Raw genomic sequence first — 144,179 nt, forward strand, 5'->3', positions numbered from 1 at the left:
TAAGTGGGATTTCTTGCCTTATAAATGGGGTTGGGACTATCAGTTGTGTTGTGCAAAAGTCTGGTGGATACACAGCTGATAGTCCTACTGAATAGACTGTTAGAATTTGTATTATGGCAAGAAAAAAGCAGCTAAGTAAAGAAAAATGAGTGGCCATCATTACTTTAAGAAATGAAGGTCAGTCAGTACTAAAAAATTGGGAAAACTTTGAAAGTGTCCCCAAGTGCAGTCGCAAAAACCATCAAATGCTACAAAGAAACTGGCTCACATGAGGACTGCCCCAGGAAAGAAAGACCAAGAGTCACCTCTGCTGTAGAGGATAAGTTTATCCGAGTCACCAGCCTCAGAAATCGCAGGTTAACAGCAGCTCAGATTATAGACCAGGTCAATGCCACACAGAACAACTGTTAAGAGGAGACTTTGTGCAGCAGGCCTTCATGGTAAAATAGCTGCTAGGAAACCACTGATAAAGACAGGTAACAAGCAGAAGAGACATATTTGGGCTAAAGAACACAAGGAATGAACAGTAGACCAGTGGAAATCTGTGCTTTGGTCTGATGAGTCCAAATTTGAGATCTTTTGACCCAACCACCGTGTCTTTGTGCGACGCAGAAAAGGTGAACGGATAGACTCTACATGCCTGGTTTCCACCGTGAAGCATGGAAGAGGAGGTATGATGGTGTGGGGTGCTTTGCTGGTGACACTGTTGGTGATTTATTCAAAATTGAAGGCATACTGAACAAGCATGGCTACCACAGCATCTTGCAGTGGCATGCTATTCCATCCGGTTTGCGTTTAGTTGGACCATCATTTATTTTTCAACAGGACAATGACCCTAAACACACCTCCAGGCTGTGAAAGGGCCATTTGACTAAGAAGGAGAGTGATGGGGTGCTACGCCAGATGACCTGGCCTCCACAGTAACCAGACCTGAACTCAATTGAGATGGTTTGGGGTGAGCTGGACCGCGGAATGAAAGCAAAAGGGCCAACAAGTGCTAAGCATCTCTGGGAACTCCTTCAAGACTGTCGGAAGACCATTTCTGGTGACTACCTCTTGAAGTTCATCAAGAGAATGCCGAGAGTGTGCAAAGCATTAATCAAAGCAAAAGGTGGCTACTTTGAAGAACCTAGAATATAAGACATATTTTCAATTGTTTCACACTTTTTTGTTAAGTATTTCATTCCACATGTGTTAATTCCTAGTTTTGATGCCTTCAATGTGAATCTACATACAATTTTCAGAGTCATGAAAATAAAGAAAACTGTTTGAATGAGAAGGTGTGTCCAAACTTTTGGTCTATACTGTAGATGAAGATATAATTTTGTTAGGAACCCCCAAGACTTGTAAATCCAAAAACATTATTGCATTTGGATGATGGAACAATGTAAATCTTAGATTAAATTGATTTTCATTCAAATAACAAGCAAAATAAGAGATTATGGAGACTGGACCACACCGGATGAATAGCTGGTCATCTATAAATCTGCCATACCAATGTATGAATTTGGCAAATGGATTTTCACTACAGTAAAGAAAATTCTCCTCCCAAAGGCAATAATCAAATTTTCTACAGACAATGAAAATTTGACACGTTTAGACACTCCGTTATGTTGGAGATTATACTGTTGATGAAAACCCCCAAAAATTATGTACGAACAAAAACAGTGTTACCTGAATGATGAAACCCTGTAACTCAGTAGTGTATTGACTATGTTTTTTAGATGTATTGTAAAGCCTGAATAACAACAGTTTGACACATAGATATGTATAGCGACATTACATGTAGCTAAACCAAACATAGGCACTGTGCCATATTTTATTGGCAAATTGATCCAATATATCTATGGAGTCTTTAATTTAGTCAGGAGTGTGCTGAGTGAGGGGTTGGAGCAAGAAGCCCAAAAGGGCATTAGTGATTAAAGCAATCTATTTCTAATCATCACACCACAGAGGAATATGACATTGCTATGGATCGCATAGAAAACTCCATCTCCAAATTGGAGGATGACATCATGAGTGTCACAAAAAAGAAATATCAGTGGAATCTTCATGATTATTCCTCAAATTAGATATACAACTGGCATGAGGATACAAATTATCCACACACTCCCAAGTCTATTCTGAAGCATTATCATAGAATGATAAAGCCAAATCTTATCCCATTCAGGAATACATTAATTACAACTCCAAAAATATAGTCTACTGTATGAAATGTACATAGGTTGCACTACATGTAAATTGAAAATACATATAAGAGCTTCAAAAAAGAAGGAATGGCGACAACTCACTGGTAGATATGAAATGGCAAATTTATTGCACAAACTGCGGCATAGTTACATCAAACACGGGGAGGGGGGGAGTGCAGGAGCGCCGGACGACGGCGGTTTCGCACCACACGGGTGCTTCCACAGGTCCACCCATGTGGTGTGAAACGGCCGTCGTCCGATAAGAAGGGGGGGAGGGCACCACCTGACGGATCTTAATGATCCATTAATAGAAACAAACAGGGATCACCTTAACACACCCAAATTAGACATGGAGCTAAGAGAAAAGACGGTGTGCAAAAATCCAGGGATACACCTGTATAATTGTGCAAAAGGTCTTTATTTATAAAGCAAACATTATGTGGACACAAACATGTTAAAACCACTTAAAAAGGCATATGGAGCCTATATAAACCGTGTTTATCCCCTGTAAGGGATAAAACATCCCCCTGGCACAATAAAAGGTCACAAGGTTAACCTAGTAGGGCTGCATGCAATACATAAGAGATCCTAGTGGTAAAGCATTATAGTTGATATAAGCATATTGGATTAAATAACAAATACATTTGCACAAGGTAGAACAGCCGCCAGATCAACATGGACCATAGTATCAGTACAAAGTATCAGCATAGGTAGCAGCCAAAGTAATACAAAGGACCCTAGGGTCACCAATTTACCAGCCCATACTGGAGACACCAAGAATCAGAGTCCAAATAATAGCCAGGGTGGGGTAGGAAAGTCCCCACGCGTATCGCTGTCACCTGGGACAGCTTCGTCAGGGGTAGGATGTGCCCACATAGAGGGCTGGGGTTTAAATAACCCAACAAATTATCGTGACAGCTGTTTGAAAACCCACCTGATAGTTGAAAACGCCGCGTTCAGCATGTCCCCGGCGTCCCGGAAGTCACATGCACGCTAGCGTCCAATCAGGAAGAGGGAAGGGATTATTGGGTGTTTTCGGGTTTTCGGGGGTTTTTCTGTTGAAGGTTCCTATCCATGCGGAAATTGCAGTATTTGCCCCCTCATGCTAGCTAGAGATCTAATTTTTTGTACCATGTTTCCATCCTTACAGAGACCTCGGGGCTTTTTCAATTGTAGGACAAGGAATTTGGTCTATGGACTGATTTGCGGATGTCCCAAAATATAATTCGGACAAACGGGACAAGAGCTCCGAAAACGGACACAGCAGCATCTATCTACTATTGGAACAGCGAAAACGGATCTGGAAAAAGGAAAAACGATATCATCAGTGGCTATGCATTTTCTAAAGGAACATGGCGGGCGGACTTCTAATATAAGGATCCTTGGACTGGAAAAAATTAAAATCAACATCAGAGGTGGTAATACCACCTTGGATCTTCTTAGACGCGAATCGGCCTGGATTTTTCAACTGAATTGTCTTGCCCCACATGGTATTAATGAGGACCTTCTTTTTACGGGGTTCTATAAACAGAGGTGATTTTGTTCCCTCTCCTCAGAACTCTGGGTGACCTCAGATGGTGTTGGGAGTATTGATAAATTCCACAAATGTAACTTCCTTTGGTCTGGGCCTTGAAAAGAAAAGAAAAAGAAAAAGAATGTATTTTTGCATGTAAACTATATGTGGGGCGGGGTCCCTATCCCACCAACTAGGGGTGTTCACCTTTCCCTGGTGATCCCACTATATATATATATAGATAGATCTTTCTGGCAATTTCTTATACATTCTGGATTACATGGGCCCAGATTAGAGAGAATTGTAAATGGCAAAGATATAGACACCATTCAAAATTATCTGTATTTCTTGTTTTATGTATTTTGTGGTGACTCTACTCTACACATATCTGATATTTTGAAAGGGGACCTACTCACTATGTATTTCTGATACAAAACATCCTCTTCTCCAAAAAACGGAACCTATAAGCTCTTCTGTCTCCTTACATGGCGGCCGCCATGTTTTCGGAGTCCCGCGCATGCGCGGTACCCGAAAACACCCAATAATCCCTTCCCTCTTCCTGATTGGACGCTGGCGTGCATGTGACTTCCGGGACGCCGGGGACATGCTGAACGCGGTGTTTTCAACTATCAGGTGGGTTTTCAAACAGCTGTCACGATAATTTGTTGGGTTATTTAAACCCCAGCCCTCTATGTGGGCACATCCTACCCCTGACGAAGCTGTCCCAGGTGACAGCGATACGCGTGGGGACTTTCCTACCCCACCCTGGCTATTATTTGGACTCTGATTCTTGGTGTCTCCAGTATGGGCTGGTAAATTGGTGATCCTAGGGTCCTTTGTATTACTTTGGCTGCTACCTATGCTGATACTTTGTACTGATACTATGGTCCATGTTGATCTGGCGGCTGTTCTACCTTGTGCAAATGTATTTGTTATTTAATCCAATATGCTTATATCAACTATAATGCTTTACCACTAGGATCTCTTATGTATTGCATGCAGCCCTACTAGGTTAACCTTGTGACCTTTTATTGTGCCAGGGGGATGTTTTATCCCTTACAGGGGATAAACACGGTTTATATAGGCTCCATATGCCTTTTTAAGTGGTTTTAACATGTTTGTGTCCACATAATGTTTGCTTTATAAATAAAGACCTTTTGCACAATTATACAGGTGTATCCCTGGCTTTTTGCACACCGTCTTTTCTCTTAGCTCAAACGGCCGTCGTCCGGCGCTCCTGCACTCCCCCCCCCCCCCCGTGTTTGCTGTAACTATGCCGCAGTTTGTGCAATAAATTTGCCACTTCATATCTACCAGTGAGTTGCCGCCATTCCTTCTTTTTTGAAGCTCTTTTTGGATTCTCACCTGTTGGCAGAGCACCACAGAGATCGGCTGGAGGTCCGTGTTCCACGTGAAAACCACAGATCAGTGAGTACACACCTGGGCTTGCAGTGCCTAGCTTTCTTTTCTTTTGAAAATACATATAAACGAACATATAAACAATATCAATACAAATAAAATCAGCAAAAATAATAGACTTTTGTCATCTATCACCTAAAAGAATAAATTGGGGGCCACAATGGTTTTAAAAGTTACAACACTTTTATTTAAATATATCAAATAAGATTAAAACACTTAATGCATAAATGTCCAGTTAGAAGGATAAGGGGAAGTAATTGCACTGCTCAGAGGTAAATTGTTATATACCAAGGTTACACATGACAATCACATGGTAGAATATAATTCAGTAATGATGATAATCGGGACATGTAGACTAGAGCAAATTTTAGGCTTTCATGAATATACACCATCAGTGTTCCTTGTAAGTCGAATACTCGGCTTTCATAGACCATCGCCGCCCTCGAAAGTGACGTTAGCTGTGGTGGCCGGCAGTGATCACTGCACTCTGGGTAATCGCTTCATGTCTATTATGAAGTACACCTCGACGTTCTTGGATGGCTTTTACACTTTTTGATCAAAAATCGATAAAGTATTTCACATTTTTTACATGTCTAGCAAAAGGGAATCCATGTATTCACTATTTGCTGATACATTGTGTATTAATATGTTTGCACTTTGGCCAAAGAATAAGTGCATCTCCATATTAATGTAATACTAAAGGTGTGTAGACCCTTTTTTGGTGGTTCCTTTTTACCAGTCACTGTGTAATTTTCACACAATTAACAGAAATTGTGGTATAACATAGAATTCATTGTGTCATTTCATGTAAAAAAAAATACTAAATTTCAATATTATAGGTTTTGGACCTGATGGATAGGTTCAGGGAGTGTGGTTACAGCAGGAGAATGATCAAAAGAGCCTATCACCGGGCCAAACATTGCCAGAGGGATAAACTGCTGTACACTAACATGATCCCGGGACCATCCGATCAGGTCCATTTTATTACCAACTATAATTCACAGTTCATATGGTGAGGTCCAGTTTGGAGCGAGCTTGGCCTATCCCAATGGCTGACCCCATACTAAAGAAGGTTCTACCCAGTAGACCAAAGATCACTATCAGGAGGGGTAGAAATTTCCGAGATATGTGGGTACATATCCATCATGCTGCATCCAATAAGGATAAAACTTTTTTAGGCACTGCTGGACCCAGCAATCAGAGTGGCTGCTCTCCATGCGGCGGGTGAGTCCCCTGCCCCAACATATGTCGCAGAAATACCTTTACTGACTCTATTGGCAGTTAAAGCTATCAAATTAAGAGATTTATTACATGTTCATCAAAAGCTGTAATTTATTACGCGACATGTCCGTGCCCAAAAATTTACGTAGGATTAACTACTCGTCAGTTAAAGGTTAGAGTGCGCAAACATGTGTTGGGGATTGAGGCTGCACCCAGCCAGCTGTATGTGGCCACTTTGAAAACCATTCCGAAGCATTTTTTTGTAGATCATGGTTCCAACAATGCCTTATTTAGAGTCCTAGGGATTGATCAGATCGATCTTGGGATAAGGGGTGGTGAGGTGAGTAGGAGATTGGCCCAATTAGAGGCCAGATAAATATACACATTGAATACCGTGTGTCCATCTGGCCTCAATGAGAATGTTAGTTTTGTGCCTTTCATATGAGGCAAGTCTGCTTGTTAATCACGGTATATATATTGGGTATATGTTTATATTTCGTATATATGTATTCTTGTATAGTTTTTTCTGATGAGGGTATGATAAGGTGAGGTATAAAATATATACTGTATATATCATGTGGTATGCGATATAGTCTACTTGACCCTGTGCGGTGGTTATTTTATCCATTTTAATTATTTTGTGTGTGGTTTTGTGTGTTTTTAATTTTGTTCTTTCATTTTTCATTAGAATCGGACTGTGTTAGATGCTTGGACTTAAATCTTTGCATCATTTGGACAGGGCACCTTGCGATGTGGTTACCATTCTATCTATTGTCTACCCTTATGAGATAGCAAGATTCGGACATTTTGGAGCTTGACATTCATAATTCTCAGGGTTATGAACATATATATTATATATATTTTGAGATCGTGTGTGTGAATGAGTATGGGAAATATATTGGTATTTAATATTGGGGACTGTTTGGTATATACAGTGCCTACAAGTAGTATTCAACCCCCTGCAGATTTAGCAGGTTTGATAAGATGCAAATAAGTTAGAGCCTGCAAACTTCAAACAAGAGCAGGATTTATTAACAGATGCATAAATCTTACAAACCAACAAGTTATGTTGCTCAGTTAAATTTTAATAAATTTTCAACATAAAAGTGTGGGTCAATTATTATTCAACCCCTAGGTTTAATATTTTGTGGAATAACCCTTGTTTGCAATTACAGCTAATAATCGTCTTTTATAAGACCTGATCAGGCCGGCACAGGTCTCTGGAGTTATCTTGGCCCACTCCTCCATGCAGATCTTCTCCAAGTTATCTAGGTTCTTTGGGTGTCTCATGTGGACTTTAATCTTGAGCTCCTTCCACAAGTTTTAAATTGGGTTAAGGTCAGGAGACTGACTAGGCCACTGCAACACCTTGATTTTTTCCCTCTTGAACCAGGCCTTGGTTTTCTTGGCTGTGTGCTTTGGGTCGTTGTCTTGTTGGAACATGAAATGACGACCCATCTTAAGATCCTTGATGGAGGAGCGGAGGTTCTTGGCCAAAATCTCCAGGTAGGCCGTGCTATCCATCTTCCCATGGATGCGGACCAGATGGCAAGGCCCCTTGGCTGAGAAACAGCCCCACAGCATGATGCTGCCACCACCATGCTTGACTGTAGGGATGGTATTCTTGGGGTCGTATGCAGTGCCATCCAGTCTCCAAACGTCACGTGTGTGGTTGGCACCAAAGATCTCGATTTTGGTCTCATCAGACCAGAGAACCTTGAACCAGTCTGTCTCAGAGTCCTCCAAGTGATCATGAGCAAACTGTAGGCGAGCCTTGACATGACGCTTTGAAAGTAAAGGTACCTTACGGGCTCGTCTGGAACGGAGACCATTGCGGTGGAGTACGTTACTTAGGGTATTGACTGAAACCAATGTCCCCACTGCCATGAGATCTTCCCGGAGCTCCTTCCTTGTTGTCCTTGGGTTAGCCTTGACTCTTCGGACAAGCATGGCCTCGGCACGGGTGGAAACTTTCAAAGGCTGTCCAGGCCGTGGAAGGCTAACAGTAGTTCCATAAGCCTTCCACTTACGGATGATGCTCCCAACAGTGGAGACAGATAGGCCCAACTCCTTGGAAAGGGTTTTGTACCCCTTGCCAGCCTTGTGACCCTCCACGATCTTGTCTCTGATGGCCTTGGAATGCTCCTTTGTCTTTCCCATGTTGACCAAGTAGGAGTGCTGTTCACAAGTTTGGGGAGGGTCTTAATTAGTCAGAAAAGGCTGGAAAAAGAGATAATTAATCCAAACATGTGAAGCTCATTGTTCTTTGTGCCTGAAATACTTCTTAATACTTTAGGGGAACCAAACAGAATTCTTGTGGTTTGACGGGTTGAATAATAAATGACCTTCTGAATAAACTTTTCACAATTTAAAAAAATAAAAAAAGAAATAACATTCTTTTTTGCTGCAGTGCATTTCACACTTCCAGGCTGATCTACAGTCCAAATGTCACAATGCCAAGTTAATTCCGAATGTGTAAACCTGCTAAATCTGCAGGGGGTTGAATACTACTTGTAGGCACTGTATATATATATATATATATATATATATATATATATATAATATATATATATATATATATATATATATATATAATATATATATATATATATAATATATATATATATTTTCCCCCTGTGGTTATAGGCATATCCATGAGACTATTTATGAGAAAAAAAAATTGTACTCATGTTCACATAGCAAGGATATGCAATGATTATTATGTCAATTGTTTTATATGAAAGGCTAGGTTATATGTTTATGTGTGTTATATGCAATCCATTTATATGTTATCTGGACTGTTATGTGAATCATATCTATATAAGCCTAATTTGTATCAATTTTTCCTCATTCTCTTACACGTAACTTTTTTTGCAGGGTGTTTAGCTATGATAAATGAGATCAAAGGATATGGATTAAATGGTATAGATGGGCATGTAAAGATGGCTAATTTATCCATTGATACGGGACCATATGGTCTGCATGTGTGCCTGCATATAATGTGACATTCTAATAAATATAATATGGTTGTAATTTCCCTTTTAGATGTGGTATGGTTGGTGCACACATGCAGTATATGGTCTTTTGATCATATTGCATGATTTAGGGATTAAGTTCTCATTCAGGCATGGGACCATGATGTGTGTTGGGTATGATTTCTATCCTCATCTAAATTTTTTTCAAATAAATATGTCCTAGCTAATAAATAACTGTTCATATGGGGGATTAGATCCTGTGGGTGCCGCTCCAGTGTGAGCATCTGGATGTGACATAGCTGTTACGCTATTTGAGCTCTACAGTGGATTAGGTAATCAGGTACTGGCATCTTTGTTATCCAATGGCAGCGCACACTAGTACGCATGCGCTACGTGGGTTGTCCGTCGTCCGGCTGTCACGCTGTGTCAATTCCAGTCGGGTGGTCTGGGGTCATAGGTACCTGGGATCACCTGACTGGTTACACGGCGACCGACCTGGCGGCGGAGTCATCACCATGTAGAAATATGCGTTAATGAGGTGATATTCTGCGATTGGCTATTTGATATATAAAAGCCTCCCACCTTCGGCCTTTTAACCACGCCCCCCGATGAAGGTAACTTTGTGTTACCAAAACGGTCGTCGGGTGGCCTGTGGGACCCTCCTTTACACCCTTGACTTCCAGCATCTGAACTTCTTATATGTAAGTGTATTTTTTACAACAGGCTTTTTATATATTAGGTCATTCACCTTGCCGATACTATTTTCAATGGTTATGTGTTCAGGGATTGATGTATGGGTGTATGTTGACATCTAGTGGGCATAATGATTAATGCACTGTGCTACATTGCATTTTTTAACTGTTGCAATTAAATCCTGTATACAGATGGGTCCGAAACTTTTCTTGGGGTGAAAGATTTTTTTTGTACCTTGTTTCCACCACCCAATTGATGTTGTCTGTTCTAGCGTTCACAATAACATTTGCATTTTCAATACAATGGGCCTTTGATCTTTTTTTCTTTTGTTTGGTTCATGTCCATTATGAAGTACACCTCAACGTTCTTGGATGGCTTTCACGCTTTTTGATCAAAAATTGATGACAAAGTATTTCACATTTTTTACATGTCTAGCAAAAGTGAATCCATGTATTCACTAATTGCTGACACATTGTGTATGAAAATATTTGCATATTGGCCAAAGTATAAGTGCACCTCCATAGTAATGTAATACTAAAGGTGTGTAGACCTTTTTTTAGAGGTTCCTTTTTACCAGTCACTGTGTAATATGCACACAATTAACAGAATAAAGAAATTGCAGTATAACATAGAATTCATTGTGTCATTTCATGTAAAAAAAAATACAAAATTTCAATATTACATACATTTTACTAAATACACAAAACATAAAAAATCAGTATTATTGGTAAACCACCCAAAACCATTTTTTTTATTTTAATTGTATTTATTATCATTTTAATTATTCATATTTTTGACTAAATACACAATATTTTGTATATTCAGCACTATGCCACTAATAAAATCAGTATGATTGGTAAACCATCACAAATCAATTTTTTTTATTTTTATTTTATTTGTTAGCATTTTTTTATTTTTAATTCTACTAATAGCTATAATGTCTTTTCCTTACTTTAGCGTTAGTGCCCAAAGTCAGTTGAGGTGACTGGATAGGTACAATATCTGGCTTTATACTAGCTACATGGACCACTACATTTATCTTGTCCTTACAAAATGACTGCACCTTTCTTTTACCTCTATAAAATGAAAAGATACTCTGCAGGTATTTTTCTCGAGTGCAATTCTCTATTTTAAAAACTAAGATGTAACAACCTGGCAAAAGGTGACAAGATATGACTCCAAATATTGAGGTTAGGATGGCCACAGCTTGCACTGCTGAAAGATACATGCCGCTTGTAGTATTTATATAGATTGGGATAAAGAGAATCCACACAAACATATAGACCAGCATGCTAAATGTGATACATCGAGCCTCGTTGTATTTCTCAGGCAGTTTTCTTCCCCTGTAAGCTAGAAGGAAACAAATCAATGCAAGAAGGCCAATGTAGCCAAGCATGATGCCAAAGGCGGCGTACGAGCCTTCATCACACTTCAGTACTATCGCGTCATTCACTGAGTAGTCGTGACGGTAAGGTCCATTCATCACCAGCCATATTGTACAAATAAGTACCTGAATAACACTTAATGCAATAATAATAACTGCTGGCAGGTACTTTAATTTAACTAATACTTTGCCTTTTTCAGCAGACTCAAAAGCTAGCAGGATCTGAATAGATTTTATCAGGATGCAAGATACAGAGATGGTGAAGCTGATGCCAAAGAGAGGTTGTCTGACTTTACAGAAGGTATCATTTGGTTCTCCAACAAAAAATCCAATGCTCACAAAACTAATAAGCAGTGAAATCATTAATAAAAAGGAATAGTAGCCCCCCGCTGCTTTTACTGCTGGGGTATCAAAATGTTTAGCAAATAAAATTCCAGACATTAACAAAAGCAGAAATCCAATGGCCCAGAAAACCTCCAGTGTAATGGCATATGGGTCTTTCCATTCAAAATATTCAATTGTCCTGTTTGTACATTGCACACTTCCATTGTTTGACCATTGCCAAGAAGGACACTTCAGACATTCAGTCATATCTAGGAGAGAGATATTAATGAGATGTGTTATTTTGGAGCACATAGGTGCAAGGCAACAGAACTGATCACTGAACCACATTGCAACTCCGATCCACTCTGCGATTTGTGGCATAGATTATTAGTAGATGTCATCTTCCTGATGACTGCGTCTTATAATATTCATAATTTATGTGGACCAATATTTAGGATCTGCTCATTGTACCATTCTTTTCTATCATTCAGAGCTGATGGTATTTTTTAACAGCAAGAATCATATTGTCTCAAAATCTATTATTGCCACCAAAAATAGCAGCACCATATGCATATCATACCTCAATATCAGTTAGTGGGGTCTGTCAGAATCTGTGAGAAAACTGATCTGTCATAATTGCACGGTTCTTTATTTATTTACAGAACCCATGATAGTAGTGTGCCTCTCTGGCAAAACCAGGGTGTCACAGAGGTCTGCATACATCTTTATGGTGCAGAGCTCACTCTCCCTTGGGAAGTTTCCCTCGCAAATACATACCAGCCTATCAGGCCCCATTCGCCCCCTCCTCAGGAAAACGGGAGGGGGAGAGAGGAGCTTGGAGAGAGCAGAGTTGGAGCTGTAGTCAGTCTGCTGGAGGGGAGAAATCTGGAAGCAGCTCCCGTGGGGAGATAGGAGAAGTGGTAGTGATGGCCTCAGGAATAGGCCAGCCGCTTGTGGGGCCCAAAGTGGACCAGGGAGAGGGTAGTGGCCCGCCCCCCGGTGCCGACTGTCGGCAGACACAGACATTCGGCAGGAGAAAAACAACCGAATTACACTCATGGGTGTGGGACCCGTCCTCACAGCATCCGTGGGCACCAGTTACCAGCAACCTGGTTAATTCTTGGACTCGTGTCAGTTATTGCCTTATACTGTGAATACTCCTGCACGACCCGGTCCAAGCTGTGGATTGCACCTGTTACTCCCCAATCCATCACACCGGGGTCCCGAGACATCAACACCCTACCCGTGGAGGGAAAATCACCACCTTGCTGCCCATTAACATCTTCGGGATCCTGTGACCGGCAGCGGCGGTGCTCCATTACCTCACCGCACACCACGGGTGGCATCACGGAACATAGACTACCAAATATCCCCTGTATTTAATCCCCCTTTTATTGTGGACCCTGGAATCACAGATCAGGTCACGCCACCGGGATACCTGCAGAAGCGACCCCTTGGCCCGGATCTGAGTAACCCCTATCCCTGGGCGACACAAATTGGCATCACGAACAGGATTGAACCTATCCACTTTCCTGTGGAAGTGCGCCTTGAATTTACTGTCAGCGGCGTCCCACTGAGGAAAAGTCCTGAAGTCCACCATTTTATCCGCCATTTTAGGCGCCAAAAACAACAGCTTGGCGCCTTCTTCCCCGAGCAGTGGGCGCAAAAAAGAGGCTCCTCCCCCTGAGAACGCAGGCGGAAGTGAAGCTCCGCAGGACCGGAAGCTAAAGAGAGATTTTAATAGTTGCTAGAAGGACTGCTCCCGAGTACCAAGGGGGAGCAGCAGGAAGGGACTGCAGTTCATGTAACCAGGGTTGTAAAGGCAGGGACACCAGGACTTTGCCAAATTCCATTCCTGGACAAGCGAGCCACAACCCCGATGACAGCTCAACTGGCTCCGGCAGTCTGCCCGGCCGCAACAGTGATGACGTCGGCTCCGGCAGTCCGCCCGGCCGCAACAGAGGCGACACCCAACCGGAAGTCTGCGCCAGATGCAGCACCAGCCGCTCTCAGGTACCCCGTCCCGGCTGTGGAGCAGCCAGAGTGCACCTGCAGAAAGGAGGAGCAGGCCACTGAGCGATGAGGCCCTCGGCAGTTAGTGAGGCCGGTTGTAGCCGGCGCAGAGGGCATCTGAGTGGGCCTGGCTCCTGAGCAGGAGGGGGAGCATGGAACCCGTGCCCCGTACTCGGAGCGGCGGCAACAGCAGCGGTAGCGGAACATGGACGGCTACCCGCAAGTTGACAGTTAAAAGTTGAACATTTTAAAAGTTTTAAAGGACCCGCGTCTGCAAAAAAACCTCCTGCCTTTGTTGAACGTCCCCATGTTCCCGGGAGACGCCAACCAGCACATGGGTGGAAGGAGGAGGACCCTGCTCTACTTGTTGAACGCCGCCGCGGTCGGTGCCGCGGAGGGCGCCATCAGGGGTCGGAGCCCCTGGTGGAGGATGGCAGGGAGTTAAAGGAGTGAGGACAGTTCCCGTTATAGAGCCCTGTTTACCATACCCGCACTTCAGGCAGTGGAAGACGGGGTCTTTATGGACAGTGCCACCGTGAGTGAATGTGGCATTGGGGACCTGTGCTGCCCTGTTGTGGACTGTGGGAAAGTTACCGAGGAAGCTGCGTCGGCAGCAGAGTTAACACTTTTCAGTTTGAGCAAACGTACCTCCCGATGTGGGAAGATGCATGTTTGTAATGTTTAACTTTTCCTTTTTCCCGTTTAATAAATGCAGGTAGCTGGACAGCCCGCGGATGGTCTGTATTTTACCAAGGGGGAGTGTGCCTCCCTGGCAAAACCAGGGTGTCACAGAGGTCTGCATACATCTTTATGGTGCAGAGCTCACTCTCACTTGGGGAGTTTCCCACACAAATACACACCAGCCAATCAGGCCCCATTCGCCCCCTCCTCAGGAAAATGGGAGGGGGAGAGAGGAGCTTGGAGAGAGTAAAGTTTGAGTTGTAGTCAGTCTGCTGGAGGGGAGAAGTCTGGAAGCAGCTCCCGTAGGGAGCTAGGAGAAGTGGTAGTGAGGGCCTCAGGAGTAAGCCAGCCGCTTGTGGGGCCTGAAGTGAACTGGGGAGAGGGTAGTGCCCCCCCCGGTGCCGAGTGTCGGCAGACACAGACATCAGGCAGGAAAAAAACACCCGAATTACACACACGGGTGTGGGACCCGTCCTCACAGCATCCGTGGGCACCATTTACCAGCAACTTGGTTAATTCTTGGACTCGTGTCAGTTATTGCCTTATACTGTGAGTACTCCTGCACGACCCGGTCCAAGCCATGGACTGCACCCGTTACTCCCCAATCCATCACATCGGGGTCCCGGGACATCAATACCCTACCCGTGGAGGGAAAATCACCACCTTGCTGCCCATTACCATCCCCGGGATCCTGTGACCGGCAGCGGCGGTGCTCCATTACCTCACCGCACACCATGGGTGGCGTCACGGAACATAGACTACCAAATGTCCCCTGTATATAATCCCCCTTTTTATTGTGGAGCCTGGGATCACAGACCGGGTCACGCCACCGGGATACCTGCAGAAGCGACCCCTTGGCCCGGATCTGAGTACCCCCTATCCTTGGGCGACACAGTAGTACAAGGAGAGTCTTACATAGGTTGTCCACTAATTGGACAACCCCATCTCAATCACTGTACTTCCCTCATGTAAAATAATAAATGCTACACTCACTTCTGGTGCAGGCACTGTTCCAGTGATATTGGATCCTTCTCTTCTGGGGTTCTTGTAACATTGATGTCACGCAAGCCCCACAGACAATCAGTGGCTGTGGTTTGTCCAGATATCAGTTACATCTATTGCAGGGAAAAGTGAAGTAGCCACTGATTGGCTGTAGGGCTCTAGTGACACAACAATGTCACAAGAGCACCAGGTGCAGACATCACTGGAACAGCACCAGCATCAGAGGTGAGTACGGGATGTTGTTATTTTACATAGGGAAAATAAATTAATTGAAAAGGGGTTGTCCCAATACTGGCCAATTTAAGGCCTCATTCATACATCTGTGCATCACGTACGTGTTCTATTTGTGTTAGGCCATGTGCCCATGGGAGCTTTTTGCTGCGGAGTTTGCCGCGGAAAACCTGCGGATTTTTCTGGATTTTCCAGATAAATCCGCAGGTTCTAGCATGTACAGGCACTCCCCATGTTACCCTATGGGACATGGGGAGTGTCTGTGTCCACGCTGCAGAAAGTGCAGCTGCGGAATCTCCTGCGGAGATCCCTCAGCCGCACCTAACTGCATGTCAATTATTCATGCGGATTTACTTGCGGAGATCCCGGCCCTCCGCTATGGAGATAGAGGCCGGGACGTCCGCAGGTAAATCGCGTGAAAGTTCGCATGTTTCCCGCAGCTATTCCACTGGAAACTCGCAGCTAAAAATAGCTGCGGATGCCGGCGGGCAGCTGCGGGAAACATGCGGCCGTACCTGCGAATATATCCACAGGTACGAGCGCCCGTGGGCACATGGCCTTATTCTATGTAGTAGTCTATAGGGCTGTTCACATGTCAGTGGTTGTTGGTTCTTGTCACGTTCTGGATCTCAAATGGCATAAGTGGTTTCATGATTAACATTGAAAAGGCTCTTTCAAACGTCTGTGATCATCGACTAACAACATGTCTCCTGAGCTGAACGTGACAGCCTCATAGAAATGTATAAATCTGTCATGCTCAGATTGTGAAATGCGCGGCCAATCCATGTAATGAGATCCACAATCTAACCGATGGTTACAGACATCTGCAAACGCCCTAATGAGTAGGAGAAGCTTTGTCATTTTTTTGGTTTTCAATAAAATGCATTGATGGTGAATACTGAAACACTGACCAACACTGATGAAAACCTGATCCAAAACACTGAAGATAGATTTTATTTTACATAGTACACAAACTTAGAAATCATGCTAGAAGCTAAGGCAGTGCAGCTCCAGGCTACTAACATATTACTTACCAGCCATAGGTGAATAATAATCCTTAGCACAAAGAACACAGTCATAGCAGCAGCTTATGTAAGAGTACTTTCTGAAATACCCGGGAATACAAGACTTGGAACAATTAGAAAAAGGAACCTGCAAAGTAATTAATACATTATTTGTAAAAAATGAACTCTCATATACAAACATCATATTGTTCTCCATACTAGCATTACACAATGTTGACAAACTAGTCTTTTTTACAATGTTTCAGAGTGCTTGAAAAGTGACAGCATGAAATGTGTTTTCCATTGCCTATACATTTGTAAGATCAGAGATAGACGGACATACTGTATAATAGTAGCAGAATGATAAAAATAAAAGCGTTGCTGTAATAGCAGGGAATTATCAGGTAATGTTTCTTTATGATATTTTATAGAATTCCCCTCATTATGTATTTTGTTTGTAACCTGGAAAAAGCCTTTGTCTTCTTTCACACACTAGTGCCTTAGCTAGTCAAAACCAGTGGTTGTTCCTGTATAACGGGTGGGGAACCTTTTTACTGATGGGGGCCATTTGGAAATTTCTACCAACCTTCGGACCGCACAAAATTATCAATGTGAAATTTTTACTGCTATATTTGGTCAAACAATTAACTAACTCACCCCTACTGTGGTGGCCGGAGCTGCTTCTCTTTGGTGCAGCTGTGATGTTTGATGATACTAAACATGTTGCTTCTCACAGCTGCTTATTCAAGATTGTCTTGGTTTGGAGCACAGTCAACTTTTTGTGATAAGATTGGTAAATCATATACATCACATAACAGACATTGGGACTGTTGTATATACATCACAGGAGAGCCTGGGGGCATATACTTCCCATGGGAGTCACTGGCACTGCTGTATATACATCACAGGAGGGCCTGGGGGCATATACATCACATAGGAGACTTTGGGACTGCTGTATATACATCACATAGGAGACGCTGGGACTGCTGTATATACATTACAGGAGATGTATATGCCCCAGGTCCTCCTGTGATGTGTAAGACCCATCCCCTCTTGTTGTATATATGCCCCAGCCCCTCTTGTTGTATATATGCCCCAGCCCCTCTTGTTGTATATATGCCCCAGCCCCTCTTGTTGTATATATGCTCCAGCCACTCTTGTTGTATATATGCCCCAGCCACTCTTGTTGCAAATATGCCCCAACCTCTCATGTAATGTATATGATCCCTGCATCTCCTGTGATGTATATATCACAGGAGGGGTTGGAACATACACAACAGGAGACGTTGGGGCATATACATCACAAGACAAGGCTGAGGGCATATACATCAAAAGAGAGGCTGAGGTCACATAAATCACAAGAGGGTCTGAGGGCATATACATCACTGAAGCGGCTGGAGCATATATGTCACAGGAGTGGCTGGGGCATATACATCACAGGAGATGCTGGGGTACAGATATCACTGGGAGGCATAGATATGGTTTTGGGGCACAGACAGGATTTGGGGGGCATATACTCCACTGGGGGGGCACAGACATCACTGGAGGAGCACAGACATTACTAGGGGGCACAGACAACTCCTGGGGGGAGCACAGACATCACTATGGGGAGCACAGACCTCACTATGGGGAGCACAGACATCACTAGGGGGGCATGGACATTACTAGGGGGCACAGACATCCCTAGGGGGAGCACGGAACAGTAGGGGGGCACAGACATCACTAAGGGGAGCACGAACATCACTGGGAGGCACAGACATCAGTAGGGTGGCACGGATCTTTAGGGGGGGCACGGACAGCACTAGGGGGACATGAATGGCACTTGGGGGGTACTCTGAGAAACAAACAACACTTGTGGAGCACAGACATCGCTAGGGGTGCACGGACTTGGGAGCACAGCACTGTGGGTGGTACACAGAATTGTGGGATGTCACACAGCCCTGTGGGAGTGGGGGGCACACAGCCATGGGGGACGGATGGGGGGCACACAGCCACGGGGTACGGAGGGGGGGCACACAGCCAAAGGAGATGGGCACACAGCCCTGGGGGACAGGGGACGGGCACACAGCCCTAGTAGAGGGGAGGCTCAAAGCCCTGGAGGAGGAAGTGCACAACACAGCGGGAGCCAGCGCTCAGCACAGCAGGAGCCAGTGCTCAGCACAGCGGGAGCCGGCACACAGCGCTGGAAGCCAGCTCTCTGCACAGCGGGATCTGTCGCTCAGCACAGCGGGAGCCGGCACACAGCGCTGGAAGCCGGCACACAGAGCTGGGAGCCGGCGCTCAGCACTGCGGGAGCCGGCACACAGCACTGGAAGCCATGAAGTTGCTGGTGCTGCTCTTCTTCTGTGGGATGGGAGCACTAACCCTACCCACAAAATAAGTCCTGAGCAAGCGAGCACTGATCAGCGTTCGGTAGTGAGTGCTGAATAAGCGTCCTCGCAGTGCACATGGGGATTTAAAGGCCGGCAGCTGGCATGATGCGACCAGCAGATTCCCAGGGGCCGCATAAAAAGTCAGAGGTTCCCCACCCCTGCTGTATAAGAAATTTTTACATATCTTTCCATTATACTTTTTCTTTATGTCCCACTTCTGGTACTGGCCTAGGTCTTTTTCAGACATCAGTCATTTTCTAGTATGCAAAAATGATCCAAGAGTTTTTCTCATATGAGTTTATCCTTGTGTTTCCCAGATAAAATTTATACTTATATTAGTGATTGGAGCTGTTCACATGTCCATTTATTTTTGCAGACAGGCACTGTCCTATGCTATAACATTTGTCCAAGGCCTTTTCGATAAAACATCGGATAGCACTTTTCCAATTTATACACTTATGTGAGCGAGCCCTCAGAACTCTTATTTAAAACTAGAAGGTGTCCAGATTCTAACGCATCGGGTATTCTAGAATTTACGTATTGTGTAGTTAATGTATGATTTTTGTTATATATATATATATATATGTGTATACATATATATATATATATATATATATATATATATATATATATATATATAGATGTTGTTGTGTGTAGCTGACAGTGTTTGTGTAGGGCGCTGTAAATGTTCTGGGTGTTGTCTGGATGTGGGGGTGTGTGAGAGCGGTGTTGTATGTGTGTTGCGTTGTTTGTCGAGCGCTGTGTGTCTGCAGCATTGTGTGTGTGTGGTGCTGTGTGTGTTGCGCGGTTTGTGTGGGTGTGGAGTGCATGTGTGTGTGTTTTGGGGGGAGGTATGTTTTGTGCAGTGTGTGTGTTGCGCGGTATGTGCGTATATTTATGTATGCCGCGGTGTTTGTGTGTTGGGTGTTGTGTGTGTGTGGGTGTCTGTGTAGGGCGGTGTTTGTGGTTCCCAGTGTGTGTGTGTGGTGTGTTGTGCGGTGCGCGTGTGGCGGTGTGTGTGTGGGTTTTGGGGGACGTGTGCACCCCTCATCGTGCTCCATCCCCCATGCTGTGCACCCCTCATCGTGCTCCATCCCCCATGCTGCGCACCTCCCATCGTGTTCCATCCCCCATGCTGCGCACTCCCCATCATGCTCCATCCCCCATGCTGCGCACCCCCATCATGCTCCATCCCCCATGCTGCGCACTCTCCATCGTGCTCCATCCCCCATGCTCCACACCCCCTATTGTACTCCATCCCCCATGCTGCGCACCCCCCATCGTGCTCCATCCCCCTTGCTGCGCACCCCCCATCGTGCTCCATCCGACATGCTGTGCACCCCCCATCGTGCTACATCCCCCATGGTGCACACACCCCCATCGTGCTCCATCTGCCATGCTGCACACCCCCCATTGTGCTTCATCCTCCATGCTGCGCACCCCCCATCGTGCTCCATCCCCCATGATGCGCACTCCTCATTGTGCTCCATCCCCCATGCTGCGCACCCCTCATCGTGCTCCATCCCCCATGTTGTGCACCCCCCATCGTGCTCCATCTCCCATGCTGCACACCCCCCATCGTGCTCCATCCCCCATGCTGCGCACCCCCCATCGTGCTACATCTCCGATGCTGCGCACCCCCCATCGTGCTCCATCCTCCATGCTGCACACCCCCCATTGTGCTCCATCCTCCATGCTGCACACCCCCATCATGCTCCATCCTCCATGCTGCACACCCCCCATCGTGCTCCATCCTCCATGCTGCACACCCCCCATCGTGCTCCATCCCCAATGCTGGGGCCGCCGGGGGCGGGTCCGAGCGTGGCAACGTGTGCCGGAGGCGGGGCTGAGCGGGCGAGGCGTCAGCGTATGCCGGCTCCCTGCACATGTGTACCGGGAGCCGGTGTACGCTGGTAACCATAATACACATCGGGTAACTAAAGGAAGCGCTTCCTATAGTTACGCGATGTGTATCATGGTTGCCAGCGTACACCGCCTCCGTCACAATCCCAGCATCACAAGGTTATGTCCGCCGGGGCCGAGTGTGCCAGCGTGTGGCGGGGCGAACGGGCGAGGCGTCAGCGTATGCCGGCTCCCTGCACATGTGCACCGGGAGCCGGTGTACGCTGGAGCGGGCGATGCGTGCGGAGGGCCAGGGTGAGCGGCTAATCCATGTGGGGGGCGGGGCCAGGCTGACGCGAGTGGCCAATCCGTGGGGGGGCAGGGCCAGGCCGAGCCCAGCGGCCAATCCGACAGTTGTCACTGTAACGACATTGTCACGGTGACACAATTTTGGAGCAAGACAGACAGACAGACAGAATAAGGCAATTATATATATATAGATACTGACGTCGGAATGAGTACTGATGTGAAAAAGGGTTAACTTGTATAAGAAATATGTCCACCCACATTCAAGAAAGTCTTATATTGAACTTGCTCATGTGTACAGGACATCTCTTCTAGTTTCCAAAATGTGGGGCCCCAATGATGATTAATGATTAATGGCATTGGATAACCATACAAAAATAAAGATAAAGCTAACTTTTTGTGTTTGAACATATTGAGTTGTTTTCAGGCAAGTTTTTTAGTGGAAACCGCTTCAGGAAACTTTCCTGCTTTGCAAAGTGTTTTGAGGAGTTTTTTTATTCCTCTGAAGCAACTTTGGAGAGCGTTTCAAGTGTTTTTACAGCTTTTTCCTAAAATATTTTTGTAGCCTTTGAACACTGTTTGGTTTGGAGCATTTTACATCAGGAGACGCTTAAAAAGTCTGATATTCACTTTCTATTTTCCACCAAATGTTTTCTAAAACCTTCAGTGGTTATACACTCTTTGTTTTTTCTTAAATGGAAGCAGTCAGTAGGATGAACCCTCCTAAGCCTTTTATAAGGGCAAGTAGGCCATAAGAGAGATGAAAAAAAAATATCTGATATCTGCGGTCCAATGTCTTATGCCGGCGTCACACGGTATGATATATTGGGCGATATGTCGTCGGGGTCACGTCGTTAGTGACGCATATCCAACATCGTTTGACATATCGTACCATGTGACACCTCCGAACGACTGTGAACAAGCAAAAATACTTACCTTATCGTTGCTCGTTGACACTAGAGATGAGCGAACCGGTCGCGGTTCGGCTCGAGGTCGGTTCGCCGAACGGGGGTCCCGTTCGAGTTCGGTTCGTCGAACGTTCGACGAACCGAACTAGAACCAATAGGCTATAATGGGAGGCAATCACAAACACATAAAAATGCATGATAAATGTCATGATGGGCTGGTGCACCTCATCCTCACTACAATCGTCACTACTACTACACTAGTGAGGATTGTAGTGAGGATGAGGTGCCCCAGCCCATGATGGGCTGGTGCACCTCATCCTCACTACAATCGTCACTACTACTACACTAGTGAGGATTGTAGTGAGGATGAGGTGCCCCAGCCCATGATGGGCTGGGGCACCTCATCCTCACTACAATCGTCACTACTACTACACTAGTGAGGATTGTAGTGAGGATGAGGTGCCCCAGCCCATCAAGTAATGGGCTGGGGCACCTCATCCTCACTACAATCCTCACTACAATCCTGAAGTGCAGTTTCTTCAAATTCATTTAAAGGCACTTGGAATGCTGAAATTGCTGCTTATAATTTAAGCCTCTATTAAAAACCTTTTATCAGCGCTGGTTTATTGGGGATTTATTGGGCTGACAGGGGGTAATAAAGATGGAGTCTCTAATGTGTCTGTGTATTTATTTCTATTAAAGTATTTTTTCTCTGTGTGGTTACTTTTTTTTAACCCTTTATTGGAGATTCTTAATGGCCGGGTCAAACGTGCCTGACATTAAGAATCTCTGGCTTAATACTGGCTAGTAAAACAAAGCCAGTATTAACTCATGATTACCCAACAAGCCACCCGGCTCCAGGGCTGTTGGAAGAGTTGGATACAGCGCCAGATGATGGTGCTTCTATGAGAGCGCCATTTTCTGGGACGTCTGCGGACTGAAATTCGCAGCAGAGGCACCCAGAAACCTCGGGCTAACCTGTGCTGCAGATTCCAATCCCCAGCTGCCTAGTTGTACCCGGCTGGACACAAAAATGGGGCGAAGCCCACGTCATTTGTTTTTTAATTATTTCATGAAATAAGTGAAATAATTAAAAAAAAAAGGGCTTCCCTATATTTTTGGTTCCCAGCCGGGTACAAATAGGCAACTGGGGGTTGGAGGCAGCCCGTAGCTGCATGCTGTACCTGGCTAGCATACAAAAATATGGCGAAGCCCACGTAATTTTTTTGGTGGGCAAAAAACTTCTGCATACAGTCCTGGATGGAGTATGCTGAGCCTTGTAGTTCTGCAGCTGCTGTCTGCTCTTCTCCATACAGACACACAGCAGCTGCAGAACTACAAGGCTCAGCATACTCAGCATACTCCATCCAGGACTGTATGCAGAAGTTTTTTGCTGAAAAAATTATGTGGACTTCGCCATATTTTTGTATGCTAGCCAGGTACAGCAGGCAGGTACGGCTGCCCCCAACCCCCAGTTGCCTATTTGTACCCGGCTGGGAACCAAAAATAAAGGCAAGCCCTTTTTTTATTATTTCATGAATTTCATGAAATAATTAGAAAACAAATGACGTAGGCTTCGCTCCATTTTTGTGTCCAGCCAGGTACATCTAGGCAGCTAGGGATTGGAATATGCAGCACAGGTTGGCCTGAGCTTTCTGGGCCCCACTGCTGCGAATTGCAGTCTGCAGCCGCCTCAGAAAATGGCACTTTCATAGAAGCACCATCTTCTGGCGCTGTATCCAACTCTTCCAGCACCTGCCTGCTATACCTGGCTAGCATACAAAAATATGGCGAAGCTCACGTCCTTTTTTTGTAGTTTTTTGGCCAAAAAATTAAAAAATGCTTCCCTGGATTTTCCATTGCCAGTGAAGGTAACACCAAGCAGTGGGGGTTAGCAGCCAGTAGCTGCTTGGATTACCCTTAGCTAGCAATACAAAAAATGCAGCGGGAGCCCATATATATTTTTTTTAATTATTTATTTAAATAACTAAAAACAAAATGGGCTTACCTGTATTTTGATTGCTGGACATCACAGTGCTGTAAAAATAAATCTTTAAAAAAAATGACATAGCGCTCCGTGGTATTTTTGATTCTCAGCGCAGATAAAGCAGACAGCTATGGGTTGCCACCCCCATCTGCCTGTCGTTACCTTGGTTGGCAATCAAAATACAGGGAAGCCCAATAATTTTTTCTATTTAAAAATAGTTAAAAAAAAATGACGTTGGTTCCCCCCAATTTTGATAGCCAGCTAGGGTAAAGCAGACGTCTGTAGCCTGAAAACCACAGCTGGCAGCTTTACCGTGGTTGGGGATCCAATGTGGAGGTCCCCTCAGGCTCTTTTTTTTATAATTATTTTATAAATATTAATAATTACACAAAAAAAGAAGGGTCCCCTCCAAATTGGATCACCAGCCAAGGTAAAGCGGACAGCTGTGGTCTGGTATTCTCAGGGTGGGAAGGTCCATAGTTATTGGGCCTTCACAGCCTAAAAATAGCAGGCCGCAGGCACCCCAGACGTGGCGCATCCACTAGATGCGTCAATCCTGGCGCTTCACCCCAGCTCATCCCGTGCCCTGGTGCAGTGGCAAACGGGGTAATAAATCGGGTTGATACTAGCTGTAAAGTCACCTGAGATCAAGCCCAGCAGTTTGTGATGTCATGGCGTCTATTAGATACCCAACATCATAAACTGTCAGTACTAACAAAAACAAAAAATCGACAAAAGAAATTTATTTGAAAAAACATTCCCCAAAACATTTCCTCTTTCACCAATTTATTGTAAGAAAAAAAATAAAGGGGTCCCACGATGACTCTGGACCGTCTAGAATATGGGGGGGAGACACTCAGGGAACGTATCCCCCATTTTCTAGGAGTGCGGACCCTTCATGTGAGGAGTGTGGGTGCAATGAATCTGCACTCACTCTCCCCGGGTCCACAGCAGCAAAGTCCATGTCGTAATGGTTGCTACCAAAGCTGCAATGCCCTGCTCATGAGGTAAAGGCATGCCTAATCAGGAGAACTACTGTAGAGGAAGCTCTGCCCACTGGTATATAGGTGCTCAGAGGTAATAATAGATAAAATTAGTGAGTAACCTCGGCACTCTAAATCTCCCAGACTAAGTCAGTAAGTCACAACGGATAGTAATGCAAAATCACTTTTTATTGGTCCGTATTAAGAAAAAAAATGTTTTCATAAGCATATATGTTTTTCTCCAAAACAAGTTACAAATGACGTTTCGGCCTGAGCCTTCGTCAGATTGGACTTATCTGCATGTAATCATGAAAAATGACAATAATCAGTATCACATAAGAGTGAGAGAACAATAACATAAACTCGAACAATGTAGAGGTACAATTGGGATGCAGCAAAAAAATCGCAACACAGCAAGAAATGAAACACATGATACAAATGTCATAATACAGTACAAGGACAATATAGTAATGACAAATAAGGGGTCAGAGTAGGCTTAGACAGCTAGAAAGAGTGGAGAAAAAATGTAGAAAAAGTGGAGAAAAAATTGAGAAAAAGTGGAGAAAAAGTGGAGAAAAAATGGAGAAAAAGTGGAGAAAAAGTGGAGAAAAAGTGGAGAAAAATGGAGAAAAAGTGGAGAAAAAATGTAGAAAAAGTGAAGAAAAAATGTAGAAAAAGTGGAGAAAAAATGGAGAAAAAGTGGAGAAAAAGTGGAGAAAAAGTGGAGAAAAAGTGGAGAAAAAATGTAGAAAAAGTGGAGAAAAAATGTAGAAAAAGTGGAGAAAAAGTGGAGAAAAAGTGGAGAAAAAATGGAGAAAAAGTGGAGAATAAAATGGAGAAAAAGTGAAGAAAAAGTGGAGAAAAAGTGGAGAAAAAATGGAGAAAAAGTGGAGAAAAAGTGGAGAAAAAGTGGAGAAAAAATGGAGAAAAAGTGGAGAAAAAGTGGAGAAAAAATGTAGAAAAAGTGGAGAAAAAGTGGAGAAAAAATGGAGAAAAAGTGGAGAAAAAATGTAGAAAAAGTGGAGAAAAAGTGGAGAAAAAGTGGAGAAAAACTGGAGGAAAAAATGGAGAAAAAATGGAGAAAAAATGGAGAAAAAGTGGAGAAAAAGTGGAGAAAAAGTGGAGAAAAAGTGGAGAAAAAGTGGAGAAAAAGTGGAAAAAAAACGGAGAAAAAGTGGAGAAAAAATGGAGAAAAAGTGGAGAAAAAATGGAGAAAAAGTGGAGAAAAAGTGGAGAAAAAATAGTGAAAAAGTGGAGAAAAAGTGGAGAAAAAATGGAGAAAAAGTGAAGAAAAAATGGAGAAAAAGTGTAGAAAAAGTGGAGAAAAAGTGGAGAAAAAGTGTAGAAAAAGTGGAGAAAAAATGGAGAAAAAGTGGAGAAAAAGTGGAGAAAAAGTGGAGAAAAAGTGGAGAAAAAATAGAGAAAAAGTGGAGAAAAAGTGGAGAAAAAATGTAGAAAAAGTGGAGAAAAAATGTAGAAAAAGTGGAGAAAAAGTGGAGAAAAAGTGGAGAAAAAATGTAGAAAAAGTGGAGAAAAAGTGGAGCAAAAGTGGAGAAAAAGTGGAGAAAAAATGTAGAAAAAGTGGAGAAAAAGTGGAGAAAAAATGTAGAAAAAGTGGAGAAAAAGTGGAGAAAAAGTGGAGAAAAAATGGATAAAAAGTGGAGAAAAAGTGGAGAAAAAGTGGAGAAAAAATGGAGAAAAAGTGGAGAAAAAGTGGAGAAAAATGTAGAAAAAGTGGAGAAAAAGTGGAGAAAAAGTGGAGAAAAAGTGGAGAAAAAGTGGAGAAAAAAGTGGAGAAAAAGTGGAGAAAAAGTGGAGAAGTGGAGAAGAAGTGGAGAAGTGTTTGTTCATGCCAGATGGGAGATAAATAATTTTTTACCGGCGCTGTCATTTACTGTAACGTGATAATCGGTATACGCTGTATACCTGTGATCACGTGAGCGGGGACCGGAAAAACCGTCCTGAATCATGATCTCCAGGGTCTCAGCTAGCCCTGAAACCCCGGAGATTTTCTGACGCTGAGGGGCGTTATTCACTTATTTCTGCCTGCTGTTTATAAACGGCAGATCAGAATAAGGCTACATTAACACGACCGATCCATTTTTGTGGTCTGCAAAAAACAGTCCGTTTTTTTTCACGGGTGCATCCGTGTGGCATCCGTTTCCGTTCCGTAGACGGTCCGTATGTCATCTGTTTGTCATCCGTGTGCCTTCCGTTTTTTTTGTGTATTGCAAAAAAACTGAATGAGGGTAAATGCATAAATTTACCCAGGATCCATAGCTTCATCCTACATGAGGCGGTCACACGTTCACTCCAGTGCCATTTTCTACTGCTTTTCACAGCGTAGAGCGCTCTGGTGATTTTCTTGTGCTTGTGCACTTCATATCAGTCTTTTCTGTCATTATAATGGCAGAAAGACACATAATGTCCCACTCTCCTGCATTTTGTAATTTTGCACCCTTTGGTGCCTTTCATGTGGCACTAAGGGGTGCTTAGCTTTGTATTTAGCCAAAAAAATTAAAAAAAAAAAATGACGTAGGGTTCCCCCTATTTTTGTAGCCAGCTAGGGTAAAGCAGACGGCTGCAGCCTGCAGACCACAGCTGGCAACCTCACCTTGGCTGGTAATGCAAAACTGAGGCCACCCCACGCTGTTATTTTAAATTAAATAATTTAAAAAAAAAACACGTAGGGGTCCCCCAAAATTGGATCACCAGCCAAGGTAAAGCAGACAGCTGGGGTCTGATATTCCCAGACTAAGGAGGTCCATGGTTATTGGACTCTCCCCAGCCTAAAAATAGCAGGCCGCAGCTGCCCCAGAAGTGGCGCATCCATTAGATGCACCAATCCTGGTGCTTCGCCCCAGCTCATCCCGCGCCCTGGTGCGGTGGCAAACGGGGTAATATATGGGGTTAATACCAGATGTCTAATGTCACCTGGCATCAAGCCCTGGGGTTGGTGAGGTCAGGCGTCTATCAGATACCCGACATCGCCAACCCAGTCAGTAATAAAAAAAAATAGACGACAAACACATTTTTATTTGAAAAAACACTCCCCAAAACATTCCCCCTTTAACCAATTTATTAGAAAGAAAAACAAATCCAGGTCTGGTGTAATCCAAGGGGTTGCCATGACGACCCACACTGTCCCAGTCAATGAAGAGCAGGATGTTCCCCATTGGCTGGGAGAGCAGTGCAGTGACCTGAGCTAACATCAATGGGTCAGCCCAGGTCACTGCAGGGGATGACAAGTGCTGCTGTCAGCGAGGTACATTACCTGCGCTGATCTCCAGCACTCTGACAGCCCCTGTCACTGAGTTCAATGACCGCCGCCTTCACAGCCAAGCATCGCGAGAGGCCTGTGACGTCACCGCTAGTCAGTCTCGGGTCGGAATCGAGAGGTGATGTGACAAGCGGCGGCCATGGAGGACAGTGACAGCGCTGAGGTCGGGATGGCGGGACTTCATCACCGCAGGTAAGCCGAGCGGGACCATGTGTGTGTGTGTGTGTGTGTGTATGTGTACATGTTGCGGGCAGGAGGGGGCGGAGCGAGCTGAGCGGGGAAGTGTGGGCTTCCTGCACGTAACTAGGATAAACATCGGGTTACTAACCAAAGCGCTTTGGTTGGATACCCGATGTTTATCTTGGTTACCAGCTTGTGGCAGGCTGCCAGCGATGGCTCCTGCACACTGTAGCTGTAAAAAGCCCTGCTTTTTGCTGCTAGAACCGTTCTCGAACGTATCTAGAACTATCGAGCTTTTGCAAAAAGCTCGAGTTCTAGTTCGATCTCGAACAGCCCCCAAAATCACTCGAGCCTAGAACTGGAGAACCTCGAACCTAGAACCGCGCTGAACTCTAGTTGACACATCGTTCATTTTCAAAATGACGGTCCTCCTTCTGCACGCCGGTTGTTCATCGTTCCCATCGCTCCGTGTGACACCCTGGGAATGACGAACACAGCTTACCTGTCTCCCACCGGCAATGAGGAAGGAAGGAGGTGGGCGGGATGTTACGTCCCACTCATCTCCGCCCCTCCGCTTCTATTGGCCGGCCGCTGTGTGACGTCACTGTGACACCGAATATCCCTCCCCCTTCAGGAAGTGGATGTTTGCCACCCACAGCGATGTCGTCTGGGAGGTAAGTGCATGTGACAGGGATTACCAACTTTGTGCGCCACGGGCAACTAATTGCCCGTGACGCAGAAACGATGGGGGCGGGTATGATCGCTTGTGCGATCGCACGATAGATCGTACCATGTGACCTTTAAAGCTATGTGACAAAACTGAAGGGACAAAAGAACTGAACATAACTTGCCCACATAGCATTTTTTACAGTATTGGTGGCTTTAAACCATTGATTTTAATTGGAAAAAGTTTACCACAGCATTATGCAATGAGATTCACCAGCAGAAAGTCCAAAAACGTTTGTCTGCCTTATTTCCTGTAGCAGTGCTCTGAAATAAAAAACTTAGGCTCCTTATGCTTTACAATGGTTTACATACATTTTTAAAATCAATTTATTACCTCATTATTTTTTGTATTCCAGTGAATTTCGCTTCTGTTCATGTGGATCTTGCTTTCTGATATTTCATATTTGCCAATAATCTTAATCATAGGAGTTGAATTCGTTATATGCCAAGTAAGCACATCATATCCAATCAAGGCATCTCCAGATGAGTCAAAGTTAAATGTTTCATCGTTAAAGGAAAAATTCCCATTCTTTAGATTTTCAAGCACCTGCATAAAATAATGTAATACTTTAGTACTGTTACAGAAAACATAAATTAAGCTGACAAATCTCAACTGAGAGTAAAGAAATAAAATCAATTATAAGACATAAGCAGCTAGATTTTATATAGGGTCCTAGAAACATGTTTGGCTAAAATCACACCAAGTCTGCAGTAAATTTTTCAGTCTTTGCTATGCAGTGCTATACCCTTGATTCAACTGTAGTAAAAAGCACAGATGACTCCTGAAAAAAAAAATCCTGAAAAAGAATAAGCCATTCCTGAAGCACGCAGCATTAAAATAAAAGTCAAAGAAAGCAAAACACTTTATTCAGGACCACAGCTCCCCGAAATGAATCGCTTTGTTTATAGAGAAAAGTAACTTTTTAATTGTTTTTCAATAGCTTTTATTTTCTACAATAAAATTGATTTATTTTTTAATTCTACTTAATTCCAAGGGAATGTGTTTTTCAAAGTTGTGACATTGGGAGTGTTCGAGCTGGATCTTGTTCATCTAGATCTTGTTTATTTTCCTTCCTAATCGAAAATAATTATTATGATTGGTTGTTCCCATTGCATTTATGAGAGCTGTCTGTGGAAAGGTTTATTACAAGAGTTTGGAGTGTGTCTGTGGGATCTTTTGCCCGATCAAAATCACAAATGGGTGGGCACTGACACTGTTGTTGGAAGAATCTGGCAATCTTTGTTCAAGTTCATTCCAAAGGTGTTCAATGGAGCTCAGGTTGAAACTGTGTGCAGACCGTCATGTTTGTCCACATCAAACATGCATTTATGGACCTTGTAAAACTTCGGTAGTGTATCTGATGCACCCTTGGGCTTTGGGGTAGTCGGTCCTGGGCAGTATATTTACTGGGACAGTTCACTGGGTGGCCGTTGCCCGGTTCCGTGACCCTGGGAGTCGCTTGAGAGGGGTTATGTACAGGGGAGTAATAATAACTTTCCCATGAACTGAACTGATCTCCCCTTTCCTGTGCTGTGTGTGCTAATACCTGGTATGTTAAATCATCCACCCTACTTTACCGATATATCTGACCTGTTCTCTCTTTGCTTCAATATCTCCTCAGCATGCTCTAGCATCTCACTGTGACCTCTCCCCCCTGTTCCCCACCTTCCTTTTATGACCTTTGTTTACTCTGCCTATGTGATGCTGCATCTGGCTTTGTTGATTGAGTGATAAAGAGGTTCTTGTTGCACCCCACCCCTTCACAGCTGATTCCACTTGTATATGTATATATTGGGGCACCTAAAAGTCTGCGCAAAGACTTTTCGTCTGCACCATGGCAAGTATGCACCATATAAGTATGATGGATTGAATTAGGCCAGAATTGGGCCGGAATTGACCGAAAGGTAACTGGATACATAGTCACTGTAAACAATGTTTGTGTTTCTCTTCACTTTCTCCCCTATAATACTTCACTTTCTACTGCTCCCTCTGCTCCCTAAACCCAGTAATTAACTATTCATCTCTCCCACCATCTTCCCCACCCATCTCACCTTCCCCTCAGATATGTTCCTCCACATTTCACCCAGTGTCTCCAGACACACACGAACCATCTCATGGCCTCTCCTGCTCCCACCTACTAACACTCTCATTGCTTCTCATCGCTGCTGGAGATATCTCTCCTAATCCTGGTCCTCCTCACCACATCCCTATTGTCACTTCAAACCCTCATCCACAGCCTATCACAAATTTCCGCAACATCTCAAACCTCATACCCATCCACCCAGCCCCCGCTCCCCCAGTCCCACTAACAGGAGCTCTATGGAACGCTCGCTCTGTCTGCAACAAACTATTCTACATTCATGATCTTTTCATCACTAATAAACTTTTCTTCCTCGCCGTCACTGAAACCTGACTCACCCCGTCTGACACAGACTCTCCTGCTGCACTTTCTTATGGTGGTTTCCAACTCTCTCACCCCCTTCCCCCCACCCCAGTAACAAGCATGGTGGAGGAGTTGGTTTGCTCCTGTCCGACCAATGCTCCTTTACACCGAATTCCACTACCACCCTCTGTTACTCTTCCATCTTTTGAGGTGCACTCCGTACGCATCTACCCCTCCAACCTTCAACTGGCTGTCATTTACTGCCCTCCAGGGCCAGCCACTGCCTTTTTTGACCATTTCACCACTGGGCTACTACACTTCCTTTCCACTAACATCCCCACCATCGTCATGGGTGATTTCAACATCCCCATTGCCACTTCCCACTCATCTGTCTTCAAACTTCTAACACTCACTTCCTCCTTCGGCCTCACCCAATGGTCTTCTGCAGCTACTCACAAAGATGGCCTCATGCTGGACCTCATCTTCTTTCGCCTCTGTTCCCTATCTAACCTCTCTAACTCACCTCTCCCCCTGTCTGACCACAACCTACTCACATTTTCTTCCCTCTCGTCTCCAAGTACGCAACCTCCCCTCCACAAACTTTCACACCCTCGCAGAAATATCAAACATCTTGATTTACACACACTTTCTCAGTCCCTTCTCCCTCTCACAGATATTGCATTTTTACATGATGCAGATGCTGCTACAACTTTATACAGCACTACAATCTTTGCAGCTCTCGAATCAGCTGCCCCCTCACACACACCAAAACCCGCACAATCAACAGGCAACCCTGGCACACAAGTCAGGCTAAACAACTGAGACGGGCTTTCAGAATTGCTGAGCGCAGATGGAAGAAGTCTCATTCCACTGAGCACTTCATTGCATATAAAGAGTCCCTCACCACCTTCAAGTCCACACTCACTGCTGCAAAACAAACCTACTTCTCATACCTCATATCCTCTCTATCTCACAACCCTAAAAAGCTATTCAACACTTTCAATTCTCTCCTCCATCCTCCAGCACCACCTCCCTCTCCTCTCATCTCAGCTGAAGACTTTGCCTCTTTCTTTAAGCCGAAGATTGACAACATCACAGCAAGCTTTGGCCCACAATTACCACGGCCCCTCATCATAGCTACTCAGCCCTCTTCCTCCAAATCCAGCTTCTCCACCATGACAGAAAACAATCTTTCCACTCTACTCTCAAGATCACATCTAACCACCTGTGCACTGGACCCACTCCTATCGCACCTCATCCCCAACATCACCGCAGTCCTCATCCCAGCCCTAACTCATCTCTTCATACTATCACTAACAAGTGGTGTATTCCCCTCATGCTTTAAACATGCCTCCATTACACCCATCCTCAAAAAGCCCTCCCTTGACCCATCCTCTGTGTCAAACTTCGCCCCATTTCCCTTCTCCCCTATGCTTCAAAACTACTGGAACAGCATGTCCATCTTGAATTGTCCTCATACCTCTCCTCCTGCTCCCTCTTTGACCAGCTACAATCTGGCTTCCGACCACATCACTCTACTGAAACTGCCCTAACCAAAGTCACCAATAATCTACTAACCACCAAAGCCAAGCGACACTACTCTATCCTTCTCCTGGACCTGTCCTCTGCCTTCGACACAGTAGACCATTCCCTCCTACTACAGATTCTTTCATCTCTGGGCATCACAGACTTGGCCCTATCTTGAATCTCCTCATACCTAACCGACCGAACTTTCAGCGTCTCCCATTCTCACACCACTTCCTCATGTTGCCCCCCTATCTGTCGGTGTCCCCCAAGGCTCAGTTCTTGGACCCCTGCTGTTCTCCATCTACACCTTCGTCCTGGGACAGCTCATAGAGTCCCACAGCTTTCAGTATCATCTCTATGCCGATGACACACAGATCTACCTCTCTGGACCTGACATTACCTCTCTACTAACCAAAAATCCACAATGTCTGTCTTCTATTTCATCCGTCTTCTCTGCGTGATTCCTAAAGCTTAACATGGACAAAACAGAGTTCATTGTCTTTCCTCCTCCTCACTCATCTCCTCCAACAAGCCTTTCCATCAAACTTGATGGTTGCTCACTCTCCCCAGTCTCACAAGCTCGTTGCCTTGGAGTAACCCTCGACTCTGCTCTTTCCTTCAAGCCACACATCCAAGCCCTCTTCACCTCATGCAGACTACAACTCAAAAATATCTCCCGGATCTGTGCTTTCCTTAACCAAGAATCAACAAAAACATTAGTGCATGCCCTCATCATCTCCCGCCTCGACTACTGCAACCTCCTGCTCTCTGGCCTCCCTTCCAACACTCTTGCACCCCTCCAATCTATCCTAAACTCTGCGGCCCGCTTAATTGACCTCTCCCCTTGCTATTCCCCAGCACCACTCTGCCAATCCCTTCACTGGCTTCCCATCACCTAACGACTCCAGTTCAAAACATTAACCATGACATACAAAGCCATCCACAACCTGTCTCCTCCTTACATCTGTGACCTAGTCTCACGGTACCTACCTGCACGCAACCTCAGATCCTCACAAGATCTCCTTCTCTTCTCCTCTCTTATCTCCTCTTCCAACAATCGCGTACAAGATTTATCCCGTGCCTCCCCCATACTCTGGAACGCTCTACCCCAGCATATCAGACTCTCCCCTACCGTGGAAAGCTTCAAGAAGAACCTCAAGACCCATCTTTTCCAACAAGCCTACAACCTACAATAACCCTCAGTCCAGTACACCACTGCGCAACCAGCTCTGTCCTCACCTATTGTACTATCACCCATTCCCTGTAGACTGTGAGCCCTCGCGGGGAGGGTCCTCTCTCCTCCTATAACAGTCTGTTTTGTACTGTTAATGATTGTTGTACGTATACCCTCTTTTACTTGTAAAGTGCCATGGAATAAATGGCGCTATAATAATAAATAATAATAATAATAATAATAATAAAGGTTTTGTTGTGATGCCACTTGCGGGTTGCGGCTTGGTAGATGGAGCCGCCGCTGCACAGTCTCTCACCGCTGGTGCTGATGTTAATGACAGCCTGGATGTTGGGCCCTCAACAAGTAGGGCCAGGCCCCAGGGGATAGGTGATGGAGTTAGGCGCGGAAAAAAGAAAGGCCACACAAGGGATTGCAGTGTAACTGGTTTCTTTACAACCCGAAGAAGGCTGGTCCTCACCACTGGTCCCCTTAGTCCCAGTGCCGGTGTGGTAACCTGGAGGCTTCTTTCCCCTGCACCTGTTTCTGGTTGGTGGGTCCCCGTGGTTTGGAGCATCTGGCGGTCCCCTCCTGGTAGTCTTTCAGTCTCAGTCCGTAAGGCAGGCAGTTTGAACCCTGTAGGGTCAGTGCTCTGTTCCGGTCCCTGGTTCTCCCATCACTGCTGGTGCCCCGGACTTTACGGTCAGTGAGGTCCTGGATTGTCCCCTCACCGTGCAGATTTTATCAGGTCTGGAGCATTTGCTTTACCTAGGACTTTGTGCTATGGTTCTGAGAGTATTCTACCGTACTCCTTCGGCAACCACACCTGTGCCTGACAGGTCACTGTACACACTCCCGTAAGTGCGGTTACATCTGTTTCCTTTCACTTCCACTTACTGACTGTTTGACCCCTCCTCCTTGGTTGTTGTCCAGTGGACTGAATCGGCTCCACCCCTAGGTGGCCATCCATTGTGTCCAACCCTAGCCTGTTACGAGTCCTTTGGGAAGGGAAAAACAGGGATTATGTGTGTGTTTTGGTGTTACCGGCACTGGTCTTCTGGGTCCCTGCATCTTTGACAGGATGTCGTTCCCTGTAGCTTCTGATAGCTTCAGGGGCGCTACATATCAAATACTTATTTTCCCCACAGTAGCTCCTTCCTTATTGTATAACAAACTGCAGTCAGTGTAGAAATTGAATGGAAAGGGAACAATCTCTTTAAATTCAATGAGATCATTAAAATGATCCATCTTTCAGACTACATGGCTAGAGGCTTGATTTTATTACTCAGTGGCAATAGGCTTGAATAATCTGAATTCAATCTCCCATTGAACTTGAATGTAGTGGCAGCATGCTGACATACACTTAGAATGAAAGGGAACATAGATCCCCGTTCTTATGTTTCGTAGGGGTCCCACCAGTTGTGACATTAGTACATAGAAACATAGTATCTATCTAAAGGGAGTTGATCAATGTCAATTATCATTAAACTGCTATTCTTTTAAACCTTGGAAATATTGAGCCCATTGCAGATACTAAGTTGTATTTCATCCTAAAAATATATTTCAACACCTTAGGTTAAATATAGAGATGAGCGGATCAGGCAAGATCCAAATTTGCAGGATAGTGCAGGTTTTCCTAGGGAACTCGATTTGCGGAGAAATTATTCTCTGTAATATTAATTTTACTTGTTATGCTCGAAATAAACATACCGTATTTTTCGCTTTATAAGACGCACTTTTGTTCCCCCAAATTTTGGGGGAAAGTAGGGGGTGCGTCTTATAATTCGAATATACGGATCATATACTGCAGGGTCCAGGGGAGGTGGGGGCCACTCTAGAGCGGTGCTGGAGGATGAGGGAGGCTGGTAGAGGCTGAGGAGCTGGTGAAGGCTGCAGCGGGAGATCTCCTGCTCCCGCTCATATAATATGCACTGCCGCTGTCCATCAACGTGGTGCTGAAACCACACCATGGTGACGGGCTGGGTGAGAGGCGCATATTATATGTGCCTGTGCTCCCCTTTTTTGGCACATGCCCCCCGTGTTAGATATGGCCCCCCTGCTGCTGCCCATAGTAAAATAAAAAACTCTTTACTTACCTTCTCCAGCGTGTCTCCCTGGGTCTCCCTCCTGCCGCTGTGATCATGCACGCAGAGATGTCACTCTGCTGTGCCTATCACATGACCGGCACCAAGAACCAGGAAGTGCAGGAGGCCAGAGCTCAACCGCACGGAGGGCGTCACGAGGGAGGACAGTGCTGGAGAATGTAAGGAAAGAGTTTGTTTTACTAAAAGCAGCAGCATGGGGGCGATATCTAACACAGGGTGATGTGTGCCAGCCATAGGGGGCCATGGGTAGCAATAGGGGCCGTGTGCCAGCCACAGGAGGCCGTGTGCCAGCCACAGGGGGCCATGTGCAAGCCATAGGGGCTGTGTGCCATCCATAGAGGATGTGTGCCAGCTATAGGGGACATGTGCCAGCCATAGGGGACATGTGGCATCACTGGGGGCCGTGTGCCAGCCATAGGTGCCGTGTGCCAGCCATAGGGGCCGTGTGCCAGCCATAGGGGCCGTGTGCCAGCCATAGAGGATGTGTGCCAGTCATAGGGGACATGTGCCAGCCATAGGGGACGTGTGCCAGCCATAGGGGACATGTAGCATCACTGGGGGCCGTGTGCCCACCACAGGGGGCCGTGTGCCAGCCATAGGGGCCATGTGCCAGGCATAGGGGCGATGTGCCAGCCATAGAGGACATGTGCCATCCATAGGGGATGTGAGCCAGCAATAGGGGCCGTGTGTCAGCCACAGGGGGCCGTGTGCCAGCCACAAGGGCTGGGTGCCAGCCATAGGGGCTGTGTGCCAGCCATAGAGGACGTGTGCCAGGAATAGGGGACATGTGGCATCCCTGGGGGACGTGTGCCAGCAAAAGGGGGCTATATTCAATATAAGGTGGCCATATCCAGATTAAGGAGGCTAATTTTAGGATTGAGGGCTATGAGGGACATATACCCTATATGATTTGTTAGACGGACACTGGCATTATAAGACAGACCCCATTTATTAAAAAAAAAATCTCTATTCCTTCACCAAATTTAGGGGTGCGTCTTATAATCAAATGCGTTTTATAAAGCGAAAAATAGGGTAATATGTAAAAAAAAATAAAATCCCTCTACGCACACTTCTCTCCGACCCCTCTGCTCCTCACCGGCACCCATCCGGTCATTGTTGCATCTTCAAATTGCTGCTGTTTTTGATGAATTCCCTGCACACCAAAAGTCATAGCACACACTATGACATAATGACTTGCATGGTTCCTATGTCATCCACACAGTGCTCTAATTCTTGCTCCTGCACAGTTGAATCAGCAATCTGCACAGGAGCGCCTCACTCACTCTGCCCTAGTAACCCCTTCACCTACTGGACCTACTCAGAACCGGATATTCTTGTCTAGTGTGAGAAGCCTGGGGAATTTAATGCGAGTGGTGGCGATCTGAAGATATGATGAAAGCTGAACAAGTGAGGGTTAGAAGCAGAAGGCCCAGAGAAGTAAGCAGTAAGGTGAGTATAAGGATTGTTTTCCTTTTTTCTTTTTTACATTTTGATGACCTTTTACAATTTAGATAAGTGGAGGCCAACAGTCACCACTTTGCTGTATCACATGTAAACAAACTACAAAAAATTAGTATTTTTGCTATGACGTATTTTGTAAAATTCGAGTAGATTTCAATTGTACTCTAATGTATTTGCTCATCCCAAGTTAAAATATGAAAGTTACTCAGTTGATATATTTAATCATTGCAACATCACTGGCTTTCCATTGTACCAATTATAAGTATTTAACTTACCTGACTTGGTGAGAAGTCAAACTTTTTTTCACATACGCCATTTGTGCACAAAACCTTATTAAGAGCATTAGCTATTGCTATAACAGCAAGATGTGTACTGTATGTTTTGCTCCATTCAATATTTTTCACCAAGTAGTCATCCTTCACTAAAGTCAGATTATCCGTTTGGCATGCAAGTGGGGACTTGAATTCTAGAGAACCATTAAAAACACAGTTTTCAGATGATGAATTAATACATTGCAGATATTTCTTGTATTCCTCCGTGCAATCAAATCTTAATTCTTTATATTCTTCAAGAAAATTATTAATGGTGCCAGGGACTGAATATTGCAAGTGGCTTAGATAGTCTTTAAATCCTGGAATATAGCCCATTTTAAAATTTAGTCCAAGAAAGGTACCAGCCATTTCAATGTTTTCAAGACTCATAACTTCTATTGAATTTGACCAGCTGTCGCTCGCAATCCAAATTCTGGAAATGTTCAGTCTGATACAGGCTTTAATAAGTTTGGCAACAATGGGATCTTTTGCAATGACAACTAGAACATTTGTTGAACTGCTCTTTATGTAATTTACTGCACTTTCTAATGTGTTTTGGAGACGTGGATCATCTACATAGGATGACACTGTTATGGAAAAAGCTGTGCATATTCCTTCTAGTTTAAAAAGACTATTTAAAAGATCTTGAGCTGATCGTCCATAATCATCATCACTTGCAATGATCCCAACCCAGTTCCATTGAAAGGTCTTTATGAGTTCCACAATTGCTCTTGTTTGATGTGTATCACTTGGAACAGTTCGCAAAAAAGAAGGAAACCTTATTTTGTCACTTAAGGTTGCAGCAGATGATGCTGGGCTTATCTGCATGAAATAAAAATACAAATATGTTTATAACATGAAGATTGCAAATAAAATAGGCAACACAAGAATATTCATTTTTTTTTTAAATTTGTTTTACGTATAATTAGAACAAAATAAACAAAGGAGAAGAAAATAGATGTTTGGATAATTTCAGTATTAGGCTATGTGCTCGCGGATTTTGCCCCTGAAAACCTGCAGATTTATCTGGATTTTCCAGATAAATCCGCAGGTTTAGCAAGTACAGACATTCCCTATGTTATCCTATGGGACATAGGGAGTGCTGTGTCCATGCTGCGGTATGTGCGGCTGCGGAACATGCTGCGGATGTCCCGCAGCTACGCATAACTGCATGTGAATTATTCCTGCGGAATGGAGATAGCGGCGGGGACTTCCACAGGTAAGTCTCATGAATGTCCGCAAGGTTTCCGCAGCGGACAGCTGGGGAGCTACTGGGGAGCTACTATGGGAAACCTGCGGACGTATCTGCGAATATATCCGCAGGTACAGAGTCCCGTGGACACATAGCCATAGGTAAGTTTTTTTGAGGTGGAAAAGAATAAGTTTTTTAGTGCAAACCATTTCCAGAAACTCCTTCTTTGTGGAGTTTTTGATTTCTGAAGCATTTCCTGAATTGGTTTTGAAGTGTCTTTTAGCATTTTTGCAAAGTGTTTTTTGCAGCCTTTGCATTGGAAAGTGCCTAGTTTAGAACATTTCCATCAGATTTTTCCATCATTTAATTTTTTTCTCTGACTAGGTGGTTATCAAAACCTGAAGTAGTAAAATACTGCTCGAAAGACAATACATATGACCAGTAAAGGTGTGTGCACAAAATGTCCTATAGCTGCCAGGATACCTGCAGAAAGGTGCTTCAGGAAAATGCAGGCAATATTTATCCTCAGCGTATTCTTTTGCATCTTTCCTGACCTTTTGATTTGGCTTTCAACTAGTTATGATGGTTCCTATGTCATCTACACAGTGCTGGAACTCTTGGTCTTGCGCAGTAAAAGTAGAAAACTGTACAGGAGCGCCTAACTCACTCTGCCCTATTAAACAGCCAGGGAGCTGGTGACGTATAAATGAAGCCAGTGCCTGTGTAGTACATGACTTTACTCTGTCTTAGGCCCATTTTACACGTCAGTGAAAAACACAGACGTTTTTCACTGACGTTTAAAACACGCACATGTCCCTCCGTATTCTGTGATTCACGACACACGTGGGTTGTCCATGTGCAATCCGTAATCCATGATTGCACACTTGCCAAATTCCTCCTCTGCATGGTGCTGAACTCCTCCGCTCTGCAGCATCCACCCACAGCTCTCTGCAGCTACTTCTGGTTCGGCTCTGGCTGCATTCATGAATATTCATAAGCTGGCCATAAGGCTGCAGACAGCACAGGTTACACAGAGCTTTGCTGGAAAAGTGAGTTGAAAATGCTTATTATTTTAAATGTCCGTATTTTTCTGGTATGTGTTTCACGGGTCACACCACTGCATGGTCCATGGGACATCAGTGATGCAAAAAAAAAACACGCGTGTTTGCCGCACGGAGACATGGTTAGTGAAAAATCACTGATGTGTGCGCAGACCCATTCATTATAATGAAACAGGCCTTAAGGCCCCGTCACACAGAGAGATAAATCTTTGGCAGATCTGTGGTTACAGTAAAATCATGGACATATTGTTCCATTTGTACACAGCCACAAACCTGGCACTGATTGTCCACAATTTCACTGCAACCACAGATCTGCCGCAGATTTATCTCTGTGTGTAACAGGGCCTTTAGAGTAAAGTACAGTGAACTTGTTCAGATCTCTGATTCAACTGCACAGGCATGAGATTTCGAGCACTGTGCGGATGACGTAGGAGATGTCATCCACTTTTATCAAGATAAAAGAAGCGGCGTATGAAGAACCAATCTTATGAAACCCATTGGACCAGACCTAATAATAAGCATGCCATTTAAGACATGAATAAAATACTTTTTCAGGGGTATGCAGGGGCACCATAGATAATATAAAAGGGTTATAGAAACCCCAATTCTATGCTTTCAAAGGTGATAGGCATGGTTTGTAAAGTATAACACTTTTAACAAGTTCCCTTTAAACCTGAGGTATCATCTGATAAAATATCTTCTTGCAATAAAATACAGTGACAAGCAAAAGAGTAACAATGTTTGAACTTTTTACCTTCAGGCTCCATACTTCACCATCCACAACATCTTTGAGCATCAAACTACCTTCATTATATAGACAATCATCTTGGCTATCTCATACGTACAAAGAGAAAATACTAATAAAATAATAAAAAAGTAAATTTAGATTTTTAGGAGCAAATCAGTAACAATGCAGTGACATGACATTTATCTACATAACTAATCATATGCTAAATAGTTCTAAGTCAAATTTAGCTATGAGATATCTAATTTGACTGTCTATAAAATAAAGGTAGTCTCAGGCTCAAAGCTGTAGTGGATGGTGAGATATAGAGGCTGAAAGTCAAAAGTTTAAAACATTGTAAGGCTATGTGCCCACGTTGCTTTTTATGTGCTTATTTTCTGCACATTAAAAAACATGTTTTAGCAAGGAAAACACAACAGAAAAATGGCGTATTTATAATTGCATTTGCATGTTTTTTCATATGCGTTTCTTCTTGCTTCTTTTTGTGCTTTTGTCAGTCAAGGCGATCACGGCAGTTCATGCGCTGTACCCCCACGATAGTCACCAGGTCTCCACCTGATGTTACAGCCAGGATGTGGCTGTCACTGCACGGAGCAGTGTCCGTGCCGCTCCTAGCAGTTTAACCCCCTAAATGCTGCACAGTATTCAGGAGGCAGGGAGAGAAATTGCTTACCTCTCCCTGGCAATCGGGTCCCTGTAATTCGATCACATGGATCCAATCGATGCCATAGTAACCCTGGGTAATCACCATGATGACCCTGGGTTACTGAGCTATGGAAAGTGTCACACACCATGCTGTATGCATAGTGTGTGAGGCAAAGTGCTGCAATATAATCCACTGTGGAAAAAGAAAAAACACCAAGAGTTTATTTGAGGTTAAAACAATTATTATATTTATATTACAATAAAATACCAAACCATGTGAGTATAGAGTCTTAAAAGACACACTAAATACATGCTAACAGATGGTATGTAAAAAGATAGACACCCACAACATGTGAAAGACTGACCAAGGAAATATACTGTATGTGGAGACACCCAGGGTAGCCTGCAGTAATGAATCTACATAAATCCACCACACCACATACTTTAATATAGAATCCCAATCTACCTCATAATAGAGAGACTAAAGTAGTCCATAAAAATTAGTGTCAATGGAGGTTAGAAAGATATAGCACCATCTAACTGCTTACCCATGCATCAAAGGCCTCACACGGCACTTCACGTGTTAAAAAGAACCACTCCGACACGCGTTTTGTGTAGAAAATCACTTGCTTCTTCACCATTGAAACTAATTTTTATGGACTACTTTAGTCGTTCCATAATGAGGTAGATTATGATTCTGTATTAATGTATGTGGTGTGGTGGATTTATATTGATTCATTACTGCAGGCTACCCTGGGTGTCTATATTTCCTTAGCCTTTTACATGTTGTGGGTGTCTATCCTTTTATATACCATCTGCAAGCAAGTATTTATTGTGTTTTTTATGACTCTGTATATACAGTATATATAGGTAGTATATTCTTTGGTATTTTATTGTAATAGAAATAAAATAATATGATTTAGCCTCAAAAATGCTCCTGGTGTTTTTCCTTTTTTTCTATACTTGATTATGGAGTAGCCTTTTCTGAAACCTTATTTATTACTATAAGTGATTTAAAATGAGATAATGTGTGGTAAGAAAATATTTATGTATCTCATGATATAATCCTCTGTAGTGATAAAGCATTGCAGTGGATTATAAACATGCAGGAAAAAAACGCAGAAACAATTGACATGTTGCTACTTTTTTTCTGAAACAAAATCTGTAAGGAAAAAAGAAGCAGCACGATTCTTATTTACTTTGCTGGAATACGTTTTCCATGCTTTTATTGATTAAAATAAGCAAGGAAAAAACATAGAAAAAACGCAAAAAAAATTGCCACAAGTGCACATTACCTTACCCTTTTGCTTGTCACTGTATGTATACTGCATATGCATTTCATATCCCATAAAGCACAAGCTTTAGGCTAAATAAGACTAAATTAATTCATACCTGTGGTATAAGATAAAGGCCAAGTGTCCGGGAAACAGCAATAGAAATTTCTGAATACGTTTCTCCCACAACTGCTTTGATGGGCCCTATTTCTTTTCTAGAGCTGCAGTTTGCACAATTTTGAAATATTTCAGAATCTGGAATAAACTTAAATGTAGATTCAATGGCTTTCAAAGTATGAGAACATGTATCATGAATTTCATAGCCCAATTTAATCCCTTGCAATAAGGTAGAATTGTTAATCTTTTCAATGGCATATATCATGGAAAGAGCTTCAATCATGCTTCTCAAATATAAACTGCAACAAAAAATAGAAAAAAAAAGATGGAAATTAAAAAAGTTGAATAAAAACATTTCATTTTTAAACTTTTACTTATAAATTGTAAAGCTAAGTTTAGTGTAGGAATTATAACAACACCATAAAATACAAATTTACATCTTCTGCTGTTGCTCAATTATTAGAAATAAAATGGCTTTTATTTTCTCAGTGTCCACCCGTGAACATCATATAACAAAGTAAAAAAAAATCTAAACTGATTATTTTCTTTTTGCATTAATAGATTAAATTTGTTAAATTTACTAACGTGATGGACCTAGGTCTTTTTTCACCCTTGTAACCATGTAACTACCGTGTTTTTCCAAAAAGACCTGGCTAGTTTTCTTGCTAGCGTTGAGAAACATGTGACGGTGTCTCCGCGGCATTCTTCCTTTGCATATTTTCCCAGGGGGCCTTGTTCTAGTGTCACTGCGTTGAGAAACACGTGATGGTGTCTCCGCGGTGTTGGATGTTGATCTCCCCGAGGTCAACCATCCTTACCTATGTAGTCTTCTACTAGGCATTTCTCCCAGTAGCCAGTTTCCTACTCCACACTGATGAGGGGCAAATACCCCGAAACAGCTGTCTGTGGATGGATACCATGTTTTGGTATAGGCGGTTTCCTTGACTGGAGACTGCCCTCCCCATGTTTGTTCCTTCCCGGTGAAAGACCTGGCTAGTTTCCTGCTAGCGTTGAGAAACATGTGATGGTGTCTCCGCGGTGTTGGATGTTGATCTCCCCGAGGTCAACTATCCTTACCTATGTAGTCTTCTACTAGGCATTGCTCCCACTAGCCAGTTTCCTACTCCACACTGATGAGGGGCAAAAACCACGAAACAGCTATCTGTAGCATTGAGAAACATGTGATTGTGTCTCCGCGGCATTCTTGCTTTGCATATTTTCCAAAAAGTAAGACACTGTCTTATACTTTTTTTGCCCCCCAAAAAAGCACTAGGGCTTATTTTTGGAGGAGGTCTTATTTTTGGAGAAGTACGGTTGGGGGGTAAGTTTACCCCCCAAAAAAGCAGACCCCCCACTTACCAGGAGACTCATACTTACCAGACCCGGACATCTGCCAGACTCCCAGGTCCTCCCTGTGATCTCCGACGGGTGCTGCACGCCGTCCTCCCCTGCTTCTGGCTGATACTCACACACAGCAGATCGCAATTTGTACACACACATGCGCGCGTGCACACACACATCACATCCAGCGCTTCCGGACGCAGGGAATGATGGGAGGAAGTCACATGTGTCAGCAGGTCCTGTTGCGGCAGGTCCTTGCGCTCCATCGCACCGCCTCTCAGGATTCTGCTGGCAAGAAAAAATCGGTGTCCCTGGATGTGGTAAGTGTGTGTGTGCGATCCGATATGTGTGTGATCCGATGTTTGTGTGTGTGTGATCTGATTGTGTGTGATCTGATTGTGTGTGTGTGATCCGATGTTTGTGTGCTTGTGTGTGTGATCCGATGTTTGTGTGTGTGATCCGATGTTTGTGTGTGAGATCAGATTGTGTGTGTGTGATTTTGGATGTGTGCGGGCGGTGCGATCACTGCAGGTCCTCTGCTCGGCATCTGGGGAGTGTGATTACGGGGTGTCCCGCTGTCTATAATAAAGTATCCTGCAGTATATGTAACTGTTTTAGCTGCAGGGACACTTCATTATTGATCTGTGACTAGGGCTTATTTTCGGGGGAGGGCTTATATTTAAGCCTTGCTCCGAAAATGCTGAAAATCCCTGCGAGGGCTTACTTTTGGGGGAGGTCTAATTTTTGGAAAAACATGGTAGCTTCCAGTAAGCCGTCTCTACTCGTGCTATGAAGATTACCGGGTCTATATTGTACAATGGAATGTAAACCATTCTGCTGATGCTTATTATTCAGTATTCTCTACTTTACAATTAAAGATACATTTTGAAAACAATGCAAAGTTTACATGTACTGAGGAGTAGTACTAAATGGTAATTGCCTATTTACACAGGCATACCCTCAGAAAAGCACTGAACAATCAGTATATAGCCTTCAGTCCACATAGCATGCTATTCTTCTCGGCAGCGTCTTACACGTGCTGTTGAAAACAATGCGCTTTTGTGAAAACCAAAAGATTACCATTTTGCTCATTCATTGTTTGATTGGCAGTAGAGATGAGTGAGCCTCTGAAGGCTCGAGTTCGGTTCGTCGAACGTAAGCCGCTTTCGTGTACGGCTCAACAAACCGTTCGATGAACCTCTCGAACCCCATTGAAAACAATGGGAGGCAAATACAAACACATAAAAATTCATTATACATGTACACATACAGTTAATAAACATTGCCATAACACTTACCGGTCCCCGCGACGCGTCCTGCACTCTGTCTCCTGCCGCTTTTCCTTCCGATAATCGCTGCATCCTCCCGGTAATCAGCACTGATGATAGGACCTTCCGTGACGTCAAAATAGCCATGTGACCAGTCACGTGTCTATTATCTCATTGGCTACAGACTGGTCACATGACTATGACGTCATGCTAGGTCCTGTCAGTGCATCTCTCCAGTAAGTGGTGCTTGTTTGAGCATGTCCTTTTACCGGCGAGATGCTCTGGCACATGATTGGCTTCCCCGTCCATGCATATCGGCGCTCTTTACAGAGTCAGCCCACATGCAGGGACTAGCTGTCACAGCCGGTAAATAGTGGCATCGGGAAACACGTGATCGGATCACCGTTGCTATGGTAACCCGCCTGTCAGCGGTGACATCACCGCTTACAGCCAGCAGCCTGTGGTCACTCTCACTGAGTGATTTCTGCACGAAGCAGCAGCGTCTAATTACCATGCAGTGCTGTCTGATGTAGCAGAGCTGCATGGGTTGAAGGAGAAAGAAGACAGAAGAGCAGGATCGTGAAGGGCTGACAGGGAGTAATAAACATGGAGTCTCTAATGTGTCTGTGTATTTATTTCTATTAAAGTATTTTTTCTCTGTGTGGTGTGTTTTTTTTAACCCTTTATTGGAGATTCTTAATGGCCGGGTCAAACTTGCCTGACATTAAGAATATCTGAATTAATACTAGCTAGTAAAACAAAGCTAGTTTTAACTCGTAATTACCCAGCAAGCCACCCGGCTTCAGGGCTGCTGGAAGAGTTGATACAGCGCCAGATGATGGTGCTTCTATGAAAGCGTCATTTTCTGTGGCGGCTGCGGACTGCAATTCGCAGCAGAGGCACACAGAAAGCTCGGGATAACCTGTGCTGCGGATTCCAATCCCCAGCTGCCTAGTTGTACCTGGCAGGACACAAAAATGGTGCGAAGCGCACGTCGTTTTTTTTGTTTTTTAATTATTTCATGAAATTCATGAAATAATTAAAAAAGGGCTTCCCTATATTTTTAGTTCCCAGCCGGGTACAAATAGGCAGCTGGGGGTTGGGGGCAAGCCCGTACCTGCCTGCTGTACCTGGCTAGCATACAAAAATATGGCAAAGCTCACGTCATTTTTTTATTTTTTTAGTTTTTTGGCAAAAAAAAATAAAAAATGCTTCCCTGGATTTTCCATTGCCAGTGAAGGTAACACCAAGCAGTGGGGGTTAGCAGCCAGTAGCTGCTTGGATTACCCTTAGCTAGCAATACAAAAAATGCAGCAGGAGTCCATATTTTTTTATTTTTTTATTATTTATTTAAATAACTAAAAAAAAATGGCTTCCCTATATTTTGATTGCCTGACATCACAGTACTGTAAAAATAAATCATTAAAAAAAATGACGTAGCGCTCCGTGGTATTTTTGATTCTCAGCGCAGATAAAGCAAACAGCTACGAGTTGCCACCCCCATCTGCCTGGCGTTACATTGGCTGGCAATCAAAATACATGAAAGCCCATTAATTTTTTTTATTTAAAAAAATAGTTTACAAAAAAAAAAAATGACGTGGGGTCCCTTTATTTTTGATTGCCAGCTAGGGTAAAGCAGACGGCTGTAGTCTGAAAACCACAGCTGACAGCTTTACCGTGGTTGGTGATCCAATGTGGAGGTCACCCCAGGCTCTTTTTTATAATCATTTTATAAATAATAATAATTACAAAAAAAAGTAGAGTCACCCCCAAACTGGATCACCAGCCAAGGTAAAGCGGACAGCTGTGGTCTGGTATTCTCAGGTATTCTCTGGTATTCGCAGGCGCCCCAGAAGTGGCGCATCCACTAGATGCGCCAATCCTGGCGCTTCTCCCCAGCTTATCCCGTGGGGTAATAAATGGGGTTGATACTAGCTGTAAGGTCACTTGACATCAAGCCCAGCAGTTTGTGATGTCATGGCGTCTATCACATACCCGACATCACAAACTGTCAGTACTAACAAAAAAAATAGGCAAAAAAAAATTTATTTGAAAAAACACTCCCCAAAACATTCCCTCTTTCACCAATTTATTGTAAGGAAAAGAAATAAGGGGGTCCCACGACGACTCTGGACCATCTAGAATATGGGGTGACACGCTCAGGGAATGTATCCCCCATTTTCTAGGAGTGCAGACCCTCCATGTGAGGAGTGTGGGTGCAATGAATCTGCACCCACTCTCCCCGGGTACACAGCAGCAGAGTCCATGTCGTAACTATTGCTATCAAAGCTGCAATGCCCTGCTCATGAGGTAAGGACATGCCTAATCAGGAGAACTATTCTACATTTCCAAATATTGGTATTTACTGATATTATTACTATTCCACCTACTATATATTGGGGATAGGATCTTGGAGATGGAATACCCCTTTAAGTCCAGTTATCCAGCTGAATGAATACTAAACAACAGAGCTCAATATTTAGACATGTTTTCTTGTGGCGTTTAACCGACTCTCATGTTTGGTAGTCGTTCAGCAGGGCAACTATAAAATCAAATACCTCCATTTGAAAATGTAGTATAGCTCTCCTGATCAACTATGTTCCTTACTTCAGGGGCAGGGCATTTCAGTAGCTTACAGATGCATGGTTACCGCCACTCACTGTGTCTGAACACAGGAAGCTGAGCTGACAGCCGCTCTGTGCATGCGGCAGCGTCTATTGCGAAGGAGGGGGCCGCTGGGGATCAACGATGCACAGGTACCGTGGGACACCAGGGAACATCGGTGGGGTTATAGGGGTGACCAGGCAGGCCCTGGGGAGGAGTTTTCTGTCGCATGTGTCATGGCACATGCGACAGAAATCAGAGGAGGAGGGTGAATGCGGCCGGCGCGCTGCTGTGTGCGCGGCCATCTTGGATTTCCGGGAAGGGGTCGGTGGAGGGCACTTTGGCGACACCGGGGAACCGGAGGAGACCGGGGAGGAGATTTATCTCCCATCTGACATGTTTGTTTATGCCAGATGGGAGATAAATAATATTTTACCGGCGCTGTCATTTACTTTAACGTGATCATCGGTATGCGGTGTATACCGGTGATCACATGAGCGGGAACCGGTAAAAACGGCCTGAATCATGATCTCCAGGGTCTCAGCTACCCCCCGAAACCCCGGAGATTTTCTGACGCTTGGGGGCGCTATTTACTTATTTCTGCCTGCTGTTTATAAACGGCAGATCAGAATAAGGCTACATTCACACGACCGATCCGTTTTTGCGGTCTGCAAAAAACGGTCAATTTTTTCCACGGATGCATCCGTGTGACATCCGTTTCTGTTCCGTATACAGTCCGTATGTCATCCGTTTGTCATCCGTGTGCCATCCGTTTTGTTGCGTACTGCAAAAAAACTGAAGGAGGGAAAATACATAAATTTACCCAGGATCCATAGCTTCAACCTTCATGAGGCGGTCACATGTTCACTCTAGTGCCATTTTCTACTGCTTTTCACAGCGTAGAGCGCTCTGGTGATTTTCCTGTGCTTGTACACTTCATATCAGTCTTTTCTGTCATTATAATGGCAGAAAGACACATAATGTCCCACTCTCCTGCATTTTGTAATTTTGCACCCTTTGGTGCCTTTCATGTGGCACTAAGGGGTGCTTAACCTTGTATTTAGCCAAAAAAATAAATATTTTTTTTAAAAAAATGACGTGAGGTTCCCCCTATTTTTGATAGCCAGCTAGGGTAAAGCAGACGGCTGCAGCCAGCAGACCACAGCTGGCAGCTTCACCTTGGCTGGTAATCCAAAACTGAGGGCACCCCACGCTGTTATTTTAAATTAAATAAATAATTAAAAAAAAAACACGTGGGATTCCCCCCAAAATTGGATCACCAGCCAAGGTAAAGCGGAGAGCTGGGGTCTGATATTCTCAGACTAGGGAAGTCCATGATTATTAGAATCTCCCCAGCCTAAAAATAGCAGGCCACAGCCACCCCAGAAGTGGCACATCCATTAGATGCGTCAATCCTGGTGCTTCTCCCCAGCTCATCCCGTTGCCCTGGTGCGATGGAAAACGGGGTAATATATGGGGTTAATACCAGATGTGTAATGTCACCTGACATCAAGCCCTGGGGTTCATGATATCAGGCGTAAACAATAGACAACAAACACATTTTGATTTGAAAGAACACTCCCCAAAACATTCCCTTTTTCACCAATTTATTAGAAAGAAAAACAAATCCAGGTCTGGTGTAATCCAAGGGGGTCCCATGATGATCCATACCATAGTCAATATGCCAGTCAATGAAGAACAGAATGTTCCATATTGGCTGGGAGAGCAATGCAGTGACCTGATCTAACATCAATAGGTCAGCCCAGGTCACTGCAGAGCATGACAAGTGCTGCTTTCAGGAGGATAGCGAGGTGCATTACCTGCGGTGATCGCTGCACTCCTGATAGCAGTGCTGTCACTGAGTTCAATGACCACCGCCCTCACAACCAAGTATCTTGGGTGCCTGTGACCTCACCACTAGTCACAGTCTCGGGTCGGCAGCGAGAGGAGATGTGACAAGCCGCAGCCATGGAGGACAGTGACAGCGCTGACGTTGGGAGGGCAGGACTTCATCACCGCAGGTAAGGAACTTCACTAACTTCCAGTGCTTGTCATCCCCGCGGCTGCTGTCACTGCAGTGTGGGCAGCTGCGGACACTGCAGTCAGGCAGCTGCGGACACATTACAGTGCAGGCAGCTGCTGACACTGCAGTGTGGGCAGCTGCGGACACTGTACAGTGCGGGCAGCTGTGGAAACTGCTGAGCGGGCAGCCGTGGGGCTGGGGCTGGATCGGGACACAGACTGCAGCAGCATCCGACGGAAGTCACATGGAAGTGCTTGTGTGTGGCTTTCGGGGATTTTTGCACGCGTAGCCAGGGTTAACATCGGGTTACTAAACAAAACACTTTACTTGGATACCCGATGTCGCTGTGACGCCGAACGTCCCTCCCACTCCAGGAAGTGGATGTTCGCCGCCCAAATGCAGGTTGTATGGAAGGGTAAGTACATGTGATGGCAAATAATCGTTTGTGCGAAAAGGTCAACGAATTGAACTTGCCGCACATACGATGGGGGCGGGTACGATCGCATACGATATCGTATGTGATATCGTAAGGTGTAAAGCAGGCTTTAAAGATTCCTACTGCACCTTGACATCCAAACCAATGGTATGTTTGAATTAGATTGAAAAAAAAAAACCCTCATGTCTCTTTAATTGTGACAATATAGAGTGATTGCTTCAATTAGCAACTATCAATCTTTTAAGCGGGTTGTCCAATAAAAGTCTCTTGGAAGGTTCACAAATGAAAACAGTTTAAACCTGATTGTATGGTCCTGGAAATGTAACTTCTCATCACATCCTTCCACAGGCAGGGAGCTTTGTCATCATCCTGTATATAGTAGCTTTTTGTTAAGTTTAGTTCATTGCTAACCCAACACCCTTCTGTGTCTCAGCACTAGCCAACCAAAAAAAAGAACTGGCTTAGCTTAGGGTATATTTACATTTATCAATTGCGCCACAGTTCTTTCCATGGTTATCCTATAATGTGCTGTTGTTTGAGCAAAGCCCCTTTCACACATCAGTTTTTTGCTGTCAGTCACAATCCGTCGAATTTTGAAAAAAACGATTGATGCCGCTGGATCCATTTTTTTCTTATTGACTTGTATTAGCGACGGATTGCGATGGATGGCCTCACTTTTCATCCGACGTTGACGAATCCGTCGAAAATTGTTTGTCCGTTGGACAGAGAGAATGGACAAAGTAAAGTTTTTTGTCTACGTCTAAAAATCGGACAGATCCATCGCCGTTGTCACTTGGTAGCATAGAAACCTATGGGCGCAGGATCCATCATAATCCGTCAAATGACTGAATCCGGCAACGGATTCCGTGTTTTTTAACTGAGCATGCTCCAATTATTACTTATCCCCCAGCTAGTTGGATCTGTCGAGAAACGGATCTGTCGCATCAGCTTTTCCACAATCTGCAATGGATCCGTCAATCCATAGATAAAATGGATTGTGACTGACGGCAAAAAACTGATGTGTGAAAGGAGCCTAAGCTGAGCAACAATACTCAATGTCAAGCAGCAGCTGCAAAAGCAAACAAGATTTTAGGGTGTATAAAGAGAGATTAGATCACGTGCTATCAAGATGTTGTTACTGCTATATACAGTGCCTACAAGTAGTATTCAACCCCCTGCAGATTTAGCAGGTTTGATAAGATGCAAATAAGTTAGAGCCTGCAAACTTCAAACAAGAGCAGGATTTATTAACAGATGCATAAATCTTACAAACCAACAAGTTATGTTGCTCAGTTAAATTTTAATAAATTTTCAACATAAAAGTGTGGGTCAATTATTATTCAACCCCTAGGTTTAATATTTTGTGGAATAACCCTTGTTTGCAATTACAGCTAATAATCGTCTTTTATAAGACCTGATCAGGCCGGCACAGGGCTCTGGAGTTATCTTGGCCCACTCCTCCATGCAGATCTTCTCCAAGTTATCTAGGTTCTTTGGGTGCCTCATGTGGATTTTAATCTTGAGCTCCTTCCACAAGTTTTCAATTGGGTTAAGGTTAAGAGACTGACTAGGCCACTGCAACACCTTGATTTTTTCCCTCTTGAACCAGGCCTTAGTTTTCTTGGCTGTGTGCTTTGGGTCGTTGTCTTGTTGGAAGATGAAATGACGACCCATCTTAAGATCATTGATGGAGGAGCGGAGGGTCTTGGCCAAAATCTCCAGGTAGGCCGTGCTATCCATCTTCCCATGGATGCGGACCAGATGGCCAGGCCCCTTGGCTGAGAAACAGCCCCACAGCATGATGCTGCCACCACCATGCTTGACTGTAGGGATGGTATTCTTGGGGTCGTATGCAGTGCCATCCAGTCTCCAAATGTCACGTGTGTGGTTGGCACCAAAGATCTCAATCTTGGTCTCATCAGACCAGAGAACCTTGAACCAGTCTGTCTCAGAGTCCTCCAAGTGATCATGAGCAAACTGTAGACGAGCCTTGACATGACGCTTTGAAAGTAAAGGTACCTTACGGGCTCGTCTGGAACGGAGACCATTGCGGTGGAGTACGTTACTTATGGTATTGACTGAAACCAATGTCCCCACTGCCATAAGATCTTCCCGGAGCTCCTTCCTTGTTGTCCTTGGGTTAGCCTTGACTTTCGGACAAGCCTGGCCTCGGCACGGGAGGAAACTTTCAAAGGCTGTCCAGGCCGTAGAAGGCTAGTAGTTCCATAAGCCTTCCACTTCCGGATGATGCTCCCAACAGTGGAGACAGGTAGGCCCAACTCCTTGGAAAGGGTTTTGTACCCCTTGCCAGCTTTGTGACCCTCCACGATCTTTTTGTGATCCTTTGTCTTTCCCATGTTGACCAAGTATGAGTGCTGTTCACAAGTTTGGGGAGGGTCTTAATTAGTCAGAAAAGGCTGGAAAAAGAGATAATTAATCCAAACATGTGAAGCTCATTGTTCTTTGTGCCTAAAATACTTCTTAATACTTTAGGGGAACCAAACAGAATTCTGGTGGTTTGAGGGGTTGAATAATAAATGACCCTCTGAATAAACTTTTCTCAATTTAAAAAAAAAAAGAAATAACATTCTTTTTTGCTGCAGTGCATTTCACACTTCCAGGCTGATCTACAGTCCAAATGTCACAATGCCAAGTTATTTCCGAATGTGTAAACCTGCTAAATCTGCAGGGGGTTGAATACTACTTGTAGGCACTGTAAATCACTTGTAAGGCCACATCTGGAATATGGGATCCAGTTTTGGGCTCCACATTACAAAAAGGACATTCAGAAGTTAGAGTCAGTTCAAAGGCGAGAAACTAGCCTACTACAAGGAATGGAAGGACTCCAATATGATGAGAGGTTGAAAAAGTTAAATATGTTTAGCCTCGAAAAAATACGTCTCAGAGGAGACCTTATTTATAAGTTTATTTATAAGTACATGTGTGGTCAATATAAAGGACTGGCACATGAATTATTCTTTAAAAAGACAATACTAAGGACCAGGGAGCACTCACTGCGAATGGAAGAAAAGCAATTCCGGCAGCTAAATAGGAAAGGGTTCTTTACAGTTAGAGCAGTCAGACGGTGGAATGCTCTATCACAAGAGGTAGTAATGGCAGATACTATAACAGCTTTTTTAAAAAAGAGCTGGATAATTTCCTCAGTACACAAAACATTGTTGGTTATAAATGACTTGGTGACAAAATGTAGTATTGGTGGAGAAAGGTTAAACTGAATTGACCTAGGTCTTTTTTCAATCTATGTAACTATGTAAGTAACTATGTAACTATGTAACTATGTGGCAAGCACAAGTAACTTGCAAGCCCCAGCAATTTCCTGTTATACTATATGCATTTTTGCCACAAGGTTTTTAGCAATGCAGCTGAAAATGTCACAATATAACAATGTCAACAGAAAATGACTGTTCAAACCATGCACCCTTAAGTGTAGCCAAATATTTAAAAGGACTCTGTCAGCACAAAATGGCTGTTCAAACCAAGTACAGGTACTAGTGCATAATGACGCAGCCAAACATTTAAATACAGCTTCCCACCTGATTTTTTTCCTATATTTCCACCCCACTCTTCTTTGATTGACATCTCTGGCTTCATCAAGTCACAGAAGGGAGGAGATAGATGGAAAACAATCATTAGGTCAATTAGGATTACCAAAATTATTTATATCTGCCAAATGCCAGAATAAGGAGAGAGACAAAATGTTTTAAGGCACGTTTATTACTTTCTGCAAAATCAGAAGTTTACATACACGAAAGGCCGCTTTACACACTGCGATATCGGTACCGATATCGCCAGCATGCCTACCCACCCCCATCGGTTGTGCGACACGGGCAAATCTCTACCCGTGCCGCACAACATCGCCCGGACCCGTCACACTACTTACTTTCCCAGCGACATCGCTGTGACCGGCGATGCGCCTCCTTTCTAAGGGGGCGGTTCGTTCATCGTCACAGCGACGTCACAGCAGCGTCACTGAACCGCCGCCCAATAGAAGCGGAGGGGCGGAGATGAGCAGGATGTAACATCCCGCCCACCTCCTTCTTTCCGCATTGTGGCCGGGAGGCAGGTAAGGAGAGGTTCCTCGTTCCTGCGGTGTCACACGGAGCGATGTGTGCTGCCGCAGGAACGAGGAACAACTTCGTTACTGCTGCAGTAACGATATTTGAGAATGGACCCCCATGTCACCGATGAGCGATTTTGCACGTTTTTGCGACGATGCAAATTCGCTCATAGTTGTCACACGCAACGGCATCGCTAAAGCGACCGGATGTGCGTCACAAATTTCGTGACCCCAACGAGATCACTTGAGCGATGTTGTAGTGTGTAAAGCCCACTTTAGAGTACTATGCCTTTTAACAATATCAGACAGCCCAAATGATGATGTCATGTCTTTGGAAGCTTCTGATTGGTTTATTGGCAACATCTGAGTTAATTAGAGACACACTTGTGGATGTATATTAAAGCACACCTGAAACACACTGCTTCTTTGTGTAGCATCAAGGGAAAGTAAAAAGAAATCAGTCATGATCTCTGAAAGAGAACTGTGACCTTGCACAAGTCTGGTTCATCCTACCTCAAGGCGCCTTGTTCAGCTGTTCAAAGAATTATATTTTCGTACAAACAAGATGGGAATGTCCAACAATCATACCACTCAGGAAGGAGATGGGTTCTAGGGTTCTATGATCCAGAGAGGAACTTGCTTTGCTCAGACAAGTGCATATCATCCCAAGAACAACAGCAAAAGACATTGTGAAGATGCTGGTGGAAGCTGGTAAGATTGTGTCATTATCCACAGTGAAAGAGTACTGTATCAACATGCGCTGAAAGGCCACTCTAAAAGGAAGAAGCCATTACTCCAAAAGAAACATAAAAAAGCCAGATTAATGTTTGCAGATGCACACAGGAACACAGACCTTAATTTTTGGAGACATGTCCTGTTGTCTGACGAAGCTAAAATTGAACTATTTGGCCATAATGACCATTGTGACGTTTAGTGGAAAAAAGAAGAAGCGTTGAAGCCTAAAAACATCATCTCAAATGTGAAACACGGGATTAGCAGCATTATGTTGTGGGATTGATTTGCTGCAGGAGGGACTGGTGCACTTCACAAAATAGATGGCATCATAAGGAAAGAAGATTATTTGCAATACTGAAGCAACATCTCAAGACATCAGCCAGAAACTTAAAGCTTGGGCAGAAATGGGTCTTCCAAATGGACAATGACCATACTGCCAAACTGGTTAGAAAGTGGCTTAAGGATAGCAAAGTCAATGTTTTGGAGTGGCCATCACAAACCCTGATCTCAATCCTATTGAAACTTTATGGGCAAGGCTGAGAAGGCAGTTGCGAGCAAGGCAACCTACAAACATGGCTGAGTTACACTAGTTTTGTCAGGAGGAATGGGCCCACATTCCTACCAACTATTGTGAGAAGCTTGTGGAAAGATATCCAAAACATTTGACCCAAATCATACCATTTAAGGGCAATTGTACCAAATACTAATGAAATGTTTCTAAACTTTTGACTTTGCAGAAAGTAACAATGCTCTAACACATTATCTCTCATTATTCTGGAATTTGGCAAATATAAATTATTTTGGTAATTCTAATTGACCTAAAACAGTAAAGGCTTATTCTGATTTTATGTCATGTCAGTTAGTGAGAAAAACATGTGTGGCGCCCCTGAGGCTTCTGTCGCCACAGGTCATTGCACCCCATCCAGCGGTGTGATGCCCCATTCTGGGAGAGGAAGAGAGTGAACTCCGGTCCCCTGGTAAATCCACACTTCACCCATTGCTAGGCACACACTGGGACCAGGGAAAGTGGCAGACAACCCTCCCATGCTGCATGCTGGGAGGGGTCGTAAGACCCATCCCTGCTCCTATAGGGTAGAACAGGGCAACTGGGGAGGTGGGAGGAGCCATCTGAGAGCTGATAGAGGAAGGAAGGTCAAGTTAGTTGCAGTCGACCTCAGGGAGTGAGAGAGTGAGGAGCCAGCATGTAGTTGAAGAAGGAGAACGAGAGAAAGTGGGGAAGGAGGAGGAGGCCTGCTGGAGGCAGGCAAGGAGGAGAAGAAGAGAAAGGAAAGAAAGCTCCAAGTCATTCAGGAGCTGAAAGGAAAGAAAGAGACGCTTCCTGGTGAAGATCCTGGGACTCAGAGGGTCCAGGTGACACCAAGCAGAGCACAGAAAGGGTCCCAGGGCCACGGGTAGTCCTAGAGGTACCACGGGTAGTTGTAGAGCTGAGGTGGCCTGCTCCACAAGAACATCGGTGGAGGGATCAAGCTGCAACAGGGGACGGTCCCTAGAAACCGGAGGAGTGCAAAATCATCTCCAAACAGTAAAAACCGAGGCCCAGGGAATGTTGTAAACTCCCCGGGCCACAGCCCACAGCAGTACCTCTAGAAAAGGGATAATCAGCCGACAGGTGACTCCCCAGCCTGGAGGCTGTTGTGGAGGCCAAGCCAGGTTCAACCTACCAAGGCAAGGCTAAGGAAGACAGCAGAAGATAGAGACACTTAAGGGAAGGGTACCGGCTTTTACTCTCTGAATCACCCAGAAACGGCGGAGGTCCCTGACAGTGGTCCCAGCAGTCCAAGGGTCCCTGCAAGACTGTGACAAGAATTGTGAGTAAAGAACTTGAAACTGTACCCTTGAAGTCGCCTCTGTTATTTCATCTGCATAGACACTCACAAGCACCAACTGTGCCCCGGGGCATTGTTCCACCTGTGGGGAGTAGTACCACCATTGCTGCCATATCATCCCCCGGAGGCCTCATACAGCAGCGGCGGCCTATTAGCCGCATACCACAGGTGGTGTCACGAACACAAACTTTATTCATCAAGCCACATATTCTACTGACACCCACCAGGGCCACGGAGCCGGGCCCAGCCACCACTGACTACCACCGGACTAGTCCGGCCCGGCACCGGGTGTCCCATAGCCCTGGGGTGGGTGAGTCAACTTTTGGCGCTGTGAACAGGATCTCGTGCCCGGTCACACTGGGTACTGTGCGCCTGAAGAATCGTGAAATAGCCTGTGTTTACTGTGAGAAACTGCCGCCATTGAAGCCACAGAGCGCGGGAAGAAGGGGGGCGTGCAAGAAGAAAGGGCGCGAAGAGAAGCCCCGCCCCCTTGTCCAAGAAAAGAGCGCGAAGCGGTGCCCGCCATAGAAGGCGGAGGAAGAAGAAATGGCGAATAGATAAGCTGGCCGGCTGGCAGAAAGAGTCTAAATGCCAGACGAGCAGATAAAGAAAATGTACCTTATCGCAAGCGGAGTGGTGCCGGCCGTGATGGGCTGGGCGCCAGTCTGGCGCCAGATGCTAGTGCAGCCTCCGGCCCCGCCTCCGAGACGGGAAAGGGAGCAGCCGAGTGGCGTGGTCGAGCACCCGAGCAGTGATCCAGCAAGCGTTCCCCAGGTCAGCAGCATGGCAGAGAGGCTGCAGAAGTGTACACCAGGGACCGGGAAGATGGATCCCGAGCTGGACCTGCTCTGGGAGGAAATGCAAATCCTGGCTCGGAGGCTGCATAACATGCAAGCAGAGGTGGACCGGCGGAGTGAAACATCGATGGTGTCGGAAAGCGTGGGCCACTGGATGGAGGTCGCGGAGCAGCGACCGGGTGAGCTACATGAAACCACGACCTGTCCGGACCCAAGGCCCTACCAAGCGCCACCGCCCAGTCCCTCCACCGTCCCGCTAGCCTTTCCAGCCAGCCCCGCTGACGCCCGGTGGGGCACCGGAGGCCTGCCTGAAACCCCCGCAGACGGAGCCTGGGGAGGGGTGGACCCCGAACAGCTAGTGGGCCCCCTACCGAGTCCCCCTGTGAACCTCCTGGGAACGACATCCCCGGGAGTGAACTGGGACGCAGCGCCCATAGAGAGTGGGAGACTGCAACAGCCCCTGCGCCCCAAGGAAACCCCACTGGCAAACGAGCTGACCTGCCGGAGACTGGTGGAGGAGTACCAGCAGGAGCGGGAGGCCCAGGAGGAGAAGCGGAAAGCCCAGGAGGCAGCCAACCTGGCCTCCAAGGAGCAAATTTGAAAGGCCCTTAAGGGGTCACAGGGCCCAATGAGACGGGGCATAGTAGTCGATTTTCGGCAGAAAGGAGGCTGGGGCTTCATCAGAGAGCCCAGACTGGGTAACGATGTCTTTGTGGCCCGACGGGATATTGAAGAACACCTGCCTAAAGGCCACCCCGGGCGAGATGCCAAGCCGGGTGACGCTGTGGAATACACATGGCTGATGGGAAGCCGGGGCTGGTATGCCCTGCACGTCCACATCCTGCGAGAGGAGATGGCCTCCGAAGAACCGGAGTGACGCCGCACTATGTCAGCGTGCAGCGTCTCCCCTGTCAGCAGCCGCAGCACTACCGCAAAGCAGGCCCAAGCCGCAGAACTGAGCAGCGGGCCTGCAACAGTCACGCAGGAGACAAAGACCCGGATCTCCATGGCCTACCTGCTACAAAGGGCCCTGCCGAAGCAGGATCCCAGCCATTGAAGCAAAGAAAAGAAGAAGCCGAACTGTAAATAGCCCCTGTCTGCCCCTTATGGTTTGTGAAGATGTCCCTTTTGTGCTGCCCTAATGTTCTTTTTGAAGATGACACCCTTTCCTGCCTTACTGCCCCTTGTACTTTTTGAAGACGTCACCCCCCCTGTGTTTGTGTACCGGGCCACTAGACTGGAATGTGGTCCCTGGTAAATGTGATGTGTAAAGTGTCCTGTGTAACCAGGCCACTGGACTTAGTGGCTGGTTTTGTTTTCCACTTTGTTGATTGAAAGAAACGAACTGCCAGGCTACTGGACTTGTAGTAGCCAAAAATGTAATTAGTTGCACCCGTTGTGCCCCCTACCAGAATTATGGGGGATGTGCCCGAACCGTGCAATGGACTGGAAGTGCACATTTAGAGTTTTCTTTACAAGAAGTTCGCAACATTTACTTATATGTGCCTCCCATAAAGGGAAGAAATGTTTTATTGTTTTATTTTATGCATAGCAAAAATGTTTTTGCAGTTTCTCCACAATTTTCTGTTGTTTTTCAGCCCGAGGACATGCTGGAATTTGCTGTGGGGGAGTGTGGCGCCCCTGAGGCTTCCGTCGCCACAGGTCATTGCACCCCATCCAGCGGTGTGATGCCCCATTCTGGGAGAGGAAGAGAGTGAACTCCGGTCCCCTGGTAAATCCACACTTCACCCATTGCTAGGCACACACTGGAACCAGGGAAAGTGGCAGGCAACCCTCCCATGCTGCATGCTGGGAGGGGTCGTAAGACCCATCCCTGCTCCTATAGGGTAGAACAGGGCAACTGGGGAGGTGGGAGGAGCCATCTGAGAGCTGATAGAGGAAGGAAGGTCAAGTTAGTTGCAGTCGACCTCAGGGAGTGAGAGAGTGAGGAGCCAGCATGTAGTTGAAGAAGGAGAACGAGAGAAAGTTGGGAAGGAGGAGGAGGCCTGCTGGAGGCAGGCAAGGAGGAGAAGAAGAGAAAGGAAAGAAAGCTCCAAGTCAGTCAGGAGCTGAAAGGAAAGAAAGAGACGCTTCCTGGTGAAGATCCTGGGACTCAGAGGGTCCAGGTGACACCAAGCAGAGAACAGAAAGGGTCCCAGGGCCACGGGTAATCCTAGAGGTACCACGGGTAGTTGTAGAGCTGCGGTGGCCTGCTCCACAAGAACATCGGTGGAGGGATCAAGCTGCAACAGGGGACGGTCCCTAGAAACCGGAGGAGTGCAAAATCATCTCCAAACAGTAAAAACCGAGGCCCAGGGAATGTTGTAAACTCCCCGGGCCACAGCCCACAGCAGTACCTCTAGAAAAGGGATAATCAGCCAACAGGTGACTCCCCAGCCTGGAGGCTGTTGTGGAGGCCAAGCCAGGTTCAACCTACCAAGGCAAGGCTAAGGAAGACAGCAGAAGATAGAGACACTTAAGGGAAGGGTACCGGCTTTTACTCTCTGAATCAGCCAGAAACGGCGGAGGTCCCTGACAGTGGTCCCAGCAGTCCAAGGGTCCCTACAAGACTGTGACAAGAATTGTGAGTAAAGAACTTGAAACTGTACCCTTGAAGTCGCCTCTGTTATTTCATCTGCATAGACACTCACAAGCACCAACTGTGCCCCGGGGCATTGCTCCACCTGTGGGGAGTAGTACCACCATTGCTGCCATATCATCCCCCGGAGGCCTCATACAGCAGCGGCGGCCTATTAGCCGCATACCACAGGTGGCGTCACGAACACAAACTTTATTCATCAAGCCACATATTCTACTGACACCCACCAGGGCCACGGAGCCGGGCCCAGCCACCACTGACTACCACCGGACTAGTCCGGCCCGGCACCGGGTGTCCCATAGCCCTGGGGTGGGCGAGTCACATGCATATGTGTCCCTTTAGATAGTGTATGTAAACTATTATTTTTAACTGTATATCACTCTATGATGCCCCGAATGCCTGTACTTGGTTTGAAGAGTCATTGGGCTGATAGAGTCCTTTTAAAGGGACATTGTCAGCACTAAATGACTGTGCAAACCAAGTACAGGTGCTCAGTGTATCATTGCGGACTAATTTAATTCTCCTTCCCATCTGCTTGTTTTCCCTAAGTTTCTACTTTGATTGAGAGCTTTAGCTTCATAGAGCCAGGGAAGGGTGGAGATAGATGGAAAAATAGTAGGTGGCAAAGTGTATGTAAATGATTAGACCCATCATGAGGCACCGAACGCCTCTACTTTGTTTGAACAGTTATTTTGTGCTGACAGAATCTTTTTCAGACCTTTTTCGCATGTCAGTATTTTTGCACCATTAGTTCCTCAGCATTTGGATGCCAAAACCAGGAGTGTTTCCAAAACACAGAACCGGTGTCAGTCTTTCAATTCAAACAATGATGAAACAATCACCTGAAGCGGTGCTGGGAAAAGCCAGCCAAACTAGTCTCTTCTCTAGCTATGGTTTTCATCTGAATCTCTAAAGTATATTTGCTCTGAAATACTGGGGTGTTTTATAAAAAATACCTGGCTAATAGGGAGGAGCGAACCCGAACTGTAAAGTTCGAAGTCCTTACCGGACTCTTTGTGTCTGGTGCAGAACTCCGAACACAGATTTTTGACTGTATATCCAGTTTCTGTTAGGGTTTGTCACCCGAATAAAGCCTCTTGAAAGGTTGCAGAGCAGCCAATCAGCAAGCTTTTAGGCCGTGGGCACTTCCAGAGGCATTGCAGCAATGCCAAGTATTGACATGGCTGTGATTGGCTGGTGCACCCCATGACTCGGCCTGCATAAATGCCGGATGACAGGCAGCAGTGTCATTTTGTCTGGACTAGAATACGGAGAGTACGCTGTTGGAGTGAGGAACAGTGATAGGTGCTGTTAGGAAAAAATAATTATATTGTTGGGATAGGACGCTGAAGGAGTAAGGGAAAGGAGTAAGGGACAGTGAAAGGTGCATCAAATTCTAAATACGCATCACGCAGCGTAATCTATTAGCTCAATCTACCAAAAAAAAACAAGTTTTTCCAATGTGCCTTGCTATGGGAATATCTTTGAAACCTTATACTGTGTTCCATCACGCAGCTTTGCGTCACACAGCTTTTGCGTAGCAGTACAAAACAGTAGTGTACAAGCATTATAATCTATTAGTTCAATCTACCAAAAATCAGTTTTGTCCAGTGTCCCTTACTATGGGAATATCTCTGAAACCTAATTCTGAGTTGCATCCCGCAGCTTTGCATAGCAGTACAAGACAGCGGCGTAAAGGCAGACTAACCTATTAGCTCAATCTACCAAAAAACAGAGGTTTTTCCAGCATGCCTTGCAATGGCATGATCTCTGAAACCTTATACAGCGTTGCATCCTGCAGCTTTGTGTAGCAGTACAAATCAGCAGCGTAGGCTTTGTTAGAATCATTCTCTCTATACAGGCTGTCTAGTAATCTGAACGTGTTTGTGTGCCAAAGAATGAGAATATGTCATAGAGGACGTGGCTATGGTGGTGCTGCTGGTGGTGTAACTGCTTCAGGGCGAGGACATAGTAGATGTGTGCCTGCTATGCTCCAAAATGAAACACCTTCCTCCGCTGCAGGTAGGCCACAAGCTGGTCTTTGTGCTTTCTTAGCTCAGAATAACACTGCAGAATGGTGAGGTCAGAACATGTTAAGGCGGTTTTAGATTATATGGCTACCAGTGCCTCCAGTTCCTTTTGCATTGTCTTATACCCGGTCAACACCTGAAAGCTCAGGGTCGGTCCTTAGCTCCATGGTCATCTTCCTTCCACCCATTCAAAATCAGCTAAGCAGTGTGAGCCACAAGTCATTCTGCAGTCACTTATGTTTTTTGATGACTCCAGAGGCTTGGGGTCCATGGCCCATCCACATGGCCCTGCCGCAGAGGTGAGAAAGACTGAGTGCACTGACGCCCAACCACTTGAGGATGAGTCCAGGGGACGTTTGGTGGACACGGTCTGCGTATTACCGCACCACAATTCAGAGGATGATGAAACACAGGTGTCAACTGTTGCGGCTTTCATCAGTGTGCAGACTGGGAAGAAGGGCACGGCTGAGAAGTGGGTTGAAGATGATACGAGGGATGACAACAAGGTGCTTAACCCCACCTGAAGTGAAGGCTTTGATAGTGATGTGCGCAGTTCCGATGAAGAGGAGGTGTTCACCATCAGCACCAACACCCCCACTATGACCACCACCAGCATCACCTACTATATCCACATTGTCCCATGAAAGTCTACAGCTCTCATTTCATTAAACCCTCAATAGAGAGGAAATACCCAACTAGCCACCCATGAGCCCCGGACCTGAATGACAGCATTTCCAAAATGCTGCCAATAAGGCTGGCGGAGATGGTCAGTTTCCATAGATTACGTATGTGGCTGTACCACAGTATGTTGTTTCCAGCTGCCACTATTTTTCCAGGCATGCCATCTCTGCCCTGTACACATGTGGTGGAACAAATCCATTGTTTACTTTGCAACGCCAAACGTGGAAAGGTCCACATAACTATGAACACTTGGACCAGTAAACATGGGCAGGGACAGTATATCTCTCTAAATGTACACTGGTTAAACATAGTGGCGGCTGGGTATGAGGCTCCTAGCATTCAAGCGCATGTCCTACCACCACTTTAGATCGCTGGACGTTTGTCGGTCAATGTTGCTAGCTCCTCCTAATCCGCTTTCTCAACCTGCTCATCTGATCACAGTAAGACCTTGACCATCAACTTCAGCACAGCCACGGTAAATGAGAGCAGGCCATTCTTAAGCTCATCTGCCTAGGAGGCAAACCTCATATAGCACAGGAGCTATGGACGGGCATAAAACAACAAATAGATGAGTGGCTGTTGAAGGTGACCATACAGCTCAGCCTAGTAGTCTGCGATAATGGCCGAAATTCCGTTGCAGCTATGGGCCTAGGTGGCTTGAAACACATTCATTGCCTTGCACATGTGCTGAATTCGGTGGTGCAGAGCTTCCTCAGAAATCACCAACATATGTTACAGCTTCTGATGAAAGTACAAGCAGTATGTGCGCACTTTTGGCTTTCTCACCCTAATGCTCTGCTGTCTGCGCTGCAAAGTAACTTTGGCCTTCCCGCTCATCGCCTCACATGCGACATACCAACAAGGTGGAAGTCCACCTTGTATATGGTGGAGAGACTGTGTGAGCAGCAGTACTGGAGTTTCAGCTGCAGCATACATGGCAGAATCACTTTGTGGCCCAATACCACTTCACTACCAATGAGTGGGCCTCCATGCAGGATCTGTGTGCCATGCCGCGCTGCTTTGAATACTCTACCAACATAGCTAGCGCTGATGATGCCATAATCAGGGTCACTATACTGATTTTACACCTGCTGTAAAAAACACTGGAGGTTATGATGGACAATGTGATGGCAACGGAGGAAAAGGAGCAAGACGAAATGACTCATTTATCTGGGCTGTCATCCATACAAGAATCTGAGATCTGGTTTCTGGGCCGAAAGTGGCCGTGTCCACAACTTTCCAGCCAGGGTACAATTTCAGAGGAGGAGGATGAAACCATCTTCCCAACAGGGTGGTTGGAAAGTTAGGTCAGGAGTATCACTGCAGCATGGCTGTGAGGATACAGAAGACCCAGTCCACACAGCTGCGAATGAGGACAGCTTATCGTTGATTCTGGGAAGGCTGGCACACATAAGCCAATACATGCTGTTGTGTCTGCGCAGCGACCTTCGAGTTGCAAGGATTCTGACCAGTGATGATGACTGAATGGGGACTCTGCTAGAGCCATGCTGCAAAGACCACGTAGCAACTTTCGCTACTTTCAGTACTGGAGCTGGGTCGAAAAATGTGCGAATATGAGGCCGATCTGTGTAACGCTTTATATATAGCATTCCCACCAGACATTGGGGACTCGGTGGAACAACAAGGTGGCATAAGAGGAAAAGGAGGAGGAAGTGATCAACGCAGCAGTTGCACCGGCTACACCTTGGGAGGGAGAGTCATCATGGCCACAATGTAGCAACAACTCATGTGCAGCTCTTCACGCGATCCAGCAACACCATCTGCTATGTATTTTCAGAAGTCAGCGTTTAGCAAACATGGTGGAAGAGTTTGTGTCCACACATATCAGAGTGCTAGCTGATGGTTCTGCACCATTTAATTTCTGGGTGGAAAAATTGAAAACATGGCCTGAGGTTGAACAATACGCCTTGGAGGTGCCAACCTCCCCTGTCGGAAGTGAACGGTTTGAAGGTGTGTTCAGCACAGCAGGAGGTTGTGTCATCAGAGACAGGCAAATCCGCCTGTCCACAGCTAACGTGAACAAGTTGACTTTCATTAAAATGAATAAGTCATGCATTACACCAAACTTGTCCATACCTTTGGCTGAGTAGACAACTAGATCACCCCCAAACAAATATTGATATACTCTATTTGCCATGAACAGTAACCCCTAAATATAATATCACATCGAAGGAAAAAACAATGGTTTGCTGCCTTGTCCTCATTCTTCCCTAAAATTTTACTTGTCGCCACTGTGCAGAACAGTCTGTGGCCTTAATTGTTTGAAAAAAATACCTCTTGCGACTTCTCAACAGGGTCTATGGCCTCAATTTTTGGAAAAGAACATCTCTAAAGGGTCTGAGGCCTAAGTTTTGAACAAAATTCTACTTCTCGCCTGTCTGCAGCTGGGTCGGGGACTTTAGCTTTTTTAAAAAATAAAAATAAAAAAAGCAGTCACTGTACACCAGATATTGCTGGCTTAATTACCGGTAGTCACAATCTTGTAAATGCGCTGCAGCAGGCAAAGTGTTGCAGAGCTCGGAAAACCATCTGTATTACAGCACTGTGCAAGAGTGTTGGATTTATCACAATCTTGGTTCTAACTGGGTAAAGAGGCTGTTTTGGGGTCTGTTTAAAATAAGTTTTCTGGAGGGGGGAAATCTAAAAGTTTTCAACTGCAATACACCTCCAACTGATGACAGCTTGTTGTTACCTCAGCATGGCTAAGGGCAGCTTTACATGCTATGATATCACTAGCAATTGCTAGCGATGTCGAGCGTGATAGCACCCGCCCCTGTCGTTGTAAAGATATGTGGTGATCGCTGCCGTAGCGAACATTATCACTACGGCAGCGTCACACGCACATACCTGCTCTGCGATGTCGCTGTGACTGCCGAATAATCCCTCCCTCAAGGGGGAGGTGCGTTCGGTGTCACCGCAACGTCACAGCGACGTCAATAAGTGGCCGCCCAATCAAAGCGGAGGGGCGGAGATGAGCTGGACGAACATCCCGCCCACCTCCTTCCTTCCTCATTGCGGGCGGCCACAGGTAAGGTGAGGTTCCTCGTTCCTGCGGTGTCACACGTAGCGATGTGTGCTGCCTCTGAAACGAGGAACAACATCATTACTGCAGCAGCAACGATAATTGAGATTAGGGGGGGACATCACCGATTAGCAATTTTGAATGTTTTTGCAACGATTCGAAATCGCTAATAGGTGTCACACGCAACGACATCGCTAACGTGGCAGGATGTGCGTCACAAAATCTGTGACCCCAACGACATCGCTTTAGCGGTGTCGTAGCGTGTAAAGCCACCTTTTCATGAGCAAACATTTGCTACAGTGACTGCAAAGTAACTACTAAGTTCCCCTGACTGTTACCATTGCTAATTCCTGGGTAGCTGCCCTGCTGGATGCTCACTACTCTGTCAAGGTATCATGGTTACTTCCATCACTGAAGCATGGTAAAATCCCCTCTTCATCATGGCCACATTACCACCAAACCCAAAAATAGAAACAGAATCTTATTCCATTATTCAAAGCTGTAATATTCAGACAGAGCTGTATACTTGAATAATACGTTTTTCAAAATAAATGCTTCGGTGTCCCAGAGCAATGAACAGCATGGGTTAGCTGCTTTATGACACAAGACAGATAACGCATTTCTGACCCAGAGTGGCCCTTAGTCTCAACTAGGAATATATAGACACGTTACCTGTCTTGTATCAGTTTATATTTTTTATCCACCTACTTTCTTGTTTTTATGCCTTTTTGCATTGAATACATTTTAAAGAAAATACGGATTTGTGCTGGTACTTTTTCTACTGTTTGATTGTCCATGGACATGCCCTGAACCATGCACTTTATCTGGTGAGCTGAAATGCTATTTTCTGGAAATTTGTTAAACTTGTTGATCTGTGGGGGAAGTCTGGCAGTCTTGACTGTGTGGGTAAACTGGGAATACAGGCTCCATCTCAGTGCAGTCATTCACTGTTTCTTAATTTACTTGCTGTGTAACCATAACTGCTATGATGACAGAAGCCCTTTAAGTAATTTACCTATCAACATTTGTTTGTAGGGCAATTGGCAAACTCGTACCCCCATTGAGGTTCCTTTTGCAGCCCCCAAGCCGTTTCTACAGCCATTTTACAGCTCCGAACTTGGGCTCCCTATTAAATTGTATGGGTTTTGTTAATCGAGGTCAAGTCCAGCGTCAAATTAATTTGCCAAACTCATTTGTTTTTAGGTCCGTGCTGTTTGAGCAAATCCGAGTATCCACGGTTCGCTCATCACTACTGGCTTCAATTGTGCAGGCAAACTCTGATCCATATCTCCTTCGGTTTAGGCAGAACTTGACCACTGAGGAAGGATTCTCCGGTCGTGATGGTTAGTATACCCACTTAACCTAATAAATAACACACCGACTGCATGTGACTTGGTTAAACAAATTGGCCACAGCAGCCTTTATTTACCTATTATTAACATACTAACACAAGGGGGCGCCGTCCAACGGGCGACCCCAAACAAATAATAGGTAACACATAAATAATAACTGTACATGTAACCCCATGTAGGCCCGGTCCAGAAACCACTTCCTCCAACAATATCCCTGGCCGCAACACTCCGACCCAGAGATGAGGTATTAATCACCCCGTGGATTAATACCCCCCAAACCTTGCAGAACCCCGTGCCTGCAATTTACCGGAACCCGGAGACACCATACCAAGACAGTGCCTCTCAGTCCAGCCACCAATCCCTTACAACCGCCTCTGGACCAGACCTACCCCCGCTGCTGCGACAGAACATACGACTCTTTTAACCTGTATTCCCTTTTTTTTTTTTTTTTTTTTTAAAACCGCATCATTCCATTTTCTCATTTTGTTTTCATTTTTTTTTTTTTTTTTAAAAAAAAACAAACATAGCCAAAACGAACTTGCAAAAACACAAGGGCGGGTGGGCGGGAATCCTTTACTGTCCGGAGTCACAAGGAAGGTAAGACCCCTCCCCTATAGTTTATGTACTAGCCCCCTCCCCACCCTACAGTGACCCTATTCCACCAATCCCCTATAAGGGCCCATAATGCCCTTTAATTCACTTTATTAACCCCTCACTCCCTCCCTTCCCTCTGGTCATGTCGCCCCTCCCCCCTATGGGGTCCATGGCTTTCTTGACCACTGAGGAAGGATTCTCCGGTCGTGATGGTTAGTATACCCACTTAACCTAATAAATAACACACCGACTGCATGTGACTTGGTTAAACAAATTGGCCACAGCAGCCTTTATTTACCTATTATTAACATACTAACACAAGGGGGCGCCGTCCAACGGGCGACCCCAAACAAATAATAGGTAACACATAAATAATAACTGTACATGTAACCCCATGTAGGCCCGGTCCAGAAACCACTTCCTCCAACAATATCCCTGGCCGCAACACTCCGACCCAGAGATGAGGTATTAATCACCCCGTGGATTAATACCCCCCAAACCTTGCAGAACCCCGTGCCTGCAATTTACCGGAACCCGGAGACACCATACCAAGACAGTGCCTCTCAGTCCAGCCACCAATCCCTTACAACCGCCTCTGGACCAGACCTACCCCCGCCACAGGACAGGACACGTGACACCTTACGTGGCCTGGACCCGCCACACACCCAAGGCTTGCTCCACCATCACGCAAACCCAAGGCCCATAGATCAGAACCAATCTCAGTAAGGTGAACCCCATCACCCCTTCGAAACTGCCACTTTGGCGACTCCAGATCCGCACGGCACACTACAATACCGCCGTTTCTCCGCACGAAACGCGCAACCACCCTGTTCACATGAGCCCGGGCGCGATTCAGCTTCTCAACTGACCGTGCCCCCCTCCACACCAATGTGGCCACAATCCGACCATACCACTATCAAACCCGAATACCTGGTCCATAAACGCAATAGATCCATCTTGATGTCCCAGATCAAATCACGTGATGCCCGCACTCCCGCGTCATTCCCCCCCCACGTGCAAAAACCAACACGTTCGGAGGTCTATCCACCCTGCAATAGTATTCAAACTCCGTCACGACCCTGCTCCATTCCATGCCCCGCACACCGAACCACTTGACCAACGCAAGCGATCTGTCCACCCAACTGCCGACCATTCAGGCGAGCATCGGCCCGACGGGCCCCCCAGAACACGAAGGAGAGCCCCAGAATCCATATCAGGCAGATTCCTACAACCACAGAAACGTTACCAAACAAACCCCACCAACACCAATTTTTTAGCATGAAACCCCGACAAAGCCACAACCAACTACTCCATAAAGCCCTCACTGGGACAACAACTGTGGGCGCACCTAACCCCGAAAACGATAAGACTCCCACCAACCGATTCGTCCCACCATGTCATCACCCAGGCCACAACGCGAAGCCTCCGCAGCCGCCCCGATCCTGAAGGAATGAGGCCCGTAATCTCCCGAGCATTCCCCCGCACAGCGCAAACAACTCCTCAGTACGGCCACAAACTGGTAACAAGACAAACCAAGACCCATCCACGTGCCATAACAGCAGGCCCGGAGGACCGCCCCCAAGCCGCAAAACTTCCTCACCAACTGCACCGGGCACAACGCATCCATCACAACCAACCTGCCTCGACCCATCAGGTCTGTTTTTTGAACCGCCTAAGCTGACACTCTACTCTCCGTCCCACCAATGCCACAACCTCGGACATCAGACCACCCCCCCTGAACCTGGAAGGGCTCACCAACGCCCCAAAAAGGCTAACACAAAAGCCGTTTCAAAAGCACCCTCTCATAAACTGAGACACAAATTTCCCGCAAACCGTCCACCAATTGCCGTAACAAAACCAAAGAAATGGGCCACCTAGTGTCCCGCTCCTTCGCCCCTTTTTCGAAAACCCTTCAAGGCCTGCCGCACCCAAAATTCCGCGGCACGCCCCACTCACCCCTGACCTTCAACCAAAAAGGCCACAGCCGCCACCCTAAGTATCATTGCTGATGCTGACTTCCCAGCCCTGAAATCCTCGCTCACTAGTGCCAGTAGCGCCAACACGTAATTTGCTCGCCCGTCACCAAACATAACTCCCAGCATCTCCTGCCACTCACCGAATTCCTAATGAAACCCGCAATCAATGCCTCACCAGGCTCCACAAGTCCTCTGGACACACTGCTCCGATCTCGTCTGCCCCCCGGCATGAACTCCCACAACCTGTGGACTGAAAATGAGATAAAGCGTCCGCCACCCCGTTATCAACCCCCACCACGTGTTTCGCAACCACATGAACGTTCCACAGTAAACACTTGAGCACCAAATGCCACAGATAAGCCACTACCGGTCCGGACTCTGCTGACACGCTGTTTATCGCATGCACCACCGCCTGATTATCGCAGTGATCGCACACTTTACATCCCGAAAATTGCGACCCCCCACAATTCCACCGTCACCACGATCGAAAATAACCACAGCAAGGCCAGATTCCTTACCAGACCAACCTGCCGCCATTCCTCAGGCCACCTCCCAACGTACCAATGTCCCTGAAAAGTGGTGACGAAACCTGCCGCCCCGGCCGCGTCCCTGTACAGTTCTAGCACACCATTGGGCACAAGGCTCGGCCGTTAAAACATTGCAAGAAAAACATCCCAAACCAGAAAATCCTCCTTGATCTCCCGCGTGACCCGCACAAAATGCGCCGGGGGACCGTACGCCTACCATATCTGCCGCCAAATCTTGGCGAACACCCGCCCCATTGGCATAATCCTGCACGCAAAGTTCAAAATTCCCGAGCAAAGACTGCACCACCTTCAGCCGCCCTTTCCGTGCTGCCAGCATTGCTGCTACCACTCACCACAAGGCTACCATCTTCCCCTCCGGCAGCCTGCATTCCATAGCCAAAGAGTCAATCTCAGTCCCCAAAGAAAACAAAATACCGCATAACCGTCGCCGGCCCCTCCGATTTATCCTGTGCTAAAGGGATCCCAAAGCTATCCGCCACTCTCTGTAAGGCGAACAACGAGCCAGCGCAAACCATGGATCCCGCCGGACTGACACCAAGAAAATCATCTAGATAGAGGATAATGGAGGACAAACCAGACACGTCCCGCACCACCCACTCAGCAAAGGAACTAAACGCCTCAAAATACAAACCAGAAATTGAAACAGCCCATAGGCAAACAATGATCAACATAAACTCATCACCCCACCAGCAACCCAGAAGGTGCTGGCTCTCCGGATGCACCGGCAGCAAACGAAACGCCGATTCTACATCCCCCTTTACCAGCAATGCACCACATCCCGCCGCCCGCACCAAGTCCAGCGCTTTGTCAAACGAGACGTAGTACACTGCCGACAATTCTAGCGCGATGCCATCATTCACTGACGACCCCCCCGGAAATGAAAGATGATGGATGAGCCGAAATCTATCCGGCTCCTTCTTTGGCACCACCCCCAACCGGGACACCACCAGATTACTGCACGGCGGGCTCTCAAATGGACCCCCCCATCCTGCCCAACTCAACCTCTGTCCCCAACTTCCCACCCACAACCATAGGGTGGTCCCTTGCCGATCGTAAAGTACGACAAACCGGAGGCCATGCCTCAACCGCCGACGGAATCTGAAAACCGTATACAAAAAACCAAACCGCAAAATTGACGTCGCTGCCCCGCCCGGATACCTATTTAAAAGATGGCGCCATCGCCCCTATTTTCACTGGCGTCCTCCCTTTTACCAAAACCCGTCCCCCCTCAGCCGGAGCACTCATGCTCGAACCTGCATGCTGCCCCAAATTTGCACCGGCCGTCGCCAACTTGCCAGCACAATCCCTTTTCTGGGTACCCGAGGGCCTGGCTCCCGTTCCCCCCGGCGCCGCCATGACAGGGGGGGGGGTTGGCTCGGGCCGCCATTCAACGCATCCATAAGGAAATGTCCTCACGGTCCCACCGCATGCCGGGCCGCAACTCCTTCCGCCGCCTAAACTGCTCATCATACCGCAGCCATGGCAAGCCCCTGTCCGTGCGATACGCCTCCCCCATTGCATCCCGATAATCAAACAGAGCCGAGCAGTGCTCCGGCTCCTTTTCCCCTATGACACTTGCCAAATTGCAAACGCCTGCAGCCAATTGGAAAAAAGGGGGCGAGGAATGAGCATATAACGGCGTTTTTCTTCCTCTTCCCCTTCCTTCTTGGGAGTCGTTCGGCTTCACCTCGTCCAGATTAAATTTTTTTTTTTTTTTTTTTTTTACAGGGGTAGCAGGGAAAATATCTTCACATACTCCCCCTTCCCAATCTTGTCCCTCACCTCCCTCTTGAGGTGAGCCCCTAACGGTCCCTCAAAGCACACGTAAACTTAGCCCTATCCGCCAAACGCACCACCTCATCCCCATTTTCCTTTTCTACCGCTGTTTAACCCGCGGGCTCCACTACTCCACCAACCGCACCCGTCCCTACCGGCGCCGCCTCGCTGCTGACCGACGCTGCGCCATCCACCGTCGACCCGTCCAGGCCGCTGCTGCCGCCGGCGCGCGCGTTAAACCCTGCAACAAGCCCAGCAACTGACTAAGCAATGCTGACCCCCCTTGGCGCTGCCGTGCCCGCAGCCACCTCCCCAAAACTAGCACCCCGCGCCGCAAGCAATGCCGAATCCATGGCTAGCTCACCCGACCGTGGCGCAGAAATGGAAATTGGAACCGTGACGTCCTCCGCCATCTGCTCGTCAGATTCGTCCCCCCGACCTGAGGGCTCCCTCTTCTTCCTCGCTGTAGTCGTCCTCCACCATTCCAGCTCCAGGGGACGCAGCCGATGCATCCCCTCCACCACGGCCGCCCTCCTGGGCCGCCGCGTGGGCACTGGCGGTGGGCATCCGTCTCTTCCTGTGCGGCGACAGCCCGCGAGACCGTCCTGTCCCCCGGGCCGCCGCTGACCGAATTCTCTTCCTGGAGGAGCCTCTCCCTGAGCTCAGGGGGCTCCCCACCGTCGCCTCCAGCCCTCCAGGGGCCCCAACCGTGGCATCCCGCTGGGTCCTCCCCGGGAGGGGGAGACCGCTGCTGCCGGGCGCAGTACTGCTGACCTGAGGGACCTGGCGGGAACCGCAGGGCTCCTGCCGTCCCCCCTGCTCCCCGCAGCCTCACGGGTATCCGGGTGCCGCCTGCACACACCGGTCCCCCCGCTGGCTGCCTGCGCCCAGCCCCCCCCGCCACCCACGGGGGGTACTGCTGGCCTCATTCAAGCTGCAGGGCCCGCTCCCAGATAGAAGCTGCCGCAGGGCCGTGTCACACCGCCGGGTGCCCGTCACCAGGAGCAGGCCCCCAGGCTGGGCGCGCCCCCTCTCAAGCCTCCGATCTCCGCTGGGCACGCCCCCCGGTCCCAGGCTGCCGCTGGCCTGGTAAATTGAGCCCGAGGCCTGGGACCGGAAGTAGGCCCCAGGCCGGGCCCGCCTCCGTCCAGGCCGCCGCTGGCCTCAGATCGTCGCCGGGCTCGCTCCCGGCCGGGAGACGCCGCTGGGCTCCTCACTCCAGCCCGAGGCCCGACATCCGAAGAAGGCCCCAGGCTGGCCACGCCCCCTTCGCGGCCGCCGCGGCCTCGCCGGAGATTCCTCCCAGCGGCCGGGGCAGACGCTGGAAGCAGCCGCTGCCCGCCCCGCCGCGGAGGGTCCCGAGGGGGGCTCTCACTGGGCCTCCTTGCCCCCCCCTGCGCCCGGGGAATACCTGATGGGGGGTGGGCCTGGAACGCCGCCCGCGGCCGAGGGGGGGACAAGGGGCAGGTGCCGACGGGGAAACCCAGGCAGCCCTGAAGTGGGACTGCACTGCCTGGGCCCCGTGCACCGCCATCGTTGATCGGATCAGTCCGTCCAGTGCCTGGAGGTCCGCCATGCCGGTGGTCAGGTCGGAATCCTTTACTGTCCGGAGTCACAAGGAAGCTAAGACCCCTTCCCTATAGTTTATATACTAGCCCCCTCCCCACCCTACAGTGACCCTATTCCACCAATCCCCTATAAGGGCCCATAATGCCCTTTAATTCACTTTATTAACCCCTCACTCCCTCCCTTCCCTCTGGTCATGTCGCCCCTCCCCCCTATGGGGTCCATGGCTTTCTAAGCAGATGACAGGTTTCCTTTAAATTTGCAGTTGATTACAGAACCAAACAAGTGAATTAGATTTTAAAAACCTTGTTTACATGGTGCATCAATTTTCCACGTGAAAAATGAGGATGATTCTGATTTTCAAGCATTAGGACACTTGTGTGTGAAATTTGTGGTAAGTCAGAAGTAGAGATAAGGGATAAAGGTTCGACAATTTCAAATTTGGTACGAGCCTTAAGGGGCTTTACACGCAACGACATCACTAACGAGATGTCGTTGGGGTCACTGAACTCGTGAAATACATCCGGCCTCGTTAGCGACGTCATTGTGTGTGACACCTACGAGCGACCGCTAATGATCAAAATTACTCACCTAATCGTTGATCGTTGACACGTCGTTCATTTCCCAAATGTCGTTGCTGGTTCAGGACGCAGGTTGTTGGTCGTTCCTGAGGCAGCACACATCGCTATGTGGGACACCCCAGGAACGACGAACAACAGCGTACCTGCGTCCTCCGGCAACAAGGTGGGCGTGACTTTCATGCGGCTGCTCTTTGCCCCTCCGCTTCTATTGGACGCCTGCTATGTGACGTCGCTGTGACGGCGCACGAACCGCCCCCTTAGAAAAGAGGCTGTTCGCCGGCCACAACGACGTCGCTAGGAAGGTAAGCACGTGTGATGGGTCCTAGCGATTTTGTCCGCCACGGGCAGTGATTTGCCCGTGATGCACAAATGACGGGGGCGGGTGCTCTCACGAGCGACATCGCTAGCGATGTCACTGTGTGTAAAGCAGCCTTTAGCCTGTTAGTAACCCGAGTACTTTCCCCAAAAATAAGTAACTTTCGGTTTTGTTCAATTACTGATCATGCTTTCCAAAAATGCTTTTCTAATAGCATGTTATGCTTTTAGATAGGATTGTGGTGCTGTACGATGAATGGGGGGATGTGTTTAATGAGTGGAGGGGTTGGGGACTTGGGAAAATCCCACAGTGTGGCGTAATTTTTTTTCTTCTTAACTTTATTTACGGATGTTCCTGCAGCCAATTCCGGCACAGCAAACATCCACAAGGTTCAGAAACTATTGCTTGTGTCATTGGCTGCCTAAGTCACATGTCTGTCAGCATATAAAATGCGGAAATGTGGCATTGGTGCCATTTTGAGAATGTTAAACATTAGGGAAGGTGCTGCCGCCGGTGCTGCTAGACAGCTTAGCTAAGGATTTAATGATAGGTAGTTGAGCTAGATTAAACCACAACCAAAATAAACTGTCGAGGTAAGATTCATAAAACCACCTAAGACAAACCTCTAAAACATTAGTCTTTAGTGATATTAAATATTAAAAACAATAAGACACCAACTGTCTAGTCAACATAGAGGACAAAAGACAATGTGCTCGTGAAGGGCCAGATGGAAGGCAGAGAAAGTGTGCAGGAGTATACTAATATATAGATAGTTAGATGAGTTCTCAACAGTCTAGGAGGGACTGAGTAGATCCTCCACTTACCCTACCTACTTGCGGAGAGTGTTATAATGTTCTGAACACCCCCCACTCCGGGTGGCTATCCCTGGCTGTCCCTACTCTTCCCTGGCCTATGCCCACCACCAAACCAGGTGAATTGTGTACAAAATCAGGACAAACATGTAACAATTAATTTTGTTGGTTCCTGAACTGGACTGAATCCTATGTTCCAGTTGAAATACTGTATAAACAGCACTATTTATGCTGAGACATCACCCCTTTTATGAAATAAGGAAGTGACATATGCCCTTTGGAGACTTCATTAAGATGTATTAGGCAAGCATATCCTACTGCTGCTACTTTATTAATCTTGGAGGTTTTTCCAAGTGTTGTTGGCAATTTACCCCTGATGAACCCCCGACCACTTAGTTAGGAGGGGGGGAAACGCGTCGGGAGAAGCTTAGGGTACCGGCCTACATGGTGGACCCAGGAGCTTGATCCTAACCGCTGTTTATACAGTATTTCGACTGGAACATAGGATTCAGTCCAGTTCAGGAACCAACAAAATTAATTGTTATATGTTTGTGCTGATTTTGTACACAATTCACCTGGTTTGGTGGTGGGCATAGGCCAGGGAAGAGTAGGGACAGCCAGGGATAGCCACCCGGAGTGGGGGGTGTTCAGAACATTATAACACTCTCCGTAGGTAGGTAAGGTAAGCGGAGGATCTACTCAGTCCCTCCTAGACTGTTGAGAACTCATCTATCTATATATTAGTATACTCCTGCACGCTTTCTCTGCCTTCCATCTGGTCCTTCACGAGCACATTGTCTTTTGTCCTCTATGTTGACTAGACACTTGGTGTCTTATTGTTTTTAATATTTAATATTAATAAAGACTAATGTTTTAGAGGTTTTTCTTAGGTGGTTTTAGGTAGTTGAGCTAGATAGGAGAGTGATAATGTAGAATAGGGACGTGAAGTGTAGGGAAAGGTATGTGTCACAAATCAGCATTTCATGATAAAAATAGGGATTACTACTTGGGAGTGCCTGATAAAGAGTCGCCAGTGAAGGATCTAAGTTGGTACTACTACTTATTACTGCCTGCTCCAAGCTAGGCAGTAAAACACATTTCTAGATATTGTTAGGTAGTAGTGCCTGCTGTAAGTTTGCTAGTGAGCTAGCTAAATAGGTCTTGGCACTTTTGAGTTCCTGCTACAAATTACTCATTGACCCACATTTCTAGATATTGTTAGTAGTGCCTGCGATAAATTTGCTAGTGAATTAGCTAAATACAGTTAGGTCCAGAAATATTTGGACAGTGACACAAGTTTTGTTATTTTAGCTGTTTACAAAAACATGTTCAGAAATACAATTATATATATAATATGGGCTGAAAGTGCACACTCCCAGCTGCAATATGAGAGTTTTCACATCCAAATCGGAGAAAGGGTTTAGGAATCATAGCTCTGTAATGCATAGCCTCCTCTTTTGGACAAGGGACTCTAAGGGCTGCAATTAACTCTGAAGGCGTCTCCCTCGTTAACCTGTAATCAATGAAGTAGTTAAAAGGTCTGGGGTTGATTACAGGTGTGTGGTTTTGCATTTGGAAGCTGTTGCTGGGACCAGACAACATGCGGTCTAAGGAACTCTCAATTGAGGTGAAGCAGAAAATCCTGAGGCTGAAAAAAAAGAAAAAATCCATCAGAGAGATAGCAGACATGCTTGGAGTAGCAAAATCAACAGTCGGGTACATTCTGAGAAAAAAGGAATTGACTGGTGAGCTTGGGAACTCAAAAAGGCCTGGGCGTCCACGGATGACAACAGTGGTGGATGATCGCCGCATACTTTCTTTGGTGAAGAAGAACCCGTTCACAACATCAACTGAAGTCCAGAACACTCTCAGTGAAGTAGGTGTATCTGTCTCTAAGTCAACAGTAAAGAGAAGACTCCATGAAAGTAAATACAAAGGGTTCACATCTAGATGCAAACCATTCATCAATTCCAAAAATAGACAGGCCAGAGTTAAATTTGCTGAAAAACACCTCATGAAGCCAGCTCAGTTCTGGAAAAGTATTCTATGGACAGATGAGACCAAGATCAACCTGTACCAGAATGATGGGAAGAAAAAAGTTTGGAGAAGAAAGGGAACGGCACATGATCCAAGGCACACCACATCCTCTGTAAAACATGGTGGAGGCAACGTGATGGCATGGGCATGCATGGCTTTCAATGCCACTGGGTCACTTGTGTTTATTGATGACATAACAGCAGACAAGAGTAGCCGGATGAATTCTGAAGTGTACCAGGATATAATTTCAGCCCAGATTCAGCCAAATGCCGCAAAGTTGATCGGTCGGCGCTTCATAGTACAGATGGACAATGACACCAAGCATACAGCCAAAGCTACCCAGGAGTTCATGAGTGCAAAAAAGTGGAACATTCTGCAATGGCCAAGTCAATCACCAGATCTTAACCCAATTGAGCATGCATTTCACTTGCTCAAATCCAGACTTAAGACGGAAAGACCCACAAACAAGCAAGACCTGAAGGCTGCGGCTGTAAAGGCCTGGCAAAGCATTAAGAAGGAGGAAACAGAGCGTTTGGTGATGTCCATGGGTTCCAGACTTAAGGCAGTGATTACCTCCAAAGGATTCGCAACAAAATATTGAAAATAAAAATATTTTGTTTGGGTTTGGTTTATTTGTCCAATTACTTTTGACCTCCTAAAATGTGGAGTGTTTGTAAAGAAATGTGTACAATTCCTACAATTTCTAGCAGATATTTTTGTTCAAACCTTCAAATTAAACGTTACAATCTGCACTTGAATTCTGTTGTAGAGGTTTCATTTCAAATCCAATGTGGTGGCATGCAGAGCCCAACTCGCGAAAATTGTGTCACTGTCCAAATATTTCTGGACCTAACTGTATGTCTTGGCACTTTTCAGTGCTTGCTCAAAATTACACAGTGAACCACATTATCAGGTATTGTTAGTTAGTAATGCTTGCTGTAAATTTGCTAGTGAACTAGCTAAATAGGTCTTGGCACTTTTGAGTGCCTGCTCCAAATTACGCAGTGAAGCACATTTCTAGTTATTGGTACTTTTTAGTGCCTTCACAATATTGCCATCTAAGGCAAGAAATAAAAAAATGATCTTTTGTGTCAGGTGTCTGACAGGTATGGGTGTGAGGTTGCGAAAGGGGAAGGGTATATCAACCATGAGTGGTAAGTCACAATGGGGTTGTGGTGGAAGGGTGAATAGGCTTCAATGTGTACATGTGGGACGTTCTAATGTTACTCAAAGTTCTAGTGAGCAAACACCGACTCATCCTATCCCAAGAGAAATAAGAATAACTTCCCTTACTGGACAGCCTAATCCACTAGATTTCTTTGGCAGTCGCATATCACTTCAACTTCAAAATGAGGGTGATAAACAGCATGTGCTAGAATAGATGACAAGAGCTGCATCAAGTAGCCTCTCCTCCTTTACCTGCACCTCAACATCACACACAGTTCATTCCTCAGAGGTGCCACCCCAATTACACTTGGTTCCATCCAAATTACAATTCTCCAACCAGCAAACTGACTGTGGTGAACCATACATTGGCAAGTCTGCAGAGCTGTTCACACATTCCAGCCCATGGGCATCAGAGGTCTGCTTCAAAGATTCCCAGACTCAAGAGGAGGAAATCCAAGCAGTATCCCAACCCTCTTCAACTGACGTTAACCCCTAGAGGAGGAGGTGATGATGATGAGACTTAGATATCTAAGGCGCATGCGTACTGTTCTGGTGTCAGGTTAGGAAGAGGGGGAGATCCCACTTGCTGTGAACCCAGAGGCATGCAGCTGAATAGCTCAGCAGATGAGGAGGAGGAAGATGAGGATGTTACGTTGGTGATTCCCGCACAATGCAACCATGAGAAGCACTCCATCCTAAGCCACAACTCTGGTTGTCGTCAGCAGAGGTCGTGGGTCTGCAATTCGCAGTAAGGGCGGCTTTGCATGTTGCGACATCGCACGTGCGATGTCGGTGGGGTCAAATCGAAAGTGACGCACATCCGGCGTCACTTTTGACATTGTAGTGTGTAAATGCTAGATGATACGATGAACGAGCGCAAAAGCGTCATTATCGTATCATCGGTGCATTCACCGACATTTCCATAATGCCGGTGCCGCGACAGGTACAATGCAGTTCCTCGTTCCTGCGGCAGCACACATCGCAGTGTATGAAGCCGCAGGAGCGAGGAACATCTACCTGCCGCCGGCGGCTATAAGGAAGGAAGGAGGTGGGCGGGATGTTTACATCCTGCTCATCTGTGCCCCTCCGCCGCTATTGGCTGCCTGCCGTGTGACGTCGCTATGACGCTGCACAACCCGCCCCCTTAGGAAGGAGGCGGGTCGCCGGCCAGAGCGACGGTCGCAGGGCAGGTGAGTGCATGTGATGCTGGCGTAGCGATAATTTTTGCTACGCCAGCTATCACAAGATATTGTACCTGCGACGGGGGTGGGGACTATCGCGTGTGAAATCGCAGCATTGGCTTGCGATGTCGCAACGTGCAAAGCCCGCCTAGGGTTGCCTAGCCTGGGCCTTTTTTGAGACCGCAAAGGATGATTCAACTTTTGTTATGTGCCAACATTGTAAATGACTCAGTAGAGGCAAAAAATTCAAATAATTTGACTACTACATGCATGAACCAGCACATGCGCAACCAACATGCCTTACTGGGCTAAAATGAAGACTACTGTGCTTACCCAGCCACCGGTTGCCAAATGAACCGCATCTGATGCTTCTTCCTCCTTCTGTGTTACTATCAAAACTATTCTCACACAAGTCTCCAACCACAGAATGTCCACTTGTTTACCTGCTACAGTCGGGGTGAGTGAGAGTCCGTCAGCTGTTATGGAAGTGACTATGCCTGGTGTTTTGGACCCATGTGAGACACCGAGGCCACATCTTGTGTGTTCCATGGACCATACTTTCATGCTGTGCAGAGCCACTATGGAGAAATGGGGGGGGGCAATTGGTGTCACTGCCCCACTGTCTGCCTGAAATGTTTTTAAATCTCAAGACTTCAAGATGTGTCTCCAAGGTGTATCTTCTCTGCACAGGCAGAAGTATGGGAGCAATAGGCCTAATCCTCTCACTCATCCCTTTTCATTTTTAAATGTAAATGCCAGGCTACATCCTGTGTGTAAGTCAACGCAATCATGCAATGCTGAAATGAATATGCATTTGCAGAACGCAGTCACATAGCTGCAGAGTTGTGGACCACTATCCAGGATGAGTTTGATCAATGGCTGTCTCTACTGAACCTGGAGTGAGTGAAGACCGTATGCGATAATGGTGCAAGCCTGGTGGTGGCACTACGCCTGTGCGACATCAAACATGTGCATTGCATGGCTAACATCTTCAACCTGGGTGTACAAAAATTTCTTGGTCACTAACTCAGCCTGGATGTGTTGATGCAAAGGTATGGTCACTGTGTGCTCAATTTTTAAAGTGAAAATGGCAGGCCACACCCTGTGTGTTGTATGGACCATACCTCCTTGCTGTGCAAACAGAATATGGGGAAATGGAGGATGAGAGTGCAATTGATGTAACTGTTCAGCTGTCTGCCTGAAATGTTTTTAAATCTCAAGACTCCAAGATGGGTCTCCACGTTATGTCTTGTCTGTACTGACAGGAGTGTGGGAGCACCAGTCCTATACCTATCTCTCATCCACCTCAATAATTCTTATGTCAATAGTCTAGGAAGATAATGGCTATGCCAAAACAGTGGGGCTGCACTGTAAAATGCATTTTTGCAGTTTTGGAAGCTTTCCGATCCCCCAAAGTGTTTTCTCTGCCTTAGGTTTGTCTCCCATTGAATCCAATAGGGTTCGAAAAGGTTCGAAGTTCAGTTCGGTGAATGTAGTGTGTGTTCGGCAAGGCTCGGTGAACCGAACTTTTAAAGGTTCTTTCATCTGTAGTCAGAAGCACAATATACAGCACAATCAGTTACTGTATGTAAGGTTATTACATGATGACGTTGAAGCAGTTATTTTATCCTTCTCTAGTTATATAAAAGTGACATTTCTATATAAATACCATAGTTGTAAAATGTTTACTGCTGTGCAAATAAAGAGACAAAAATGTAAATATTTATACTGATTAGGAATAACAGTAAAACCACTGACAGATAAATTAATACTATTGATCATATTGTTACATTTCCATTGATTATAACTCTGAAGGTAAAAGCTGACATCAAGCCCTTCATGACATATGAAATACATTTACGTCATGCACTACTCACAAAAAGTTAGGGATATTCACGCTTCAGTGATATTTTGTTCTAAAAATAGGTCATTTAAGCAGAAACATGCAATAGCTATTTCCTCATCTCAAACAATTTATTGAAACAAAAGCCAACAGTAGTGATGGGTGTGTGATGCCCTAGCAGCAGTCGGACTGCTCGGCATACACTTCGATGAAAAGGGGGATTATTTTCAGGGGAGCATGTTCGTGATGCCACATGCGGTGCGCGGTAATGAGTACCGCCGCTGCGGTATGGGAGTGTTGTGGCAGATGGTGTGGGGCAGCCAGGATCGAGGTTCCCTCCACAGGTAGAGATGCCTGGTAGGAACAGTCTATAGGCCCTCTTGGTGTTGGATTGGGGGAAGGTGCAAAGGAAGTCTATATTGATATAGGGCCGGCAGGGTGCTGGGGAGCAAGGGTACTCACTAAGGTGTTATGATGCATTCAGTGGACACAGACTCAGAGGTAAACCAAGTCTCTGGGTATCACTGCCCTCGGTGAAAGCACGTCCGGTGGTCCCTTTTAGTGATTCTGTGGTGGACTGGAGCCTTCCTCCTTACACTGTGTACTCCGTGTGTCCCTGGCCCCGTTGGCTTGAAACCTCCGGGTCCCGTCCCTCTTTTTACTGGGGACCTGCTCTTAGCAGCTGGCACGTGGGATTTCTGTGGACTGCTCTGTGTGGGAAGTCCTATCCCTTCGTTGTGCTGATGTCGCTAATCTCTGAGCCGTTGCAGATAACACGTGAAGCTACTACCTGCTGCAGGCTAATTGCCAGGTTGCGTGAAGCTACTTCCCGACTTAGGGGCATGTCCCCCGCTGTGTGCTCAGCCCCCAGACCAGTTACTGTGGTTCCGATGGCTGACGGTCCTCTTGACCCATCCAGCCCTGTCCTCCGGTTTCCCGTGAATAGGTCTCCATCTCCTCAGGCTCAGGCCACCCTCTTTGACCGTTACTACTAACTGACTAACTAACTCTTCCCACAGCCTGTCTGACTCATAGGTGGGTGGTTCCTTTCCCAGCTGGAACCATGCCCCCAGTGTGCCTGACAAGTGTAGTGGTGTAGTGTTTGGGTGACTAGGATTTGTGCTGTTGACACAGAATCACTGTTGCAGACCTCGGAACTAAGGAGGGTGGTCCCTGCACCAAGGATAGAGAGTAGTGCAGTTCCCTGTGACACCCTGGACTAGTCCAGGGGCGTCACAGGTATAACCCCCAAACATTTCAATGTCTCGGTAACTTGTCATGTGGCTTTGAGCATCACTTACAGCTTGACAATGATGTCTTATGCTATTCACAAGTTGGGTTACTGTCTGCTGAGGCATAACATCCAACTCTTCTTGAGGGGCGACTCTCAGGTCAGGTCAATGAGATTCTGGGGTACATAGTTACAAACTTGTACAATGCAACTGATCTGATCCCATAGGTTTTCTATGGGATTCAGATCTGGAGAAAGTGCAGAACACTTCACTTTAGGTACCCCAGTTTCCAGCAGCCATTCCCTAATGATGCAACCTCGATGAGCTGGAGTTTTGTCATCCATGAAGATGAAATTAGGCCGGTGTTGTTCATGCAAAGGCACAAGGACTGGATTAATTATGTTATTCAAGTAGTAGGGGGTTGTTACTGTACCATTCATACAGTGTAAGGCAGTTCTGTATTGACTAGAAACACCTGCTTACACTGTAAAACCTCCACCACCAGAGGCTCATCTAGTGACAACAATGGCTGAAACATAGCACTCTCTTTCACGACTCCAACATTGTTGGCGGCCATCATTTCTGCTCAGCATGAATTGATTTTGATCAGTGAACAGCACAGAGGCCCATTAGACTCTCATCCAATGTAGATGCACCCTGGCCCATGCAAGATGACGACGCCTGTGTTTGGTGGTGTGTTCAGGTACCATTACAGGTCATCTAGTATGCAGACCATGCTAATGTAAACAGTTTTGAATGGTTTGATGTGACACTTTTGTGCCTCCTACCTCCCTTAAATGTGCCTGCAGTTGTGTGGTATTCATTTTCCGATTCCAAAGTGCATTGTTCACAATGAAGCAGTGTGGGCTGTGGCGAAAAGACGTCCACTCCTAAGTCTTTCTGTGGTTCTTTCAGTCTGTTGCAACCTGCTGATGACACTCTGTGACACTCTAAGCTCAGTGGCCACTTCAATCTGAAAAAAATCCTGCTTCAAGCCTTGCAATGGTGAGGCACCATTGATCAATTGTTGGAAAAGATCAAGTTGTGCAAAAAGTACTGAAACATTAAACCATTGGACATGTGTATTCAAAAGTTTAGAGAAAGTCAAATTAAGTTCACCTTAGAGGGCATTTTAGGATCATCTTGAAAATTCACACAAAAGCCAAATATTCCTAACTTTTTGTAAGTAGTGTATGTCATGTCCAGTGGCGTACCGTCAACAGAGGCAGGCCACACGACTGCTACGGGGCCCGTGAGCTAGACAGGCCCGTGGACGGCTGCCCGCGGTATCAGCTCCAGCACCGCCCCTCCAACCCGATCGCACTTTCAAATGTATCGGCATCTGAAAGCGACGGTGACAGAGTGCAGCGCGCCCTCTCATCATTGTCCCGCTGTGCTCTGACAGTTCTTCAACACAGCGGTGATGACACTAGTAAGTGTCGCGGGCGGGGAGGGCACCGCCGCCGCTGCGCTCGCTAACGCTCGGGTCCGGCACTGCTGCGATGGCTGCTCGGTGGCTCGAGCGGTGGGCCAGATCTCGGGACTCGAGCGGCGCTCCTCGCCCGTGAGTGAAAGGGGGCGATTTGGTTTGGGGATTTGGTCCGTGACGCCACCCATGGTTTGTGGTGAGGTTGGGGCACCACCGCTGCTGGTGACGGGGATCCCGGGAGCGATGGCAGGGAGCAGCTGGGATGTTGTTTCCCCCTCCGTGGGTGGGGGTTGGTTGTCCCGGGGCTCGGTGAGGTGACGGGGAGGCAGGGTCGGGAAGGTGCAGGGTCACTTGGACTGCGCAGCGTGGTGCCGGATGGCACGGGAGTACTCACTCAGCCACAAATGTACGCAAAGTCTCTGGTAAACCAAATGGCTGGATGGACAGGTCCCACAGCCGGCTGCTGTGGCTTCTCGCGGACGGTTGGTGGTGGCTGCCTTTCCCTGCACCTGTGTGTATGTTCGGTCCCGATGGATTCCCACCGGTAACCCACTCCCCAGCGTGTAGATACGCCGGAGGAGCCCCTTTACCAGCAGGCTCTGGTGCTTGGAACTCTAGCTGTGGCGGTAGCTGTATTTCCTTTTGCTGGTTGTACGGTTGCCTTCAATCGGGTCTTGGCTGTTAGGAAATCCCTGGGGTTCCGGTCACTAATGGATTTGACCTCTAATGGCGGCTCCAAGCCTGGCCGGGGTCCGTAGGCCCTGCCTGTGTGTGCTGGCTTCACTTCGCTCCCCGGTTCGGTACCGGCGGGCCACCGCTCGACCCCAGTCCTACGGTTCCGCGTTGATTCGCCTCTCCTGCAGACGGCCACCACCGTCTGCCAACCTTGCTCTTGGTGCCCGGGCCACACACCCGGACACGGTCAGTTTGCTCCTCGACTACCACTTCACTCCCCTCTCCTTCACTTCCCTAACTGTTCTCTACTCAACTGCCTTCCTTCTCCCGCCTCCAGGACTGTGAACTCCTCAGTGGGTGGGGCCAACCGCCTGACTCCATCCCACCTGGTGTGGACATCAGCCCCTGGAGGGAGGCAACAAGGATTTTGTGTCTGGCTGATGTGCCTGTCTCGGGGTGGGGTTGTGTGTTGCAGTACCTGTGACGACCTGACTAGTCCAGGGCACCACATTCCCCCTTGGTTAAATGCAGACCGTCCGCGGGCTGCCCATCCACCACCGTTTTTTTTTTTCTTTTCAACTGCAAAAATATAAAAACATCAACAGTTTATGCATTTTAAATATTCCCATATGGGAGGCAGGTCACTTAAACGTTGCAAAACAGATATATTTACATTTTTATTAACAACGGACGGACGGTTTCCGCTCTCCCACCCAAGCAACCTAGCCCTGATGCTGCCCTAAGAAGTGGGCAGCACCCCTTGACCCCAGTCCAGATCCAGGCTGCCCGAGCGGGAACGGGTACGGTGACTCGCACCCGGCTGTCACTTCAGGGGACCCCACGTCCATGGGGGACCCCTGACCCCCGGAGGATCGCCACCAGTTGCGGTAGTGGCAGGCCTGGGCCATCAATTTCCTCCAGGCCCATCCTCCAAATCAGCCTCTCTGGAGGCTGCAACGGAAAACATACCCCCAACCTATTTACAATCCCACAAGTTCGTGGGTGCGCTGCAAGTTCTCAGGCATGTCCATGAAGAGTTCTTCATGCAACGGTAGCAAAGGGTCCCTACGGGGACTACTTGCCGGTAACGGCCGGGTCAATCATGGTGTCAATCAGGTAAAACTTCGGTTTGATTACTTTTATCATTCATTTAACAGGGTAACAGTACTGGTGGTCCCAACGGGGACAACGGTGCAACGGAGGGACCGCTGCCTTACTCCGACTCTTCCTCTGAGGTGGCCTCACCCTCCGCTGCCAATATTTCAAACATGCGGTGGCAGGCCTGTTGGGAAAGGGGCGCCCGGTATCCATTTCCACCGGCGCGCGGGACATAGAAAGCTACCGACCCACTGCCGTGACGAGGATTCTCACCCACTTCCTCGGACTCAAAACTGGCTCTGTATCGGGCCCGGAATCATCACTCTTAGGTCCCTCACGGTCAGGCACCTCCTCCAGGGCCAGGCAGACTGCCGGGGCCTTCTTCTTCTCTGCGTCAGGTGGATCCTTATCAATCACAGTGGCATCCGAGCCTGCAGCCTCCTTCAGCTCTCCGACCTCCGGGCCCTCAGCACTCAGCATCTTGGGCCCCACCGCCGTAGCACGGGGCAGCAGGTCAGGCAGGTTAGCGCTGAGGAGCCCCATGGGTAGTGGCAGGGACGGTACAAGGGTCAGGATCAGACCGGGTCTCCCAGCCGCAGCGGCCGGTCTCTGTGGGACATGGAGGCGTGGGTCACTCACCAGCTCCGTCACGTCGGCTCCCATCTCGTGCATCTGGGCAATCGCAGCCAGCGCTTCCACCTCGGTAGTCCACTGCTCCGCCAGGAGACGTATCTGATTTCGATGACGTTGGTTAGACTCAGTTACTCGGGCCCTCATCCACGCCACGGTCCCGAGCGTGGGCTGCTGGGCCTCGGGCGGTGCCGGCGGGGTTGACATGGTATCGCGGCTTTAGGGTTCCAGGAACCGAGTTGTTGACAGAGTCCTGGCGTCCCTACTTTTATGGCCTCGGTTTACATGCGGCCGGACGCCATCCGTCCCCCCTTGGTCTTTCCTCAGCACCTCCTCTTCAGGAGCGGGGCTTCGGCTTTCGCGCCTCCACTGCTTGAGAAGACGCTCGAGCGGGAAAATCTTCGCGCCCAAGATGGCAGATTCGGAAATTTTTCGTCCGGACACCGCCGGCGGGACACAAGGCGCACTTCTACCAGCCGGTAGAACGGTAAGATCCTGTTCGTGTCACCAAGTTGTCGCGGGTGGGGAGGGCGCCGCCGCCGCTGCGCTCGCTAACGCTCGGGTCCGGCGCTGCTGCGATAGCTGCTCGGTGGCTCGAGCGGTGGGCCGGATCTGGGGACTCGAGCGGCGCTCCTCGCCCGTGAGTGAAAGGGGGCGGTTTGGTTTGGGGATTTGGTCCGTGACGCCACCCACAGTTTGTGGTGAGGTTGGAGCACCACCGCTGCTGGTGACGGGGATCCCGGGAGCGATGGCAGGGAGCAGCTGGGATGTTGTTTCCCCCTCCGTGGGTAGGGGTTGGTTGTCCCGGGGCCCGGTGAGGTGACGGGGAGGCAGGGTCGGGAAGGTGCAGGGTCGCTTGGACTGCGCAGCGTGGTGCCGGATGGCACGGGAGTACTCACTCAGCCACAAATGTACGCAAAGTCTCTGGTAAACCAAATGGCTGCAGCCGGCTGCTGTGGCTTCTCCCAGACGGTTGGTGGGGGCTGCCTTTTCCTGCACCTGTGTGTATGTTAGGTCCCGATGGATTCCCACCGGTAACCCGCTCCCCAGCGTGTAGATGTCCCGGAGGAGCCTTTTTGCCCGCAGTCTCTGGCCCTTGGAACTCTAGTTGTGGCGGTAGCTGTATTTCCTTTTGCTGGTTGGACGGTTGCCTTCAATCTGGTCTTGGCTGTTATGAAACCCCTGGGGTGCCGGTCACTGACGGATTTGACCTCTAATGGCGGCTCCAAGCCTGGTCGGGGTCCGTAGGCCCTGTCTGTGTGTGCTGGCTTAACTTCGCTCCCCGGTTCGGTACCGGCGGGCCACCGCCCGACACCGGTCCTACGATTCCGCGTTGATTCGCCTCTCCTGCAGACGGCCACCACCGTCTGCCAACCTTGCTCTTGGTGCCCGGGCCACACACCCGGACATGGTCAGTTTGCTCCTCGACTACCACTTCACTCCTCTCTCCTTCACTTCCCTAACTGTTCTCTACTCAACTGCCTTCCTTCTCCCGCCTCCAGGACTGTGAACTCCTGAGTGGGTGGGGCCAACCGCCTGGCTCCATCCCACCTGGTGTGGACATCAGCCCCTGGAGGGAGGCAACAAGGATTTTGTGTCTGGCTGATGTGCCTGTCTCGGGGTGGGGGTGTATGTTGCAGTACCTGTGACGACCTGGCTAGTCCAGGGCGCCATATAAGCGCCATCCGCCACTGTGTTAAAGTACTAATCAGAGCACAGACATCTGGTGAATTAGGAGCAGCGGCGGGGGACCGAGGTGAGGTGAGTATGCAGGAACAGCGGGGTATCCACCGGAGGGCCCCGGGTCCTCAGTGAGGCCTCCCCCGTGCTTCATACTATATGGGGCTGGTTATCTGCCCTCTGCTATTGGCTGACTGGGCTAGGGCAGGGGGCCTCATGCGGCTTCACATGTCGGCCAGATCTGCACTGCACCTTCAGATGTTCTTCTGGAGCCCCGGGAGTGTCACAGTTAACAGACGCTGCCGTGTCTGCTAACTGTGACGTCACGCTGTGCGCCCTGGACTCCTGCTTCCTGCCGGAGAGAATCAATGGAGCCTGCAGACCAGAGACAAGCCAGGGGAAGGTAAGAACTCCTCTAGTGTGTGTGTGTGTGTGTGTGTATGTGTATGTGTATGTGTGTGTGTATGTGTGTGTGTGTGTTTGTGTGTATATATATATATATATATACATATATATATATATATATATATATATGGTGTGTGTGTGTGTGTGTGATATAAGTCTAGTGTGTGTGTGTGTGTGTGTGTGTGTGATATATGTCTAGTGTGTGTGTGTAATATACTGTATATTTAGTGTTTGTAATATATTTAGAGTGTGTGTGTAATATCTGAGTATATGTGTGTGAGTGTGTGCATATGTATGTGTATATATATATATATATGTATATATATATATATATATATATATATATAAAATGAGTTTGAGTATGTATGAGTGTATATGCATGTGTGTGTGTTTATATGTTTATGTGTGTGTATATTTGTCTGTTTTTGACTTTTTTTGTATGAATGAGTATAAATCTGTGTACATGTGTGTATGTACAGCATATGCCTGTGTGTCTTTGTATTTGTGCTTGTCTGTGTATGTGCCTGTCTATATTCTGTGTGCATGTATGTGCCTACGTTTGTGTGTCAATGTACATATATCGCATACACTCCACATACACAATCCACATACAGTGTGTGCAGGCTTGTGCCTGTGTCTACATATGTGTGCGTGTCTTTGCATGTGTTTGCCCTTCTGCATGTCTACATGTTTGTGTGTATCCGTGTGCATGTATGTGCCTGGCTGCATTCTTGTGCATGTCTGCATATGTGTGCGTGTGTCTGTGTGCGTGCATGTTACTGGCTGCGTTCTTGTGCGTGCGTCTGTTTGCCTACATGCACCTGTCTGCATGTATGTAAATTTTTCTGTATGTGTGCATATGTGTGCCTGCCTATGTGTATGTGTGCCTGTTATTGTGTGTGGCTACATATACAAGCGTATATGTGTGTATGTGCACATTTCTGTGTCTGCATATGCGTGTCTGTGTGCATGTCTTTGTGTGTTCATGCCTGTGTGTTTACGTATGTATGAGTTTGTGTGCTTGTCTGCATGAGTGTTCATGTCTGTGTGCATTTGTATGCATCTGTCTGTGTGCCTGTCTGCATGCATTTGTCTGTCTTTGTATATCTGTTTTTCTATGTATGTAAGCGTGTGTGCATGTTTGTGTGTCTACATATGTTTGAATGTCAGTGCATCTTTGTATGTGTGCATGTCTGCATGCATGTGTTAGTCTGTGCCTGTCTGCATGTGTATGCATGTATGTGGGCCTACATCACATCTTTAAACATTGCTGCTATGCGCCGCGCTCAGATGTCATCGCATGGTTTCGGATGGGTGGGGTGGCAATTTGACCACACGGGATATGAAGCCACAGGGTGGAGGGGGGAGGCAGAGAGGTGAGAAGAATCTTGTTGTTCCTCCCTCTGTGAATGGACAGAGTAGTGCATATAGGATCCCAGGATGGGACAATTTAGAGGGCCTGGGATGGAGGAACACAGGGGTCCAGGATGGGGCAGTTTAGGGTCCTGGGATGGGGGAACATAGGAGCCCAGGATGGGGCAGTTTAGGGGCCTGTGATGGAGGAAAATAGGAGGCCAGGATGGGAGACATTATTAACTATAGGGGGCCAGGAAGGTAGACATTATTAAATAAAGGGGGCTAGGGTTGGAGAGACATTATTAAATATAGAGGGCCAAGATGGGGGACATAATTACTATATGGGGGCAGAGTGAGGAACATACATTATTATTGGTTTATGATGGCAAATAGTGGAGATAATTACTGTCGGGGCAAATTAGGGGACATAATTACTGATGAAATATAGTTTATTTTTTATGATACTATCTTCCATGGTGGGAACAAAAGTCTGATGTAGTGCAGAAATTGGAGAAGCAGTGTGGAATGTTCCCTGGAGTGATCAGCTATAGGTGACTGTGTGTTATTTTCTGCAGAGGCATTTTCTGGCTGGAAGAAATGATGGCGATCAGCGCCAGATGGAGAGGAAAAGCGAAGGTGAACAACGTCAGCTAGAGATGTCACTGGTAAGTCAGTGTATTACATGTCCACACACACTATACACTATATACAGAACTCCTGTGTATAATGTCACTGGTGATCACTGTATTACCTATATACAGATCTCTTGTCTATAAAGTCACCAGTGATCACTGTTTTAGCTGTACCCTATATACAAAATTCCTGTGTATGTCACCGGTGATCACTCTGTTACCTTTACACTATACACATACAAAATATACAGAACTTCTGTGTATAATGTCACTGGTGATCACTGTATTACCTGTACACTGACACTATATACAGAGCTCCTGTGTAGAATGGCACTGATGGTAATATTAGTTTTATTAGTATTGTGGATTTTAATTCATGATCATTATTGTAGTATTATTCAGTCAGTATGTGGTCTTGTCATGGCATGTTGGTATTTGATCCTTGTATGTGGTTGTATTCGGTCACTATGTCGTGTTAATATGTGGTCTGGTCACGATATGGTGGTATTTCTCTTTGTATGTGGTATTATTCGGTCACTATGTGGTCTGGTCATAGTGTAGCGGTATTTCTTCCTTTTGTATGTGGTTGTATTCAGTCACTGTGTGGTGGTAATATGTTGTCTGGTCACGATATGATGGTATTTCTCTTTTGTATGTGGTATTATTTGGTCACCATGTGGTTTAGTCACAGTGTGGCGGTATTTCACCCTTGCATGTGGTATTATTCGGTCACTATGTGGTCTGGTCATAGTGTTGCAGTATTTCTTCCTTTGTATGTGGTTGTATTCTGTCACTATGTGGTGGTAATATGTTGTCTGGTCACGGTGTGACAGTATTTCCCCCTTGTAAATGATACTATTGGTCTTGGTATACTGGATTGTGTTGTGTATGGAGGTCACTTTTTCTCTCTGATATCAATATAGGAAATATACTTTCCAATAGAGATTAAATGCTTGAATGTTTAACCCCTCCCTGTCCTGTGATTATTACACTGTAGCACATATGCACTTACAGAGGTTGTCTGGTGAAAAAAAGTAATCGCCTCTTCATTTTACTATATTTTGGACTATCTGAGGCCCATTATTCTCTTTTAGAGCCCTTGCACACTTTGAGTATTTGGTCAGTATTTTACCTCAGTACTTGTAGCCAAAACCAGGAGTGGAACAATCAGTGGAAAAGTAGAATAGAAACACGGCACCACTTCTGCATTATTCGCCCACTCCTGGATTTGGCTACAAATACTGATGTAAGATACTCACTGTGTTTGGGGGCACTTTTGTTGTCATCAAATTTTATGGCTGCAGTGAAAGGGGAATCTAGGGGCTTCAATAGGAGGAAAATTATTTGGTAAGGGCTGTAAAATTGTGAAATATGCTCTTTTGTGTCCCAGCTGAATATTTTTATTATTATTAATTTTTATTTTTTTGGGGGGGGGGGCAATTAGAAATTCTGCTATGGGGCCCCATGATTTCTATGTACGCCCCTGGTCATGTCCCTGACTTTGATAAGTCCTTGCTTGCCGAGGTCAAATCTCTCCCGACAGATGATATCTGATTTAACAGCCGCTGGTGTATTAGAGCTTCGCCTGTGGCTTTTAACTGGTTTAATTCCACTGGCAATTTCTTACAGTGGCATTTAATATGTACTGGCAGGGGAGTGCACCATTCCATGTGTGATGCCCTGGCCTATCAGTTTGTCACAGGGTATTGTGCAATCTGCCCTTCTGCACAGTATCCACCCTCCTTGGTTATGAATCCTGATCTTTTGGTGTTGCTAACAGCTTGGCCAATCAAAATCCTAGGAACACTTCCCACTTGAACCTACCAGACACACCATTGGGGGGCCTGAAGGGAATAGGGCCACCCACATGAGCGGTTGGTGAGGAGAACGTGAGGACAGTGACAGTTGAGAGTTGAGAGTGAAGGACAGAGGAGGTAAAGTGGCTCTCGTGAGGAGAGGCCACGGAGGAGAGCTCCTGTATACTAGGTGGCAGACGTTGGTCTGGGCCTGGTAGGAGCTGGAACCTGGTCGCAGGGTATAGTGTCAAGGGGCACGGACTGCTGAGGAGGGCAGCCGGCGGCCCTGAGCTATCACCGGGCAGGGGCCAGGGCACAACGGGGTACATGGACCCCAGGCCGGAAAGTAGCTTCACGCGTTCCGGTAATTTACCCGATGAGGGTGAAGACTTCAAGTGTCATCCCCAACCCGCTCCAAAATCGGTGTACTAGCGCACTGATGGGATAGGACTTTTCCACTACAGTCCAAAGAAATCCTACACGTGAACCCTGAGAGCAAGCTCACTCCGTTAGCCATACGGGTGAGCGGGACCCGGAGAGTTTCATACCAACGGGTCCAATCGAGACTAAGGTGCCAGGGATATTGCCACAGACCAACAACAGCACCAAGGGCACGGATCCAGGCGTGCTCCCCGCAGGCTACAGTGGTACTCAGAACATTGGTTTACAAGCTGTCGGTGTGGTTATTCTGGGACTGAGTGAGTGCATTGGAAACCCCTGCTCCTATCCCCCAATGGCACCCAAACACCATCCATCATCAACGGGCCCCAGGACACAAACCCCCTACCCACGGAGGGGTTAAACATCAGGCTGCCACACCATCGTCACCGGGCTCCCCAATGGCAGCGGTGGTCCCTCACATTACCACGCACCGTGGGTGGCGTCATGAACTTTCCAAATAACCCCTGTACATATCTCTTCCCTCTTCTTTTAATCAAGTGGCGGCACAATGCCCAGGTCTGGAGACCCTTCAAGCCACCGCGAATCCGAATCCAAGCAGTGGCAGCAGCCCGGCTGCTCGCACGGGGGCAGTACACATGCACCCATCGGCGCACCCGTTATATGATCTCAGGCCTCTCATGGGTTGCCATGACAGCCTAGGGTCTGTGAAAGCCAGCATTTTGCTGGCGTTCAAAGGAGATTGTGATTTAGACTATACATAGCATTGCTGATGCAATACTATGTATAGCAAAAGTGATCAGATCATTGCAGCTTCAAGTTCCCTAAATAGGCTTCACATGTACAAGCGTTTTATTCGGTACACTGTCTTCTGACCTTATTCACATTGACATCACTGACGCAAGGTAAGATTTTAATATAGTGTAGGACCCCACCCCCAACTGGTACACCTTGGCGCAGTGGGATGGCTTATATGCTTTTTAATCAAACGGTGTTAGCCAAGCATCCTATGTTATTTAAATGTACTAAGACTATTTACTTATTTACTTTATTCTAAGGTAAATGCTCAGTTTGTGTTTTTCTCTTGAGTTTTGATGTGAAATAGCCACGGTGTGAATGTTCCCTTACTGCACGAATACTAACTTATGCACTGGCACATTTTTTGTTTGTTTTTTTTGCACTCTGTACAAATGGGCGCATGGTCTCTCCCTCTGGGCTAGGCTCTTCATCTACAGTATATAGCTTCTCATAGACAGGTGCTGTAGTTAAAACACTGTGCTTTTCTGCCCTTATTCACATTGATGTCCCAGACACAAGATAAGGCTCTAATATAGAGTAGGACTGTCTCAACTGGGTACACCTTGTTGTGGATGGATGGCTTTTACGCTGTTTGATCAAACAGTGTTATTCAAGTACCCTATGTTATTTAAATGTACTACTATTAAGTTATTTACTTTATTATAGTTTATAAGCTCATTTTGTACTTTTCACCTTAACCCCTTCACGACCGGCCGATTTTTCTCTTTCCGTTTTTTTTGCCATTCTTTTTCTGAGAGACGTAACTTTTTTATTTTTCAGTCAATATGGTCATGTGAGGGCTGATTTTTTGTGGAACGAGCTGTACTTTTAAAAGAAACCATCAGTTTTACCATATAGTGTACTAGAAAACGGCAAAAAAAATCCAAATGCAGAAAAATTGCAAAAAAAGTGCGATAGCACTATGGTTTTTGAGATATTTTATTCACTGTGTTCACTATATGGTAAAACTGATGTGTGGGTGTGATGCCTCAGGTCAGTGCGAGTTCGTAGACATCAAACATGTATAGGTTTACTTTTATATAAGGGGTTAAAAAAAAATCGGAAGTTTGTCCGAAAGAAGTGGCGCACGTTTTACGTGATGGCTTATGTTTTGCGTCTCGAGCTGACGTTTTTAACGGTATCATTTTTGCGCAGATGCTACGTTTTGATCGCCTCTTATTGCATTTTGCGCAAAAGTTGTGGCGACAAAAAAACATCGTTTTGGCGTTTGGAATTTTTTTGCCGCTACGCCGTATACTGATCAGATTAATTGATTTTATATTTTGATAGATCGGGCGTTTCTGAACGCGGTGATACCAAATGTGTGTATATTTTTTATTTTTTTAACCCTTTAATTTTCAATGGGGCGAATGGGGGGTGATTTGAACTTTTAGGTTTTTTTGTTTTTATTTAATTTTTTAAAAAAAATTTTTTTACTTTTTTTTTTTTATTTTACTAGTCCCCCTAGGGGGCTATTGCGATCAGCATTCCGATCACTCTGCAGTATCTGCTGATCACAGCTACAAGGCTGTAAACAGCAGATACGCTCTCTTTCTCTTTTGCTGTGCCGCTGGCACAGCGAAAGTGAAAGCAAGTCAGGTGTAGTACAGGAGTCATCACATGACACTGTGCTACCATGACAACTATCGGAAGGTACGTGATCGCGTCACGTGACTTCCGGTATCGGGCGGTAAGTAAATGTTTACCGCGATCGCGCTTATAATGGCGCTGTCACATATTGACAGCGCCATATAAGGGGTTAAACGGCACGAGCAGATAACGATTCTGCTCGTGCCTAGCAGGCACACATCTCTGCTGTAAAAATCAGCTGAGATGTGCGCCGATCGCGGCATGCTGCCGCCGGAGGACCGCAGGCAGTAACATTATGACCGCAGGGTCGTAATTTTATGGCCCGCGGTCGTTAAGGGGTTAAGGAATTATTAACACCTTCACATCAGTGGGACATATTGGTACGTCCTATTTTAACATGACTTAATGACCAAGGAACGTACTGTGTACCCGCGATCGCAGTCGGTGACTCAGATTACACAACAGCCAAGCCTCTGCCCCTGCAGCCAAGGGCGATGCCTGCGCTGTCCCTGGCTGCTAACCCCTTAACTGCTGCAATAAATACTGATCAAGTCACTTAGGAGATTGAAAGAGGTATCGCACTCCCTCTCCCCTATGATCGGGACTCCCACAATGTAATCACGAGGGTCCGATTGTTGTCATGGTGACCCGAGGTCATCATGATAACTTCCAGGTGACCTGACTACTGGGATCCTACAGAAAGTCAATGTGATCATGCCTGCAGCATGATCACATGGACTCTCTCACTGCAGCTCTGACAACTGCCATGTCCTGCATTGAACGATTGCAGCTGCGATCAGAGCACTGTGGGGTGCTTTCCCATAAAGGTACTAATAGATATGGTAGGGCTTTGCTACAACTATAAGTAGTTGGTGCTCAGAAAAAAATATATAATATTTATAGAAGAAAATATTGGGAAGTGAATTTTTTTTTATTCTTTTAGTTTTTCTGCAAAAGTCAATATTGTTTGTTGCCAATGAATGCCATTGTAGTGTTACAGAGACACTGGTCAGAATTGTAAAAAATGGCCCGGACATAAAGGTGTTTTCAGGGGTGAAGGGGTTAAACACAGTAAAAAGTTTTAAAAATGTAAAATAATATGAAAAAAATAGACAAGTTGAAATCACCCCCTTTTGTGTACATTATTAAATTTTAAGGGGTTTACAATAACAGGGGAGGGGGTAATTGAAGTATTTAAAATGCATTCTTAAAAATGTTGTTGAAAGAACAAAGAAGGGGAAGAGGAAGGGAAGAAAGGGTAGACTAAAAGGGGATGACGGAAGGGGAATTGGAGGGGAGGTGGGAAGGGAAGGGGGGAGAGAATATAGAGGGGAAGGAGAAAGGGAAGGAGGAAGACGTTGAGGCAACCCCCTTTTGCCCCATTAAAAATAAAACAATAAAAAAACAAATACATATATTTAATATCGCTGTGTTCATAAAAGTCAGATCTATCAAAATATAAAATAAATTAATCCATTTGGTAAACAACTTCATGAGAAATAAATTGAAACCCCAGTATTACATATTTCTAAACATCAAACATCAAAACATCGTATCTACCCTCAGGCCCCCTTCACACGTCCGTGATACACGTGCGTGTTTGGTCCGTTTCCGTATATACCGGAGACACGGCCAAACGTGCACCAATGTTAATCTATGATTGTGGTCACACGTCCGTTATTTCATTATGTCCGTGTGTGCGTGTCCGTGATCCGTATGTCTTTGCGTTTGGCACGGATGCATGTCCGTTATCTGCACGGAGCACGCACACGTGGACACAATGAAAGTCTATGGGTATGTGCACACACGTTAGTAAACACGTATGCATATACCTATAGTCCGTGTCCGTTTGGTGTTTTTATTTCTAGTGATGTCGGCTATTCTTTCTATTTCTGTGTATGTCGGTCAATCTCCCTGAGTCCGTCGGTCAGTCTCTCTGTCTCTCTGTCGGTCTCTCTGTCTGTCTGTCCCTCTCTCACAGTCTGTCGGTCAGTTTCCCCCCCTCTCTCATACTTACCGTTCCCCGATCTTCGGCGCAGCGCTGCACGGCATTCACACTGCTGCGGCGGCTTTTACTATTTTGAAAAAGCCGGCCGCCCATTAAACAATCTCGTATTCCCTGCTTTCCCCGCCCACCGGCGCCTATGATTGGTTACAGTGAGACACGCCCCCACGCTGAGTGACAGGTGTCACACTGCACCCAATCACAGCAGCCGGTGGGCGTGTCTATACTGTGCAGTAAAATAAATAAATAAATAATTAAAAAAAAACGGCGTGCGGTTCCCCCCAATTTTAATGCCAGCCAGATAAAGCCATACGGCTGAAGGCTGGTATTCTCAGGATGGGGAGCTCCACGTTATGGGGAGCCCCCCACCCTAACAATATCAGTCAGCAGCCGCCCAGAATTGCCGCATACATTATATGCGACAGTTCTGGGGCTGTACCCGGCTCTTCCCGATTTACCCTGGTGCCGTTGGCAAATCGGGGTAATAAGGAGTTATTGGCAGCCCATAGCTGCCAATAAGTCCTAGATTAATCATGTCAGGCGTCTCCCCGAGATTCCTTCCATGATTAATCTGTAAATTACAGTAAAAAAACACACACACCCGAAAAAATCCTTTATTTGAAATAAAAAACACACACAAATTCCCTCATTACCAATTTATTAACCCCGACAAACCCTCCATGTCCGGCGTACTCCACAGTCCTCCAGCGTCGCGTCCAGCTCTGCTGCATGGAGGTGACAGGAGCAGCAGAAGACACCGCCGCTCCGGTCACCTCCACACAGCAAATGAGATGAGTAGCGCGATCAGCTGCTGTCACTGAGGTTACCCTCGGCCACCGCTGGATCCAGCGGTGGCCGCGAGTTACCTGACTGACAGCAGCTGATCGCGCTACTCATCTCATTTGCTGTGTGGAGGTGACCGGAGCGGCGGTGTCTTCTGCTGCTCCTGTCACCTCCATGCAGCAGAGCTGGACGCGACGCTGGAGGACTGTGGAGTACGCCGGACATGGAGGGTTTGTCGGGGTTAATAAATTGGTAATGAGGGAATTTGTGTGTGTTTTTTATTTCAAATAAAGGATTTTTTCGGGTGTGTGTGTTTTTTTACTGTAATTTACAGATTAATCATGGAAGGAATCTCGGGGAGACGCCTGACATGATTAATCTAGGACTTATTGGCAGCTATGGGCTGCCAATAACTCCTTATTACCCCGATTTGCCAACGGCACCAGGGCAAATCGGGAAGAGCCGGGTACAGCCCCAGAACTGTCGCATATAATGTATGCGGCAATTCTGGGCGGCTGCTGACTGATATTGTTAGGGTGGGGGGCTCCCCATAACGTGGAGCTCCCCATCCTGAGAATACCAGCCTTCAGCCGTATGGCTTTATCTGGCTGGCATTAAAATTGGGGGGAACCGCACGCCGTTTTTTTTTAATTATTTATTTATTTATTTTACTGCACAGTATAGACACGCCCACCGGCTGCTGTGATTGGGTGCAGTGTGACACCTGTCACTCAGCGTGGGGGCGTGTCTCACTGTAACCAATCATAGGCGCCGGTGGGCGGGGAAAGCAGGGAATACGAGATTGTTTAATGAGCGGCCGGCTTTTTCAAAATAGTAAAAGCCGCCGCAGCCGTGTGAATGCCGTGCAGCGCCGGTGATCGGGGATCGGTGAGTATGAGAGAGGGGGGGACACTTCAGTCAATCGGGGGATTAGCGGTCAACGGTGAATCCTTCACAGGTGACCGCTAATCAGTACTCGACACAGACAGAGCCGCGGTATGAGGATGAAGTCGGGTGAAGTTCACCCGAGTTCATTCTCATCGCGCAACTCTGTCTGCTGTCAGCCGACATTTATAAACGACATTGTGCATCACACACACGGACATTACACACGGACATTACACGTACACATACACGTTAATTCCACACGCACACACGGACGTTCTGCACACAAACACGGCTAGCATACGCAATTCACACAGGTGCCACACGGACCATGAAAACGGACACAAAAACGGGACACGGACCCGAAAAACGGCCCGTAACACACGTGCGTGTTTTTCACGGACGTGTGAAGGGGGCCTCAAATGGTATTAGTAACAATGTTAGGCCCGTTTCACACGTCAGTGAAAACCACTGACGTTTTTCACTGGCGTGTAAAACACGCACATGTCCCTCCGTGTGCTGTGAATCACGGCACACGTGGGTTGTCTAAGTGCAATCCGGGCTCCGTTCTCCGTGGCCCGTGATTGCACTTAGAGATTAACTCACCTGTGCGCGCTCCCGCTCTCCATGGTGCTGATCGCTCCTGCGGTGCAGCATCCGGCCGGCGCTGACCCCCGCAGCAGCTGCTTCCGGGTCGGCTGTGTCGTGCATCATGAATATGCGCGACAATAATGAGCCGGCTCAGAAGCAGCAGGGAGAACAGGCTGCAGAGAGCGTTGCTGGAGCCGGGTGAGTTAAAATGCTTTTTATTTTAGAAGCACGTTTTTTTCTGGCACGTGTTTCACGGACCACACAACTGCGTGAAACGTGGGACATCAGTGATGCCAGAAAAAAATGGACATGTCTCCGTGCGGCAATCACGCACACGCGGGTACGCCGCACGGAGACACGTACAGTGAAAAATCACTGATGTGTGAGCAGACCCATTCATTATAATGGGTCTGCGTATGTCAGTGATTCTGGTACGTTTAAAAAAAAGCACAAACGTCCCAGAATTACTGACGTGTGAAAGGGGCCTTAGCTCACGGCAAAAAAAATAAGCCATCACACAGCCCCATATCCTAAAAATTGAAAATGTTACAGGTAGAGATGAGCGAACCAGCCGCGGTTCGGCTTGAGTTCAGTTCGGCGAACGTTCGACGAACCGAACTCGAACTAATAGGATATAATGGGAGGCAATCACAAACACATAAAAACGCATTATAAATGTACACATACAGTTAATAAACATTGCCATAACACTTACCGGTCCCCGCGATCCCTCCTGCACTCTGTCTCCTGCCGCTATTCCATCCAATGATCGCTGAATCCTCCCAGTGACCAGCACTGCCAGCAGTGATGCAGGACCTATCGTGACGTCAAAATAGCCATGTGACCAGTCACGTGGCTATTATCTCATTGGCTACAGACTGGTCACATGACTATGACGCGTCATGTAGGACCTGTCATTGCACTCTCCGGTACACGGTGCACATTTGTCTATCGCCGTGTACAGGCGACATGCTCTAGCACACGGTCGACTCCCCATTCCGTTAAGGACCGGCTGACACAGCCGGTCATTAACGGAGATCACCGTTGCCATAGCAACGCAGTTAGCGGTGACGTCACCGCTAACCGCGGCTCCGGGAGCACCATTGCTATGATCACTCACGGAGTGAAGGCTGCACGCTGCTTCCCGTGCAGCCTTCACGGAGTGAAGGCTGCACGGGAAGCAGCGTCTTCCCCCATACAGCAGTGATGGAGCAGAGCTGCATGTGTTGAACGAGAAAGACAGAAGACTATGGATCGTGGAGGGCTGACAGGGGGTAATAAAGATGGAGTCTCTAATGTGTCTGTGTATTTATTTATATTAAAGTATTTTTTCTCTGTGTGGTGTCTTTTTTTAACCCTTTATTGGAGATTCTTAATGGCCGGGTCAAACGTGCCTGACATTAAGAATCTCTGGCTTAATACTAGCTAGTAAAACAAAGCTAGTATTAACTCATTATTACCCAACAAGCCACCCGGCTTCAGGGCTGTTGGAAGAGTTGGATACAGCGCCAGATGATGGCGATTCTATGAGAGCACCATTTTCTGGGGGTTGGGAGCAGCCGTACCTGCCTGCTGTACCTAGCTAGCATACAAAAATATGGCGAAGCCCACGTCATTTTTTTGGTGGGCAAAAAACTTCTGCATACAGTCCTGGATGGAGTATGCTGAGCCTTGTAGTTCTGCAGCTGCTTTCTGCTCTTCTCCATACAGACAGACAGCAGCTGCAGAACTACAAGGCTCAGCATACTCCATCCAGGACTGTATGCAGAAGTTTTTTGCCCCCTGAAAAAATTATGTGGGTTTCGCCATATTTTTGTATGCTAGCCAGGTACAGCAGGCAGGTACGGCTGCCCCCAACCCCCAGTTGCCTATTTGTACCCGGCTGGGAACCAAAAATAAAGCGAAGCCCTTTTTTTATTATTTCATGAATTTCATTAAATAATTAGAAAACAAATGACGTGGGCTTCGCCCCATTTTTGTGTCCAGCCAGGTACAACTAGGCAGCTGGGGATTGGAATCCGCAGCACAGGTTGGCCTGAGCTTTCTGGGCCCCACTGCTGCGAATTGCAGTCTGCAGCCGCCTCAGAAAATGGCACTTTCATAGAAGCGCTGTATCCAACTCTTCCAGCACCTGCCTGCTATACCTGGCTAGCATACAAAAATATGGCGAAGCTCACGTCCTTTTTTTGTAGTTTTTTGGCAAAAAAAATAAAAAATGCTTCCCTGGATTTCCCATTGTTAGTGAAGGTAACACCAAGCAGTGGGGGTTAGCAGCCAGTAGCTGCTTGGATTACCCTTAGCTAGCAATACAAAAAATGCAGCGGGAGCCCATATATATTTTTTTTAATTATTTATTTAAATAACTAAAAACAAAATGTGCTTCCCTGTATTTTGATTGCTGGACATCACAGTGCTGTAAAAATAAATCTTTAAAAAAAATGACGTAGCGCTCCGCGGTATTTTTGATTCTCAGCGCAGATAAAGCAGACAGCTATGGGTTGCCACCCCCATCTGCCTGCCGTTACCTTGGTTGGCAATCAAAATACAGGGAAGCCCATTAATTTTTTCTATTTAAAAAATAGTTAAAAAAAAAATGACGTTGGGTCCCCCTATTTTTGATAGCCAGCTAGGGTAAAGCAGACGGCTGTAGCCTGAAAACCACAGCTGGCAGCTTTACCGTGGTTGGGGATCCAATGTGGAGGTCCCCGCAGGCTCTTTTTTTATAATTATTTTATAAATATTAATAATTACACAAAAAAAGTAGGGTCCCCCCCAAATTGGATCACCAGCCAAGGTAAAGCGGACAGCTGTGGTCTGGTATTCTCAGGGTGGGAAGGTCCATAGTTATTGGGCCTTCACAGCCTAAAAATATCAGGCTGCAGGCACCCCAGATGTGGCGCATCCACTAGATGCGCCAATCCTGGCGCTTCACCCCAGCTCATCCCGTGCCCTGGTGCAGTGGCAAACGGGGTAATAAATCGGGTTGATACTAGCTGTAAGGTCACCTGACATCAAGCCCAGCAGTTTGTGATGTCATGGCGTCTATTAGATACCCAACATCATAAACTGTCAATACTAACAAAAAAAAAATCGACAAAAGAAATTTATTTGAAAAAACAGTCCCCAAAAGATTTCCTCTTTCACCAATTTATTGTAAGAAAAAAAATAAAGGGTTCCCACGACGACTCTGGACCGTCTAGAATATGGGGGGGAGACACTCAGGGAATGTATCCCCCATTTTCTAGGAGTGCAGACCCTTCATGTGAGGAGTGTGGGTGCAAGGAATCTGCACTCACTCTCCCCGGGTCCACAGCAGCAGAGTCCATGTCGTAATGGTTGCTACCAAAGCTGCAATGCCCTGCTCATGAGGTAAGGGCATGCCTAATCAGGAGAACTATTCTACATTTCCAAATATTGGTATTTGCTGATATTATTGCTATTCCACCTACTATATATTGGGGATAGGATCTTGGAGATGGAATACCCCTTTAAGTCCAGTTATCCAGCTGAATGAATACTTAACAACAGAGCTCCATATTTAGATGTGTTTTCTTGTGGCGTATAACGGACTCTCATGTTTGGTAGTCATTCAGCAGGGTAACTATAAAAGCAAATCCCTCCATTTGGAAATGTAGTATAGCTCTCCTGATCAATTATGTTCTTTACCTCATGAGCAGGGCATTGCAGTAATAATAATAATTTATTCATTTATATAGCTTTATTAGTTCCATAGCGCTGTATGTCTTTGGAGTGTGGGAGGAAACCGGAGTACCCGGAGGAAACCCACACAAACACGGGGAGAACATACAAACTCCTTGCAGATGGTGTCCTTGGTGAGAATTGAACCCAGGACCTCAGCGCTGCCAGGCTGTAGTGTTAACCACTGACCCACCGTTTCGCCCATTTAGCTTACAGATGCATAACCACCACTCACTGTGTCTGAACACAGGAAGCTGAGCTGACAGCCGCTCTGTGCATGCGGCAGCGTCTATTGTGAAGGAGAGGGCCGTGGGGGGATCAACGCTGCACAGGTACCGTGGGACACCGGGGAACACCGGTGGGGTTATAGGGGGTGACCTGGCAGGGCCTGGGGAGGAGTTTTCTGTCGCATGTGTCATGGCACATGCGACAGAAATCAGAGGAGTAGGGTGAATGCGGCCGGCGCGCTGCTGTGCGCGCGGCCATCTTGGATTTCTGGGAGGGCATCAGGGGGGCACTTTGGCGACACCGGGGAACCAGAGGGGACCGGGGAGGAGATTTATCATGTTTGTTCATGCCAGATGGGAGATAAATAATTTTTTACCGACACTGTCATTTACTGTAACGTGATCATCGGTGTACGGTGTATACCTGTGATCACGTGAGCGGGGACCGGAAAAACCGTCCTGAATCATGATCTCCAGGGTCTCAGCTAGCCCTGAAACCCCGGAGATTTTCTGACAATGGGGGGCGTTATTCACTTATTTCTGCCTGCTGTTTATAAACGGCAGATCAGAATAAGGCTACATTAACACGACCGATCCATTTTTGCGGTCTGCAAAAAACAGTCCGTTTTTTTCAACGGGTGCATCCGTGTGGCATCCGTTTCCGTTCCGTAGACGGTCCGTATGTCATCTGTTTGTCATCCATGTGCCTTCCGTTTTTTTTGTGTACTGCAAAAAAACTGAAGGAGGGTAAATACATAAATTTACCCAGGATCCATAGCTTCATCCTACATGAGGCGGTCACATGTTCACGCCAGTGCCATTTTCTACTGCTTTTCACAGCGTAGAGGATTCTGGTGATTTGCTTGTGCTTGTGCACTTCATATCAGTCTTTTCTGTCATTATAATGGCAGAAAGACACATAATGTCCCACTCTCCTGCATTTTGTAATTTTGCACCCTTTGGTGCCTTTCATGTGGCACTAAGGGGTGCTTAGCTTTGTATTTAGCCAAAAAAATGAAAAAAAAAATGACGTAGGGTTCCCCCTATTTTTGTAGCCAGCTAGGGTAAAGCAGAAAGGTAAAGCAGACGGCTGCAGCCTGCAGACCACAGCTGGCAACCTCACCTTGGCTGGTAATCCAAAACTGAGGGCACCCCACGCTGTTATTTTAAATTAAATAAATAATTAAAAAAAAAACAACACGTAGGGGTCCCCCCAAAATTGGATCACCAGCCAAGGTAAAGCAGACAGCTGGGGTCTGATATTCTCAGACTAGGGAGGTCCATGGTTATTGGACTCTCCCCAGCCTAAAAATAGCAGGCCGCAGCCACCCCAGAAGTGGCGCATCCATTGGATGTGCCAATCCTGGTGCTTCGCCCCAGCTCATCCCGCGACCTGGTGCGGTGGCAAACGGGGTAATATATGGGGTTAATACCAGATGTGTAATGTCACCTGGCATCAAGCCCTGGGGTTGGTGAGGTCAGGCGTCTATCAGATACCCGACATCACCAACCCAGTCAGTAATAAAAAAAATAGACGACAAACACATTTTTATTTGAGAAAACACTCCCCAATACATTTCCTCTTCAACCAATTTATTAGAAAGAAAAACAAATCCAGGTCTGGTGTAATCCAAGGGGTTGCCATGACAATCCACACTGTCCCAGTCAATGAAGAGCAGGATGTTCCCCATTGGCTGGGAGAGCAATGCAGTGACCTGAGCTAACATCAATGGGTCAGCCCAGGTCACTGCAGGGGATGACAAGTGTTGCTGTCAGCGAGGTACATTACCTGCGCTGATCTCCTGCACTGCTGACAGCACCTGTCACTGAGTTCAATGACCGCCGCCTTCACAGCCAAGTATCGCGAGCGGCCCGTGACATCACCGCTAGTCAGTCTCGGGTCGGAAGCGAGAGAAGTTGATGTGACAAGCGGCGGCCATGCAGGACAGTGACAGCACTGAGGTCGGGACTTCATCACCGCAGGTAAGCCGAGCGGGACCATGTGTGCAGGTGGGCAGAGCCATGTGTGCTGGCGGCGGAGTGTGAAGTGGGTGGTGCTGAGGACGTCAGTGTCGTGGACTGCTTGGCTGGGGACAGGTGAGTGTGAGTGTGTGTGTGTGTGTGTGTACATGCCACGTGCAGGAGGGGGCGGAGTGAGCTGAGCGGGGAAGTGTGTGCTTCCTGCACGTAACTAGGATAAACATCGGGTTACTAACCAAAGCGCTTTGCTTGGATACCCGATGTTTATCTTGGTTACCAGCTTCTGGCAGGCTGCCAGCGATGGCTCCTGCACACCGTAGCTGTAAAAAGCCCTGCTTTTTGCTGCTAGAACCGTTCTCGAACGTATCTAGAACTATCGAGCTTTAGCAAAAAGCTCGAGTTCTAGTTCGATCTAGAACACCCCCCAAAATCACTCGAGCCGCGAACTGGAGAACCTCGAACCGCGAACCTCGCTCAACTCTAGTTACAGGTCTCAAAAAATGATGTCATAAGCAATTTTTTTTTCATATTTACAAATTTCCAAATTTTTTTCCACCACTTTCATAACGGAAAAAAAAACTATGCATGTTTGGAATTATATCACCAGGTCAGTTTTACCATTTAGTATACATGGTAATTTAAAAAAAACAAATGTAAGATTTCCCTTTTTTGTTACTTCAAAGCTCTTGATAAAATACTGTAAATGATGTCATTCAAACGCACAACTCATCCCACAAAAAACGAGCCCTCAAACAGCTATGCGGAAGGAAAAGTAAAAGAGTTATGGTTTTTGGAAAAAGGGAAGGAAAAAAAAAATCGCCCGAGCCATTAAGGGGTGAAAACTAATGTTCATCGTGATGTTCTTTAGTAGGGTGTTCCTAGAGTGGACTGTTTCTACTAAATAGCAATTTGGTCTGCCCTAGATTTCTTTTTGCTTTGATTTGGGTTTTGAAGGAATCTAATGTTGAACTAGATCAACAATAGAAATAAGTGTGGAAATATCAATTATTTCAAAGATAACATAACATTATAATGTGACTGCAGAAAAGATTATGCTCTATATACTTATATATTGTGTCTTTCAGAGGCCAAAAGCTATAGCTTTGGTCATATATTTTACCTGTGAGTAATGCGCTAATTCTATGTTTTATAAGGGGTAATCTGTGTATTTAATCCATAATACAGGCAGCAAAACAGGGGTTACAGCTTTTAATAATATGTATTCCTGTAACTTGGAGTTTAGATTCCTCTATCAGCTCTACAAACTACAAGTGACAAAAGGGAAGAAGAAAATGGTAAAAATGGTGGTCATGTCTAGCCATTCTCAGTTAATATATAACATGGTCAAAACGCATATGTCTCATATTAGTTAAATTCGCATTGAGTCTTGTTTACATTCCCTGTATCGAACCTATCCTCTATATATGACCCGCCTAGGTTTAAAGAAATTGTCACCTACTTTTAGATTGATAGCCTATCCTCAGGATCGTTCATCAATGTCTGATCAACCGGGGTCCCTGTCTTCTGATAGCGGCCGCATATGCCTCCTATTGATTTGAATGGGAGGCAGATGTGCAGTACCAAGCTGCGCCTGCTATCAGGAGATGGGGCAGCTCCGGAACAGAGAATTTTCAGCTGCCTGCTGCCACCACCAACACCTACAACAGCTGATCAGTAGGGGTGCGAGGTGTCGGACCCTGGCCAATCAGACATTGATGACATCCTAAGGATAGGCCATTAATGTAAAAAGTAGTGGAAACCTCTTTAAGTAAGCATTATGCTGTATGGTAGTTTCTTTGAAGGTGACCCCTTCCAAATTTTAGGCCAAAGGTCTATGTTACCCTTCGTCTGTTGCTGTCTGCCATGGAAATGGAAGCTACACATTTTACCCTTTACATATATAACTAAAAGTATGATGATGGATGGATGCATGTATGATATATGTAAAACTTTTGAAAACAAACTTAAAAGCAATTATATGACTGTTTTCTAAAACAAAACATATTACTACTAACCTGTTACACACGAAACTATTATTATCCGTTTTCTCCAATAAATTGGATACCCCTTTATGGATAGGAAATAGTCCTCCGATTACAATGTCCCCTGGTAAATATGCTGCAGCGTATTCCTTATTGTCGCATGTTTCTCCAGGTGTCCAGCAGAGACCCACAAAAATAATGTAAAGTAGCAAGATCATGATCATTCAGTGTGTCCACCACCCTGTAAGTGTGTCCTCTTTAGTTTATTAGCAACAACTCATTCTGGTTTTTCTTCTTTAAACAATGACGTGCATTCAATAGTTTACAAAAATGGTATGACATTGCCCGAGGCTTTAATTGAAAGAAATGCAGACCAGCATCATCTTTGAAATATTAGAATCATAATAATAGTTTAGGGAAAGCCTTTTCTTGTTTTAGCAACACTGTAAGGATATGTGCACAAGATGAGTATTTGGATGTAGACATTTCTGCACCATTTCTGCAACTCTTGGAAGGAAAAACGCATCTGCAAAACATGCAGTTTGCCATATTTTTGCTGCTTTTTCAGTGCAGTTTTGCCTGTGTTTTGTATGCAGTTGTCACCTGCATTTTTCTTGCATCTGTGGATGCTATTAAACACTATGGAGATAGATAAATATAGATAGATTGATGATACTAATCGAACCCATTAAATTCAATTGGAGGCAAAAGTGATATATTGTAAAATAGTGTGAGGGAGGCTGTAAAAGAAAGAAAATAAAAAGAATAAAAAAAGGGTTAAAGCAGTATATACTTACCAAGTCTCCTCGCAGCTGCAGCGCTACTCCTGGGTACCTTAATTATCTCCCATCCATATTCACTGCTTTCCCCTTCCACCGGTGTCTGTGATTCTCTGCCGTTGGACCATACCCCACCCTCTGAAACAGTGTCTGTGATTGGTTGGAATCACACACACTTTGTGCCCTTATACTCGTGATCGATAAATAAATAAAAATGTTGTAGGGTCCCCCCTGTGTTGATACCATCACAGATAAAGCTAGGGCTACAGACTGCAGCCCCCAGCTGTATGCTTATCTTGGCTGTGTATCAAAATAAGAAGAACCACATGCAGCTTTTTTAATTATTAAAATAAATAAATAATTTAGCAAACCAACGTGCGGTTCCCCCACAATTTTGATACCTAGCCAAGATAAAGTTGACACCTGGGGGCTGGTATTCTCAGGCTGGGGAGACCCATGGTTATTGGGAGCCTCCCAACCTAAAAATAGCAGCATGCAGCAGCCCAGGATTGCTGCATAAATTAGATGTGACAAGACCTGCACTTTACCTGGCTCTTTCCGATTGCCCTGGTGTGGTGGCAATCTGGGTAATAAGAGGTTAATAGCAGACCACAGTTGCCACTAAGCCATAGATTAGTAATGGGAGGGTCTATGAGACCCCCCACTGCTAATCCTATAAGTAAAAATAAACACAAACACACAGAAAAATCCTTTATGTAAGAAAATAAAAAGCACTTTCTTTCACCAATTTATTAACCCCAAAACACCCAGGTCCGACGTAATCCACACTACGAGTTCCCATGATGCTTCCAGCTCTGCTACATCTGAATTCAGAACAAGCGCCAAAGAACATGACTACCACGCTATAAGCGGTGACGTCACGCAGGTTTGTTGCAGGCACAGCTAGATGTTCCCCAACCCTCCACCTGTGACCACAGGTGACTTCATTAAGCTCAGTGACTTCACCTGAGGTGGGGTCAATGAGTTAATTGAAGTCCCCTGAGTTCAGGGGACCTGCGGTCACCGGTGGAGGGCCATGGGAACCTCCAGCTGTGGCTGCAGCTAACCTGAGTGATGTCACCACTGATCGTACAGCTCATTCATTCTCTGCCTGAAGCTCCCAGTGGGCAGTTATGGTGTATGGCGCTCGCTGTGAATTCAGATGTAGCAGAGCTGGAAGCATCAAGGGACCTCATAGTGTGGATTACATGGGACCTGGGTGTTAATAAATTGGTGAAAGGGGGTGCTTTTTTATTTTTTTTTTAATACAGGATTTTTCTGTGTGTTTGTGTTTATTTCTTTTCACTTATAGGATTAGTGGGGATCTCATAGACCCTACCCATCACTAATCTAGAGCTTAGTGGCAGCTGTTGGCTGCCATTAATACCTTATTACTCTGATTGCAACTGCACCAAGGCAGACGGGAAAAGCTGGATAAAGTGCATATATTGAATGCGACAACCTTGGCTGGCTGCAGGCTACAATTTTTAGACTTGGGGGCTCCAAATAACCATAGGTCTCCCATGCCTGAAATTACCAGTCCCCAACTGTCAAGCTTTATCTTGGCTAGGTATCAAAATTGGGGGGAACCGCATATAGTTTTTTTTAATTATTTATTTATTTTATTTAAATAATTTATTTAAAAAAAATCTGCATGCAGTTCCTCTTATTTTGATACACAGCAAAGATAAGCACAAAGCTGTGGGCTGCAGCCTGTAGTCATGGCTTTATCTGTGCTGCTATCAATACAGGGGGGGCCCTACAACATTTTTATTTATCTATTTATCACCAGTATAAGGATAGACAGCATGTGTGATTACAACCAATCACAGACGCTGTCTCAGAGGGTGGGGGCATGGTCCAACGGCAGGCAATCAGAGATGCTAGTGTCGCGGGCGGAGGAGGGGACGCTGCGCTCTCCCACTGCTCGGGCCCAGCTGCTGCTGCTCAGTGGTGGCTCGAGCGGTGGGCCGGATCCCGGGGACTCGAGCGGCGCTCCTCACCCGTGAGGGAAAAGGGGGATGCTTGGTTTGGTTTAGGGATATTGTCCATGACGCCACCCATGGTTGTGGTAAGATTGGTGACACCACCACTGCTCTGGACGGGGATCCTGGGAGCGGTGACAGGGAGCAGCTTGGATGTTGGTTCTCCCCTCCGTGGGTAGGGGGTTGGTTGTCCCGGGGCCTGGTGATGGGGTAGGAATGGTTGGCAGGCGGGTTACGGGGCCTGCTGATGTGCAGGGTCGCGGGGGCAGCGCTGTGCCGCACGGCACGGTGGTACTCACTCAGCCAATGACGAATGCAAAGTCACTGGTAAAACAAACGGCTGGATGGACGGGTCCCACAGACGGCTGCGGTGTTTCTCCTTCCGGCAGGTTGATGGTGACTGCCTTTCCCTGCACCTGTGTAGTGTATACGGTTCCAGTGGGTTCCCACCGATAACCCGCTCCACAGCTTGGATGGGTGCTGAAGGAGCCCCTTTTGCCCGCAGGCTCTGGCCCTGGGTACTGTAGCCTTGGCGGTGACTGTGTTTCCCTTTTCGGTTTGAGCTGTCGCCTTCAATCGGGTCTTGAGTGCTGGGAAACCCTGGAGGTTCCCTTCGCTAACGGATTTGACCGGTTTTACGGTGACTCCTAGCCTGGTCGGGGTCCGTAGGCCCTGCCGAATGGTGCTGGCTTCTCTTTGCTCTCCGATCCGGTACCGCCGGGCCACCGCCCGTCCACGGTCCTTACGGTTTGCTTCAATTAGCCTCTCCTGCAGACGGTCACCACCGTCTGCCAACCTTGCTGTTTGTGCCCAGGCCACACACCCGGACACGGTCAGTCTCCTCTTCTACCACCTTACTCCTCAACCTCCCAAACTGATCTCTAACTGACTCCTTTTCCCGCCTCCATGACTGTGTACTCCTCTGTGGGCGGGACCAACCGCCTGGCCCACCCCCTCGTGTGGATATCAGCCCCTGGAGGAAGGCAACAAGGATTTTGTGTTTGACCTTGGTGTGCCTAACCGGGGTGTGGGGTGTGTTGGTGTAGTTCTGTGACGACCTGGCTTGTCCAGGGCGCCACACTGGTGGAAGGGAAAAGCAGTGAATATGGATTAGAGATAATTATCGGACCCAGAAGTAGCGCTGCAGCAGCAAGGAGACTCAGTATGTATTTCTTAAATCGTTTTGCTTCCTTTTTTTTTACAGTGGTCAATCACAGCCATGCCAATACTTGAAATGGCTGTGATGAGCAGGGAGAGAATAGTTTTTGCCATCCAAACATTTACCAATCCTTGGCAAGATTGTCAACCTTTGCGGTAAATGTTTGGACCTCTATTGATGAGCCAACCCATGGATATTCTACTTCGCTGAACCAGCACAGGAAAAAAACAAAGTGAGATCGGCCAGCAAACTTGACAACAAATTTAACCCCAAACAACAAAATCCATACAAGTCAAAGGGAAGCCCAAGTTCGGGGTTGGTAAAATGGTTGTGTCGCGGGCGGGGAGGAGGGTGTCGGCACACTACGCTCACCCCTTCTGCTCGGGTCCGGCGGCTGCTGCTCAGTGGTGGCTCGAGCTGTGGGCCGGATCCCGGGGGGTTCTCCAGCGGCACTCCTCGCCCGTGAGTGAAAGGGGGTTGTTGGGTGTGGGGATAGTTTATTGTCCGTGACGCCACCCACGGTTGTGGTGATTTCACCACCGCTGCTCAATATGGGGATCCCGGGGATGGTGATGCGGAGCAGCCAGGTGTTGCGTTGCCCCTCCGTGGGTAGGGGTTGGTGATCCCGGGGCCCGGTGATGAGATGGGAGATGCAGGGCTCGGTGGGCGCAGGGAAGCGGGGGCAGCGCTATGCCTTGCAGCACTGTGGTACTCACTCAGCCTGAGAAGTTGACACAGTTTTACGGTAAACCACATGGCTGGAAAGACGGTTCCCACGGATGGCTGCACTTGCTCTCCCAGTAGGTGACGGTGATGTCCCTCTGACCTGCACCTGATGTTTCTAAGTTGGTAGCGATGGGTCCCCACCGGTAACCCGCTCCCTGGCTTCAAGTAAGACCGGAGGAGCTCTACTCTGCCCGCAGACGCTGGCCCTGAGGAACTGGTGCCTTGGCGGTGGCGGTGTTCCTCCTTAATGGTTGGACTGTTGCCTTCAATCGGGACTTGGTTGTTGGGGGATCGACGTCCCCTTCACTGACGGATTCGGCAAATTATGGCGACTCCTAGCCTTGCCGGGGTCCGAGAGGCCCCTGCCCTGGTGCTGACTGTCCTTTGCACGCTGCTCCAGACCGCCGGGTCACTACCCGTCCGCGGTCCTTCCAGGAACTCCCGAACAGTCACCCCTCTGGACAGTCACTGTCGTTGCTGACCTTGCTGACCCGGTCCTGCACACAGCTGGACCAACTTCAGGCTTTCCACTCTCTTTCTTTCCTGTCACCACTCTTGCTTTCCTCCTTTACCACTTTACTTCCTTCACTTCACTACTTGTTTACTCCTCCACTTAGCTCCTCACTCAAGCTCCCCCTGAGCTAATCTCCCACTCCTTCCACTTCCTCCTCCAAACTCTATCTGCCTGGTACTTCCTGCCTCCAGGGCTGTGAACTCCTCGGTGGGCGGAGCCAACCGCCTGGCCCACCCCCTGGTGTGAACATCAGCCCCTGGAGGAAGGCAGCAAGGATTTTTGGTTAGCTTTGGTGTTCCTGACTGGGATGTAGGGTGTGGTGGTGTGATGACCTGTGACCCCTGGCTTGCCCAGGGCATCACAGTTGTAGTAAGGGCTAGGGGGTTGCAAAAGAAACCTGAATGGGGGTAAGAGCATGCCAATTGCCAAGCAAATGTGGATAGCTAAATGATTTAGAGGGCTTCTGTTAACCTAGTAATTATGGTTACATAGCAAGTAAATGAAGAAACTCTAAATTTTCACAGATACCCCACAGAGATGGATTTCAGAAATTTTCCACAGACCAACAATTTAAAAGAGGTTCCTTACAGAGCCTTACAAGAGAAAAATCGGAAATCCCTGTAGGGGAATATATAAGAGCAAAACGCTGCTGCACAGAACCAGAGGACTTTGAATTGGAATGCAATAAAATCAATGATAGATTCTTGGCCAGAGGTTATTCAAGAAAAAATGTAGAGAAAGCCAAAATAAAACCTGAGTTTAAAAATAGGGATCATTATCTGGAAAATAAAAATAAAATCAAAGATATTAACGGGGATATCTTCCAACCAGTGTTTTCTACCAAATACAGTAAGAATTACTATGAAATCATCCATATAATAAAAAAGGTGCGTTATTATCACCAAGTGGTCATTTAAATAAATGTAAAAAATGTGAATCTAATGGAAAAAACTGGCTTCCCAGTAAAGGTTCATTCAAATGTGGTAAAAAGACATGTGGTCTATGCAAATATATGCCAAATATAACATCTTTTGTATCATATTCTAATGGCCGCAAATATGAGATAAAAACGTTGATTAATTGTGGGTCAAACAATTTAATCTATATGATTTCGTGCACTGCATGCCGTATGCAATATATAGGCTACACCACTAGAACACTCAGAAAACGTATTTCAGAACATATTTATGACGTCTCCAGTACGTCCACCAGAAATCCTTCGGGAGCATCACAACATTTTATGAGTGTTCACAGTGGTAATCTTGATAGCCTACAGCATGGGTCCCCAACTCCAGTCCTCGAGGGCCGCCAACAGTGCATGTTTTCAGGATTTCCTTAGTATTGTACAGGTGATAATTTAATCACCTGCAGAGTTGATGATTCCAACACCCATGCAATGCTAATGAAATCCTGAAAACATGCACTGTTGGCGGCCCTCGAGGACTGGAGTTGGGGACCCCTGGCCTACAGAGAGCTTTTTTACCATGTAGGGGAGGTAACATGAAAAATATTTTACAACGTAAAGAAGCACAATGGATCTTAAATATGAAAACTAGAATGCCTTCAGGTCTCAACCTCAAAAATGATTTAATTTAGTTTATATGTGTACACATATGTTTGCCTAAATTAATTTGCATATGCATACTGCTGTTTTCTATTCTGACATCATGTCCGGTTTGTTTAGTCTTTTTAAGTGCTTGTTTCATTGTATTCTATATGGAGACAGATTAAGGATGTGATATCCGAAACGCATCCTTCTGCTCTATACTTCCGCCAGACATGATGAAGTTTTATCCATGACCAAATAAATTTATATATTTTTAAAGAAAATAATATTCGACTTGATTGCTGGACTATATCCTTTTTTCATTCATCCTTACAGAGCCTGTATTCTCAATTCACCCACAGAGTCAAGACTGCCAGACTTCCCCCTCAGAGCAATAATCTTAATCAATTTCCCCTATATGGCCTGGATTCCCAGTTCACCCACACAGTAAAGATTGCCAGTTTAGCCAAAGAGTATAAATTTCAAATCAGGGCCACAACAGAGCTTCTTTAAACGGTTAACACACAGCCAAGAATGCAAGACTTCCTCCACAGAGCAAGAAGTTTAACTAATTTGCCTTAGGTAGCCTGTATTCCCAGTTCTCCATAGAGTCAAGGTTGAAAGAATTCCATAACAGACCACTGAATTGTAAAAAAGGCCCCTAAACAGCCTCTTTACCAGATTGACTCTCACAGCCAAGATTGCGTGAGATCCACCACACAGCACCCAATTTGTAACAAGGCCCCTAAAAAAGCCTGTTTACCTGGTTGACCCTAACAGCTCTCATTCCCCGAGATCCACCACACAGCACCAAATGAAAATAGATGTAGGCCACGGAAGCCCATCCAACAGAGTGCTCAAAAAACAGGAGTGCCAGGTGCCTGACTTGTTGAAGTTCACACTACATTGCTTGTTTTCAAGTGGAAGACATTGACAAAATATGCCCATGCTCCTCAGGTCCCAATTCTGTGCTTTCAGCAGGGCCCCCAATTCTTTGATTACCTGTTTTAACAATTCCTGACTTGAAGTGGCCTACCCATGCTACTCCGTGTGAATCCCTTGAATCCGAAGCATTTATTTTGAAAAACTAATTAGACTAAGCAGGCAGACATAAACCATTAACATAGTTTACCCAGAGAACAAGTTTAACCAATAATGTCCCCTATTTAGCCTGTATTCCCAGTTCATCGACACCGCCAAGATTGACAAAGTTCCCCCACAGACCGAATTGTAAAAAAAGGCCCTAAATAGCCTGTTTACCCAGTTGACCATCACAGCTCTCATTGTCCGAAATCCACCCCACAGCACACAATTAAAACAGAGATGGGCCACGGAACCCCATCCAACCGAATACTCAAAAAACAGAAATGACAGGTATCTGGCTTGCTGAAGTTCACATTGATTTGTTCGTTTTCAAGGGAATGACAGTGACAAAAGATGCCCATGCTCCTCAGGTCCCAATTCTGTGCTTTCAGCAGGGCACTGATTCTTTGATTACCTGTTTTAACAGTTCCTATACAAGAGCCAATTTTCTGCTTCAGTATTGGACTGTCTAGTTGCTGTATTTAAAATGCTTGTAGTTGGATTTGGAATCAAGGTACGCCATCTAGACTTGCTACTGCCTGTCCTAGCCTTTTACACTTTAAGTGGCTCACCCTTGGTGCTCAGTGTCAATCCTATGAATCAGAAGCATTTATTTTGAAAAAAATATTGGTCAAATCAGGCAGCTTTGTTTGAATATTTTGGCTTTGAATAATGGACTAATGGCTGCTTTACACGGTACGACCGATTGTGCAATTTCACAATCGATCGTACCCGCCCCCGTCCTTTTTGCGTCACGGGCAAATCGCTGCCCGTGTCGCACAAAGTCAGTAACCCCCGTCACACATACTTACCTCTCGTGCGACCTCGCTGTGGGCGGCAAACGTCCACTTCCTGGAGTGGGAGGGACGTTCGGCGTCACAGCGACGTCACACGGCCGCCGGCCAATGGAAGCGGAGGGGCGGAGATGAGCGGGACGTAAATATTCCGCCCACCTCCTTCCTTCACATAGCCGGCGGCGGCCGCGTGACGCAGGTGAGCTGCTGTTCATCGTCCCCGGGGTGTCACACGGAGCGGCGTGTGCTACCCCGGAAACGATGAACTACTAAATTAAACGATATTATGGAACCTAGCGAGCAGTACACGACTCACGATTTGTGAGCGATACTGCGTCGCTAGGAGGTGTCACACAGGCCGGCATCGCCAGCGATGCCGGATGTGCGTCACAAAAAACGTGACCCCGACGATCTATCGCACGATAGATTGTCTGGTGTAAAGCAGCCTTTACACTTTGTTTCCATTTTTGTTTTTGTGGTACTGTGGTCGTGATGAAGAGGTGACTCGGCCACGCTTTAGTGATGGAAGTAACCATGGCACCTTGATGTAGTAGCTGACACGTGGTTAGTGGCGGCCAGGGCCGGCTCCAGGTTTTTGTGGGCCCTGGGCGAAAGAGTCTCAGTGGGCCCCATCCACACATAGACATGCACAGATACATACACATACAGGCATACATACGCATACTTATTTAAAGAGAAATTCACAAAAACACATAAATAGACATAAATCTAAACACAGTCATATACACTGACATACATAGATACACATCATACATACACACACACATTATTTTTATATATTTATCCTGTATATATATTTTTAATATTGGGAAACCAGCAACAGCCTCACTCACCTCCCGGCTTGTCTAACAGACATGGCCGCACATAGAGCACACTAACACTACTGTATATACATCACAAGAGAGGCTGGGGACAAACACATTACTGGGGGAATATATATTACTGAGGAAAGGGGTATACAGCAATGGGGGGCATACAGCTCTAGAGGAGGGCAGTGACTGAGGTGGGGAGGACAAACAGCTGTGAGGTGGGGGGTGACATGCAGCTCTGGGGTATACAGCTCTGGGGTGGGGGGGGGACATACAGCTCTGAGGGGGTATACAGCACCTGGGTAGAGGGAACATACAGCTCTTAGGGGGTATACAGCACCTGGGTGGAGGGGGCATACAACTCTGAGGGTATAGTAGTTTGCAGCCCCCATATTGTGTTATGAAGCCCCCATTGTCCTCCATATAGTATTATGTAGCCCCCATATGCACTATGCAGCCCCCATATAACATTAAGCAGCCCCCATATAGCACAATGCAGACCTAGATATCATTAGGCACCTTCATGTAGTATACAGCCCACATATAGCACAATGCAGACACATATAGCATTAGGCACCTTCATGTAGTATATAGCCCACTTATAGCACAATGCAGACCCAGATAGCAATAGGCACCCTCATGTAGTATACAGCCCACATATAGCACAATGCAGACCCAGATAGCAATAGGCACCCTCATGTAGTATACAGCCCACATATAGCACAATGCAGACCCAGATAGCAATAGGCACCCTCATGTAGTATACAGCCCACATATAGCACAATGCAGACACATATAGCATTAGGCACCCTCATGTAGTATACAGCCCCTAAATACCACAGTGCAGAGCCAGATAGCATTAGGCACCCTCATATAGTACACAGCACCTATATAGCACAGTGCAGAGCCAGATAGCATTAGGCACCCTCATATAGTACACAGCACCTATATAGCACAGTGCAGAGCCAGATAGCATTAGGCACCCTCATGTAGCATACAGCTTGTATATAGCACAGCCTGTATACAGCACAGTGCAGAGCCAGATAGCAATAGGCACCCTCATGTAGCATACAGCTTGTATATAGGCTATATATAAGCTGTATGCTACATGAGGGTGCCTATTGCTATCTGGCTCTGCACTGTGCTATATACAGGCTGTGCTATATAACATAGCACAGCCTGTATACAGCACAGTGCAGAGCCAGATAGCAGTAGGCACCCTCTTGTAGAATACAGTGATTAATACTCAGCCGCGTAACTAGAGTTTGATGGGCCCTGGTGCAAAATTTGGACCGGGGCCCCCCTCCATGTACACCGACACTTAGGGTACGGAATAATGACACTGACACTTGGGGTACAGGATAATGACGCTGACACTTGGCTCTTACCCTCAGCACCCAGGTTTCCCATGATCTGAAATCCCTCTATCAGTACCCTGCTTCCCCATGCTCTGCTATACATCTTTCCCTCAGCACCCAGCTTTCCCATAACAGAGTAAAGCTGGGTGCTGAGAGATGTACAGCAGAGCATGGGAAGCCTGGGTGCTGAGGGAAAGAGCCTTTTTCCCTCAGGACAAAACATTTCCATCCCACACTTGTATCTTTGTCCCCCCTTGTATATAAATCTCCAAATTTTATAATGGCCCCCACATAGCCTTCCGTATAATATAAAGGGTCCCACATATCCCTTGATATATTAGAATGCACCCCCATAGTTCTCCATGTATTACAATGCACCACATAGTCCTCCATATATTATACTGCACCACATAGGCCTCCAGTTTTATAACGCACACCCATAGTCCATGTATAAGGTAGCCTCCATATTCCTCCATATATTATAATGTAGCCCCCATAGTCCTATATGTATTATAATGTAGCGCCATAAATCATATTGTATTATGCAGCCCCATAATCCTCCATGTATAATGCACCCCTATATTCCATGTATAAGGTGTCCTTCATTTTGTATTATGCAGCCCCATACTCCTCCATGTATAATGCACCCCTAGTCCATGTATAAGGTGTCCTTCATGTTTATTATGTAGTCCCATAGACCTCCATGTATCATGCAGCCAGCACCCCCAGGCCTCCATGTGTCATGCAGCCAGCAAAATAAAAAAACAAGTACCTCTCTTCTCCTTCCGACCCCTGCGACCGCGGTAGTTACTCACCTGCCCCCATATGTCACACACCCTGCTCCCCATACAGCCTGCACCCCCCAGATCACACACTACACCCCATATGTCACACACCCTGCACCCCCATATCACACACTACACCCCCATATCTCACACCCTGCTCCCCATACATCCTGCACCCCCCAGAACACACACACTACACCCCCATATCTCACACACCCTGCTCCCCATACAGCCTGCACCCCCCAGATCACACACACTACACCCCCATATCTCACACACCCTGCTCCCCATACAGCCTGCACCCCCATATCATACACACTACACCCCCACATCTCACACAGCTTGCACCCCCCAGATCACACACACTACACCCCCATATCTCACACACCCTGCCCACCTATTTCACCCTGCCTGTACCCCAACTTACCTCTCTCAAACTCTCTGCACCCCTTCACATCCTTCTGTCACAGTCTGCAGCCCTCATATGCCACTCACCCTGCAGCCCCCTTTCCCCTCATGTCCCCTCTTTTCTTATTACCAGTCATGTGTCCAAATCTCCGTCAGGATTCAGCATCTCTTGCTTTCTGCCGGCATCCTGTGTTTCCTCCCACACAGTCACATGGGCGTGACATCATCGCAGGTCCTGCAGGATGGCTTATTCCGTCTTCTGTGCAGGTGAGGAGCACTCCTGCAGCTCAGAAACGGCTGGTGGGCCTCTCCAGGTCAGGGGCCCCTCTACTGACACTGGGCTCCCCTGACTCACAGGCCGGCCCCCTGACGGTCGCATTGTCGGCCACTACACAGCGGCACTACACATAAGGGCCCAGCAGCCGGCTCTGCAGAGCGGCTGCCGGGCCCCTATGTGTACTAGTGCCACTGTGTAGTGGCCGGCCTGTGAGTCAGGGGAGCCCAGTGTCAGTAGAGGGGCGCCTCACTTCTCCTCGTTCCCCCGCTGATCCGGTCTCCTCAGCGCGTCGTCCATTGCTGTCGCTCGCTCTGACCTCTCAGCAGGAGCGCAGTGATGACGTCACCACGGTCCTCTGCAGAGCTGTCAGAACGCCGACAGTCACAGCGGGGAGAATGATAAGAGAGCGCGCCGCTCACTCTCTCATCATTGCTCTCAATTGTATCGGCACCTGCGATGCTGATGCAATTGAAAGCGCGATCCTCCGGGGAAGGGGGGGTACTGATAGAGGCCCCCTAAGTAGCGGTGTGCCACTCCTGCCACCGCGAGTGGGCCCCCCCGGCAGCTCAGGGCCCCGACATTTGACCGGGTTTGCCGGGTGCTGGCGCCGGCCCTGGTGGCGGCCACTATTTTCCGAAGGATGCCATTTGCACAGTTCTTTTTACACAGTGGGGACGGTGATGATGGGAGTTGTTATTCATGATGCCACCTGTAGTGTGCGGCCAGTGATTAGCCGGCGCTGCGGGAAGTCTCTCTGCTGCGGCGGATGGTGACGCAGCTCTGGTGTTGCAGCTCTCCACAGGTAGATTTAGGCCCCAGGGAAGATGTTGGTGATAGTAGTCACCTATGGCACAGGAGCAAGATGATGGGAGCGCTGGCAATGATGAGACGACACAGAGGGTGCAGTTCAAGTTCTTTACTCACTGATATCACACCGCCTTTGGAGTACCATGTCTCGCTTTGATGGGCTCCAGCAGATCCCGGATAGTTCAGAGGTCAAGGCCGGTGTCTCCTTCTGTGTGTCCTTTCCAGTGGTCTTCCCTCCACCCCAGCTAGTGGGCCATGGAACGGGTCACAGGTGCCTGCTGTACTCCCTGCGAACCCTGGGATCCCCCTTCTTCCTAAGAACCCAGGTTGAGTCTCCAGCTCTGAACCACGGGCCCCTATCTGTCCTTGTCACTTCTCACTGTTGTCTTTTCCTGAGTGCGTCCTGGCACTTGCTACGCCCGGAGCTAACTTGATGGGAGTTGTTATTCGTCACGCCACCTGTGGTGTTAGGCCAGTGATTAGCCACTGCTGCGGGAAGTCTCTTTGCTGGGGCAGATGGTGACGCAGCTTGGGTGTTGCAGCTCTACACAGGTAGAGGTAGGCACCAGGTAGGATGTTGGTGGTAGTGTGTCACCCTCGCGTCAGCAGCCGGGCTGCTCGGATCTGGATCTGTGGTGGCTCGAGAGGGCTCTGAACCGGGGGTCATATGGCTCCTCAAACCAAGGGGGGTTATGTACAGGAAATGGTGTGGAAAGTTCGTGACGCCACCCATGGTGCGTGGTAAGATGGAGTACCACCGCTGCGATTGGGAGTAACCGGTGGTGATGGTGTGGGCAGCTAGGTGTTTTACCCCTCCACGGGTAGGGGGGAATACCCCGGGAACTCGGTGATGGTGATGGGGATGTGCCATCTGGATGGTAAGGGTCACTTGCGTACTCAGTCCAATAACATTGACACCGACAACTGTAGTAAACCAACGTTCTGGACACCGCTGCCACTGAGAGGGAGCATGCCTGGGTCCCATGTCCATTGGTGTTGCCACTTAGTCTGTGACCTTTTCCCGTGGGACCTTGTATTCTAGTTGGTCCCTTTAGTCTAAAACTAATCAGGTCCTGCTCCCCAGTATGGCTAACTGGGTGAGCTTGCTCTCACGGTTCACGCTTGGGATTTTCTGGACCGTGTAGTGTAAAGTCATATCCCCCTCATTGCGCTAGTACCCCGATTTTGGAGTGGGTGGAGAATGGATCTTAAAGGCTCCGTCCTCGTCGGGTAAATTGTCAGGACGCCTGAAGCTTCTTCCTGACCTAAGGTCCACGTACCCCTTCGTGCTCTGGCCCCTGCCCGGTGATGGCACATGGCCGCCGGCTGTCCTCCTTGACAGTCCGTGCCCCTTGTTATGATCCCCTGCGACCGGGGTCAGGCTCCTACCAGGCCCAGACCAACGTCTGCCACCTAGTAGTTTACGGAGCCAAGTTCCTGACCTCTCCTCTTGAAAGTCACTACTCAACTCCCTTTCACCTCCAACACTACTCTCTCCCTTTCTCTGACTCTGACTCCGGACACTCCTGATCCCCCCTTAACCAACCCCCCAAGTGGGCGACCCTATTCCAGTCAGGCCGTTCACTGGTGTGTCTGTTGGGTGTGGTGCAGACTGTTCCTAGGATTTTGATTAGCTTGTTCTTAGCAACACCAAAGGTGAGGGACCCGTAACCAAGGAGGAGGTGGATATTGCACAGAAGGGCAGATTGCACAATATCCTGTGACAACCTGATAGGCCAGGGCGTCACAGTAGTAGTCACCTATGGAGAAGGGGCGCGATGATGGGAGCGCCGGCAATGATGGGGCAACATAGAGGGTGCAGTTCAAGTTCTTTACTCACTGATGTCACACCACCTTTGGAGTATTGTGTCCCGCTGTGATGGGCTCCAGCCGATACCAGATAGTTCAGGGGTCAAGGTCGGTGTCTCCTTCTGTATGTCCTTTCCAGTGGTCTTCCCTCTACACCAACTCCTGGGCCATGGAACAGGTCACGGGTGCCTGCTGCACTCCCCGCAAACCCGGGGATCCCCCTTCTTCCCTTCTTCCTAAGAACCCGGGGCGAGCCTCCAGCTCTGAACCACGGGCCCCTATCTGTCCTTGTCACTTCTCACTATTGTCTCTTCCTGAGTGCGACCTGGTGCTTGTTGCGCCTGGAGCTAACTGGATTCAGTGTGTGATGGCCCCTCTGCCTGTACACACTCCTGGTCCTGGGACAAATTCCTCCAGCCTCCCGTCCCCAGGACCTCTCTCCTGCAGCTCTTCTGCCTTCTGCCTCCTCAGAATGTCTGTGTGTGATCCAAATAGAAAGAGAGCTCCAGCATCCAAGTCAATAAATGTAGTAAAATTCATGTTTATTGATAATTCTTTAAAAAGGTGCAGGCTCTTCATTATAAAAACCACATGGTGATAGGTGATGGTACGCATTTCAAGTGTCTTGCACTCTTAGTCCAAATCCATACAATTAAAAACAAGGGTGGGGATTAAAAAGAAGTCTGCAGGATATGACATCATAGACCAACACAGGTAATGCTAAATACATAATGAATATGCAAAAAACATCTTCATTTCAATATAAATTTTTAAACTCATCTGTCAAGTTCATCCCTGATGGTGTCCTAGTTTCCATCACAAAGATCCATTTGGATTCTTTTTTGTGCATCAATTTTATTATATCGCCACACCTTTTAGGTAACGAAACTTTTTCTATGGCATTAACCCTAAAGCTGTCGGTACTGCCTCCATGGACGGTGATGAATTGCTGGGAAGCACCTGATGGGCTTCTACTACTTTTGTTCCCTATATCATATCTGTGTTCTGAGATTCTGCATCTCAGAGTGCGGCCAGTGCTTCCCACATACTGAACATCACATGAAATGCATGTTATAACATAAATGACATGGCTAGTTGCACAATTAATTAAGGTTTTAATGTCATATTCCCTCCCTGTTATACAAGAAGAGATTTTTTTGTGCTATACATGTATTTGCAGAGACAGCATAATTTATGGCCTCATTTGTATGAGCCTGTGGTTGAAAGCCATTTTTTTGAATTGTCAGAGTCTCTATGTTTGCGATTTGTGTGATCACTGGGGGAAATCATGGAGCCAAAATTCTGATGAGTCGGTCGGTCATTGTATTGCATACGGGCCTTTATGAGACAGAGCTTAACAATATGTTGGGAGAAAATTCTATATATAAAAAATTACTATCTAACCCTACTGATAAGATCAGAGCCTCGTTACAAAATTTTTTGGAGGAAGGAGATCATTTAGGGTTAATAATGAAAAACAGAGAATTTTTAAACCCTACACATCCATCTATACCTCTCTTCGATGCGTTACCCAAGACTTATGAAAATCTGTTCCCCCCGAGTTTCAGACCAATAGTGTCTGGAATTAGGTCATTAACGGAGAAACTATCAGAATGGCTAGAGTCACGTTTGCAAGTTTTAGCACAAGTGTCACAAGGGTCACCATCAGGTGCTTGCCAGCAATTTCATCACCATCCATGGAGGCAGTACTGACAGCTTTAGGGTTAATGCCATAGAAAACGTTTTGTTACCTAAAATGGGTGGCGATAGAAATAAAATTGATGCACAAAAAAGAATCCAAATGTATCTTTGTGATGGAAACTAGAACACTATCAGGGATGAACTTGAGAGATGAGTTAAAAAATTCATATTGAAATGAAGATGTTTTTTGCATATTCAATATGTATTTAGCTTTACCTGTGTTAGTCTATCATGTCATATCCTGCAGGCTTCTTTTTAATCCCCACCCTTGTTTGTAATGATTCGGACTAAGGGGTACTTTGCAAACTACGACATCGCAAGCCGATGCTTGCGATGCCGAGTGCGATAGTCCCCGCCCCGTCGCAGCTGCGATATCTTGTGATCGCTGCCATAGCGAACATTATCGCTATGGCAGCTTTGCATGCACTTACCTGCCCTGCGACGTCGCTTTGGCCGGCCAACCGCCTCCTTACTAAGGGGGCGGGTCATGCGGCATCACAGTGACGTCACACGGCAGGCGGCCAATAGAAGCAGAGTGTTACGGTTCCCGTTTCTGGGTATCTGCGTGTCTCCTTCCCCTTTGCTGTGGCACTGGAGACTATGTTTGGATTTCTTGCTACTGCACATGTGCGAGCGCTGGAGACTAAGTCCTATCTTGGAGCCATTGCACATGTGCGAGTGACATCATCACTGACACGAGGTCACATGTCTCTGACACCTTCTAAGCTGATTGGCCGCTGGTCATGTGCTTGTGACGATTTGCTCCGTGATAGGCCAGCATGACGTCATTGCTGTCGTTCTGGCAGCGTATTGACTCTGGTGTCCTCCATCTTGGATGAGGCACAGAGTCTATATATGACCCTGACGCATGCTGCTCGGCGCTCAGTCCTCTTGGTTCATGCATGAGAGTAGACGCTCTGTACATGTCCCTCTAGGCATCTCTCTATCTATGCTAGGTGAGCGCTATCGGCAGGGTAGCGTTCTTGTACCTTACAGCTTCAGCTGCGGTCCGTATCCTTGCACCTTATTGGAGTGGACATAGGCAGGTGTCTGAGGCACATGATCAGGCTGGGCCTTGTGATTCTACTCATAGGTGGACGTTGCCGCAAGGGTAACGTTCCTTATACTGCGTCTGGCAGTTGTTCGTATCCTCGCACACTAGGGGAGCGAACATAGGTAGGAGCTTTGTGCGGCTTGGGCTGCTGTCCATCTCTTTTGCACCACTAGTGGAGCGGACCTAGGCAGATGCCATATCTAGTGGTTCGTGTCCTCGCACACTAGTGGAGCGAACGCAGGTAGGAGCTTTGTGCGGCTTCTGCTGCTGTCCGTCTCTTTTGCACCACTAGTGGAGCGGACCTAGGCAGGTGCCATATCTAGTGGTTCGTGTCCTCGCACACTAGTCGAGCGAACGCAGGTAGGAGCTTTGTGCGGCTTACGCTGCTGTCTGTCTCCTGGCACTGCTAGAGGAACGGACCTAGGTAGGTGCCATTTCACACTCACTGCTTTTGTCTCTGTGACCATTAACAGAGACCATACCACACACCTTCCAAGTAAGGGAGGAATTGCTTTATTTCCTAACTATATTCCTCTGTGAGTTTAACAGAGGTATTGCACTCTGCACTTGTGCTACTACTATTTTACAGCGGCACACTTATATACTCTTCCTCACTCATTAACATATCCCTTTTACGTTAATGCTAAATACGGTAGTCGCTGAGACTTTTACAGTACACACCGTGATTGGCTCTAGTGTCACTGAGACGTATCAGTGTCAGTGCTGCTTTCGTGGTACAAGATACCCCTTATCCTCTGCCATAGTATGCAGCAGAGACTTTGCACGGTGGACCCTGACTGTCTGATATCGCTTTGGTTTTTATAATCAGACAGCCCCCCGTAACACAGAGGGATGGAGATGAGCAGGACGTAAACAAGCCGCCCACCTCCTTCCTTCCATATAGCCGGTGTGAGCCGCGGTGACACAGGTAAGCTGATGTTCCTCGCTCCTGCGGCTTCACACACAGCGATGTGTGCTGCCGCAGGGGAACGAGGAACAACATTGTACCGTCGCTGCAGCGGCATTATGAAAATGTCGGACACTACACCGATGATACGATAATGACGCTTTTGCGCTCGTTAATCGTATCATAAAGGATTTGCACACTACGATATCGACAGCGACGCCGGATGTGCGTCACTTTCGATTTGACCCCACTGACATCACACCTGCGATATAATAGTGTGCAAAGTACCCCTAAGAGGGCAAGACACTCGAAATGCGTACCATCACCTATCACCATGTGGTTTTTATGATGTAGAGCCTGCACCTTTTTAAAGAATTATCAATAAACAGGAATTTTACTACATTTATGGACTTGGATGCTGGAGCTCTCTTTCTATTTGGATCATTCAGCCGACTTTTTTCCGTGCACCGTCCTCCTAATTGGTCTCCATGTGGATTGAGTGAGCTGAATTTTCCCTTTTTCTGGACATGTTTATGTGCTTTTTTCGTGCTCCCCTGTCCTAGAATATTTAATCTGTGCTTTTTTTTACACATGAACCAATTGATTATATATTAAATTCAATATGGAGACCCCAATTATAGACCCGAATAATCCTGTACATTCTGATGATTTTTTTAATGAAAGACACGACTAAACAAACCAGCCAATATTTTTATAAATTGACATAACAGTGCTATCTCCGAGGAACAAAATGATCTAAACACCCTAATGTGGAAATTAGAAAAACAGAAGTTGACACATCTTAGAACTTGGTGGGACAACAAAACACTGCAAGCGTATATAGATAATGCTATGATACCAAAAGGACTGAGAATAAAAAAACATCCTATGACAGATTATGATGAGGAATTTGTTAAACAATGGGATTCTATCCTATCTGAATGTTCATTCAAGTTGATCAAATTGATTGTTGAAAGAGAACAACATAAATTGAATGAATTGGAGGACATTATAAAACAGATTGAATTGGATTTAAAGAAATTCTCTGACAACACTATAGTTGGCATCTTAAAAAATAAAATAAATATGAATTTATCTAAATTAGAGGATTCCATCAGCTCTCTTAAAGAGAAAAAATTCAGACGCGATACTGTTGATTATGAGAAAAATCAAATATACAACTGGCATGTTGTCAGGAGGAACAGATATTCTCCGGGACCCAGATCCATACTTAGAAATAACCAGAGAAAGTTCAGTAATAACAGAGTAAATTTCTCATCCATGGACATGGAGTCATCTGACTTTAACACGGACATTTCAGACTCTGAAGGTATTGCCTCTACAGGTGTGTGTGATGATCAGACGAATGTCTCAAAAAACTCACAAACCTGATTTCCAAAAAACACAAAGAAAAAAAGCGGCGAAATAGACGAGCAGGACGGAACCATTCCAACAACAAGTCTACAAAGTCATCGGACCCGCAGGGGAAAATATTAGAGGACCAACAGGATTTAACTGTATTAAATATGTTGGCCACGGTTTTGAATAATACATAGGTAAGGATGGTTGACCTCGGGGAGATCAACATCCAACACCACGGAGACACCATCACGTGTTTCTCAATGCAGTGACACTAGAACAAGGCCCCCTGGGAAAATATACAAAACAAGAATGCCGCGGAGACACCATCACATGTTTCTCAACGCTGGCAGGAAACTAGCCAGGTCTTTCACTGGGAAGGAACTGTGACGGGGTGTACATCAGAGCAAAGAGAGACAACAGGCCGAGGATGATCCAACAGGTTTACTAACAGGAATACAGGAACAGCACACGACAAGTCCAAATAAAACAGATTCGGGGGAACCTCCCGATAATCCAAAGTGCCAGATCACGACGAAATAGTCCTCTTCAGAGTCCCAGAAATCCCACACAATCCACTGGACGGCGAGATCTGTCCGCAGAATCAGATCTCGCTCCCTTGCTCTTCAAAACTCAGCTCCCAACTGCATTTAGAAACAGGAGTGAATTGTCTGAGCTCGTGGGCCCGCCCCTCAAGGGTAGGGGTCTATGCAATGGTTGGGCCCACTAGAAGATTCTAGAAGGTTGGCTCCGAGATGTCTACAGGTTTGTGTAGTTGGCGTTATCCACTGCTTACGAAACAATGAGAAGTTCCCCTGGCTGTGTGGACAAGAGATAATTGCATTATGGGCCCAGAGACACAGGAGATGGGGGGAAGGTATGGTTACTTACATCCCAAGACATAGTATTACAGCAAATACAGTGAGAAGGTAAAATACATCATGACAATTCCTTCCCCTCCCAACTTGTGTACGTACTAGGGACCTCTACAGGTCGCTGGTTAAGTACACGCAGGCATGGCTGACAGGACTCAAGGCTCCTCTTGCCTGGACAGTCCATCTGCATTTTGGTGTTGGCTGCCTCTTCTATATTGTATGGTAAAGTTATAGGGCTGCAGAGCCAGGCTCCATCGCAGTAAGCGTCCATTGTCCCCAGAGACTCTGTTCAGCCAGGTGAGGGGATTGTGATCAGTAACCACAGTGAATTCCCGTCCATACAGATACGGCCGTAGTTTCTTAAGGGCCCACACTACAGCCAGACATTCCTTCTCAACAGTTGCATAGGCCACTTCTCGGTCCAGCAGTTTCCGGCTGAGATAGGCGATGGGGTGCTCGTCCCCAGCTGCATTCACCTGGCTGAGGACAGCTCCCAGTCCATAAGCAGAGGCATCCGTTTGCACAATGAATCTCCTCTTGTAGTCTGGAGCAGCCAGGACAGGATCGCAGATCAAAGCATCCTTCAGCCGGTTAAAAGCCTCATCACAGGCTGGAGTCCAGATCACCAGCCGGGGCATTGTTTTCTTGGTCAGGTCGGTAAGAGGCTTGGCCACAGTACTGAAATGAGAAACAAATTTTCGGTAATAACTGGCAGTGCCCAGAAAAGCCATAACTTGTTTCTTAGTTTGGGGTACAGGCCAGTCTCTAATAGCCTGGATTTTGGCAGGCTCAGGTCGGAGATTCCCTCCTCCCACTCTATGTCCTAGGTACTGGACTTCCCCCATCCCCAATTGGCATTTATCGGGTCGAATAGTTAGGCCGGCTGCAAGAATCAGGTCCAAAATAATGGCTACTTGATTCAGATGTTCCTCCCATGTGTGGCTGAAGACGGCGATATCATCCAAGTAGGCACAAGCAAAGTCATCACATCCCCGGAGGATCTGATCCACCATTCTCTGGAAGGTGGCCGGGGCATTTTTCATTCCAAAAGGCATGCTTAGAAATTCATACAGACCAAGGGGGGTTATAAAAGCGGACCGTTCTCTCCCTTCATCCGTTAGAGGGATCTGCCAGTATCCCTTACTGAGATCCAAGGTAGTGACATATCGGGACCCAGACAGTCGGTCTAGAAGTTCGTCAATACGAGGCATTGGGTAAGGATCGCTGACGGTATGGTCGTTTAGTCGCCGATAGTCCACACAAAATCGAGTACTCCCATCCTTCTTCTTCTTGGGTACTAACACCAAAGGGAGGCCCAAGGGCTATGGGAGGCCTGGATTTTGTACACCCCGTCACAGGAACAACCACAGGAAGGGCAGTCGCCAGTCAAGGAAACCGCCTATACCAAAACATGGTATCCATCAACAGACAGCTGTTTTGCGGTATTTGCTCCTCATCAGTGTGGAGTAGGAAACTAGCTAGTGGGAGCAATGCCTAGTAGAAGACTACATAGGTAAGGATGGTTGACCTCGGGGAGATCAACATCCAACACCGCGGAGACACAATCACGTGTTTCTCAATGCAGTGACGCAAGAACAAGGCCCCCTGGGAAAATATACAAAACAAGAATGCCGCGGAGACACCATCACACGTTTCTCAACGCTGGTAGGAAACTAGCCAGGTCTTTCTCCAGAAGAAACAACCACGGGAAGGGCAGTCTCCAGTCAAGCAAACCGCCTATACCAAAACATGCTATCCATCCACAGACAGCTGTTTCGGGGTATTTGCCCCTTATCAGTGTGGAGTATTAAACTTGTTAATGGGAGCAATGCCTAGTAGAAGACTACATAGGTAAGGATGGTTGACCTCGGGGAGATCAACATCCAACACCGCGGAGACACCATCACGTGTTTCTCAACGCAGTGACACTAGAGCAAGGCCCCCTCAGAAAATATACAAAACAAGAATGCCACGGAAACAACATCACATGTTTCTCAACGCTGTCAGGAAACTAGCCAGGTCTTTCACCGGGAAGGAACAACCACGGGAAGGGCAGTCTCCAGTAAAGGAAACCGCCTATACCAAAACATGGTATCCATCCACAGACAGCTGTTTCGGGGTATTTGCCCCTCATCAGTGTAGAGTAGGAAACTGGTTAGTGGGAGCAATGCTTAGTAGAAGACTACATAGGTAAGGATGGTTGACCTCGGGGAGATCAACATCCATTACCGCGGAGACACCATCACGTATTTCTCAACGCAGTGACACTAGAACAAGGCCCCCTGGGAAAATATACAAAACAAGAATGCCGCTGAGACACCATCACAGGTTTCTCAACGCTGGCAGGAAACTAGCCAGGTCTTTCACCGGTTGAAACTAGCCAGTTTCCTACTTCACACTGATGAGGGGCAAATACCCCGAAACAGCTGTCTGTGGATGGATACCATATTTTGGTATAGGCGGTTTCCTTGACTGGAAACTGCCCTTCCCGTGGTTGTTCCTTCCCGGTGAAAGACCTGGCTAGTTTCCTGCCAGCGTTGAGAAACATGTGATGGTGTCTCCGCGGTATTCTTGTTTATGGTTTTGAATAATGACCAAAACAATGTCCTAAGAAAAGGTATAAATTTTGTTCCTAGTGCAAGATTTGATGTGTTCGATACAATTCTTGATGTGAACAAATTTATCAGGTTAACCATCAAAAAACATATTTTTCTGGAAAATATGGATCCACCTATCTCTGATACATTACCTGATATTCAAGAATTCTATCCGTCATCTTTTTCTGAACAGATGTCTTTAAAAACTCTAAGGGACCTTACGGACATTGGTAGCAAATTACCACAGTTATAGGATGATAACTTTTCTAAAAGAGTCCCTAACCCAGTTTATTACCCTGTGCACTCTAAAACTACCAATATGAAGGCTTTTCAAAACATAGTGGAGGAGGAACTTATCAAGCTCCATAAAGAGAAAAAAATCTGTACACCATAATTTATCCATTAAAGAAAAAAAACGCAATGACTGAACTCACATTAAACTCTAATATCACCATAAAAAAATCTGATAAGGGTGGATCGCTCATTGTATTGGATGCGGGCCTTTATGAGAGAGAGCTTAACAATATGTTGGGAGAAAATTCTATATATAAAAAAATTACTATCTAACCCTACTGATAAGATCAGAGCCTCTTTCGAAAAAATTTTGGAGGATGGAGAACATTTAGGGTTAATTAATGAAAAACAAAGAGATTTTTTAAACCCTACACATCCATCTATACATCTCTTCCACGTGTTACCCAAGACACATAAAAATCTGTTACCCCCAAGTTTCAGACCAATAGTGTCTGGAATTGGGTCATTAACGGAGAAACTATCAGAATGGCTAGAGTCACGTTTGCAAGTTTTAGCACAAGTGTCACCAATTTACATTCGTGACACTAAGCACATTTTGAATGTTTTTTCAGGACTCACCTGGGAAAATTCATACAATTGGTTGACGTGATATAGCCAGTTTATATACCTCTATCGCACATGATCTGGCGATATTGGCACTCAAGCAACAGTTGTCCAAATACAGTAATTACTCTGACGATCTTCAAAATTTCATCCTTGAAGTCACGTATTTTTTATTAAAAAAAAACCTTTTTTATGTTTTTGGGCAACTTTTACGTCCAGACACAAGGATGTGCTATGGCTGTTAAATTTTCCCCGTTATTGGCAAATATCTTTTTATCGTGGTGGGAAGAGGAATATATTTTTTCTGTTGATAATCCTTTTTCCACTAATATTGTAATCTTTCTAAGATACATAGATGACATCATGATCATATGGAGGGGAGCAGAAAAAGAGGTGGAAAATTTCATCCACTATCTTAATAATAATCATTTCAATTTGGAGTTTGTTCACAATTTTAGTAGAAATGAACTAACGTTTTTGGATGTGACTTTTTCAGCAAACCTGTTTTCTAATAAAATTGATTGTAGTCTCTACAGAAAACCTTCAGCTGGCAACTCATTGTTAAATGCTAAAAGTTGCCATCCACGACATGTGGTTAACAATATTCCTATGGGGGAATTTATCTGAGCCAAAAGGTGCTGTACTTCGGACACATTATATGACAAAAAATACAATACCATTCAAAATAGATTCAGAAATGGGATATTCTGATGAGATCATAAATAAAGCTAAAGATTGGACTGATCTAAAAAAATCACACACAATATCTAGAAAATAAACCTAAAAAGTGCTCAGAAACTTGTCCTTTAGTTTTCTAGGGATGAGCGAATGTATTTGCCACTATTCGGTATCCGACCGATAATAGGGTATCCGAGGTATCCGCTATCCGACGGCTAATATGGCATTCGCTCCGGTACTTTCATTTTAATTTCTGGACTTCCTGGCACCTTTTTCCAGCCAATGAATACATCTGACGTTGCTTGCCCTCACAGTAACGCTGCAGCCATCTTTGTTGTGGTGTTACTGTGATTGGCTTGGCCGGATGGCATCATAGGGGCTATATAAGGCAGCGGCCATTATGGTCAGTCTGTCTCTCCCTCTCTCTTTCTTAATCAACGATCAATGGCACGTCGCTGCACAGCTGTCCCACTGTGGCGGGTTCTCCTGCTTTTGAAAATGCCGGCCGCACATTAATCAATCTCGTATTCCCTGCTTCTCCCGCCCACCGGTGCCTATGATTGATTGAAGTCAGACACGCCCCCATGCTGAGTGAAAGCTGTCTCACTGCAACCAACCACAGCCGCCGGTGGACGGATCTATATTGCTATATTGTGTAGTAAAATAAATAAATAAATAAATAATGTAAAACAACGATGTGCCGTCCCCCAAATGATACCCAGCCGAGGTAAGCACACAGCAGCGGTCCAGTATTCTCAGGCTGGGAAGGGCGAGGGCCATGGTAACGGCCCCCCCTCTTGCAGCCGAGAATATCAGCCCGCTGCTGCCCTGAGAATGTCGTATCCATTAGATGCAACAGTCCCGGCGTGTCACCGGCCCTTCCTGATTGCCGTGATGCGGTGGCAATCAGGGTAATAAAAGGAGTTAATGGCAGGGAATCACTGCCACTAAATCCAAGACTAGTAATGGCAGCGTCTATGACATGCCATCACTAATCTGTAAGTAAACTATATAAACACACACCGAAAAATCCTTTATTTGCAATAAAACACCAAAAAGCCCCTCTTTCACCACTTTATTAAGCCCCCAAATATCCAGGTTCGGTGTAATCCACACTCGGCGATGTCTGTGAGCGAGTGCTTAATGCAGTCTCATTCCGTGAACTGCCCCGATTTTAGAGGTGTGCCCCGCGGCTCACAGCTGATGTCCGGTTCCTCCCCTCAGTGCATAATTAAATTACATTTTAATTTTAAATAAATAATAATTATAATTATAATTTATAATTAAAAGTAAATTCTTTACCGGGACGGCCAGGACTCAAACTCGTGGTCTAATTTTCCTTAGGCAGCAGCTCTACCCATTGTGCCACTGCCTGTAATGAAAAACATAGGAAGATTTGGTAATCTTGACCTCTGTATTGCAGTAGAGAAACCAGAAGCAGATTATTCAGCTATAGATAGATAGATGGATAGATAAAGGGATAGATAAATAGATAGATAGATAGAGGGATAGATAGATAGATAGATAGATAGAGGGATAGACAGATAGATAGAGGGATAGATAGATAATGGATAGATAAAAAAGGATAGATGGATAGATAGATAGATAGACATGCAGACTGATGTCAAACACATAGCCTTGTATTTAGCCAAAAAAAAAATTAAAAAATAAAAGCGACGTTGGGTCCCCCCCATTTTTGAAAGCCAGCTAGGGTAAAGCAGATGGCTGCAGCCTGTAGAAAACAGCTGGCAGCTTTACCTTGGTTGGGGATCCAATTTGGAGGGCCCCATTCTCTTTTTTACAATTATTTATAAAAAAATAATTAAAAAAAAAATGGGGTTCCCCCAAATTGATTCACCAGCCAAGGTAAAGCGGACAGCTGTGGTCTGGTATTCTCAGGGTGGGAATGTCCATAGTTATTGAACCTTCCCAGCCTAAAAATAGCAGGCCGCAGTCGCCCCACAAGTGGCGCATCCATTAGATGTGCCAATCCTGGCGCTTCGCCCCAGCTCATCCTGTTGCCCTGATGCAGTGGCAAACAGGGTAATAAATGGGGTTGATACCAGATGTGTAATGTCACCTAACATCAAGCCCAGCAGTTTGTGATGTCATGATGTCTATCAGATACCCGACATCACCAACTGTCAGTAAAAAAAGTAGAAAAAAAAAATAGATGACAAAAAAAAAAAATATTTGAAAAGCACTCCCCAAAACATTCCTTCTTTCACCAATTTATTGGAAAGAAAAAAAAAATCTCATGTAATCCATTTTGTAAGTCCCACGACAACTCTGGACTTTCTAGAATATGGGGGCACGCTCAAGGAATGTGTCCCCCATTTTCTAGGAGTGCAGACGCTCCATGTGAGGAGTGTGGCTGCAAAGAATCTGCCCCCACTCTCCCCGGGTCACAGCAGCAGAGTGCGTGCAGCCAGCACAGCTCCACAGCCCGTTCTCACTGAACACAGGAAGCTGAGCTGAGCTGACAGCCGCGCTCTGCGCATGCACCCAGCGTTCATTGTGAAGGAAGAGGGATGCGGGGGGACCAGTGCTGCAAAAAGGTAAAAACAGTGGGAGATCACCGGGAGACACCGGGGGGGTATGGGGTGGGACATAGCTGGACCCGGGGAGAAATTTTCCGTTGCATGTGTCATGGCACATGCGACAGAAATCAGAGGAAAAGGGTGAATGCAGGCGGCACGTTTGTGTGCGTCCTGTCACCTTGGATGAATCGGGAGGGGGCAGAAATGCAGTGAGGCACCTTCTACAGGCTGTGCCCATACTGTTTCTGCCTTTTCCCATTCATTTCAGCCTTTTCCTCAGTCACCACAGGTCACTGATGGGTCCAACATGAAATTATTTGAGTTTCCCATAGACGTGCATTGGGCGTCGGATATTCGCGAATACTCGAATAGCTGCGAGGTATTCGTCGGATATTCGGCGGAGCGAATAATAGGGTATTTGATCATCCCTAATTATTATGCAGTAACAAACATTATCAAAAAATGTTTACCTATACTTTCTACCGATGGCGTTTTAAAATCCATACTGAATGATGAAGTGAAATTCGTGTCCAAACGAAATCACACCATTGGCTCCATGATTTCCCCCAGTGATCACACAAATCGCAAACATAGAGACTCTGACAATTCAAAAAATGGCTTTCAACCACAGGCTCATACAAATGCGGCCAGAAATTATGCGGTCTCTGCAAATACATGTATAACACAAAAAAAATCTCTTCCTGTATAACAGGGAGGGAATATGACATTAAAACCTTTATTAATTGTGCAACTAGCCATGTCATTTATGTTATATCATGTATTGCATGTGATGTTCAGTATGTGGGAAGCACTGGCCGCACTCTGAGATGCAGAATCTCAGAACACATATATGACATAGGGAACAAAAGTAGTAAAAGCCCATCAGGTGCTTCCCAGCATTTCATCACCGTCCATGGAGGCAGTAACGACAGCTTTAGGGTTAATGCCATAGAAAAAGTTTTGTTGCCTAAAAGGTGTGGCGATATAATAATATTTATGCACAAAAAAGAATCCAAATGGATCTTTGTGGTGGAAACTAGAACACCATCAGGGATGAACTTGAGAGATGAGTTAAAAAATGTATATTGAAATGAAGAGGTTTTTTGCATATTCATTATGTATTTAGCTTTACCTGTGTTAGTCTATGATGTCATATCCTGTAGACTTGTTTTTAATCCCCACCCTTGTTTGTAATGGTATGGATTTAGACTAATGCGGGCTTTGCACGTTGCGACATCGCAAGCCGATGCTGCGATGTCGCACGCGATAGTCCCCGCCCCCGTCGCAGCAGCGATATCCTTGTGATAGCTTCCGTAGCGAACATTATCGCTACGGCAGCTTCACATGGACTCACCTGTCCTGCGACCGTCGCTCTGGCCGGCGACCCGCCTCCTTATTAAGGGGGCGGGTCGTGCGGCGTCACTGCGACGTCACACGGCAAGCGGCCAATAGGAGCGGAGGGGCGGAGATGAGCGGGATGTAAACATCCCGCCCACCTCCTTCCTTCCGCATATCCTACGGAAGCTGCGGTGACGCCGGTAGGAGACTTTCCTCGCTCCTGCGACTTCACACACAGCGATGTGTGCTGCCGCAGGAGCGAGGAACAACATCAGTCCGTCGCGTCAGCGTAATTATGGATTACGCCGACGCTGCACCGATAATACGATTACGACGCTTTTGCGCTCGTTAATCGTATCATCGAGCCTTTACACACTACGATGTCGCATTCAATGCTGGAAGTACGTCATTTTCAATTTGACCCCACCGACATCGCACCTGCAATGTCGTAGTGTGCAAAGCCCGCCTAAGAGTGCAAGACACTCGAAATGCGTACCATCACCTATCACCATGTGGTTTTTATGATGTAGAGCCTGCACCTTTTTAAAGACTTATCAATAAACAGGAATTTTACTACATTTATGGACTTGGATGCTGGAGCTCTCTTTCTATTTGGATCATTCAGCCTGGCCGACTTTTTTCCATGCACCGTCCTCCTAATTGGTCTCCATATGGATCAGGTGAGCTGAATTTTCCCTTTTTCTGGACATGTCTGTGTGTGAATCTGCTGACTCATCACTTCCCTCTCTCTCTGTGCTGCTCACCCCTCCCCCCAGGTTCCTGAACTAGTGAGCAGAAGGTCCACTACATTAGTGATGGCCACCTTCCAATGTCTCTACCCTAGCCCAGTCCCAGTGAGAGGGCATCTAACTGTGTGTTGTGGTGGATTGTGATGGTTTTCCGGCAATGACCTCCTTCTTACCCGGGATGAATACTGCACCTCTGGTGAGGTGCAGTACCCTGTGGCGACTGAAGCCTCAGGGGTGCCACAGTAACAGTCAGTGGAATTTGGCAGTCACTTTGCAGTCACTGCAGCGCAAAGATTTGCTCACGTTAGCCACGCTGCCCAAAGGCACCAATAGGCTGTCAGCAGTTGGAGGTGTATTGCAGTTCACAGATTCCCCCCTCCAGGAAACCTATTTTATAAAGGTTCCTATATAGCCTCTTTTCCCAATTGACCCTGACAGCCAAGATTGCCCAAGATTCAACACTCTTGCACAGTGCTGTAATATAGAATGTTTTCAGAGCTCCGTAACACTGTGCATGCTGCAGCACAGTTACAGGTTTGTGACAGATAAAACCTGCAATACCTGGTGCACAGTGACTATTTTTATTTGTTTATATTTTTTTCAAAAACGAAGTGGCAAGAGGTAGCTTTTATCAAAAAATACGGGCACAAACCCTGGTGAGAATTGGCGAGAGGTAGTTTTTCCAAAAAAATAAAGTCAAATACCCTGGTGAGAAGTGGCGAGAGGTAGTTTTTACCAAAAATTAAGGCTACATACCCTTGTGTGAAGTGGACAGAGGTAGTTTTTACCAAAAATGATGGGCACATAGCCTGGTGAGAAGTGGCAAGAAGTAGTTTTTACAAGGAATTAAGGCCACTACCTGTTGAAAAGAGGCGAGAGGTAGGTTTTACAAAATATTAGGGCCCCATGCCTTGATGACAAAAAGGCGAAAGGTAGTGTTTACCAAAAGTTATTGCTACATACCCTGGTGTGATGTGGGCAGAGGTGGCTAGAGACAGTTTTTCCAAAGAATTAAAGCCACTAACCTGGTGAGAAATGGCGAGAGGTAGTTTTTTCCAAAAAAATAAGGCCTTGATGAGAAGTGGTGAGAGATAGCTTTTACCAAAAATAAAGGGCATAGACCCTGGTGGAGAAGTGGCAAAAGGTAGTTTTTTTTCAAATACTAAGGCCAATAACCTGGTGAGAAGTAGTGAGAGGTAGCTTTTAACACACATTAAGGACATAGACCTTGGTGAGAAGTGGCGAGAGGTAGTTTAAAAAAAATATAAGGTCAAAGACCCTGCTGCACAAGAAATTTGGAGGAGAAGGAGAAGGCAGCAAACCATTTATTTATTGGGTTTTCAATATGATATTATATTTAGGAAATACTGTATTTTTGGAGTCTCCAAAACATTCGTTATGGCAAATAGAATACACCAATGTCTGTTTGCGGGTGGTCTAGTTGTCTACTAAGCCAAAGGTATGGACAAGTCTGGTGTAATTCATGACTTATTCATTTTAATGAAAGTTAACTTGTCCGTGTTAGCTGAGGACAGGTGGATGCGCCTGACTGCGATGACCCCCCTTGACGTGCTAAACATACATTCAGACAGTACGCTTGTGACAGGGGAGGCTAACACCTCCAAAGTGTATTGTGCAAGTTTATGCCATGTATTCAATTTTGCCACCTAGAAATTAAATGGTGTATAACCATAAGGTAGCCCTGAGCTACATGTAGACACGTACTCATCCACCATGTTTGCTAAGCCCTGACTCCTGGAAACACGCACCATAGCATATGGTGTTGCTGGATTGTGTAGAGGGCGGCACATGAATTGTTGCCAAATTGCTGACATGAGAACCCTCCCTCCGTAGGTGTAGCCTGTGTAATCACTGCCTTGTTCCCTTCCTCTTTTTCCTTCTCCTACGCCACCTTGTTATTCCAAAAAGCTTCCGAAGTGTGGTGGGAATACCATAAATACACCATTACACAACTTGGACCTATTTCCGTGTGTCGCGGGCGGGGAGAAGGGTGTCAGCACACTACGCTCACCCCTTCTGCTCGGGTCCGGCGGCTGCTGCTCAGTGGTGGCTCGAGCTGTGGGCCGGATCCCGGTGGTTCTCGAGCGGCACTCCTCGCCCGTGAGTGAAAAGGGGGGTGTTGGGTGTGGGGATAGTTTATTGTCCGTGACGCCACCCACGGTTGTGGTGATTTCACCACCGCTGCTCAATATGGGGATCCCGGGGATGGTGATGCGGAGCAACCAGGTATTGTGTTGCCCCTCTGTGGGTAGGGGTTGGTGATCCCGGGGCCCGGTGATGAGATGGGAGATGCAGGGCGCAGGGACGCGGGGGCAGCGCTGTGCCTTGCGGCACTGTGGTACTCACTCAGCCTGAGACATTGACACAGTTTTACGGTAAACCACACGGCTGGAAAGACGGTTCCCACGGACGGCTGCACTTGCTCTCCCAGTAGGTGACGGTGATGTCCCTCTGACCTGCACCTGATGTTTCTAAGTTGGTAGCGATGGGTCCCCACCGGTAACCCGCTCCCCGGCTTCAAGCTGGACTGGAGGAGCTCTACTTTGCCCGCAGACGCTGGCCCTGAGGAACTGGTGCCTTGGCGGTGGCGGTGTTCCTCCTTAATGGTTGGGCTATTGCCTTCAATCGGGACTTGGTTGTTGGGGGATCGACGTCCCCTTCACTGACGGATTCGGCAAATTATGGCGACTCCTAGCCTTGCCGGGGTCCGAGAGGCCCCTGCCCTGGTGCTGACTGTCCTTTGCACGCTACTCCAGACCGCCGGGTCACCACCCGTCCGCGGTCCTTCCAGGAACTCCCGAACAGTCACCCCTCTGGACAGTCACCGTCGTTGCTGACCTTGCTGACCCGGTCCTGCACACAGCTGGACCAACTTCAGGCTTTCCACTCTCTTTCTTTCCTGTCACCACTCTTGCTTGCCTCCTTTACCACTTTACTTCCTTCTACTTTTACTTCCTTAACTCAACTCATGTTTACTCCTTCACTTCCCTAACTGATCTGCCTGGTTTCTCCCGCCTCCAGAGCTGTGAACTCCTCGGTGGGCGGAGCCAACCGCCTGGCCCACCCCCTGGTGTGAACATCAGCCCCTGGAGGAAGGCAACAAGGATTTTGGGTTAGCTTTGGTGTTCCTGACTGGGATGTAGGGTGTGGTGGTGTGATGACCTGTGACCCCTGGCTTGCCCAGGGTGTCACACGTCCATTTTTAGATCCCACTTCAGTGACAAAAATAGCACTGTTACATTGTCTTTGAAGCATGGATCCAACAGGGTTGCAACCCAGCAATCACCACTGGTCAAAATCCTTGCAACTTGAGGGTCATTGCACAAGCACTACAGCATGTTTTGGCTTGTGTGTGCCAGGCTTCCCAGACTAAACGACGAGCAGTCGCAGATGTATTGACTGGCTCATCTGTATCCCCAGAGCCATGCTGTAGTGATGCTCTTGACCCAACTTCCCACCACCCTGCTGGACAGATAGCTCCTCCTCCCCCATCAAAACTGTTCCGTGGCTGGAAAATTGGGGACATGGCTACTTTTGGCCCAGAAGCTGTACCTCGGAGTCCTGTGTGGACCACAGCCGTTATTGCACACAACCAGGGCAAGCTGTAGGACTCATTTGTTTCTTGTTTAATGCCTGTCCACAGCTCCTGCGCATTATGAGGTTTGTTCCAAAGGCAGATGAGTTTAAGAATGGCCTGCTGTCCTTTACCCCTGGTTGTGCTGAAGTTGATGGTGCAAGTCTTATTCTGACCAGATGAGAAGGAGATGAAGGAGGTGAAAGAAGGGGAGTAGGAGGAGGAAGCAGCTATGACCGACACACATCCAGTAATCTGAGGTGGTGATAGGACATGGACTTGAATGCCAGAAGCCTCATGCCCAGCCGCCACTACATTTACCCAGTGTGCATTTAGAGAAATATACCGTCCCTGCCCATGTTTACTGGTCCAAGTAGCTGAAGTTATGGAGTTACATGGACCTTTCCACTTATGGCATTATGGAGTGAACAATTAATTTGTTCCTCCACATGTGTATGCATGGCAGGGATGCAATGCCTAGAAAAATAGTGGCGGTTGGGAACAACGTACCGCAGTACAGATGTGATGCCCTGGCGCCGCCAGGGCGGCACACAGCCGCAAACATCATTTTTGGAAACTGTCTGTCTCCACCAGCCTGAATGGTAGCATTTCAAAGACAATTATTTTGGAAATGCTGTCATTCAGGGCAAGGGCTCATGAGTAGCTAGCGGGGCATTTCCTCTTTCTATCAAGGGTTTGGGGGATGAACAGCTGCAGGTTTCCATGGGATGGTATGGATATACTAGGTGATGCCGTTGGTAGTGCTGTTGCTGTCACGTCATGTGCTTGTGGGCAGGAAGGTGTCCCTGGTGATCATGAGCGGATGCAAGATACCGACACCATAGCTGAAGAGGTCAACACTGCAGTAGAAAATGGAGAAGGATGAGCCATACTTCTTTCCTGATTTCTCAGGAAACCATTCCACTCTACCTCAGATGATGAATTATGCAGGTGGTGCTCTGGTTGAGAAGATTTTTGCCTCACGTTAGGCTCCGATGGCACAACTTGCAAACCATCACTCTCTTGTCAACAGCACATTCCTGAAAAAAATGTGGGCGGTATCAGCTGACTAACTGGCTTTGGGCCATCCACAGGGCTTTTGCCCCATGCTCCCTTCCACATCCTCATCCTACCACACAAGTGGTTGGGCATCGGAACACTTGCTCTCTTCCACTTCTAGAGCAGAACCAGGTGGATGGACCTTGGGACCCCAGCCAGCAGAGTCCTCGAAAAGCACAAGTGACTGGTTCATGACTTGCGTCTCACAATGCTTAGCTGATTTGAAATGGGTTGAGTTGGAAGTAAGGTGACCATGGAACTTAGGAGATGACTCTGAGTTTTCATGTGTGGACTGGGTTGAAGACAATGCAAAGGAATTGGAGATGCTGGTAGCCATCTAAGGCCCCCTTCACATGCACGTGTTTCCAGTACGTGTTAGGTCCGTTCCTGCATCTACCGGAGACACGGGCACACGTACTCCAATGTTATTAAATGTATGGAGTTACATGTGCATTATTCCATACGGTGCGTGTGTCCGTGTGCGTGATACGTTTGTTTTCCATAAAACACGGATGCATGTCCGTTTTCCTCACAGAACACGCACACTCACCCATGAAACTCAATGGGTCCGTGAGCACACGTACGTGACACGGATGCATCTCCATATGGTCCGTGTCCGATTTGTGCTTTTTTGAAGCGATGTTGGTCAATCTTTTTTTTCTGTGTATGTCAGTCAATCTCCCTCAGTCCGTCAGTCAGTCATTCCCCCTCTCTCATACTCACCGATCAGATAAATTTAAGGTTATTCACATGGGAAGGAGAAACAGATGCTACGATTACTTACTAAATGAGAAACTGCTGGGGAAATCAGACATGGAAAAAGACTTAGGCATCTTAGTCAATAAGAATCTAAATTGGAGTGCCCAGTGTCAGGCAGCAGTCACCAAAGCAAATAGGGTGATGGGATGCATTAGAAGAGGTCTGGGGGCATGAGATGAAAACATCATTCTCCTTCTGTACAAATCACTCGTCAGACCACACTTGGAGTATTGTGTGTAATTTTGGGCGCCTGTGCTCAAGAAAGACATTACTGAACTTGAAAGGGTTCAGATGCGGGCTACTAAAATAATAAATGGAGTGGGTGCATTACAATACACGGAAAGGTTATCAAAATTAGGTCTATTTACTCTAGAAAAGAGAAGACTTAGGGGAGACCTAATAAATATGTACAAATACATCAGAGGGCCATATAGAGATCTCTCCCATGATCTGTTTGTACCAAGGACTGTGACAAGAACAAGAGGGCATTCTCTTCGATTGGAGGAAAGAAAATTCCTACATCAGCATAGAAGAGGGTTCTTCACGGTAAGAGCAGTGAGGCTCTGGAACTCTCTTCCTGAGGAAGTGGTGATGGCCAACTCACTGAATGAATTTAAGAGAGGAATGGATGCTTTTCTTGATAGCAAAAGTATAGAAGGTTATAAATAGCATAATCTTACAGGTAGATAGAAGAGCGACCAAGATTATTAGAGGAATGGGTGAGCTGCAATACCAAGACAGGTTATTAAACTTGGGGTTATTTAGTTTGGAAAAACAAAGGCTTAGGGGGGATCTAATCACAATGTATAAACATATGAGGGGACAGTACAGAGACCTTTCCAAAGATCTCTTTACACCTAGGCCTGCAACTGGAACACGGGAGCATCCGCTACGTCTTGAGGAAAGAAGGTTTAATCATAA

At 46.7% G+C, this 144,179-nt stretch overlaps 1 protein-coding gene across 1 annotated transcript; it reads right to left on the reverse strand.

The window, feature by feature from the left end:
* Positions 1–10,903: 10,903 nt before the first annotated feature.
* On the reverse strand, positions 10,904–108,547 carry LOC142295223 (G-protein coupled receptor family C group 6 member A-like). Its single transcript, XM_075338313.1, has 6 exons — positions 108,363–108,547; positions 43,228–43,525; positions 38,157–39,014; positions 29,568–29,780; positions 16,680–16,797; positions 10,904–11,987 (listed from the first exon to the last, which is right to left on the reverse strand). Exons 1-6 carry the CDS (start codon positions 108,545–108,547, stop codon positions 10,936–10,938), a joined length of 2,724 nt encoding a protein of 907 aa, XP_075194428.1. The 3' UTR covers positions 10,904–10,935.
* Between the last annotated feature and the right edge of the window lie 35,632 nt (positions 108,548–144,179).

The sequence above is a fragment of the Anomaloglossus baeobatrachus genome, chromosome 3 (genome assembly GCF_048569485.1).
Source record: "Anomaloglossus baeobatrachus isolate aAnoBae1 chromosome 3, aAnoBae1.hap1, whole genome shotgun sequence".
NCBI lineage: Eukaryota > Metazoa > Chordata > Amphibia > Anura > Aromobatidae > Anomaloglossus > Anomaloglossus baeobatrachus.

What these genes read in the sequence shown, in the direction of transcription:
- LOC142295223 (XM_075338313.1), bottom strand. Translation starts at nt 108,547, where the DNA reads ATGATCTTGCTACTTTACATTATTTTTGTGGGTCTCTGCTGGACACCT. An exon ending in GCCTTTATCTTATACCACAG is followed by an intron (nt 39,015 to 43,227) that starts GTATGAATTAAT and finishes TATTTCATGCAG; the next exon opens with ATAAGCCCAGCATCATCTGC. An exon ending in TTATTATTCACCTATGGCTG is followed by an intron (nt 11,988 to 16,679) that starts GTAAGTAATATG and finishes TCTCTCTCCTAG; the next exon opens with ATATGACTGAATGTCTGAAG.